Below are 144,179 nucleotides of genomic sequence, written 5' to 3' on the forward strand. Positions count from 1 at the left end.
CAAGGCGCCAGCTTTTGCTTTGTCCTCAGCCAGCCTCCTGCTCCCTCATCAATTCTAAGGCGGACTTCACTTTGGCTTTTCAAAAGGCTGCAGGCTGTATTGCTGTTATCCAGGAGCTGCAAATACTGTGGCAAAATATTCTTCTTTCCTTTCCATTTCCTTCCTTCTTCCCTCTCTCTCTTTCCTAAAGTAGTTATCTTCTTTCTTTCTTCTTCTTGTAAAGTAGTTATCTTTTGATGGCTTCCCCCACCCCCCGCCCCTCCCCCATCCACCCGTATCTCAGCCCTCCAACTGCTTTCCTGATCTTAGGGGCCTCAGATAACTTTAAAACCGCATTTAAGAAACATTTGGAACACTGAGAAAATAAAATTTAAAAAAAATTTGGTGTCTAGTGTAAAATAGTATGCTTGATGCCAAGGAGGAATGCCAAGATATAAGACACAGGACAGAGCTCCCTGCCTGTCTAGAGAAGAGTTTGCATGAAGCGGACCAGCTGCGAAACCGGGGGTCAGCCCGTGCAGGCTCTCCTTTGCAGGCCTTCAGCGATCAATCACATCGCTGCTCCAACTGTGGTACGCACGGAACCAGTTTAATTCTCAAAGTGCCGTCCTCAGGTGGAAAATGCAGAATTCCATTTCATTGTCACTTTCAAAGGGGAGACATTAAAGAAGGCGCATTCAGGGTTTGCTCCTGAGAGGTCCGCTGAAGGGTTTCCTATTTTCTGTCCCTGAGAAGCTTACCTATTCGCATCTGCTCCCCGGGACCACCCCCCCAACTTCCCTTCCTGGTTCCCAGGTATAATGGCCCACCGAGCACCGACCAATAGGCTCGTCCCAATTCCGCAGCGGGGCGGGACCTCGAGCCTGGGCTTCGGGGACCCGCCCCCCCCCGTACGTGGCCTGCGTGCGTGACGCCGCGCGGCGCGAGGCGGTTTCTCCAGCGTGTGGCGCCCCCCGGCGGCAGCGAGGGCTCAATGTGACAGCGGGACCTGAGCGCCGGCCATGGAGCCGCAGAAAGAGGCGCGAACACTCGGGGACCCCGTCGCGCGGTCGTCGGGGCCCTCGAGGTCTCAGACGCCTAAAGACGAGGAGCGGCGGGACGGCGACACAGCGCCGGCGGAGGCTTCCCTGGGCGCGGAGGCGGACGGCGCCTTGGCTGACAGCGCCTTTGCGGACGCGCTGTGGGAGCTGCCGGTAGAGCCCGCCGAGCGGAGGCCCGAGTGCAGCCGCTGCAGGTGACCGCGGAACTGGGGGGCGGGGACTAAGGCCGGGGCCGCCTTCGGAGGAGGCTGCAGCGCCCCCTGCCGGGATGGCGGAGGCTCCGGCTCCGCCGAGGGGATAGCTGCCTCTAGAGGGTCATGGACCTTGGGTTGGCTGGTGACCTTGGGATCACTCACTCTGTGGAAATTGCTGTCACAGCCCTTTAGTAAGGTGCCGTTGATCCAGGTTCATGGGTATTTAGCCTGACTTCCTGCGAGACCCCGAGCGTGTCGCGGGATGAGCAGGTATGCGTTCGCTGTCAGGAATCTTGAGTCTGAAAGGGGAAGCCAGGTTTAATGACAATAATACTTAAAGTAACGAATACTGTTATGCCCAAGTGACGTAGTCATCAAACAGTTTAAAAAAAAAGTAAAAGTAATTAGAGAACAGAGATAACCAGTATTATTTCTGTTACGATTGCCTTTTGAATTCTGACTTCGTTTCCATTTATTGAGCACCTACATTGTGCCAGACATCTGTATGGTGCTGGGAACGCAGGCATGGATCAAACACATGGTCTCTGCCCTCACTGGGGCACTTAGAGTCTGGTGAAGAGACAGTCAGTTACACAGGCAACCCCAGCTAACACGGAATGCTCGCAGTATGCCCAGTTGTTGCAGTGCCTTTCAGGATGACCTCATGGTGCTGGGGTACTTCAGGATGCAGAGGATTGCTTTCCCTGCCTGTTTGCATCTCATACTGTCTGGATAAACGGTTCTCTTTACCTTGTGGGTGTTCAGGAGTTACTGAATGTCTCCATCTATCACCCATCTTTCTGTTGCCTTCCACAGTTTTAACCCTTTGATAGTGCCTCTGCTTCCTCATCTGGGCATAGCTGTGCAGTTTGTCATCTCATCCTAGGCTCCCAGTAACCTCCCTGCAATGAAACCCAGTGGATCCTTTTCTGTTCACTTTTCACTAGACCTCTTGGCAGCATTCTGCATTTGAATACTGACTTTTTTAAAAAATAGATTTTATTTATTTATTTGACAGAGAGCACAAGTAGGCAGAGAGGCAGTCAGAGAGAGAAGGGTAGGCAGGCTCCCTGCTGAGCAGAGAGCCCGATGCGGGGCTCGATCCCAGGACCCTGGGATTATGACTTGAGCCGAAGACAGAGGCTTTAACCCACTGAGCCACCCAGGCGCCCCTGAATACTGACTTCTTTTTAAAAATGTATTTTTTTTTTAAAGATTTTGTTTATTTGAGAGAGAATGTGAGTGAGTAAGAGCACAAACAGGGGGAGGGGCAGAGAGGGAGAGGCAGACTCCCTGCTGAGCAGGGAGCCCAACAAGGTGCTCAATCCCAGGACCCTGGGATCATGAACTGAGCCAAAGGCAGAGGTTTAAACAACCCCAGCTCCCCCCTCCCCCCCCCTTTTTTTTTTAAAGAAGATTTTACTTATTTGACCAAGAGAGTAAGAGAACACAGCAGGGGAGGGAATACTAAGTTCTTGGAACACTGTGTATCTCTGGCTTCCTGGTGGTTTATCTGACTTGTCTGTCCTAGTCTTTACCTGTTCTACTCAAAACTCTGAATGTTTGGGCTTCCTCAGTTCTCGATTCTAGATTCTCTACTCTTAGAACCCCACACATTTTCGACAGGCGATCTTACCAGTTTTCATGGGTAAATTATCATCTCTACCCCAATACTTCTAGCCCAGCCCTTTGTCCCAAGCCCCAGACCTGTGCATTCATTTAACCAGTGTTTATTGAATGCTTTGCAAATTCTTGGTAATACAGTGGAGTGTGTGCCTGCCTGGGATAATCAGTCTGTTACTGGCTGCAGATTATAAACCAGCAACCAAATATGTAATTACAGAATGGAAAACAAACAACAAACCAGCAGTGAAGCAAAGGAATGGGATGTTGTGACAGAAAATCACAGGATGGTGTCAGGAAATATTTCTGAGGTGGTAGCATTTATACTGAGATTTGAAAGATGAGAAGGATCCAGCCAGGAGAAAGGCATTCTGTGAAGGAAAAGACGGACAGCCTGGTTTCATGTGTTTACCACTTGACTACTTGGAGTATCCTTCCTTGGACGTTTTGATCTTTTCCCAGGATTGGATTGTAAGATCTCAAAGGAAGGGATCTTGAGTGTAAGAATCTTTTTATATCTCCCAAGTATCCTATTGAAAGTAGACACTCCGTTTAGACTTTTGAGGAGGATAAGTAATTTGTGTCTGTAAGGGACTGCATATATGAACAGAAGGGGTGTGTGAGTACATTTTATTTAAACACACTCCCTAGAGGTGTTAGGAGGTAACACTTAACAATGCTGCAAAGAGGTCTCAATAGGGTACTGATAAATCCAAGGCTGAATTATCATGCTAGCTTTGTCATGTAGTTTCTAGTTGATTCAGACCTGCTAATTACAAATCTGTATACAGTTTTTTTTTTTTTTTTCTTTTTAAAGAAAATGAGTCTACTACATTTAGCAACGATTTGTAGTTTTTCTGGTCTGTTCCCCCCTCCACTTAATAGACTTTATTTTTTAGAGAAGTCTTGGATTCATGGCAAAATTGAGTGGAAGGAGAGGAGACCTCCTCTGTATCCTCTGCCCCCACTTGCTTCCCCCCCTTACCAGCATCCCCTGCCAGAGTAGTACACTGCTAAATTAGTTGAACATCATCATAATTCGGTGTCCACAGTTTTACATTACAGGTTTATTCTTGGTGTTGTATATGTTTTGCTTTTGGATTACTTTATAATCATATATATCTCCACTATTATAGTATATCATGGATTATTTTCACTGCCATAAAAATTCTCTTTGCGCTGTCTTTTTATCCCTCTTTACACATTAATCTGCTTTCTAAAAAATAAAAATGACTTGGATTTTAGCTTGTTTTCAATTATATTTAGTTAATATTTTAGGATTACGATTCATTCCAGTGTTTCTGCACTTTGCATTTTCTTATTTATTTATTTATTTGAAAGACAGAGATCACAAATGGGCAGAGAGGCAGGCGGGTGAGGAGGGGGAGCAGGATCCCTGCTGAGCAGAGAGCCCAATGTGGGGCTCATACCCAGGACCCTGGGATCATCACCTGAGCTGAAGGCAGAAGCTTTAACCCACTGAGCCACCCAGGAGCCCCTGCACTTTGCATTTTCTAGTGAAATTTTGTACCTTTAAAGCTGTTCTCACCCTTGGCATAGTATGCATTTTATTTATTCTAATAGGTTATATTACAGTTCTAGAAATATGGGAATATTTAGGTGTTGTAGGTAATATATAAGCTAGTTGATGCATCTTTATATTCTATTTCATTAAGCTTTTGGAGTTTTACTAGTTCCTTGGGTGAATATCTACATTAAGCTTGTAATAGTTATACATTAAAATTTTTTTAAAGATTTTTATTTATTTATTTGACAGAGATCACAGGTAGGCAGACAGGCAGGAAGAGAGAGAGCAGAGGAAGCAGGCTCCGTCTCAGGACCCTGAGGTCATGACCTGAGCCGAAGGCAGAGGCTCAACCCACTGAGCCACCCAGGCACCCTAATAGTTATTAAAACAAAAATGCATTCATTGAGTTGAGTGATCAGCAAGTTATAATTATTTAGCCATTTACTTAAAACCATATTCATTTCTCTAAACATACTATTATAATTGTCATAACCTAGTGAGTTCCAAAAATTGGTTTTATTTAGGCAGTACAAACTCAGGTTAACTTCAGAACAGACTCTTACTAGTTGGAAATACAATCTCTCGTAAACATGAATAGGATATATTTTTAAAAGATCCCAAACTGATTTGTTATTATAACTGGATATCTATTTCATTAGCAGGATGTACAGAGGCACAGCGTAGAGAGAGGAGTGTCTTTGGAGAATGTGGTGGAAAGGAGGGAGAGGAGAGAGCTGTAGAGAGTAATATTGGTTGTACTGAGAAGGGCCAGGTGAGTTATGTTAGGGAGGGTAAGAGGAATTCAGCCTAATGTACTTGGATCCAACATACCAATCACAGGAATATTTTTTTATTTGGGTGGTTGTCATAAGTGTGACTTCACTAGGTAACTTTTAGCTGTAATAATTTATATTCTGTTTTATCAAAAATTGCAGATGATTGGTGATACAATGTTAAAAGTCTTGACTGGGAAGAATTGGAGCCTCATTCTAGTAAAGATGCTAGGATCTTAATTATACTCTCATATCTTCTAGAGATGCTGCTATGAGCCTGAGGGTAAGAGTTAGCACTGAGAAATCACTGGTCCTTAAAATAATGGAATAATGTCAAAACATGCAGTATTTTTTAATTGAGGGAGGGAAACAGCATCAGGGGCATGTACACAGACTGACACAGGTAAGCTCTGAGATAGAATTTTTTTCTCTTCAATGCTTTCTTCCCCGCAAAGTACAAAATTGTAAGGATTATAAACCACACCAGTATACTTAGCACACATTTATTAAGCACTGACCATGTGCAGGTTACCAACAGGCCTAGGTATTTTGTCTGCAAGGTTTTATTTATTTCTCCGAACAACAATTCTAGAGTTATAGTGTTAGCTTTATTTTATTTTTTATTTAAAAATATTTTTTAAAGTTTTTTATTTATTTACCTAATCTCTGCACCTCATGTGAGACTTGAACTCATGACCCTGAGATCAAGAGTCACACACTCCTCTGACTGAGCCAGCCAGGTGCCCCTATAATGTTAGGTATTAAACGATGAGGCGATGTAACACCCAAGAAACAAATAATTATATTAAAATGGGCAGAGGACCTAAATAGATAATTTTCACACAAGACATAGAAATGGCCAACACACACATGAAAAGATGATCAAATCACTCATCATCAGGGAAATACAAATAAAAAACCACAATAAGATATCACTTTATAGCCTTCAGAAGGGCTAGAATCAAAAAGTCGAGAAATAGCAAGTAGGGTGAGGATATGGAGAAAGGGAACACTTGTGCATGCTGGTAGGCATGTAAATTGATGTAGGTGCTGTGGAAAACAGTATGGAAGTGCCTCAAAAAATTAAAAATAGAAATACCATGTGATCTAGTAATTCCACTACTGAATTCCACTACTGAATTTTTACCCAAAGAAAATGAAAACACTAATCTGAAAATATATAAGCACCCCTGTGTCTGTTGCAACATTATTTCCAATAGCCAAGTTAAGGAAACAATCCAAGGGTCTATCTATAGATAATGGACAGAGGATGTGTTTATATATATATAAAATAGAATATTATTTGACCAAAAAAAGTGTGAGATCTTGCCATTTGCAACTACGTGCATGGACCTAGAGGATATAATGTGAAGTGAAATAAATCAGACAAATACCACATGATGTCACTCCTATGTGATATTTAAGAAATAGGTGGACAAAGAGACAAACCAAAAAACATACTCTTGGTTACAGAGAACAAACTGGTAGTTGTGGGGGGTGAAATAGGTGAAGGGGATTAAGAAGTACAAACTTCCGGGATGCCTGGGTGGCTCAGTTGGTTGGACGACTGTCTTCGGCTCAGGTCATGATCCCGGAGTTCCGGGATCGAGTCCCGCATCGGGCTCCCAGCTCCACGGGGAGTCTGCTTCTCCCTCTGACTTTCTCCTTGCTCATGCTCTCTCTCACTGTCTCTCTCTCAAATAAATAAATAAAATCTTTAAAAAAAAAAAAAAAAAGAAGTACAAACTTCCAGTTCTAAAATGAATAAGTCATAGGGTTGAAAAGTACAGCATAGAAAATACAGTCAATAATATTATGACAATGTTGCATGGTGACAGGTGGTGATTACACTTCATGGTAGTGAGCAGAGAGTCATGTATAAGAATTGTTGGATCATGTTGCACACCTGAAACCAGTATAACACTGTATGTTAATTATACTTCATTAAAACAAGAAAATAAAAGATGAGGAGGTAGAGGTAGCAAGTAAGTAGCCGAGTTTGGTCTCCAGCTCCAGTCCACCTGGCTCCTGAGCTCAGCAGGCACTTGACCTGCCTCTGTGTTTGCTGAAGAAGCCTTATGATTTTGATGGCAGAGTAGATGTAGTCAGCAGTGGAAGTGGGGCCATCCGGCTGCAAAAGGAGCTCCAATTTTCCCACTTTTAATTAATTAATTAATTAATTAATTTTTAAAGTAGGCTCCACATGCAGCGTGGGGCTTGAACTTTGCAACCCTGAGATCGGGAGTCCCATGCCGTACTGACCGAGTTAGCCAGGTGTCCTGATTTCCATATATATATATATTTAATATATTATTTATTTATTTATTTGACAGACAGAGATCACAAGTAGTCAGAAAGGCAGGCAGAGAGAGAGGAGGAAGCAGGCTCCCTGTCAAGCAGAGAGCCCGATGTGGGGCTCGATCCTAGGACCCTGGGATCATAACCTGAGCCAAAGGCAGAGGCTTTAAACCACTGAGTCACCCAGGTGCCCCCTGATTTCCATATTTTTAAAGCTGAACTATGTTTACTTCATGCTTAGTAACAAGATGCCCAAGCTTTAGTATTCTCTAGCTCCTTTTCTTTAAAAAAGAAAAAAAGAGAGAGAGAGATGTAATTTACATATAACATTGTGTAGGTTTAAGCTACACAATGTGTGGATTTAATACATTTAGAAAATGTAGTACAATTAACACTGGCAGCTTGGAAGGCGTAATTATTCTATCTTTTTTTCTTGTGAGAAGATTTAAGATCTAGTCTCTTAGAAAATTTGAAGTGTTCTAGGTTTCTATCTTTTTACAACATCTAGCTCCTTTGTTCCGTGGCTTAACCTTTCTTTATTCTTTAGGTTTGCATATTCTGGAGAAACAACTGGTGGGGATAAAATCAGGAGAAAGGGGAGGTGGGACACTACAGGTGTTTAAGAAGAATGCAAGAGCCACACATCAGCGGCCAACAGATGTTTGTTTTGAACTAGTATTTTGTGTTTCTAAATTAGTTCTAACAGGTAAAAGTCCAGATGTTTTATTTAAAAAAAAAAAAAAGCAGATTTCTGGCTTTTGTCAGGATAGGAAGACCTAGCAGGTCAGGGACCACCTTTTGGAGCAGTAGCTGGTTGAGCTAAGCACTGATCATGACGTTGGGTTGGGTGTGATCTGTTCAGGGCACCACAGCTCCTAGCTGTGACCTCCACTGCTTTTTCATTCTAGGTCTCATGTACAGCATTATGGCTGGTCTGCTTAAACAGCAGGGTAAATCAGCCTACAAGTATGGTAGGTACAAGTGAAAAATGGTGATTCCCAAGGCAGTTAGTTTAGAATATATTAAGGGCGCCTGCGTGGCTCTGTTGGTTAACAAACTTCCTTTGGCTCAGGTCATGATCTTGGGGGCCCAGGACCAAGTCCCACATTGGGCTCCCTGCTCAGTGAGGAGACTGTTTCTCCCTCAGACCTCTCCCATCTCACGCTCTCTCTCTCTAATAAATAAAATCTTAAAAAAAAAAGTATATTAAAAATGTTGAATTGGTATCAGCCCTTAGGTTTAGAAAACAGACTACTTTGGTAAATTTAAAATCAACTAGATTCTTCATGATGATTTTTAGAGTAAAAAGGTAGATAATTTGAAAATTTAATTCTTTGTTTGCATCAAAAGTATCATGTTCCCAAGAGAAAAGTATTAAGTTAATTTGTTCTTTCCTGTTGGTATAGAAAATATGTTTATTCTTTGAAGTCATTCATTTGTAATATATGTGGAAAGCTAACTGATTTACAAATTACTGTGCTGGCTAATCTTATGTTCAAAGTTGAACAAAGATGATATATGTCAAGAGGGATTTTTTTTTCTTAATTAAGTCTCCAAAGAGGAGTGACCAGTTTTTAAAAAGCACATTAGAGCTTTCTAAATGTTTGATTTATTTTCCCCAAGAAAGAAAAATAAGAATTATATCATTACCCTCTGATGGATAGAAGTTTTCTTCAAAGAACATCAAAGCACATTAATTTTTAAAGTACATTTGCCCCAAATTAATAATTCATTGTTCTGTTCATGCTTATATATAGAGAGAAAATATTCAGAAATAGTCTTGTCTAAAATTTGGTATTATTTAAAAAGGGCCCACAGGTTACAAAGTGCTTTTACATGTACATTTTTATTTAGTACATGAGAGACAACTTTGTGATTTAAATAGTCATTCCTTTTTATAGACTCTCAAGGTGAGGAGACTAGTAAGATGCAGACTGCATTAGCTTTCATACTTCTGTTACTATATACCACATAATAAAGGATTGTATTGAAGTGAACAGTATGACTACCCTTGTTTTCCTGCTACATATAAAAATACTTCCAGGGAGGTGTTTCTTTGTGGATTTCGAATCCATAGATTCTGTTCTTTTCCCATTTTCTTGGCTATTGTTAGTTATTTTGGGATGAGGGCTTTTAAATTCCTGTCTTTTTTAAGGTTGAGCTTTTATTTCTTGAATCCTTAACCTGGCTAAGGTCAGCTTCTTCTGTTGGGAAGTCCTCATTTTTCAGTCACAAAGACAAATTTGAAGATGTTACTGATAGGGATTTATTTTGTTTTCCCCTGTTGAGTTTTTTGTTTGTTTGCTTTGTCTTCTGGTTTTCTCCTCTGGAAGCCTCATGGGAAGGCTGTGGGGAAAAAGACAGTGGTGAAGTGAAGTAACAAGTCTTCTAGAGTTACTCAGGGGAGAAAAAATAAAAAGATAGAAAATGAGTCTCAGGACTTTGCAAAGGTTAAGAGGGATTATCCTGTGGAAGGAATATCTGACCTGTTGTCTATGTAGACATGTTACTTGGCAGGCTGCTCTTTCTTTCTTTCCTTTTTAAAAAATACTTGTGCTAATATAGACATAATATTGTAAAATTTTAATGGTTTTTAACTGTATAGCTCAGAGTCATGACATATATTCATAATGTTGTATAACCATCACTGCTATCTATACACCAGACTCTTTCCTCATCTTTGGCATTAACTGTGTACCCACTAAATAACCACTTCCCATCTCCCATCCCCTGCTGCCCAGCCTCTGGTAACTTCTCTTATAATCTCTATTTTTGTGACTTTGCTTATTTCAGATCCTTCATATAACATACAATATTTATCCTTCTGTTTCTAACATTTTACTTAGGATAATGTTTTCAAGTTCCATCCATATTGTAGCCTATCAAAATTTCTTTCCTTTCTATGGCTGAATTGTATGTGTATATCACTTTTGTTTATCCATTATTCATTTTCTTTGCTTCTCTATTACCCACTCACTTGTTGATTGACACCTGTGAATAGTACTGCTATGAACATTGCTACACCAGTATCTGTTCTAGTTACTGTTTTTAATTTTGGGGGTATATATTCCTAAGAGTGGAATTTCTGGGTCATATGGTAGTTCTCTGTTTACCATTCTGAGGAATTTCCAAATTGTTTTCTAACTTCTTTTCAACAGAGGTCATTCGATTTCTAACATCTGGGTGTGCTCCTGATGTTCCTTTCCTGGAGATCTTCCATGCTCGTATTTCAGGTAGAGAACGGAGTCCCGGCTCCAGTGTAGTTTCCAAAGCCTGGTGTATCTTTTCCTCTACTATATCCACCCCATACCCTCTTCTTCAGCTACCTGGAACTAGTCCCCTTATAACAGGTGCTTTTTATGTTCTGCTTTATGCCTTTGTTCTGTTACTCCCTTTGTATTAAATGTTCTTCCCTCATGCCTGCTGTCTGAGATGCTACTCTGTTTCAGGGTCCAGCTCAAATACCATCTTGCCTGTCTTTAAAGTTTGAATTGTTTGTTCTTTTGACTTAAGTCTGTTTCTCCATGGTTCTACTAGCTTCTTGTGGCTTGGCCTTTTCCTGCTCCTTGTGTCTAACCATATATCCTTAATTACTGTAGACATTTTGGACTGGAGAATTAAAAAAAAATGTTTTGGTTTTTACCTTTTGCTTCTTGGTCATCTCTTTCAGACTCTTAGGTTTATTTGCTTATCACCAAGTGTCTTAATGCTAGTGCTAGGCCTTCTGGGGCTAGGGAAGCTAGGTTGAATTATGTGGTATAACTTTTCATTGATCATTAAATTTTGGAATTAGAACTCTGTTTTCTTAACTCTGTTTTCTTAAGAAAGCTACAGAACCTTTCTAAGCCTTGCTTTCATGACCTGTAAATTAGAACAATAATACCACGAATCTCTGACAGGTTTTTGAGATTGAATGAAGGTATTTAGCATAGTGCTTGTAACTTCAAAGTGTGCAATTAACTACAAATTCTTCCTCCTTAGGGGGTGCCAGGGTGGTTCTGTTGGATTTCAGCTGAGGTCATAATGTCAGGGTCCTGAGATTGAGCCCTAGGTTGTGCTCTGTGCTCAGCTTGGAAGAGCCTGCTTGAGATTCCCCTCTCCTGGCCCACCCACCCCTTACTTACTGCGTGTGCTCTCGCACTCTCTCTCAAATTACAAATCTTTAAGAACTAATTCTTCCTCTCTGCTTTTCCCATTTGTTCTTTTATTTCTTTTTCTTCCTTTCTCCTCATCTCTCTTCTCCTTCCCCCTTTTCCCTATTCCCCTCTTTTCTCTCTTTCTTTTCCTCCTCCATGAAATAACCATTATTATTTATGAAATTGGTCTCTTTTGCTGTTAGTTAACTTTTTCCAGGTTAGAGTAGTTTTTCTAGATTCAGAGATTAAGGGGAAGTAAATAATTTTACATGTATTATGCTGTAGGTCACCATTAATAAATTGCCTCATGATGGAGATTTTGTCATCCTGGGGCTTTCAAAAGTATTCATTTTCCAGCTACAGATAAATGTTACATTGATGACAAACACTTTTTGAACTACATCAAAATCAGTGGCTTATTCCATAACATCATTATATTCTCTTAAATATTTAAGTATTAAGTATTTAAGTAAATATTTAAGTTAAACCTGATATTTTCTCTTTTATATCAAAGAAAATTCTCTGGGGTGCCTGGGTGGTTCTGCCTTCGGCTCAGGTCATGATCCCAGGGTCCTGGGATCGAGCTCTGCATCGGGCTCCCTGCTTGGTGGGGAGCCTGCTTCTCTCTCTCCCTCTGCTGCTCCCCACTGTTTTCTCTTTTTTTTTTTCTCTCTCTCAAATAAATAAATAAAATCTTTAAAAAAAATTCTCAGGTCTCTTGAGAATTTATACAAAATTTTTATTTGTATAAAATTTTGAGGAATACTTCCTTATTGAATCAGCTACATAAAAATCTGTATTTTAAAATATAGTTTTTAGGAATGGAAAGGAGAGGAAAGAATAAACAAAATGAAAATGTTTCCTAGTAAAATGGTCTCTTAAGTCTATGCTATGCTTTATAAAATTTCTCTAATGAGGATAGCTGGTCCTTGGGACCACTTTAGTGTTTGATTCCTTGCTTGTCAGGATGGGCATTCATGCAATTCTCTTTCCTTTGTTAGTGGATAATAAACAGGATTCTGATACACACAGACTTTGAGGTTTACTTTGATAAATCATGTGGATATTCTTTGTTCATTCAATTATTATTCATTCAATACCCAATTTCCAATAAATGCACAGCTTGGGCCATAGGAAATGATTGAGAGATTGTTTCCTTTAAAATTTCTAGTGAACTGAGTGTGAGAGCAAATTTATCTAACTAATATTTAAGAAAGATTATGAAAGTATAAAACAAAAGTTTACAGAGGAAAGAGTGACTTAATTTGCTACTAAGAAAGATGTTTTGCCATTTTTTTGGTAACAATTTATATTTCTGTAGGACAGGAGAAAGTGGAAAGTAAATAATAGGACAATTGAATATAGATGATTACTTTATGATTACTTAAGACTCTCAGTCTTAGTTGACTTGTCACTTTGCCTTTGCAGTTTTAGTAGGGGCTTTATATAGCTGATGTATATAGTCATTTCTCTGAGTGTAAGGCTTTGTTGTCCTGACATCTGGCTCCTCTTAAGCCTTCTTTAATTGTAATGAAATTTACTAAAAAAATTTTTGATTATAGTTCCTATCGTTGGAACAAGCTTCTTTCTTGGCCATTGATTCCTGAATTAGTTTGATTATATACCACAGTTAGTTAAAAAATTTAGGATGAAATTCTAATAGCCAGACATATTTATCCACGTATATTTGTACTTATTATATAATAATGTATGGGGTGCCCCATAAAACACACACACAGAAAAAGATTTTAAAAAGAAAGAGGCAATCATGAATTAAACCACTTAAAAATGTTTCGCTTACTGTGGTGAAGTCATGCTACTATTATCCATAAGGCATGTGTTTGGTGAAGTTCATTGTTAAAGATAATAAGATATGAATCCACAGTTTAGCTAATCTTTATACTGTTTTTTAAAGTTACTTAGTTGTAAACTAACAAAACAGTAGAACAGATCAATGAAACCAGGAGCTGCTTCTTTGAAAAGAACCCACAATCAAGTGGGAAGTATTTCCAGGTTGTTCCAGTGTGGCTCAGTATTTGGAAATCAATCAATATGATACAGCACATCAATAAAAGAAAGGATAAAAATCACATGATCATGTTATTAAATGAGGACAAAGCATGTGACAACGTACAACATCCATTCATGATAAAACCCCTCAACAAAGTAGGTTGAGAAGGAACATAACTAACAAAGGCCTTATATAAAAACCCACAGCTAACAAACTCAGTGGGGAAAGACTGAGAGCTTTTCTCCTGAGGTGAGGAACAGGTCAAGGATGTGCATTTTTACCACTGTTATTCAGCAAGTACTGGACGTCCTAGCTACAACAGTCAGACAGGAGAAAGAAATTAAAGGCATACGCATTTGTGAGGAAGAAGTAAAACTTTCATTCTTTGCAGGTGACATGATATTATATATAGAAAACCCCAAACACTTCGCCAAAAACCTCTAGAACTGATAAATGAATTCAGTAAAGTCTAGGATACAAAATCAATGTGCAGAAATGTTGAATTTCTATATACTAATAATAAAGCGGCAGAAAGAGAAATTAAGAAAACAATCCCACTTACAATAGCACCAAAGATAATAAAATGCCTAAGTAAACTTAGGAGTAAACTTAACTAAGGGGGGGTGAAAGACCTGTACTCTGAAAACTATAAAACATTGATGAAAGAAATTGAAGATAACAACAAAGAAATGGATTTCTTGCTCAAGAATTTGTGGGTGCCACTGTTAACACTTCATGTTAAGAGGAAGGCCTCTTTTTCTATCAGGATATCATGTATCCTAACATATTACCATATGACATATCAGCCCAAGGAGGAAGCGTTATTCCATATAATAAATATTAGTAACGCTTAATTCAAAGTAAAAATGGTAATGCCCCATTGGATCGTTTTATTTAATCCACTTTGGAAATCACTGCTGTAGACATTCCCTCTGGGGCACAGGTTTCTGGAAGGTCTCATCTAAAGAGATTCTTTTACAGAGTTACTTTCTCTCTCTCTCTTTAAAAAATTTTTTTTAATTAACATATAATGTATTATTAGCCCCAGGGGTACGGGTCTGGGAATTGCCAGGGTTACACGCTTCACAGCACTCACCATAGCACACACCCTCCCCAATGTCCATAACCCCACCACCCTCTCCCTGCCCCACCAACCCTCAGTTTGTTTTGTGAGATTGAGTCTCTTATGGTTTGTCTCCCTCCTGATCCCGTCTTGTTTCATTTATTTACTTTCTCTCTTCTAACAGTGATTCTCTTTTCTTTCTAAGCTTAGCCTTCCTCTACTCTTAGAAGTTATAAAACAAGGTAGTGATAAAAGAGACCCTGGTGGACATGAGAGTATATTTTTATATATACTTGAAGTAGTCAGACATGGTAGATGTTTCTTTTTTTTAAATACCCTTTAGGATGTGAAAATTTATTTAACATTGTATTTATTATATAAAAATCCAATTATAATATATATATCTTAAAATTTTTATTTATTTTTAAATTTCTTTTCAGTATAATTATAATATATTAATAATGAAGAGCTGTTTCTTCTTTCATTGGTTATATATTGAATATAGTTTAAGAAATTTGAAAACTGGCTCATTTTATAGATTAAGTTTTTTAAAGTGACAGTAGAGGGCACTGTGGTATTTAGTTTTTCAAAGCTTATTTTAAAATTAGAAAGTTGGCACTTTTTTGTGTAATGCAGTGTATCTATTTAACTAATCTATTGAAAAGCTATGAAACTCTTTGTTCTTTGATTTTTCACTCCATTGGGACTATAAAAATTTTGTTGAGTACTAGGAAATTTGAGGTACACTATTTTTCTGGGTTCTACATTTGCCTTTGTATAGTGGATGAAAGAAATCTTTTAAAATAGTAATTCTTATAAACCTACTCACTAATTTTTAAAGTTTGGCTGTGTGAGATTTTCTTGATTAAAATCAGTACTATAAGAAAAATAGCTTTCAGTGAATATAAGAATTTAATTAAACTTCTGGAAGATGTTTTTTGTAAGTCCTAGCATCTCTACTTCTATCATATATAATTTTATTTGCCTACAGCCTGTCAGAGATAGCATGCCCAGAGTGACAGATTACCCTCGTATTACTGCATTCACCGAGGAAGCCAGTAAGTCTTAGTCTGACAGAAAACCTACATATTTATTCCTACATCCTTAACAAGAAAAGAAGAAAAAGGTTATTTGATTACATTTTCTCAGGGAAATTATTTGAAAATTCCATTTATATTTTAAGAATGTAATTAACCTTAATTGGGTTGCATAGATTTTATTTATTTATTTTTTGGGGGGGTTGTATAGATTTCAAAGAAGATAAATACCAATGATGGAAAACAGTATTTATAATACATTTGCAATGCATTGTAAATTTTTCTCTTTTCTACTCTTACAAAGCATTGCAAAGATAGAAGGGAGAAAAATCTCAACTCCTATTTAGGTCGTTCTATTATAAATTAGCTGAAAACTACTAGGCTTCAATGATTATATTTTTATAACCTTTGCCTCCAAATCAGGAGTTACTCCCCAGCACCTACATGAAAACCTGTGATGTGCTCAAGATCACATAGCAAGATAATGAATGACCTTGTCAGTGACATGTCTTAATAGTTATTGCCTACACCTGTACCCAACTGACCAGTTGATAGTTCTTCAGATATTAATATTTGTTCTTCAGAGCTACATAAATTCTAGAAGTAGCTTGGCTTTCATTTTATTTTTTTAAGATTTTACCTAAAGTAATCTCTCTACCCAATGTGGGCCTCAAACTCATAACCCAGAGATAAAGAGTTGCATGCTTTATTAACTGAGTCAGCCAGGTGCCCCTTGATTTTTTCTTTTTCTCTTTCTTTTTTTTAAAGATTTCATTTATTTTTTTATTTGGGGGAGAGAGTGAGAGAGAGTGAGAGAGAGCACAGGAGTGGTAGGGAGGGGCAGAGGGAGATGGAGAAGCAGACTCCCTGCTGAGCAGGGAGTCTAAGGACACTGGGCTCATCCCAGAACCCTGAGATCATGACCTGAGCTAAAGGCAGACACTTAACCAGCTGAGCCAAGAGGAGTCCCAGGCACCCCATGATTTTTATTTCAAAATGATTGTTTACTATTATAAATAATCAGTTTTGATGTGTAGTTATTTGGTATCTATTTTCCTATCAACTGTAATAGTTCATGCGAAGCAAGAAACTTCTAAATTCTTTCTGGCACAGACAGAACAAATAAGCTCCATGAGGGCAGGAATCTTTGTCTGTTTCATTGTCCCAAGTGCCTAATGTCTGGCACATAGTTAGTGTACAGTAAACATTTGAATAAAAATTTGTTGAATTTATAAATTATTTAATCCATTATCAATTAAAATATTTAAAGCTTCTGGAATTAAGTTTGGTTGTAGGGAGACTTTGTTGTTCTTTGGAAAGGGTTTTAGAAGGAGGAGAACAGGTACTCTGCTACCTACCTAGTAGTTTGGTAAAGATGATTTAACACTTGGACAGTGAGGCACCAGTGTAGTGTTGGAGACCACGGCGGAAGAGGAGATTATGAGCCAAATGGCTGTTAAAGTAACAAATAAGCACACATTTATATTGTAAAGTAACTCACTAAACATAAAGTTGATCAATTGGAATGCAAAGTGTTTTAAAAAACTATACTTTTATTAGTTTGAGCTAATTGGAATTAGAATTAGGTTAATAAAGGGGACATGCTTTAAAATAAATAGGTAATGATGTTTTATGAGCCTGTCAAAGTAGAAGCCAAAACAATTAGTTTTAGCTTAAATCATAGTTATGGTGTGTACACATAAAATGCTCTTTTCTTTTTTTAAGTAACTATTTTCTTCAGTAAATATTGTTGCTGCTTATGTACTACCGCGTACTGGAATGATCACAAATTACAGCGAAGGGAGATGTGAGATTCTGAATTTCATTTATAATATAAACTAGTCATTCAAGTACTAGAGAAGAAATGAAGGAGAGATCAATATTTGATATGTTAAAAAGTGAAGGTCTAGGATAAGAAATTGTGTGGGAGGAGGAAGGCATCCCCGAGGTGGAGGCAAGAGGGAATGCAAAGTTTCCTTCATGTATTCAGCAGTCTTTTACTGATAGCTTACTGTGCTGGGTACTGCTGTGAAAATTGAAAAGGCCAAGTCTTTGCCCTCCTGCAGCTTCCATTGTAGGAAAGGAAGGCCGCCTTCAGATAACATAATGCCGATAGTACCAGAACACCTCTCTTTTACTGATTAGGTTGAACATTCTTTTTCTACTGCATTTTTACATTTTTTAAAAAATAACAGCTGTATTAAGATATGATTCACATACCATGACATTCATTCTTTTGAGTCAGAGGTTTTTGTTACATTAGCTGAGTCGTGCAGATATCACCAGTATTACAAAGGTTTTAGCAGGGTTCTCTTTGAAGGTCTGTTTTCCAGATCTTTCTCTCAAGCTGACATCTTCTTTTGGTATCACATCCTGCTTGTTAGGCTCCACTAATTACCAGCTGATTGTCCTATTCTTTCTTTCTTTCTTTTTTTTTTTTAAAGATTTTATTTATTTATTTGATAGAGATTACAAGTAGGCAGAGAGGCAGGCACAGAGAGAGAGGGGGAAGCAGGCTCCCTGCTGAGCAGAGAGCCTGACACAGGGCTCCATCCCAGGACCCTGAGATCACGACCTGAGCCAAAGGCAGAGGCTCAACCCACTGAGCCGCCCAGGTGCCCCTGTCCTATTATTTCTATACAGTACCCTAGGCTATTACATTCAGGCAGGGATGGTTTTTGAGGTCACTCTTTGAGGTTTGCTCTGACGGTGGCGGTTCTCTTAGCTCTTTTCCTTGGTTCTTTCTGCTGATCTAGCTGGTTTATCATATAGCTTGCTGGTCTTCATTATCAGAAGAGTTATTATTGGGGTGCCTCCGTCGGTTAGGTGTCTGCCTTCAGTCAGGTCATGATCCCAGGGATCGAGCCCTGGGATCAAGCCCCACATTGGGCTCCCTTCTCAGCGGGGAAGCATGCTTCTCCCTCTCGCTCTGCCAGCTACTCCTGTTTGTGCTCTCCCTCTCTTTCTCCCTCTCTCTGTTGCAAATAAATAAATAAAATCTTTTTAAAAAGGGGGCAGAGTTATCTTTGAGAGCACCCTTAAACTTGAACTTGCTCATGCTCTGTTTCAAATGAATTGGGTTCCTTTGGGAAGAGCTTCAGAGCTCTCTTTTCTTAGAGTCTGCCTCCCTTGGGCAAACTTTCCTAGCTACTGTTCTGGGCACAGAGCTAAGTACTAGCTTCTGGCATGCTGCTTCTGGTGTAGAACTTCTGTCCCATGAACAATCTAGGTTGACCACTCTTGGATCTCCAGTGTTGCCAGCCAGCCTCCTGCATGGTGGTTAAACTTCTGTTTTATAGTTGGAGGCGGTGTGGAGGAAGGCCACTGCTATTCTCTGGGCCACCCTCACCAGGAAGATAGCCTCCTCTGCTTGGAGTTGGAGGGGATGAGAAATGCTTGTGGCCTGCCTTTTTTGTGACATATGGTTTAAGCCTTATTAAGAGCTGAGAGGGAGCTCTGTCCTCTTGGCCACACCAACCTGGAGGGGAGTTTGTCGACTTGAGCTCGGGCAGGGTAGGAAATTGGTTATGGCTCTGATGCCGACAAACTGTACCAATACCAAGTTTTAGTAGATTTTCTTGAATAATGTTTCTTCCTTTGAATATGCCCCTAGGACAGTTTCCAGAGACTTTCAGTGATTTTTTTGTTTGTTTTAAACTTTTAATTTTCATTCTAGTTAACTAACATTGAGTATTATATTAGTTTCAGGTGTCTGATACAGTGATTCAAGAACACCTGGTCTTGTCATGCTTATCATAAGTGTGGTCCTTCATCCCCATCACCTATTTCCCCCATTCCCCCGACTCCACTCCCCTCTGGCAACCATTTGTCCTCTAGAGTTCAGTCTGTTTCTCGGTTTGCCTCTCTCTCTCTTTTTCCTGCCTTTATTTTGTTTCTTAAATTCCACATAATAGTGAAATCACATGGTATTTTTCTTTCTCTGACTGACCTATTTTCTTTAGCATTATACTCTCTAGCTCCATCCATGTTGTTGCAAATGGCAAGATTTCATTCTTTTTACTGCTGAGTAATATTCCGTTGTATATTCATACCACCTCTTCTTTATGCACTTATCAGTTCACGGACACTTGGGCTGCTTTCATAATTTGGCTATTGTAAATGACGCTGCTACAAACATGCAGGTGCATGTATGCCTATGAAGTAGGTTTTTTTGTATTCTTTGGATAAATACCTAGTAGTGTGATTGGTGGGTCATAGGGTGCTTCTATTTTTCAGTGATTGTTTTTTAAAATGCTTTTGTCAGCTTTGCTTATTTCACTGGACTTTGGGTCTGTGAAACACTTTCCCTTCATCCTAGAAGTGGAACTCTCCAAACTACTTAATTCTAAATCTTCTAAAGTTCAAAGATGTGTTCCCAGGAAGGAAACTATGATTCTGGGTAACTGCAATTTATTATTTTTTTCTTTTTTGAGTAACAGTTTGGGTCAGACATGAAAACCAGAGCTACCAAAATCCGAGCAGTTCTTTGCACTATCTCAAGTATTGTACTGAGGACTTTCATACTCACTATATAGGTGATGAACTAAAGATGTTATTTTCAGGGTTTATTTTACCTAGTGGTTTTCTGCCTGCAGAAATCTGCAATGTCTACACGGCTTGTTTACTTGACTGGATTTTGCAGTTCTTTGACTTTTCTGGTATGTGGATGTTTCCTTCATGGAATAGTTGATATTTTTTTGCATTGTTTCATAGCCTGTCATACAACTTAGAGACATTTAAGGTAATATCCATTCTTAATATATATATTTTAAAGTTTATTTATGTAATCTTTACACCCAACATAAGGCTTGAACTCATGACTCTGAGATCAAGAGCTGCATGTTTTACTGACTGAGCCAGCCAGGCGCCCTGGTGATACTCATTTTAATTCTGAAATTTTAAATTGGCTTCATCTATTATTAAATTACGTTTTATAAGAAAAGTTTGACATCTGATTGTGCATTTCAGTCATATGGGGTTTCAGATACAAAATCCGAATCTTTGTACTTCGTCTTCTTCATCTTTCTACTCAGTGAGTTATCTTTTTTTTCTAATTGCAGCCCTTCATCTCTTTGTCAGTATACATAGTTCCATCAACCACTCTCTACTTTCTGCTCCTCTCTGTATTTACTTGTGTTTACTCTTCTATGACCCCTGAAAGATGCTCTTCATCTCTCTTAATCTGCTTGCATTCCTGAATGGGAATCCATTGTACGGCAGAGTAATCATACTGAATCATTTCAGACGTCAATGGGAAGGGAGCACGTTGGTTTTCCCTGGGGTAACCATATATTCTAGGTTCAGTGGTGGAAAGGGGAGGTGGGATCATCTTGTATGGTATATTTCTATTCTAAGATATCATTTAGATAATTTCTTCAGCAGGAACATAGGTTTGACAGTTTCTTACAGAATGAGGTGGTAGATACAGTTGAACCAATTTACTCCCACTCTGTGGTTTATTAATGTAATAATTTCTTACCTTGGGGTATAACTCTATATAACTTAAACTGAGAAAGGAATTGATAGCAGTCAGTTTTGTAGTAGTAACAGTATGCTGTTGGGAATTCCCTTTAATACAACATTCATTTGTGTGCTGTTTTAATGGCAGGTAACGTCTGCCTGTAATAGTGATCTGTCATGAAAATTTACCCCCATGATATCTGGCTGCTTGATGAATTTCATATTACAAACATATATCAAATATGGGATTCAATGGTAGAAGATTAATGTATATTTCTGTAATACATTTGGAAGGACACACAGGGAACTGGTCATTGGTTGCCCCTATGGAAGAGAATCCCCTAGTTTGGAGGACTGAGATGGAAATACATACTTTATTCCATTTGAATTTTGTAATGTCATTAAGTGTTACTGAAACAATAGTAAAGCACTAAGAAGTAAGTAAAACAAAAACAAAATGAACAGTAACAATAGGGAAAATAAATTGGTAAGACATTCTGTAGATATAATTTCTGCTAAATATAATCTGGTGGCCCATTTAGGGTTTCTTTTTATGATGGTAAGCTCTTTGTGTTGATTAATTGGCAAGTTTGATTCGAACTCTCTTCTAGGTGGTAATTATATTCTTGTATTTTATCATCATTTTATTCCTTCTGATATCAGATGATTTAGAAGAGTTGCCAGGTTTCTCTTTGATATAGGATCTATTCTTGATTTGGAATGCCAGGTAGTAGAAGTGTTGCTTCAAGAATAAAAAGACCATGATAAGTATTCTTCACTTATGATAACTAAGACAGGATTTTTTGAGGTACTTTGGTTTATATAGATGGTGCAGAATTTACTTGAATCTTTGTCCAAATTCCATTTCTAAAGTCTAATTGATTAAATTCATTCTTGGTGTTTTATTTAAAAGAATGCAGCTTTAGCAAATATCTTTACATAAAGAAGAGGATTATGTTCAAGTTTTAGGTTATTGTTTTATCACTGTATTTTAAACATTTACAGGTTTTCTTTTTCTTTTTCCTGCCCTGTAGCCGGCCTCAGAAAGTATGTTTGTGTCCATTTCTACCGTTGCATCCTCTGCACATCTCTACTCATTTATACATAATTCAGCATCCAGCCGAGGTAAGATTTATAAAATACCTAATTTCAAATAGAATATTAGTATGTAAGAGGAAACACACTGATGAACATATTCATATGTTCCAGCTCTTTAACATATCTGAAAATAAATTGATGATAAATGCTTTGTCTTTGGAAAAAAGTTTCTTTTATATATTATAGTGTCATGTCATATGCTTTAGAGACCTAAAAACTGTTATCTCATAAAACTGTATTATTTCATAAAAATGGTAATTGAATAGTATAGAAATTTAGAACACCAGTGATTCTGTGTGAAGAAAAAATGAAATTTTGTGAGTGAAGAACCAAGAAAATCATTGCTTTTTAAATTTTAATCATAGCACGTATTTCTTAATGTTTCTTGTTAAAGTAGAAATGCCAGTATTTTAGTATTATGAAATGAACATATAAAATAAAATTTTATTCCTGTAATGAGTAGAGCAGATATGTATATTTTAAGTATATATGTTGTAGATGAGGATTTTTTATTTAGTACTTTCCTGTATAGGTGAAAATTGTGCATGTACTGGTGTGTATGTGTGTTTGTAATTCATGATTAACTGCAGTAAAGAAAGAAGGGAGGGAAGGATTTCCTTGATAACCATAAATGATAATCATTATAAAAATACTTGATGCATGGTACAGAATGGGTTTAGATTAACTGAAATTAAAATTCTTCTAGCATTTGGGAACTCAGGATATAATCTACTGAGTCAGACTTTTGGAGAAGAAATAATTTTTTTCTTAAATTTCTGAAGCCTTTGCCACTTTGAAATCCTTAACAAGGATTTGAAAGGTATCAGTCTGTCTTCTTCCTTTTCCAAATGATGAAACACTTATTCTTTTACTGCAAATTGTCGAATATTCCATTTGTTGGGCAGCAGTTTTTTTTGTTTGTTTGTTTGTTTTAGTGTTACAACATGCTTTTGTCAGGATTTGAACAATTGAACAATTTGGTCACTAGCATTATTTTGCTGTATTTAAATTTGCAATGCTCTGCAGCTCAGAGTTGTAAAAAATGATAGTTTATGGACCATAATAGTTTTGGATAAAACTCGACTTTTGATGGTGAATGTTTTTTTCATTTTGCAGTATACGTGTGGCAACATCTTTGTGAATATGTCTCCTCAAGCAAGGGAAACAAAAGCAAAAAAATAGTGTAATAGTGGTTATTATTTTGTGGTTCCAGACATAAGATAGTATTTAAAATATAGGTGTTTTTAAAAATTTGTGCCAATTTTAATGTTTTCAGGGGCCTCTACCTTGGTAGTAAAGAAATAAAACTGTCATTATTTGAGGTGACGTAGAATTACATAAAACCTTAAAGCCTCTACCAAAAACTATAAGAACCAATAATTGAATTCAGTAAAGTTACATGATATAAAAATAAAATACAGAAATATGTTGTGCTTTTATACCCTAACAATGAAGTAGCAGAGGAGAGATTAAGAAAACAATCTCAGGGGCGCCTGGGTGGCTTAGTGGGTTAAAGCTTCCGCCTTCAGCTTGGGTCATGATCCCAGGGTCCTGGGATCGAGCCCCTCATCAGGCTCTCTGCTTGGCAGGGAGCCTGCTTCCTCCTTTCTCTCTGCCTGCTTCTCTGCCTACTTGTGATCTCCGACTTTCAGGTAAATAAATAAAATCTTAAAAAAAAAAGAAAGAAAAGAAAACAATCTCAGTTGCAGTTATACCATAAAGAGTAAAATACCTAGTAACAAATTTAACCAAAGAAGTGAAAGACCTATAGTGTGAAAACTATAAGACATTGATGAAAGAAATTGATGGTACAAATAGAATGATATACCATGTTCATGGATTGGAAGATTTAATGTTATTAAAATATGTATATTGCTCAAGGCATTCTACCAGTTCAGTGCAATACCTTTTAAAATACCACTAGCATTTTTCACAGAACTAGAGCAAGTATTCCCAATATTTGTATGTTACCACCAAAGACCTTGAATAAATAAAGCACTCTTGAGAAAGAAGAGCAAAAATGGAGGTATCACAATCCCACATTTCAAGATATCCACTTCGAAGCTGTAATAATCAAAACAGTATTATGTTACTGGCACAGAAGTAGACATATAGATCAATAGAACAGGATAGAGAGACCAGAAGGAAACCTATACTTATATTAATTAATGTAATTAATTAATTAATTTACAAACAAAGGAGGCAAGAATATACAATGGGGAAAAGAAGGTCTCTTCTATAAATGGTGCTGGGAAAACTGGTCACCTACATTCAGAACAGTGGAATTGGACCACTTGCTTATACTATACACAGAATAAACCCAAAATGGATTAAAGTCCTAAAAGTGATATCTGAAACCACAAAGCTACTAAAAGAACAGATAGGCAGTAAGGTTTTGGGCATTGGCCTTAGCAGCATCTTTATGAATATGTCTCCTCAAGCAAGGGAAACAAAAGCAAAAAATAGTGTACTAGTGTTGTTAGTACACCAAAATTAAAGACTTCTCTACAGTGAAAGAAACCATCAACAAAATGAAAATGCAATCTATGGAATAGGAGAAGGTATTTGTAAATGATAGATCTTATTGTTGGTTAATAAGGTTAATATGCAAAATATACAAGGAACTTACACAAGTCAACATCAAAAACCAAATAATCCAGTTGAAAATGGTCATAAGACCTGAAAGAAGACATACAGAAGACCAACAGACACATGAAAAGACACTCAATGTCAGTTATCATCAGGAAAATGCCAATCAAAGCCACAATGAAGTATCTCCTCCTCAAGCCTGTCAGAATAACAAGTATCAAGAAGACGAGAAATAGGGGGCGCCTGGGTGGCTCAGTGGGTTAAATCCTCTGCATTTGGCTCAGGTCATGATCTCAGGTCCTGGGATCGAGCTCTGCATCAGGTTCTCTGCTCAGCAGGGAGCCTGCTTCCTCCTCTCTCTTTGCCTGCCTCTCTGCCTGCTTATGATTTCTCTGTGTCAAATAAATAAATAAAATCTTTAAAAAAAAACAAAAAAAGAAGACAAGAAATAGCAAGTGGAGAAAATGGCACCCATGTGTACTTTCAGTGGGAATGTAAACTGGTATAACCACTATGGAAAATTATGGAGTGTCCTCAAAAAATTAAAAATAGAAATACCATTTGACTCTTAAGTCCATCAGAGGGTATTTACCCACAGAAAACGGAAACAGTAATTTGAAAAGATACATGCACCACTATGTTTATTGCAGCATTATTTACAATAGCCAAGATATGGAAGCAGCCTAAGTGTCCATCGATAGACACACGCGCGCACACACACACACATAGGAGTATTTCTCAGCCATAAAAAGAATGAGATCTTATCATTTGTACAACATGGGTGGACCCGGAGAGTGTATTATGCTAAGTGTAATAAGGCAGAGAGAGAAAGACAACTACCATATGATTTCACTTATATGTTGAATCTGAAGAACAAAACAAACGGCAAATAAAAAAAAAAACTGGAAACATACTTATAAATACAGAGAACAAACTGGTGGTTGCCAGAGGAGAAGGTGGTAGGGGGATGGGTGAAACACCTAAAGGGGGTTAGGAGGTACAAATTTCCAGTTGTAAAGTAAATAAGTCATGGGGACAAAAAGTACAGCATTGGGAATATAGTTATTAATATTGTAATAATGTGTGATGACAGAAGGTTACATACTTACTGTGGTGAGCATTGTGTAGTATATAGAATTGTCAAATCATTAGGTTCTATACCTGAAACTAATAAAATATTGTGTATATATCAGCTATACATGATAAATATTATGTATAAATACAATATAATAATATAAATACTCAATAATAATTAAATTAATAAAATTTTATTTATTAAATTCAGTAATAAAAATTAAATAGTAAAAGGTCAAAAATGTATGTGTTTTCATTGATTTGTGGCAGTTTTAATGCTTTCAAATATCTTATTCATTCATTTATTTGTTTTTCCTCTCCTTTGCTTCCTTTCTTTCTTACTTTTTTTCATGATTAGTTCACAGGGTAGGTGATCCCTCTATAATTGTGTATGCTACAGATATCTTTTATACAAGTATCTACAACTATATCCATACTGTTTTTCCTTGTCATCCAAGGAGCTTTCCAGTTTTAATCTAACTCAATAATACTGGCCTTCCTTGTACTTAATCTCAGCACATTTTTTTTTCTTTTTAATGAGCATTCTAATTTGACCATTCCCCCTAAAAAGTGATTGAAGTCCATTTAGATAGGCTTTAGGAGGAGGCTTTGGGAAAAGATTTGATGGAGTGGATGATACGGAGGTGATATGGTGGAGCATTTCAAAGAGTACTTACATGTTTGGAGAAAAATATTTAAGAATAAAATGTAATGGTTATCTCAAAAGTGTGAAAAATATCTGTAAGGAAGAAATGTTCTGTGACACCATGTAGCCATAGTGATGTAAGCACTATTTATTGACTTAACTAAAAATATGAGAATATGTGATGTTAGGGCATGATGGAAGAAAGGTAAATCCCTATTTATTGTAAGAGGCTGTGCTTATTCAGTGCCTTTAGTTAAGAATAAGGGCTCAGGAGCCAGACTGCTTGAATGTAAAGCCTTAATAGCTCTGTAAACTGTAACCCTGGGCAAGTTAATTAACTTCTCTGTGCTTTAGTTTCATCATTGGGAAAATGGACATGATAAAAGATACACTTCTTTACTGGTTTACTGCGAGCAGTAAATGAATCAGTTTGTCTATCCATCTATCTATAATGTACTTAGAATTATGTTTATTAGAGTCAGCTATGATGATGATAATAAATGGTGGTTTTAAGTAATACTTAAAATTGATAGTAAGAGGGGCACCTGGGTGGCTCAGTGGGTTAGGCCTCTGCCTTCGGCTCAGGTCATGATCCCAGGGTCCTGGGATCGAGCCCCACATCGGGCTCTCTGCTCTGCAGGGAGCCTGCTTCCTCCTCTCTCTCTGCTTGCCTCTCTGCCTACTTGTGATCTCTGTCAGATAAATAAAAAAAAAAAATCTTAAAAAAAAAAAATTGATAGTAAGAGGGGCACCTGGGTGGCTCAGTGGGTTAGGCCTCTACCTTCGGCTCAGGTCGTGGTCCCAGGGTCCTGGGATCGAACCCCGCATCTGGCTCTCTGCTCAGCGGGGAGCCTGCTTCCTCCTCTCTCTCTCTCTGCCTGCCTCTCTGCCTGCTTGTGGTCTCTGTCTGTCAAATAAATAAAATAAAATCTTTAAAAAAAATTGATAGTAAGACACACATGTTTTATACAAATATGGAGATAACTACTAGAAGAAATAGTTGAGAGAGTTAAAGTACTTGCCTTTGGGAAGTGGTAGTGGGGAGTATATCTGGGAACATTATAAATCTTTTGATTTTGATACTGCACTATTTAATTCTATATATATGTATGTATGTATATATATGTATGCTGGTAGAAGTTTGGAGAGTGGTTTAAGTAGTATGTGTCATAGTCTCATAGTGACGGTAAGGAGGGAAGAAAATAATAGGACATATTGGAGACTGTCCCAGACCTCTCCCCTTACCTCTCCTCATCCCATTCTCCGTAGGAGCTGCTCCACATTGGTTCCATTCTCCTCACAGCTCTAGCTTGCTACATGTTCTTTTTAATTGCAAATCCCAACAAATCTGACTCTGCTCTTTTGTTTTCCAAGTTTTAGGTAGATTAATTTAACTACTCTTGGCATCTCTAGATTTACCTTTTCAAATTATTTTAATCAACACTTCAGAAACCTAGGATGAAAGAGATTAATGCAAAAATGTCCCTGAAGGATGTATTTGTGTGTGTGTTGAATACCGTTACTACCATAATTTTTGTTTCTGTTATAAACATAAGTAATGTAATTATAAACTTATTTTTGGTTACTTCAGTAAATTCATATGAAACGTCACCCTTTTGTGTGTTAATATGCTGTGTGTATTAATGTGCCATAATGGTCACATTAATTGCTGTGAGGATATATATAAACAGTGTTACATAAACTGATAAAGGTAACAGGGGTCTGTAGGTAGGTGAACTGCTCAGAGAGGGCTCCTGGCACTTATTACATCAGGCTTAAAATTTCCAGTTGGGCCAGTGGAGACGAGCCAGACAGTGACTGAGCACTATAGACTAAAATAACCAAGAAGAGGCAGGCTCAGGCAAACCAGCATATCAGCTGGGTATACTAGGATAAAGGATAGAATTCTTGTGACAGGAAAGGTGGTTTTTAGTGTTGAAAGCTAGGATGTTGGAAAAAAACACTGATGATAGTTAATGGAATTTGCATGAATGGTCACCAGATTTCTCTGCTCTAAGGTTATTTTACTTTTCCCCTTCCTATAACCTTTATTGTTTGGACATAGCCTGTAAATCCAACCCACATTCAGGTGAGTAGGAGACATTAAGCTCCACCTCCTGGAGTAGGGAGTACTTATGTTTACTACTTGGAATTCTTCTGTAAGGAATTTTATCTCTTCTCTCCTATTTATTTTTTTATTTTGGGTCATAATCCAGGTACTTTGCTATTTACTTTGTTATTCAAATTGTACCATTTTGGTCATTGGGAACTCTTTAAGCTTGGCTTCTGTGTCAGTTTGATGGGCTCCATGACTTTTTCTTTTTTAGCACTTCCTTCTTTCCTGGACATAAGGATTTAGGCAATTATCTTCAAGTTGATACTACAAAATGTAATTATTACTGAAATAAAATTTGTCAGAATAAATGATTCAGTTTAGTTAAATGCAGATTTCATTTTTCATAATCTTAACTATTATTTATATTAATGTAATCTTCTTATTTGATTAGTAAATCTCTAAACACACACAAGTAAAATAAAAATGTGTACTTATGTTTAATACTGATAAATCAGAGAAACTGTGGCTCTTTTTATTAAACTGTGATTTGTAATAAAAGTCTTGTGGAAGTTATATATCATGTAATGAATCATGTTCATCATGAGTTTTAAAAGTGTGTTTGTCTAAGTGAAAATCTATGTCTTAATTAATTTTGTAATTAAAGGAAAGCAAGGTGTTGCGGACAGTTCCCCTATTAGCAGCATGCCTCCCCCAGGACAAGTGTAAAGTCAAGATTGGTCGTCGCTTCAGTGAAGAAAGGTAAATTACCTTTTAGGGAAATTGAGAATAAGTCACAGCTACACAGATCTTTAAAAAGTGGTTTCTTTCACCTTATCCATCAGACCCAGAGCATGGTACATTGGAAGAGGTTAAAAAAAAATTAAGTTCTGCCTTCTTCCTCAAAATAATACAGGACAAATCAAAACATGAACAAAAACACCCTCAGAAAACACAGGCCAAAATGTAATAAACAGAGGAATTATCTCAGTTCTACAGGAATATATTTTGAGTCTAAAAGACATATATTTACTGTTTATTTCATTTTAGAGTATTTGTATTAGATTTAGTTGTGTTTTTTCTTCTTTCTTTTCTTAAATTAACAATTATATATGATATACATTTATGTAAATGAACACATATTTATCCAATTCCTGCCCATTAAGGCTTTCCTAAGGCATGATGACTAGTACTATATTTAGTATTCTTGTTATAGGCACATCACATTTAAAAAAAATTTTTTTTTTTAAGATTTTATGTATTTATTTGACAGAAAGAGCACAAGCAGGGGGAGTGGCAGGCATTTCCAGGAGAAACAGACTCCCCGCTGAGCAAGGAGCCCGATATGGGACTTGATCCTTCAGCTCAGGTCATGATCCCAGGTCCTGGGATCCCAGGTCCTGGGATCATGACCTGAGCTGAAGGCAGACATTTAACCAACTGAGCCACCCAGGCTCCCCAGATCGTATCTTTTTTAAAGGATGCCTTTTCTTGTCATGTTTAAAATAACTCTTTGATTGAGGCCCAGTATTTTTAGGGGCAGCAGCCCATTAGTTGATAAGTTCACTGACAGTTCTATAATGTACTTGGATCTTACTTCACATACAATGTTCTTGGATCTTATTATATAACCCATTATCATAAATTTATATTAAATACTATGTATATATTTAAGTTTTTCTGCAAATCTTTTATCTTTGAAGCATTTTTTTTTGCTTTTCTGCCTATTCACAAAGCCTTCACTAATTATTTTGATCCCACCTGCACAGTTAAGTATATTTTTAGATGCAAAATTTAATTTCTTTTGAAAATACAGGGATTTGTTTTTCAGTCCACTTATGAAAATGCTAAATAAGGCTAGTACTAGCTCCCATCCCAGGGAATTGACCAAAATTTTCCCTTCCCTTATTATTTTGGGTTCCTTTTTATTTAGTTTCAAATTATGAAAATAATATCATGTTAGAACTTTATAAAATTATTTTTTCCCTTCTTGGTAACTATTGTTTAGGAACACTTCTCATATAAAATTTTCTTTGCCTTGCCCTCAGAGATGAGATTTGCTCTGGGCTTGGTGTGAATTTTGCCATTTTATTAGGAATGCACATGAGATCCAGAGCCCTTTGCATGGCGAGCGTGTGTATCATTTACTTTGTGACATTTCTTTCACATAAAGTCTCTTTGTAATTTGTGGGTGGATGTAGGTATATCCAAACTTGATCCATCTGCCAGCTTGGATCCAGTTTATTTCATTGCAGTTTATTTCATTTCATTTAGATGAGTATCTAAACTATCTGGGTCATTCCTGACATTTGGCTATCTAACAGCTCCACCAACATGTTTGTGGTTGAGAATCTTTTTTTAAAAAAATTATTATTATTATTATTATTTTCCTCACCATAGCAAACCCCCCCCCCCAATGTTGTGGATGAGAATCTTGATGCATTTTCAAATAGTTCATCCCATTTTGAATCTATTATATTAAGTAGTTTGTTTTTTTCCTTTGGAGCCTAATATGGTGCCTAGTCAGTAAACTATTATTCACTATTGGATTTTAAACTAAAGCCAGTTGATATTGTTAATTAATTATTAATCTGGCAATTGAATGGTGTTAATTTAAGTTTTTTTTAGAGTACATGATGTAACCATTCAGGAATGGTTAAGAGACCTACTGCTTTTGGTATCTTTTATAAGTGGAGTTTAAAAATACTTACCTTCAGGGGCACCTGGGTGGCTCAGTGGGTTAAAGCCTCTGCCTTTGGCTCAGGTCATGATCCCAAGGTCCTGGGATCGAGCCCCACATCGGGCTCCCTGCTCAGCAGTGAGCCTGCTTCCCCCTCTCACTCTCTGCCTGCCTCTCTCCCTACTTGTGATCTCTGTCTGTCAAATAAATAAATAAAATCTTAAAAAAAATACTTACTTTCAATTTTTTGCCTCTAGTATATAAGAAAACAATTGGGTTTTGTGTACCAACCCTATATCAGGTGACTTTCTAAATTTATTTGCTACTTATTGGAATTGTTTTGTAGCTTCCCTAGAACTTTCTATTCAAGTTGTACTATCACCTGCAAATGATCTTTATGGCTTTTATTTCTTTTTCTTGCTTTATTGCAATAACTGGGAACCTTAGTACAATGTATATTAGGAGTGGTAAAAACCAATATTTCACTTTGATCCCAATCTCAAGGGACATTGTAAAATAAGATCTTGTTGTACATTTTTGTAGATGCCATTAATCAGTTTGAAGATGCCATTTATTGTCTTCAATAGACTCTCTAACTTGTTTCCTTCCCTTCAAGGTTGTTTTGTTGCTTGCAGACAGAGGCTTTCTGACTCTTTCTTACATTTCCAGTACCAAAATGCTTTGATGTGTATTTTTGAAGGAACTACAATAAGAGTAGTTAAACTTCTTTTTTCCCCTCACAAGCTAACAGAGGATTTTCTTTTTAAATTTTTAGAGATCCTGAACTTTCAACTATTTGTCGGAAGTCTGATACATTAATATTATATCCAGGGGCCGAAGCTACTAATTTGGAAGAATTTATATTAGAATCTCCTATTTATCCTTCCACAATCATCATCATCGATGGTACATGGAGCCAGGCTAAGGACATTTTCTATAAGAATTCTTTGTTCCGACTCCCCAAACAGGTAAACTAGTATTTTAATGTAGAATAAACACAAATGTATAATTATGTATGTTGTATATATTTTCTGTGAGGAGCTACACATATGTTTTTTATGTATGGATTTGGTAATAATTATGTGTGTGAATGCATTTACATAGATATGTATATGGGTGTATGTGTGTTTGCTATGTATATGTAGAAAGTTTGTGCCCTGTTCATCTTTTTCAATTCCTGCCACCAAACTTCACCTTAATTTAGGCATTTGGTTATAGTAAGAGTATCTCAGACATTTAATTGGTGAAGTCTAAGGATTAATTATTTCTATATCTGTTAATGTTTTTGTGAAGTGTTATATTTAAATACTTCTGTATGGTAACTAAATTACCTCTTCTTATTAGGAATGACTTAATTTTTATGAAATACTATTTTGTCATTTATTATTATAATTAGATTATCCTTCAATTTGTTGATGATGGTACGTTTCCCATAGTGAGCCATTCTTGTATTCATTGAATGTACCCCACTTGATCATTTTATATTCTCCCTTTGATATTTTGCTGAAATTTTTATTTGAGGCCATTGAATTATAATTTATGTATTTTTTATACTTCTATTATCAGGTTTGAGTACTAAGATAGTCTTAACTTCACCAAATGAATAGGAGAGATTTTAGTATTTCCTATGGCCTAGAATAGTTCAAATAATATTGGAATTCTTGCTTTTTAAAAACTAGAATGAACTCATTGGTGAAACCACCTGTTCCTGGTCTTTTTAAAAATGATAACTTTTAAACCCTTCTTTTAAGCTCTTATGGAAATTATTCAAGCTTTCTCCTTCTGTTTGATTTTTTAATAACTTTTTAAAAAAACTTTAATCTTTTTGGGGTAATTATTCCTTTCCCTTGAGTTAACAAATTGGTTGCCATATACCTGAATATATTCTTACATACTTAATTTATTCTGAATTATGTCTTTTGTCCTTTCTAATCACTCACACACACACTTTTTTCCCTATGAGCATACTCAAAAGATGTTTTTCTGTTTTATTTAGCTTTTAAAAGTATTAGCCTTTAGATTGTTTTAATGGCTATTGTACTTCATTTTTTCCTTAATCTGTGATTTTTATCTTGATCAGTTTCTTTCACCACTTTCAGCTCATTTTTCTGTTTTTGTAAGATTTTACTGTGTATTTTCTTCCTTTAGTAAGATTAGTGAGTTCCTTCTTTAATAATAAAAGGAGAGAAGACTGTAATATTTCTTCTTTTTCTGGGTTTGTAAATGGTAAGAAACCCGAATTGGAAATGAGGTGCATCAGACAATGGATGGGTTTGATTGGACCTCCTTAGTGGTCCCAGACTACATTTGACTTATGTGTCCCTTCAGGTTTTTTGTTTTTTTTTTTTTTAATAGTTAACATATAATGTATTATTTGTTTCGGTGTACAGGTCTGTGATTCATTAGTCTTACACAATGCACAGCACTCCCCATAGCACATACTCTCTCCATGTCCATCACCCAGCCACACCATCCCTCCCACCCCCCCGCTTCATAATATTTCTTCTTAATGTTACTTTCATTGTAGCTTATAATTTTGGGTTGATGTATACTTATCTATACCACTGATATGATTTGTAATTAGTTTTGATTTCTTTCTACTCATGGATTATTGATGACTTCTTTTATTTTTTAAGATTTTATTTATTTATTTTTGAGAGAGAGTGAGCAAGTAAACACGTACAAGCAGCAGGAAGGGGCAGAGGGAGAAGCAGACTCCCCACTGAGCAGGGAGCCCAGATGTGGGACTCAATCCCAGGATCCTGGGATCATGACTTGAGTTGAAGCAACCTATTGAGCCACCCACTTGCCCTATCAATGACTTCTTAATTCTCAGGTGTTATAAGATTTTTGTCTCTGTTTTATTTTTATTTCTTATTTTGTTATATTGTGATAAAAGAACACTGCCTACAATATTTTGAGTATGTTTATGATTTTTGTATGGGTAAGTAAATGGCAAATTTTTGTATCTGTTTTGTGACTATAAAAAATTCACTATAAAAATTCACATTCTCAGGGCGCCTGGGTGGCTCAGTGGGTTAAAGCCTCTGCCTTCAGCTCAGGTCATGATCCCAGGGTCTTGAGATCGAGCCCCCCCCTCTCTGCTCAGCGGGGAGCCTGCTTCCTCCTCCTTCTGCCTGCCTCTCTGCCTGCTTGTGATCTCTCTCTCTCTCTCTGTCAAATAAATAAATGAAATCTAAAAAAAAAAAAAAAATTCACATTCTCAAATTTTTCATTGCACTTTTATTTTTGTCATACATGAAGTATTTGATTCTGAAAAAGGTATTTGAAAAGCTTCTGTTCATGTCTTTTAAATGAAGTTGGCTCTGCATTTCTAGTAGCTTTTGTGTTATATATTTATCTGTTCTGTTATGTGTATAACAACACATGTACTTGGTGACGAATAACAGTGGAATCATGATTCTGAGATTCTAATCTCAAACTCTTTGTAGTTTTCATTCCCTTTGATTAAAATGCGGATACAGTTTTTAGATGAGACTCATCTACGCAAAACAGATGTAAAAAACAGCTGACGTGTTGAGTGCTTTGAATGAGCCAGTAATTCCAAGTGGTTTATGTGTCTTAACTTGCTTAAGTCGTCCCCAGAGTATTGTTACTGTCTTAGGTAACACATGAAGAGGCTGAGATACAGATGTGTTCAGTACCTTGCTTTAGATCACACAACTATTTCAGAGCAGAGCTGCGTCTTTAACCGATCTAGTTTTGAGCCAACGCTGTTGTCTTAACCAGAGCAGCGTACTGAAAGGGAAGCTTCCATCAAGGATATTTACCGAGTATAGCTTCCGCAGGTTTATCTGGCTTTGTGAATATACCATGATCCACAAGAACCAACTCCTAAAAGGCAGGGATACTGTTAGGTTGCTGCACATTTTAGACAAAATTTATGTTGACATTACAATTAGATATTGTCCAACATACAAAGAAAGTTTATGGAAGTCTTATGTCTGTAGGTTTGGTGCAAATATTTGAATTTTTTTTTCTTGCTTATGCTGTGTCTGCATCTTTCATTTTGTGGTAACATGAGTACATGAGTACCATAGCAATGAATTACAAAGTCATATTACAAAGATTAAAAGATACTTTAAAATAAATAATTTACCAAATTCATTTTCTTATTTAAATTGAGTAGCAGTTAAGGACATAAATGAAATAATTTTCCCATCCTACTATACCATATATTTTTTTTAATCACTTTTTCCTTTTCTCATTTTTCTAAGCTAGAAGCAAATATAAGTAGATATTTGTTTAGCCTGGAAATGGGCCTATTACGACCATCAGATAAAATAAAGTGCTTAAAAGAAACATTAGCTAGATTTGACTATATGACAGAAAATATCACCATAAGCTAAAGTGAAAGGCAGATAGCTTTCTGGAAATCTGTGAATCAGATAAAAGGCTTCGTAAGCTTAGAGTTCTTAGAGATAAAAAAGGTAAAGGTGAAAAATCTCCAAAAAATGGGCCATTAGAAAATAAATGTATTTATAAAATACTTTGGTAATTATATAACAATGTGATACTAAGATGTCAACTTTTATGTTGAAAGAGCTTCAAACTTTCAGAAAAGTCTCAAGAATCGTAACAAAGGTCCCTTGAATGCCCTGAAGTTTTACCATTATTCATTAATTGCCTCATCAGTCTCTCTGTGTGTATTTTATGCTTTTCTGAACCTCTTCAGAGTTATAGAATAGGTATCCAAATTTACTTTTTAAATTGAAATGTTGCTAGCTCTGGCAAGAGCTCTAGCAAAAGTGTCTGTTCCTAAATATTTTTTCCTAAAATTTTTTTTTTTGCTTGAAATAAAAAAAAAATAGTGATTTAAAGCCCAACACAATTTATAAAAATTCATATATTCTGAGATAGTTTCATCTTAATATACATGGGAAATATGGGTCATTTTAGGAATAATAATACGTATGCTTTTTTAGAGTGTCATACAATACATAGCCCAAATATATGAGTGTGGGTTGGTTAGGCAAACCAACCCACTTTCTGGAAGTTGTTGCAAAAACCAGTGAAATCTGTATATTTACTCTTTCTTTAAAAGAAAAAAGTTTTGGGGCACCTGGTTGGCTCAGTGGGTTAAAGCCTCTGCCTTCGGCTCGGGTCATGATCCCAGGGTCCTGGGATCGAGCCCCACATTGGGCTCTCTGCTCGGCGGAGAGTCTGCTTCTCCCTCTCTCTGCCTGTTGCTCTGCCTACTTGTGATCTCTGTCAAATAAATAAATAAAATATTAAAAAAAAAAAAGAAAAAAGTTTTATATGTATACATACACTTACATATTCACAGATAGCTAAGTTGAGGTGAAGAGAGGATTGATTTTTGAATGTAACAATGCTTACCTTTAGACATCTATAAAATGATGTTGATAATTATAGTGATTTTATAGTAAGTTCTGAACTACCTCTTATAGTTCACTTTTTGTTACTTTTGTAACACTAAAAAGATATGCTTATTTTTAATATATTCTCCCCTTCTTAAAAAACTTCCCATTCGTATATAATGATTTTTATTTAATTAGTAACTATTCCCCAGCTTTTCTGGAAAGAATTTTTGTTTTATTATGCAATAAACTTTCCTAGGGGCCCGGCTTTAATAAGTGAGTGTACAGTTAAGATAACTTAACTTCTTGTAACATGAGTTGTGCACGGGTAATTAACGACAGAGTTTCAATTCAAACTTGAACAAAAAAGAAAGTATACAGGTCATGTCACTAGGAAGCTAAGAACCAGTAGGAGTGGATTCTGTCTTGCCTGGGATCTGGTTCTGAAGCAGCTCTCTCTGTTTTTGAGGATTGCTGCCCTCTGCATTGGGTTTGATTTTTGACTTCTTCTGTGCTACTAGAAGAAATCTGTAGGAAGCAGCAGATTAGCCTCTTACTGGCTTAATTTATCTTTTTTTTTTTTAAGATTTTATTTATTTGACAGACAGAGATCACAAGTAGACAGAGAGGCAGGCAGAGAGAGAGGAGGAAGCAGGCTCCCTGTTGAGCAGAGAGCCTGATGTGGGGCTCCATCCCAGGACCCTGGGATCATAACCCGAGCCAAAGGCAGAGGCTTTAACCCACTAAGCCACCCAGGTGCCCGTGGCTTAATTTATCTCAACAGAAAGATGATTTCTCCTTCCCAGGGCAGAATCCTGGATTGTCCCATTTTTGGGCGTGGGGAGGATGGTGGTACAACTAATGAGAGCAGGACCACATGAATCTGGAAATTTCTCCAAGAACGTGAGGTGGTATTATCAGGACTATTTAAAAGCAGGGATGGTCAGACCAAAAACCCATAGATAACCAGACCACTATGTATCAGTTGTTTACTTGTAAAAGCATGTTTGTTTATATATTTCTTGGCTCAATCAAAATTAGTGTGGTAGAGTAGTATTTTAATATAATTCTCTCTTACGGTTTTGTTCACCAAGGGAAAGACTGAAATGTACAATGTACAATGAAAATTCAGTACTTGTCTAAATCTTCAAATGTATAAATAATGTATAAATTAATTAGATTTTATTTATAAATGTAATTTGTCAGTTTTCTCATCAGTACACATATACTCACACACCTGCTTTTTGCATAAATTTGTCTTAACTGTTAGTTAAGCAGTTTAGCTGCTCCATTCATTTTCTATAGTAGTATAAACATTTTGCTGCAAATACATAAGAAAAAAATGGCAGAAAGAAAAAAATCAACATTAAAATTCAAGGTATTGCTTTCTTTACAGAAAAAAATATATAGTCTTCTTTCCCTAAATAAGAGAATAACCATATGTAAGCTTTGTACTTAACTGATGAGTAAAAGAATTGTAATACAAACCCATTAAGTTGGCCTCTTCTTAATCTGGATTTCTAATATATCCAGACCATTTGGCAGTGAATCTCTTCCCTCAGAAGAATTTTACACAGGAGACTCTTGATGTTGGCTAGTAATAAATTCAAGATGAATATGGAAATGTTTGTAGAGGCTCCCACCTTTCTTCATAAACTTATTTCCAGTGAGTTATTTGCATATCCTTGCTCTTTTGCCTTTAAAACTTCCACTAAAGCTGTATTTCTCACTTGATAAGCTGAACACTGTTGGGAGAACCCAGGGACTAAAACATTTTCATGAAAGCTGTTTCTTGTGTCTACATAGACCTATTACAGACTGGATTATGTTACATATCTAATCTTTTGCCTAATTCAAATTCATCATTATCCTCTAAATTTTTAACTGATATAGAAGATTTTATTAGTTTCAGCTGTACAACACAATGCTTTGATATTTGTGTTTATTGTAAAAGGACCTAAGTCTAACCTCTGTCAAGTGTTTTCTTTCTTGTGTTGAGAACTTTTTTTTTTTTTTTTAAGATTTTATTTGTTTATTTGACAGAGAGAGAGAGAGACCACAAGTAGGCAGAGAGGTAGGCAGAGAGACGGGGAGGCAGGCTCCCTGCCGAACAGAGAGCCCGATGCGGGGCTCGAACCCAGGACCCCGAGATCATGACCTGAACTGAAGGCAGAGGCCCAACCCACTGAGCCACCTAGGCACCTGAGAAATTTTAAGATCTGTTCTCTTAGCAGCTTTGACATGTACAGTATGGTATTATTAACCATATTTGCCATGCTCTGTGTTACATCCCTGTGACTTACCTGCTGGAAGCTTGTACCTTTTGACCCCACTTCACCCATTTTGCCTCCCCTCTGTCCTCCACCTCTGGCAACCACTGATCTTTTCTCTGTGTCTAGGAGCTCATTTGTTTAGATTATTATTATTTTTTTAAGATTCAACCTGTGAGTGAGGTTATATGGTGTTTATCTTTCTCTGTTTGACTTATTTCACCTTGTATAATGCCCTCAAGTTTATCCATGTTGTTGCAAATGACAAGATTTCCTTTTTTAAGTGGCTGAATAATGTGCACTGTGTGTGTCTGTTTATGTGTGTATCATTTTCTTTATGTGTTCATCCATCTATGGACCCTTAGATTGTTTCCATATCTTGGCTACTGTCGATAATACTGTGGTGAACATGGGAGTGCAGATGCCTTTTCAAGTTTAGTGTTTTTGTTTTCTTCAGATTATCTTTTAATTCTCTCCAGAATTTCATGTTCGTTTACTTCTATTACCAGCATTGGGAGTTGGCTTATTTTTTTAATACCCTTTTCCTTTTCAAAAGAAACAGATTTTTTGTTTGTTTTGTTTCATTTTTTATTTCATTGAATAATTTATAAAAGATTCTGGAAAACGAGTGCACAATACAACCTGTTTGAGATATAGAGTCTGAATAGCATAATTTACTTATTGTTTGTTAAGTGACTTCTGTACTGTGTCTTTCAATAAATGTGCTTTAAATTAGTAACAAAGTAAGTATTTCATGTCATGGAACTTTCAGATCTTTGGGGCATAGTAAGAAGAGTTGAATGTTAAATGCAGAATGCCAGGGGTTTATAATGCATCGATGATCTTTTTTGATCTTCACATATCTTTCATGGTTTTTTGTTTTTTGTTTTTGATAGACTGTATCTGTACCTCTGGGTCTCTTCTGGCTCATGTGTTGGAGTGTTGTGTTCTCCTCATGGGTGATGAGGCTTATCTCCAAGTTGTAGATGGCATTGTATTTATATATAGAACTTGAGTTAACTTGCTTCTGTTGGGTATATCATTCCAGGTAGTAGAACATAAATTGAGAGGAATTATGACTTGCTATATGTGAAAGGATAATTTAAAGAAAGTTACCAGAAATCTCTACATGAGGGGAGGCTGCCTGGCTCAGTCGAGAGAGCATATGACTCTTGAAATCAGGGGCGTGAGTTCATGCTCTATGTTGTGCCTAGAGTTTACTTAAAAAGAAAAATAAAAAAGAAATATGTGCATGAAATTCATCGCTTCCCTATTTCCATCTGTTCCTCATTGAGTTCTTTATTTTTTTTTTTAAGATTTTTATTTATTTATTTGACATACAGAGATCACAAGTAGTCAGAGAGGCAGGCAGAGAGAGAGGGGGAGGCAGACTCCCTGCTGAGCAGAGAGCCCAATGCAGGCTCGATCCCAGGATCCTGAGATCATGACCTGAGCAGAAGACAGAGGCTTTAACGTGGTGAGCCACCCAGGTGCCCCCCAGAAGGAATCTTAAAGATTAATAAATTCTTAGCATTTCAGAAGTCAGGAAGCTAAAGGCCAGCAATAAATGTGTCTGCTGAAGTCGCAGCCAGTTATGGGGAGATCCAGAGGTATAATCTGCTTCTCCTGCATTCTAATTCAGCATTTCAGGCTATTCCTAGAATTTGCTAATTAAAAAAAAATTTTGTGTTGAATTTACTTTAACAATAACCTAAATTTATGATTTTATGTCACAAATCATTTGTCTAATGTAGTGCCTGAAATGAAAGGCATTATTATTCTCAAGTGGAATAAGTCAGGTAGAGGTATACAACAGCAGACTGTGGAAGGAGGTGCTCTGCCTTCCTTGTCAGAGTGTGGTTCGTGGACCAGCAGCATTGGCATCACTGGGAAGTCGCTTAGAAATGCAGAATATCAAGTGCCACTTTAGAATTACTCAGGATCGCTATTTTAACAAAACATCTGGATAATTCTTCTATACATTAAAGTTCGAGAAGCACTGCTGCACTAGGTATTTTAAAATCGACATGTAATTCACAACCTTTAAAGGTAGGCCTTTGTAGTGTACAGTTCAGTGGATTTTAGTATATATGCAAAGTTGTATAACTGTCACCATTATCATATTCCACAATATTTTCATGTTTTTCAGTTCCTTTCCCCCCAAAAGCTCTGTACTCATTGTTAGTCCCCTTTTTCCTTCCCCCATTCACAAATGCAGGTGACCCACTGCTCTGTTTGTTGTCTCTGTAGATTTTTCTGGGATATTTTCTATAGACAGAATTATACAGTAGGTAGTCTCTGTGTCAGGCTTCTGTGACTGAACCACAGATATTTCAGAGTTGACCTGTGTTGTAGCACATGTCAGTATTCCACTCTTTTTTATGGCTGAGTAATATTCCAGTATATGCATATACCACATTTTGTTTATCATTAATCCATTGATGGACATTTTGTTTGTTTCCACTTTTTGGCTCTTGTGATGATGCTTTTTTAAAAAAAATTATTTTATTTATTTATTTGATAGAGCACGAGAGAGCAGAAGTAGGCAGAGCAGTAGGCAGAGGGAGAGGGAGAAGCAGGCTCCCTGCTAAGCTGATGTGGGGCTCAATCCCAGGATCCTAGGATCATGACCTGAGTCGAAGGCAGAGGCTTAACCCACTGAACCACCCAGGCACCCCAGATGAGGCTGTTATAAATATTTGTCTGTAGGTTTTTGTGTGCCTGCCTTTTTTCAGTTCTTTTGGGTACATACCTGAGAGTAGAATTGTTGGGTCATTTAGTAACTGTTTGAAGCTTTTGAGGAACTGTCAAAGTATTTCACAAGGCTGATGCACTATTTTATATTTCCTCTAGTGATGCATGAATGTCTGAACGATTCAATTTCTCCATTTCTGGGCCAACCTTACTTATGTCTTTGTGTGTGTGTGTGTGTGCGCGTGTGCACGCACGCACACGCACGCCCTTGCACACGTGTATGTGTGTGTTTCCCTAGTGATTAATGATGTCAAGCATCATCTTTGTATGTGCTAATTGGTCATTTGTGTATCTTTTTTGGAGAAATGGCTTTCAAGTGCTTTGCTGATCTTTAAATTCGCTATTTTGCTTTTTTTCTTTTTAAGATTTTGTTTGAGAGAGAAGGATAAAGAGAGGTTGCACTAGTGGAGGGTAGGGGTGCAGGGAGAAGTAGACTTCCTGATGAGCAAGGAGCCCTGTGGAAGGCTTGATCCCAGGACCCTGGGATCATGACCTGAGCTGAATGCAGGCACTTAACGGACTGAGCTACCCAGTTGCCCCTTGGTATTTTGTTTTTCTTATGATTGAGTTTAAAGCATTTTTTAAATATTCGTAGAATGCCCCATATTAGATATATGACTTGCAAGTACTTCCTCTTTTCCCTGGGGTATTCTTCTATTTTCCTAATTGTGTTCTGTGATGCAAAAAAGTTTTTAATTTTGGTGAAGTCCAACTTACCTGTTTTTTCTTTAGTTTCTTGAGTACTAGTTGTTTAAATACTTATAGAAAAAGAAGCAAGTTAAAAAAAGATTGGAGGCCCTAAGTATAAAAGTCAAAGGAGATTTCAGATTTGGGAGAAGGGCTTATGAATCTCTGGACACCAAATGCTAGAAATATTTTAAGAAGTTGAGAAGCTGTTACTCTGTTCTTAATTAATTTAATTTCCCAAACGTTCCTGTATTAGTTATTATGTGTCACTTTTCTAAATACGAATATCGACTCATTTAATTGTCATGATAATTTAATATGATTTTCATTTAGTAGAAACAAAAACTGAGACACAGAGATGTTAAGTAACTTGCCTGAGATCACACAGCTAGCATGCAAGGGCCTGGTAAAGAATTCTGACATATGTGTTTAAAGTTTCTATGTCAAATACAATGTTGGTATTAAGGGGATGAAAGAATTCATCTATAATCTTAATTACAGAGAAGGATCTAGAGGCTCCTGTCTGAGAGTGTGTGGAGGAAGAAGTGTTAGGGCCAGTCTGGAAAATGGGAGCAGTTGGGGTAAGCATACAATATTAGAACAATATGTTTTTTAGTCACTGGTATGATTTATCTCTGGGAATTAATTAGACTTCATTTTTGTGATTTTAAATTAGACTTGCCTATATGATCTTCTACATATATTTATATACCTTTCTTAAGAGAGATTAGAAAGAGTTACACATATTTTCTTATATCTAGGTGGTAATTGTTATGTAACAGGTATTGAATGTCAGTGAGATATTGAAAAATTTTATTATGGCCCACATGTTGTTCATACCTTTTGGACAACTCAGTCCACAAAAAGACACAATTTCATGAGTCAAAGAGTCTGCCTTTAAAGGAGGAGAGGGAAACTGATGATTCTTGATAGGTGTGGTAATAGATACAATACTATTAACTGTTGAAAGAAATTGGCAGTTAAAGCAATAGTTAGGGACACCTGGGTGGCTTAGTCGGTTAAGCATCTGCTTTCCACTCAGGTCATGTTCCCAAGGTCCCGGGATCGAGTTCCACCGGGGCCTTCTTGCTATGTGAGGAGCCTGCTTCTCCCCCTGCCTGCTTTACCTCCTGCTTTCTCTCTCTCTCTCTCTCTCTCTCTCATTCTCTCTGACAAATAAATGAATAAAATCTTAAAAAAAATAATAAAGCGGTAGTTAATAATTCCCTTTGCCTCCCTTCCAGGTAACCCCCTAACTGCATTTCCCTCCTTGCAACTTTTTAGAGTTAAAAGTATCTTGCGTTTCCTTCCCAAAAAAAAAAAAAATTTTTTTTTTTTTTGGTGCTCATAAACAGTGTAACAGGCTATACTCAACTTCCAAGGTATGTGCACCATTCCACGTGTCCTTTCTCTGAGGCACCAGTGCTCTGTGCTCAGAAAGGCCTGAGCGAGCAGAAACATGAAGATAGTCACAGAGCGTTGTTTCCCAAGGCTAGGATATAAATTCTGAGCTCTAAGTCTCCTATATAAGCCTCATAACTGGGAAATCCCCAAATTTCCCATCATCAGCCAGTCTGTGGTATTTTGTTACAGCACCCTGTGCTAAGACACACCTCTGTCAGTTACCAGGGAGAAATGCCCTCATCAAAAGGCAAACAGGAATGCGATGCATATTACATTGTTATTCAGAAAAGCTTTTTCAACTTTTTACTCAAGTAGTTCTTTTTGCCCATTTCTTCTTTTGTTACCTGTGCTTTTGGTATCACATCCATGAAATTTTTGCCACATCGTCGTGTGCCACAATGTTGTGAAGCTGTTCCCCTGGTTTTCTTAGGAGGCTTTTAGCTTTGGGTCTTATTTATGTCTTGAATCCATTTTGATTTCTTTTTCATGTATGGTGTAAAATACGGGTCCAGCTTTAGCTTTTCCAGTACCATTTGTTGGAGATTGGCCATTCCCCATCTTCCTGATCATCTTTGTCTCATTTTTTTCTGACATATTTAAATGATTTTTTTCTCATGCATGTTTTATTTTTTTCCTCAATTTCATTTCTGCTTTTTAGAGTACAATACTATTTTTATTCTTTTTTTAAAATAATAGTTTTAGTATTTTTTCCTCCTAACTTTTTTCTTTTATCGTCCTATGATTTCAAAAAGTACGTGTTTAATATCCTTGAAAAGACAGAAAAGTTGTAGTCTAAACTTTTTTTTCTCCAGAATGTCTTTTCGTGTGTTCTCTTTGTCAATTGTTTATATGTTTGCTTATTTATTCACTTACTCATTGGTTCACTAACTCATTTGTACAACATGTATCTGTTGAAATGCTTTCTCAGCTCCGTAGTCTACTTTGATGTTTTTGGTTTTGTTAGCGGACTAGAGTAGACCTGATCTATGTCTTCATGGAGCTAACAGTTTATTTACAGAGATTGACAATAATCTATTAGGTAACCACAAACATTTAATAATAATTGTGGTGTTCCTGCCCACTCCCTCCCCCCCAGCCTTTTTGGTGTAGGGTTTACTGCATTGGTCTTGGTCTAGAATTTCTTAAAGTTTCTTTGCTTGGGATATGGCTATTCTCATAAGGGGTTTTCTTTAGATAAACATAGTGCAGTCTTAATTTACCTGGGAGCACTATCTTGAAACTTAGCTTACAGTTTTGGGGATTAAGTAGAAAAAGGAAGCAGGGTTATTACCTTTCTTCATAAAATATTATTATATCGGAGATGGTTTACTTGATAATTTGGACATCTTAACACTTAAGATATAATATGTGGTATAGGATGGAAGTCACTAGAAGAAGCAAATGCCCTTAAAAATGTGTATCTAACTTAGAAAACTTTTTATTTAAAATGAATATATGATGATAATCAATTGAAGAATATACAAAGTATCATTTTATTTTGTAGTAATGGAAAAATACCATTGCTGGGGGTTACCTGAAAACAAAAATAATAGGTTATATGATATCTTAAATATTTATAGGTGTGAACACAGCAGTTACATATTCCTTATGAATTGTTACATTGGCAGAATTTTCATTGTAAAGTCATTTATCAGGAACGGCAAAAACAGTCAGTAATAACAGAAATCGAAATTTTTATTTCTTAGGCATTCCTTTTTAGAAATATATATAGTGGGGCGCCTGGGTGGCTCAGTGGGTTAAGCCTCTGCCTTAGGCTCACGTCATGGTCTCAGGGTCCTGGGATCCAGCCCGCATCAGGCTCTCTGCTCAGCGGGGAGCCTGCTTCCCTGCCCCCTCTCCCCCCACCTCCCCGACCTCTCTCTCTGCCTACACTCTCTCTCTGTATGTCAAATAAATAAAAATTTAAAAAACTTAAAAAAGAAAGAAATATATATATAGCAAGATAACTTTCTGTAATGATTTGTTATGGTATCTTCTTTAAATACTAAAAGAGAGTGTGATGTGGTAGTTCATTTGCCATCTGCCCTTGTTTTTCTTTGTTTGCATTTTTCTTTTTGTGCTGTGTTGGAGTATAGCAGGTACATAGTCTCCAGTGGCAGTTTGTTGAATTGTCCTTTATCGTTTGCATTATCCTGCACGCATGATAATTCTTCCGATGTGTCTGACTTGTGAACCCATTGTCAGCACAGTTTCCTTATTTGGATCATTGTGGTGAATAGATGCATAATCATCGTATCCTGGCATCATCCTTTTCCTGTTTAAATTCTGGTGTGTAACTCTTATGGAATAAACTGTGCATGTTTAAAGTGTACAGTTTGCTAAGTTTTAACACATGTTTGCACCTGTGCAACCATCATCAGGGTGAAGATAGTAAACATGTGTCCATCACTTAACAAATTTTCTTGAGCTTTGTCATTCTTTTTTTTTTTTTTTAAGATTTTATTTATTTATTTGACAGGGAGAGACACAGTGAGAGGGAACACACACAAGTCGGGGGAGTGGGAGAGGGAGAAGCAGGCTTCCTGCTGAGCAGGGAGCCCGATGTGGGGCTCAATCGCAGGCCCTGGGATCATGACCTAAGATTAAGGCAGACACATAAGGACTGAGCCACCCAGGTGGCCTGAGCTTTTGTCATTCTTTATTCCCCTCTTCTCCTATCCTGAGACAACCTGTGATCTATCTGCTACTATCAATTAGTTTGCATTTCCTAGAATCTTATATGAATATAATTACACATTAATACCTTTTTTTTTTTTTTTTTTTTGGTATGACTTCTTTCACTTGGCCTAATCATTTTGCAGTTTATTCTTTTTGGTGTGTATCCAAAGTTCATTCTTTTTTATTACACCGTGCACTTTGTTTATGTGGGCATCTGTTCATGACCTTTGGGTTGTTTTCGGGTTTGGGCTATTACGAATAATGTAGCTGGTGCATCATTACAAATCTTTGTATGGATGTATGCTTTCTCTTTGAGTGGCTTCACCTAGGAATGGGATGCTTGGATTCATGTAATAGGTGAATGCTAGACTTTAAAAAATGGGGGGTGGTGGTGGACAGTTTTGGAAAACTATCAAACTGCTTTCTGAAATGGTTTTACCATTTTGCATCCCTTCAGTAGTTTATGAGATCCAATTTCTTCACGTCCGTGATAACACTTGATATGGGCAGTCTTTGATGTTTTAGCCATTATAATAATTGTATAGGGATATCTTTTGTGGCTTTGTTTTGCATTTACCTGATCATTAATGATGCCTAATGTCTTTTCACCTGCTTATTTGTGGTCTGTCTTTGGTAAAGTGTACATCAAATCTTTTGCCCATTTTTAAATTGGCTCCTCTGTTTTCTTAATGAGTTTGGAAGCCCCCCCCCACCCCACTGCACCTTCCACTGCAGGCCCTTGAGTCTGAGAGTTCTTTATGTATTCTGGGTACAAATCCTTTATTATGTATGTGATTTGCAAATATTTCCTTCTAGTCTGTGGCTTGTCTTTTCATTCGCTTAGCAGAGAGTCTCTTTGGAAGTGCAGAATTTCTTAATTTTGATGAAATCCAGTTAATGCATTTTAAAATACATGTGGTTGATTTTTAAGGTAAGGAATCTACCAGAGAAGTCAGCCTATTGTACCTTTATGCATGAAGAATGGAAAGAGATAAAGTTTCCAAAATTTTTATGGCTAACAAAGCTGTGCTCCAGGTATTTAAATCTTCAGAAATAGAAATGAGAGGTCAAATTCTATTACCAGGGCAATCACTTATCAAACAAGACAACCAATTAAAAAAAACCCCAGATTTATTCAATAAAGGCTTTAGTCCCAGGACATGCTAGGACTCTTTGGCTCCAGATGACTTGAGAGACTCCTTCATTACAAATAAGCAGTTGAAGGATGGTTTTATCACAGAAAATAGAACATAGAACAGGGTGATTATTACATTTGTAACTTAACAGCTTCTATACTAGACTTGTATCCTTGTGAATGCTTTCAGTTGTGTGTTATCAGGACAGGTCCTCGGACTTCGAATGTTTTGCCCTCGGCAGAATGAGCCTGAGCATCTCTTTTTATCTTTCTGAGATTCCTTTCACTAGCAATTACTAGCTAGGAGGGCTTGTGTTCTCCAAGATAAACCAGAAATTCCATTAGTTACTTGGTCCTTGGAGGAAAGAGCAAGGCTGAGAAATTTAAATATTTGTAGGATGAAATAAAAAGGGAAATTTTATTTTAACAAATCAAATAGCGGTAAATAATGTTTTATCTACATAAACACATGACACATATGTAGACAATTATAAACATACACCTAAGTATATAATGCAGGTATTAACAAAGGTACTTTGTCTTTTGAGATTTAAATAAAATTGTCTTGTGTTCCTTATCAACTATGCTGCAGGAGTTTTCTGCAAGCATATAATGATCACTCTTGCTCTGAATTCCTCCTCATCTTACATGGATTCAGCCTTGTGTCTATCCAGATATAGAAGGTTGGCCCTTTCCTAGTTCACTTCACATCACATACACAGAGAGTTCATGTTTATATATAATAGACACTAATGAATGCTGGATTAGATGAAGTTACAGGGCTTGCAGAGGGGTGGAACAAGGTGAGCGATTTAAAATGGAATGTTCAGTAGCCCTGTTCTTTCTCCACGCACTTCTGGTTTTTTGCAATAATCCACTCTCCCTCTTTGTCTGTGTCTCTCTTTCTGCATGTCTGTTTCTTCTGTTATCCCTTCTCTTACCTTTCCATTTGTCATTGCCTACAGATTCAGTGGAGATTTAGGTATGTCTGATTATTTATCTCTTTGTAGATCTCATTTTGTGGGAGAATTTCCCTGAACACAGGCAGAAACCTTAATGTTAGCTGGTTAAAAAACAAACAAAAATGCCTTTTTTTTTTCTACATTAATGTGTATCTTAAAAAAAGTACAAAAGTTAGAATATATTACTCTGGAACTAAGTTTTTTTTTTTTTTTTGTATTTGACATATTTTGGATCTTTTGTTTGTGACATGTGTATGATAGCTTATGTAACCATTCCTTTTACTGGACATTTTAGGTATGAGTACTAAATTTTAGTGAACATCTTTGAACACAGTAGCTTTTTGAATGTGGGAGAATTTTTATTAGACTCTTAGAAGTGGATTTGGGGTCAGAAAGTATGTACATTTTATACTTTGGAAGATACTGGCAGAGCAATCTCCATTAATAGTCCAGGAAAGTGTCTATGGCCCCATACTCTCAGCAGTCCTGGGTATTGTCATCATTTTACCTTTTGCTAATGTGATGGTATAAAGTGGTATCTGATTATTATTTTAAATGTCTTTTTAATTGAATCACCTATTTTTGCTGTAATTCCAAATTTAATATAGACACTAATGGTGTGCATTCAAAGATGTTCATTATAATCCTAAATAAGGCAATAGATTTTGATTCTGTATTCTTTGTGACATAATTCTGTCCTAATATGTATGTAAAATTATCTAATATAAATGTTACATTTTAAGGCAAAATGTTTTTTCTCTTTAGCTCTTTTGTTTCACTTGATTGAATTTCAAATATGCATTAATAGATGGGATTATGATGATGTTAAATATGGCAGAGATTATTATTACTATTATTTTTTATTTTTTTTAAATTTTGGTACATAACTTTACCTTTCTGGGAAACTCAAATTTATTTTTAATGGGATTTTTGTCTTCGTAATGACAGTGCATAGTGCATGATATTTACTCAACTTTTTAAAAAACATTTATTTATTTAAGAGAGAGAGCGGGCATGCGTGTGAGTGGGAGAGGGGCTAAGGTCGAGGGAAAAAGAGAATCTCAAGCAGACTCCCTGCTGAGTGTGGAGCCTGAAATAGGGCTTGATTCCACAACGCTGAGACCATAACCTGAGCCAAAATCAAGAGTTGAATGCTCAACCGACTGAGCCACCCAGGCACCCCTGTAACACTCAATTTTTAAACCACATTTAGAGGTGTTCACCATCTCCTTTAGATAGTTAGCTAGAGATTTGGTGGTCCTGACACTTTCCTTTGAAAATTCTGATAAGCTTCAGAGGACCAGATTATAGTTGGTATTCTCAAAGTATTTTATAGCCGGACTCAAGTGCTGCTGAGTTTTTGCTTGGTAGAATTGGAATCCTTCTAACTTCTTAACAGTGATGAGTATTCCCACTAGATTATGGTTTATAAGTAATGTTTTATGAAGGCTGTTTATTTTTCTTCAGTTACTATGATGTACAGTGTCCATTTCTCTCATAATTTATGATTTTATCTTTCGAAAAGGAGAAATGTTGTCAACATTATTTGAACTTATGAAAACACATTTATAATCCTTACTAATTATGTAGCAGTTAGTTTTAAAAGTTATTTAAAATTTATCTCATATGTTTCCCAGGAAAAAAACTTTTAGGCAATATTGTTCCCACTATGTTTTAAGAATACTGACTGAGGTTTTATCATTTTGGCCAGTGAAGATTAGTAACCACATTTTTGTTGAAAAAAAAATGGAGTTTTATGATATACTGTTTTTACTATAATAAATTTAAAGATATTTTTGATGAAAGCAAAGATAAGTTAGTAATAAAAACTGGTGTCCATTTTAGTATGATAAAATATACAGATGCACCCAAAGGATATAATCTCATGTCAAATATATAGAAAGATTATATAGTAATGCAAATATCTATTTATATGGCATAAAAGGATATAAACAAATTTTTGACAACTTATAATCTTAGAGCATCTGGTCCTTTGATATCATTAACAACTTTGCATGCAATCCAAATCTTAAGATCCATATGGCAATCAATTGTGTATACACCAAAGAAGATGTCTCAGAAATTATTATAGACTTATGAGTTCTAGTAGATTTTAAGTCTACTGTGAATAATGTGTTGATTACCATATAAACTAACAGGCATACTTTTCCCAAATGGATGCTTGTAGAAGTGATTATGATTGAAAACACTATAGTTCTTGGTTTTACGCTCTCCAGTGATCAGAAACATTTTAAACTATAAACAATATGTTCTCCAATATGAAAAAGATCCATTGAGATAATTATGTTGAAGAAAAATAATGATAAATATTTAAATATAACGATGAGTTTGACAGTAAATATTCAGTCTCACCTGAAAATTTTTTGTTTTATTTTGTTTGTTTTTGTTTTTTGGTTTATAGAAATCTGGGTACTCTAACCAGTTTATGATTTATTATTTGATCTTTATTTGAGTATAAATGAGTTACAGTTGTCATATACTCATGTGGTTTATCTTTTAGCTATGTATTCCCACAGATGAACCTACTTATATTTCATCCATCCTATTAATATTTTTTGAGTCCCTACTTTGTTTTAGGTAGTATTCAATACAAAGGATGCACTTAAAAAACTCTTTTTGCCTTTGAACATTTGATAACTGATATTTCAAGTAACATATTTGCAGCTTTTCATTGTTCATAACTTCATCAAGTTAAATAATTGTATTTTCATGAATTATTTTCTCAAGAGAACCACTGGATACAGTGACATATATTGATATAAGGTAAGAGAAGGTATATTGTTATGCGATCATATAGACAAATTCTTAGAATATGTTTCATGGTAAATTGCCCCAAACAGAAATAATAAAAGGGAGATAATTATAAATCATTAATAAGAACTTAAGATTATAGTGAACCATTGCAGTTTAATTTTGAGTTTAGCTTGTGTTAAAAATAAATATTCCTAATGAAGTCATTTTGATCTCTTGATGATCTGAATTTGTAATCCACTTTATGGATAATCAAGAACTTGTCTAGCTTATGTTGACAGGTCTCAGACACAGTTTACAGCCTGTTGTCATACTTAATCAGATACAGTATATCTCTTTTGTTTAAACTAACATGGTATACTGCCATAAATGCATACCAGCATATAGCATTTTCCCCAGTTACATAAAAGGTGTGACTTTAGGCAAGATAATGAACTTTACACAGAGAATTGTATCATATGCATTTTGGTCTCTGTTTCAACTTGATTCTCAGTGAAAATCAAATTGTTGAAAACTGAACTGGATTATAAAATCAAAAATTTGCTTCTCCCCAAATTTGATTGTGTTATGCTACTATTTATGTGTTTAAACATATCTATGTGTTTAAACATAAACTATTTATGTGTTTAAACATGATTTAACATTTGACAATGTTAGATTGTTGGACATACTTACAGTGCAATGTGTGTTCTTAGGCATTTGGACTCCTCCCCTCCCTTTTATTCAGCGTTTAGAATTTTAAGAGAGGTCATAGGTTGTTGATAATGTGGTTCTCAAAAAAATGCAGGCATGTGATGTGGTGAACACTGGGTGTTACACGCAACTAATGAATTATTGAACCCTGTATCAAAAACTAATGATATACTGTATGTTGGCTAATTGAATTTAAATTAGAAAACCCCAAAAATACAGGTAAAATATCTTAGAAAATATATAAGCTTATACTGTAAGGTATGATAATCTTTAATATAAATAATTATAGATTTAATTTTATTTGCATATTATATTTTATAATATAGTTAAATCCTGGGGGAAATGTAAGATATATAAGAAAACATACTTGGGTAGCTATAACAATTTTGAGATCCTTTGAGTATTTTTTCCATCACTGTTTTTTGCTTATAATCTATTAACTCTGTTATCCAGCCCATCTTAAGGCAAAATACTTTATCTTTTTATATGTCAGAATTATGACTATGCTTCCTGGGTGGATAAAATTTTTCTTTTCTGCAAACTGAAGTATCCTTTTTTTCATTTCATTGCTTCAATTTGCCCTCATTATCTTCATAGTAATACCATGCCTGCTAAGCTTGCACAAAGTTTTACAGCATTATTTTATTTACAGTTATTTGTTTAGAGATGTTCTTATGACAATAAATAACTTAAATTTGTAGAGATCAGTTTCTTTTGTGGTGGTAGGAGGGAAAAATGGAAGGAAAGGGGCATGTGAGGTTTCTGGATTCTGGTTATGCTCTGTTTCTTGATTTGGGTAATGGTGTGTTCACTTTGCAAAGATTCATTTATGATTTGGGCCAACATCTCTGTATATCAAACTTTATACAATATAATAAACTTGAAGAAGAAGTTTGTATATACAGTTGATTCTTGATACTTGTGATAGTTAGGTTTTATAAAATTGCTTTGAACACTGAGTTATTGAATACTGAGCCATTGGCCATAGGGAAAATATAGGATTAGTTTTCTGCAAGCCTCTGGTCACAACAGTTTTTCAGTCAGTCAATGTATAACCTTGTTTTATGTGTGTTTTTGTTTACAGACACCTTATTTAATACATACCTTGATTGATGAACTGAACTCACGGCCAACAGCACTATATAACTCATGCCTGAATGAAGCTTATCTAGCACACATATTATCTCTATAGGGCACATCACAGCCTTCTTGTGCTTAGCAACACTAGAGAGCACTTTATTACTATGCTGGGGGCCATTTTAAACGGTGAAGTCACCAAAAGAAAGCACAGAAATACACAAAATGTGGCACTTAATACACTTGAGAAAAGGATAGTTGTAAGCGGTATGAAAGCAGAAAAATACGGCGAAGCATCACTGTGTTCTACCTCAGCTGGGGTAATGTGTGCTTTGGGCAACTGCATTTTCCATTTTTCTATGCATGAGCATGTTTGCAAATGACAGTGAACCCTAGAGGACTGATCTTTACTTAAAAATTAATTTTAGCAACCAGATAAATTTACAAATACAGAATCTATAAATAATAAGGATTGACTCTATGTGATTCCTGCTGTTACCTGAGTAAATATTTTTAGGTCAAGTATGCAAGAGAGCTAAGAATAACTTTTTGTCTCCTTGAACTAAACATTTTTAATGGCAATTCTGCCTTTGGCTCAGGTTATGATCCTGGAGTCCCGGGATTAGGTCCCACATCAGGCTCCCTGCTTGGCAGTGAGCCTGCTTCTCCCTTTGATCCTCCCTCTTTTCATGAACTCTCTCTCATATTCGGTCTCTCTCAAATAAATAAAATCTTTTAGAAAAAAATAAAATAAGAACAATTATTTTTTTGCATCAGATTACCAGTTTTCATAATAATCCTAATTTTTGATGACAAGCTTTATTAGATTAAAAAAAATTTTTTTTAAAGATTTATTTATTTATTTATTTGACAGACAGGGATCACGAGTAGGCAGAGAGGCAGGCAGAGAGAGAGGAGAGAGGAGGAAGCAGGCTCCCTGCTGAGCAGAGAGCCCGAAGCGGGGCTCGATCCCAGGACCCTGAGATCATGACTTGAGCCGAAGGCAAAGGCTTAACCCACTGAGCCACCCAGGCGCCCCTAGATTTAGAATTTTACCTTCTGATTTTATGCTGCTCAGGAGTTCATTGTAACATTGCAGGTTTGCTTTTGCCCAGTAGCAAATGACCATTAAATTACTATTTTCGGGACGCCTGGGTGGCTCACTGGGTTAAGCCGCTGCCTTCGGCTCAGGTCATGATCTCAGGGTCCTGGGATCGAGTCCCACATTGGGCTCTCTGCTCAGCAGGGAGCCTGCTTCCCTTCCTCTCTCTCTCTGCCTGCCTCTCTGCCTACTTGTGATCTCTCTCTCTCTCTCTGTGTCAAATAAATAAATAAATAAATCTTTAAAAAAAATAAATTACTATTTTCAAGTAATGTATGTGTATTTTTCAGAATAAATTCTTATCAAGGTTAACCTTTAGGAGACTTTAAATATATTGTATACAAGGTTGAGGTTAAGAATTAATTTTCTTTCTTTTTTTTTTTTTTTTAAAGATTTTATTTATTTATTTGACAGAGAGAGATCACAAGTAGGCAGAGAGGCAGACAGAGAGAGGAGGAAGCAGGCTCCTCACCGAGCAGAGAGCCCAATACGGGACTCAATCCCAGGACCCTGAGACCATGACCCGAGCTGAAGGCAGTGGCTTAACCCACTGAGCCACCCAGGCGCCCCTAAGAATTAATTTTCTAATAGTAATTTTACTCTGAAGTTATTTGCGATGATGCATATTTCAAAAAGTAATTATTTTTGGTACATTTGGTTTCACACACTGAACCTTTTTAACCTCTTTTAAGTTTTTCCTAGGAATAGAAGCTGTGTCATTTTAGGTTGGGTCAGGCCAGTGGCTTGTACAGCTTGGTATACTGTTTTTTGACAATGATGTGATCTCTTGTTCCAGTTATCTATTGCTGTATATACACTAAGCAATTCACATAGTAGGCTCAAGACTGCTGTTCTTAGTAACATGCTTGCAAGAGTGGTTAGCCTCTGGGATTGTGAATGGTAAATAGTTTCCTACACAGACATAAAAGTTTCCAAAAATGATAGTGGCTCGCTGTGCTTAAACTCTAGGCAATCAATGTGGTATTTGGTGACTGTGTGCTGTTCTCTGGGGGTCTGAAATTTGGTATGTTCCAGGCAGAAGGTGCCTACAACCCTGACTTCCAGTAAAGACCTTGGGCACTGTGTCTGTAATGAGCTTCTCTGGTGGACAGCACTTCACACAGGCGGCCATAGCTTGGTGCTGGAGGACTGAAGTGTGTCCTTTGTGACTTCACTGGGAGAGGAGTCTTTGAAGCTTGTGCTTGCTTTCGTCTGTGCTCCCCCCTGTATATTTTCACCTGGATGATTATCTTTATATTATTTTGCTGTAATAAATCTCAGCTGAGTTCTGTGAGTCCTAATAAATCACTGAACCTGTGGGTTGTTTTGGGGGACATACAAATCCTACAAAATTTGTTATTTTATAAACAACCACCATTGTATTGCATCTCACAGTTTTGTTGTTGAGGAATTCAGTCATGGTTTCACTTGGTGTGGCAGAGGTTACTTGGTGGTTTTCATTTAATGTGTACCCTGGACTGGAGGGTCTGGGAGCTTTCTACACACATCTGGCAATTTGGCAGTGATGGCTGAAAGGCTGTGTTCAGCTAGGATTGATGCCTGGAGTGCCTATATGTGAATTCTGCCATTAGCCCCGACATGCCAATTAAGAAATCACACTACCCTGAGCAGGCAGATCATTCATTCATTTATTTTAGACTTCTGAAGTAAAAAAAAACAAAAAACAAAAACAGCCATCATAGTTTTTTTTTTTTAAAGGTTTATTTATTTGAGAGAGAGAAAGAGAGATGGAGAGAACCTCAAATAGACTCCCTTCTGAGCACAGAGCCTGATGTGGAGCTCAGTTCCACAGTCCTGAGATCATGACCTGAGCCAAAGAGTCAGACGCTCAACTGATTGTGCCACCCAGCCTGTGTTTTTTTAAAAAAGATTTATCTAGGGGCGCCTGGGTGGCTCAGTGGGTTAAGCCTCTGCCTTCGGCTCGGGTCATGATCCCAGGGTCCTGGGATCGAGCCCCGCATCGTGCTCTCTGCTCAGCGGGGAGCCTGCTTCCTCCTCTCTCTCTGCCTGCCTCTCTGTCTGCTTGTGATCTCTCTCTGTCAAATAAATATATATAAAAAAAAAGATTTATCTATTTATTTATTTAAGAGAGAGAGGGACAGCATGGTTGAGTGGGAGAGGCAAAGGGAAAGTGAGGGAGAATCTCAAACTGATTCCATGCTGAATGTGGAGCCTGACGTGGGGCTTGATCCCAAGACCCTGAGATTATGACCTGAGCCAAAACCAAGAGTTGGAAGCTTAACCAGCTGCGCCACCCAGGCACCCAAAGATAGCCTGTGTTTTTATTCTTAGCTAGAATACTTGAAGTAATGTATTTTGTGTATCACCACATATTTGATGAAGTTGTTAATTGCTTTTATGTTTCCCAGACCACATTCTCCAAGTTAAGGAATTTCTTTGTGTTCTGCTGAATAATTCTGTATTCGTGTTATCTATACCCTCTGTGATGTTATTAACATGTACTATATTCTCTTGACTCTTGGATTTATAAGCAGTGTATGTTTTTGTTATATCCTCTTTAGAGAAAAACTCTCTTAATTGATTTTATCCTATTCCTTCCCAGATTCATTTTTTTAAATTTGAAAATGAAAAATCTGACCTGCGTGCAGTATGATAGGCTCAGATGCACCATAATGTTTATTCTCTAGAAGAACTATGGAAGCATGAATTCCCTTTGCAGAAAATATTATTGCTTTTTATGACTAGAAATTATTCTTACTTAATATGGAAAATTGCTCAACTTGTGATGAGGAATGTTTCAGGTTTGTCATTCCAAGAGACCTCATGGAGCCTTTTTTAATGGACAACATTGAAACATTCTTGCACAGTCTCCATAGTTATTATGTATTTTAGCTCATAGTTTGATATTTTCACGTATGAGTTCCTTGAGAACTCCCAAGTGAATGTTATTCAATTCTAATTTATTTATTTACTTATTATTATTATTATTTTAAAAAAGATTTATTTATTTATTTGAGAGGGAGAGAGAGAGTGAGCAAGTGAGAGCAGAAGAGCAGGGGCAGGGAGAAGCAGACTCCCCAGTGAAAGGGAAGCCTGATGTGGGGCTTGATGCCAGGATGCTGGGATCATGACCCGAGCTGAAGGCAGGCGCCCAGCCGATGGAGCCACCCAGGTGCCCTCAATTCTAATTTATTTTTAATGATCATGTTTATTTTTCAGTATTAACAATAAATGATATCTCTATGGGATATCAATGCAAGTTAGAAAATAATTTAGCTTGTATTGTGTAATATAATTTTAGCAAATTGTAAGATTGTTTGAAAAAGTATTATTAGTGGTCCAATGTCATAGATAAGGAAGCTGAGGCATAGGGTGTTTTACTAAGCTTGAAAATGTAAGAACTGAGATGGGAATGGAGGTCTTAATGACTGCAAGTCCCGTTGCTTGTCTTTGCTGTCCTTGAGCGCCCATTCAATTTTAGGAGCACGAGTGCTTCCAATCGTAGTCTTAGTGTTTGGATTTTTGGGGGAGGAGGGGATCATCTTGATCAGGATAGGGCAGATATTAGACACTTTACTTTCATCAGCTTTGGACAGTTGATGTTTTGAGCTTGATATTTGGATACTTAGGGTGAACCCATATGGTTGCATATAGAGTGCTTTCCCTCACTGAGAATGGCTCAGTGTAGATGACTGAATTTCAACCTTGATTTCTGATTTAGCATTCCATTTTCTCCAGGGGGAAATCCCTACCTTCCTAATTCTTGCTCTTAGAAATTGGATCACAAAAGCTCCACCCAGTGGTTGGAATCTTAATCCAAAGAAGGATCATGTTGGTGCCCCTCTGATTCTTCTGACCTGTCCGAATCAGTAGGTGGAGGGCTTTTGGCTACTTACCCACCACTCCAGTGCCTCTAAAGACAGGGTCTTTTACACTGTAGGTCACACTCTGCTGGGGCTTGCCCATAACCCACCTTCTTCCTCTTACTCATTAGCATATATTGAAATTGATGCCATAGTAAGGGTTTTCAGATTCTTTTCATCCAAGTATGCTTGTTCCTTAGAAGAATGCTCAGCTACTAATTAGATGTAGAATTTTCGCACTTACCATGTATTCATAGTATCTTCTGAAAATGAAATTGAGAATTTGGAATCTCTTTAAAGTAATAATTTTCAGTCTGGAGTTGAAAGCACGGATTTATTAGAGCCTGAGGTGTACATTTGTGGGTTGTTTTCTGGGTAGAAGCTTATTGAAACCAGGCTATGATTAATGTTATCTAGAATGAGAAAATAAGGTAAAAGGAAAAGACTGTTTGAGGTTGGCCCTTGAGGAGTAGTCCTGGTGGTAGATGATGAAGACTAGAAAAAAGGCAATGCTATATATATATATATATATATATATATATATATATAGTTATCTATAACACTATAGATAAGTAAATTCTTTTGAAATCTGTATTGGTTTTCTGTTGCTTCCCTAACAAATTACTATGAATCTAGTAGCTGAAAACAATATAAAGTTAGTATTTTATAGTTCTGAAGATTAGAAGTCTGAAACAGTTCCTAGACAAAAATCAAGGTGTCGGTTTACCATGTTTCTTTCTCGAATTCCCTCCCAAAGTGCTTTCTTTTAGGACACTTTGTCATTTTGCCTTTATGATTGATGGTCAGTTTTGAGTTAATTTCTGTATAAGGGTGATGTAATTACAGATGTAATTTCTGTATAAAGGTGATGTATAAGGGTTGAGATTCAGTTTTCTCCCCCTATGAATATCCACCATTTGTGCCACCACCATTTGTTGGAAAGATTACCTTTTTTTTTCCTGTTGAATTACTTAAGTATCTTTAGAAAAAAATCGATGACATCTGTATGTGTAGGTCAATTTCTCGATGCTATATTTAGTTTCATTGATCCATGCCTTCCCTTATTCTCATACTACACCATCCTTAATACTGTGGTTTTATGCAGTGAATCTGGTACTGTAAATCATTTAGCTTTTGTTCTTTTTAAAAATTGATTTGGCTAAAGTTGATTTGTATTTTCACGTGGATTTTAGAATCTTCTTGTCAGTTTGTTACAAAATTATGTGCTGTATTTTAGTTTGGATTACACTAAATGGGCAGATTAAAAAAAAATCTGTAGATCAATTTTGAGAGAATTGACATCTTAGCAGAAATGAGTCTTCCAGTTCATGAACATGAATGTGGTGTATCTTGCTATTTTTTTTCTTTCTAAATTTGTTTTAGCAAGTTTGTGGCTTTTGTGTTTAGGTCTTACACATTTGGTTTAGGTCTTACTTGGTTTAGGTCTTATACATATTTTGCTGTGTGTATCTATAAATATTTCATGTTTTTGATCCTATTATGACACTGTATTTTGTGGATTTTTAAAAAAGATTTTATTTATTTATTTGACAGAGAGAGAGTGCAAGTAGGGGAGCAGCAGGAAGAGGGAGAGGGAGAAGCAGGCTCTCTATTGAGCAGGGAGCCCAATGTAAGTTTTGATCTTAGGACGCTTTGGCTCATGACTTGAGCCAAAGGCAGCTGCTTAATGGACTGAGCCACTCATGCACCTCTGTATTTTGTTGAATTAATTTTCAAATTGCTGCAAATGTATAAAAATACAATTGAATTTTGCATATTGACCTTGTTTCTCACAGACTTTTCTAAGTTTAATTATTATTGGCAGTAAGTTTTTAATAAATTTCTTACGTTTTAAAAAATGAACACGATCACATGGAAGACATTTTTTGATGGTGAAACAGTAGAAGACATTGTTATTTTTATTGTGGAAATTGCTAGAAAATTATGAGGAAAAACTAAAAAGAATTTAACCCCCAAATGAAACATTTTCATTTAAGCCTCAATACAATTGCTCATAGGATAGAAGACTTTCTCCATAGTATCAAAGATCAGTTGATCCAAATTTTGATAAATTGCAGATATTTTTATTTAGCTTTAGATTTTCTGTGATAAAGAAAACACAACACAATTAATACTTTGGGAAAAAAATACTTTGGGTGAGCTCAAATGTAGAAAGAAAGGTTATCAATTTGTAATCTAAAAATTGAACTCAGAGCATAGATATTTTTTGAATCTTTAAAATCTGTCAGAAATTTAAATATGAAAAAAGCTTATTTCATGTGCACAGTGCCCAGGTATCGAAAGTAAAAAATTCAGATTTTTTTTGGAATTTTCAAGCAAGAAATGTGTATCTTTACTGCTTTATTACATCATATTATACATATTGAAAATACTTGTACCTTGGTTTTTTTAAAGTAGTCTCTCTAAATGATGTCATGGATACAACTGTTAAAAATAGTTTTGTATAGGATACCTGGGGGTGGCTCAATCGGTGACTCTTGATTTTGGCTCAGGTTCTGATCTCTGGTCATGAGATCGAGCCCTGCTTCAGGCTCTGCACTGAGGGTGAAGCTTGCTTAAGAGTCTCTCACTCTCCCTGCCCCGCTCCCAACTCATGTGTTTTCTCCTTCTCTCTTTCTAAAAAAAGAAAAAGAAAAGAAAAAAAAATCTTTATATATGTATAAATGTTATGAATTATCACTGGCTTATGGAACTATTGAAAGAAATCAAGGACACTGAATTTAGTCATTTTGTGTTATTTGCTAACATTTGTTGGTTGTATGGTAGAAGAATTTTATAAAGAATTTACTATATTTTTTTAAAGATTTTATGTATTTGAAAGAGAGAGATACAGTATGAGGGAGGAGAAGAGGGAGCAGCAGACTCCCCCTGAGCAGGGAGCAGGGAGCCCCATGCAGGGGTCCATCCCAGGATACCAGGATCATGACCTGAGCCTAAGACAAACACTTAACTGACTAAACCCCCCAGGTGGCCTCAAGAAGTTATTATATTCTAAACTCCAAGTCAGAATGTTTGTGAAATGTTCCAAAATCATAAACAAACAAACAACAAAATGCCATTGCAATTTAAGTTTATACATTATTATACTATTTCATAAGAATTAGATAAATTTGAAGCTCGAGGAAAGGAAATAACAAGAAAAAATTGAAGAATGCTTTGTGGACATTAGAAATTTAAAGTTACTTTTCAATTTATGCAATATGCCCCTGAATTTGACATTAATAAACTGAGTTAATACAAGATTTAGTGTGTTTACTCACTAGACAGTCTTATTTTTTAAATTGATATGCTTTTACTTCTGAGTTAAAGATTTAAAAAAGATGAACCATTTTTGTCATTGTGGATGCAAATATTGAAGGAATGTATGTGGTACATGAATGTGTTATTTGAAAACTTTGAAGTATGTTTGGAGGAACTTAGTTATGTGAACTACTTTTTAAACTCTTTGTAAAATCTAAATACCAATTAAAAGTCCATAATTAAAATTTATCCTCCTATGATATAAAATAAACAATGAATTTCAAATTGGACGTAGTTTTAAGAAAAGAATACAAAACCCTTAATTTTTATAGTGATTACATTTTTTTTTAGATTTTTAATTAACATGTAATATATTATTTGTTTCAGGGGCACAGGTCTGTGATTCATCAGTCTTATATAATCCTCAGTGTTCATTACAACATACACCCTTCCCAATGTCCATCACCCAGCTGATTACATGTTACTGTGATCTCAGGGTCCTGGGATCAAGTCCCGTGTCGGGCTCTCTGCTCGGCGGGGAGCCTGCTTCCTCCTCTCTCTCTCTGCCTGCCTCTCTGCCTACTTGTGATCTCTCTCTGTCAAATAAATAAATAAAATCTTTGAAAAAAAAAAAAAGAAAAGAAAAGAAAAAAAATATAGTATTTTATTTTGGATTTTCGTGGTTAAATATATTATTAAAAGTAATTTTACCTTTTTCATTTCGCTTTTTAAAATGTGACTATTGGAAAATTTAACATTACATATGTAGGTTGGAGTATATTTTCATTAGATAGCCCTGAGCTAGATCATTTTGTTATCTTGTCTGTAGGAAGTTTTGTGAGTGTTTTCTGGATGCTTGAGGTTAAGAGAGGTTTGAGTTAAGGGTGGTTTTGTCTTAATTCAGTCACTGGTAATTTCTTGATAATCCTGGTTGCATCAGCTACTCTCTTAGTAATATATTTTATTATTAATAAATAATGGACTTTCTTCATTAAGTATGAATACTGTGATCCAGTGAATCTTACTGGGTTGCTAGCATATGTGGAAGTATGTACTAACATGAAGAATTTATGTTTGTACATACTAATTACTGTAACTTCCAGTGAATCATATTAGGGTACTGGTGGTGTTTAAGCCTCCAATTGCTTGCATTCTTTCAGAGGAGTACATTATTCAGAGATGTTTTGCATAGCCACAGTTAAGAGTTGGCTGAGAGGCAGTATATGCACTGTAGACTTTCTTGCAACAGCTGTCACAGTTGGCAAAGGTAATGCTGGAGAAGTACTGCATTAAATTGGCCCAGTGGACATAATTAATTCAGAGAAAGAAGAGTTGTTTGCATAGCAGGCATGCTTGGCATAGTTTGGCAGCTGGTATGATTATGTGCCTCAATTATAGGGCATGGTGGGTAAAACCGCCTCTGTTTATGAAGTGGTGTGGATTGTGTAGTGGGAACAGATGGCTAAAAAATACTTGACCTTCTAGTACCTTGCCATCCTAATAATGAAAATAAATTTTTTTGAAAATTTTTATAAATTTGGAAAGCATCCTGAATACAAATGAAGAATTGTGCCAAATTTAGTCAGAAGAAAAAAAGGCATATTTTAAAATCTCTTTCATATAGCAGTTACTAATCTCATTATTGATACAAATTGTTACACAAATGTATAAGAATTTCTGATTCTGTAGAATTTCACATTTAGCCCTCTGTGTATTTTTGCTCTATTCATTTACCTCCTTAATAATGAACTATGCACATTTTAAAAACTACTTCCCACCTGTGCATTTATTTGACTTCTGAATTAGAGAGAGTAAATAGGCCACAAAACTTGTGAAATGAGGCTTTTGTACTTTGGTGACTTGCTTTGATTTATATCCTCAGGACTGCATTCTGTCTACCAATTTTCAAAGATATATAGAAATTTAAATGAATTAATTCAAAAATATAAGAACTTTAGAATTTACAAAATGTAAATTACTGAAGAATATATACAAGACTATCTGCTTAAAACTTTATTGTATGTAGTGCAATGAAATGTGTAGGAGGACAGGCCCTAAGGCATAATATGTGCGACCCCAGGTCCTGATGTCACATTGTCTGGCTTTATATCAGGCTCTCTAAGTTCCTTGCTGTCTGACATGGCAAGTTACTTCTCTGCTCTTAGAGTCCTCATCTGGAAACTGGAAGTAATGATAACATTTATTTGTTAGATGGTTGTGAGATTTAATTAACATTATAGATGCAAAGCATTTTGCATAGCTCCTAGCTTTTAGTGAGTACCTGCCAAAGAGTATTTTATTGCATATGTACATAATGAAATTTAATTCCTTTTCTTGAATAACTGGGACCTGACTATTTTAATCATTTTTTCTTAATTAATCAATTGTACTTTACATGGTGTTATTACTAAATAGGAACAAAATGAGATACCTATTCCTGATCTCAAATTTCAGTAGAAAGCTGAATAAGATACTTCATTCTTTTCTGAAAAACTGTGTTTTCTAAGGGATACATGTTAATCTTCAAAAGCAGTGACTTAATCACTTTCTTGCATCACGGTAATTAAATAATTGTTAAAAAGACTATATCATCATTTTTTTAGAATGTAATTTTTAGTAAAAATAATATATTGATATGGCTACAAATTCAAAAGATATGGAAGAGCATACGTTGAAAAGTCTTCCTCTCACTTCTATGCACTCTTTACCCAGTTCCCTTTCCCAGAAGTGACAAGTTTATCAGGATTCTTACGTATTCTTCCAGATTTATTTTCTTGATGTACAACTAAATACATATATCCCCCCTTTCTTAGATATGTGGTAAATGCTTGCTGATGTGTTCCTTGCCTTATTCATTTGGCAATGTATTTTAGGCAATATTCTGTATCTGTCTTTCTGTTCATTTTTTCCCTTAATTTTTCAGCAATAGCTTTATAGAGATCCTGTGTTGGTTTCTTTTTGTTTGTTTGTTTTTGTTTTTGTTTACCCATATTTATATGAAGTGAATTTTTCTTGGTCTGTTATTTGCAGAAAGCACCTGTGAGGGAAGGGCCAGAGTCCTGGGAGGAATTTTCTTTGTTATTTTGGGTTTGTCCAAGATTTCACTGAAAGTGCATTTACAGAAGAACCAGTGGTCTTGGACTGATATCAAAGTTCAAAACTTCTGCACTTGGAAAGTCACTGTTAAGAGAAGGAAAAGACATGCCACAGAGTGAGAAAATGTTTGCACAGAATATATTTGAGAAAGAACTTGTATTTGGCATATATAAAGACCTCTAAAACTGAATAATAAAAAAAGCAAACATCTCAATTACAAAATGGGCACAAGTTTTAAACACTTTACCAAAAAGATAGCTGAATGGCAAATATGCACATGAAAAGATGCTTAACCTCATTAGTCACTAGAAAAATGCAAATAAAACCAAAATGAGGTACTGGGATACACCTATTAGAATGGCTAAAATTCTACACCATGTTTGGCAAAGCTTAGAGTCATTGAGACTCATGCAGTCCTACTGGCACCAACTACAAAATGATGTACCCACTTTGTAAAAATAGCGTGTCAGTTTCTTAAAAAACTGAAAGCTACATCTAATATATAATCTAGCCGTTCTACTCCTAGGTATTTACCCATGAGAAATGAAAATAAATGCCCGCATAAAAATTATATATGAAAGTTCATAGTAGCTTTATTAATAATAGCCCCAAACTAGGAGCAACGCAGATGTCTGTCAACAGGTGCATGGATAAACTAAGTGTGGCATATCCATCTCATGGAAAACTCACTCACTGTAAAAAGCAGTAAAACTACCCGTAGTCATTGCTACCTGGATGAATCTGAAATTATTCTGAGTGAAAGAAGGCAGATAAATATGAGGAGATACTATGTGATTCCATTTACATAACATTTTAGGAAATTAAGATTGAATGTATACTGTCATAAAGGAGACCCTTGCAAACCTGGATGGGACAGATGGAGTCAGGAGTCAGGAAGGGACAAGAAGAGATTGCAAAGGCTTGAGAGGGTCATGGTTATTAGTTCATAATCTCGATGGTGGTGATGGTTTCACGTATATATACATATATACATATGTCAAAGGTTTTAAAATTGTATAATTTAAATACATGTAATTTATTTAACTCTGTCAATTTAACCTCAAAGAACAACAACAACAAAGTAAGTGAAATGGTGAAAAGTCCACATTGCTAGAGTTATCAGTATTACAGTCCCAGAGCTCAAAATTCTTGCCAGGTGTGCCCAGGTACAGATGATCCTGTCAAGAGAGTCACATTACAGTGTGTCCAAGTTCAGCCATTCCCCTTGGGGCCCAGCCCTTTATATAGAAAGGGCTAGAGTAGTATACTGTTGTGGGTGTGTGCAGGGACCCATCTCATGTGGCAGGGTGTGCTCCATCTATCTCAGCGTTGAGCAGTATGTACTGTGATGGTATAGATCTGTACACTTGGATGTGAACACAGTCTTACTTGATCGTCCTCAGCCTTCCTGGAGAGTCAGAACCTGGTCCACACACATGGCTGAACTTAGTGCCAGGTACCCAGGACAAGAGTCAAATTAATAGGAACTCTCTGTGAATCATTTAAACAGGCCCCTAGATCAGCTTTATTAAGGTTCATGCCTGCATCTCATATTCTCATAGAAACTTTTAGATCACATGTTGTCACAAATTTTAAGTTAAAGAGCTACCTAGGAGGTTGAGTAAATGGCAGATCCAGGACTTGAAAGCCCTTGTTTTTCCCACCCTACCATGAAGCCATTCCAACCTGTCTGAAGAAGTTTTTGCTGATAACAGCATTTTCAAATTGGTCTTCCCTAACTTTTTCCTTTTGGAGGGACATTCAGAATAGACCACCACTTTTTAAAAATATATAAACACTATATTTTTTCTATTGTTAATTTGTATTTTTTGATTAATATTAACTTCTTCCCTAAATTTTCACCCTTACGAAAGATTAGAATCAGGAAATGATTATATTTTCTTATTGATATTATGCTAAAAAATTTAAGTCTAGTAATTATTCTACTTCTAAAAATCCTCAACTAGCTTTTTTTTTTTTTTACATTTCTTATTACCTTTTAAAAAATTATTACTCCTTTTTACCCTGATGCCTTTTATTCCAGGGATTTATTCACCCCATAACTGGAATCCTTTATCTAGCTTTTCTAAGTTGAACTTTTTATTTTATTTTTTATTTTTAATACAGCAGATTCACATACAGTAATAAATAATTAAGAGAAACATACATCTTTTTACATCTTGTAATTTTAGTATAAGCTGAAAATAGCTAAAATAATATTGGATAGATACAGAACTTATAATACACAGTGTCATCTCTTGCCTCTAGTCCTTTGAACTCTGTGTCCACTAATAATAGATTGTATTCCCCTGACTTCTGTGTGAATTTTCTCACCTCACAGTTTTACACATCTGTGTCTAGAAGCCACATCCCCAATACATTCCTCTAATTAACGTATATTTGTCCTATAGGTCCTACTTTCAGCTCTTTTTTCTCTAATTGACTCATTTGACATGTGTCTGCAAGATGAGGCTTTTTGTCCAGGTATTTCCATAGCAACGTGCAGTGAGGTCCACAAGTTCTCCTGTCCCTGGGACCTGGTGCATGCTATCATAATTGCCCATTTATTTGTCCGTGTTTTCCTACCCTGCATGATAATCGAAGAGTGTATTGCCTGGTGTTCCACTCTTGTATTCCCAATAACCGTTAACTCCTTAAGGGCATGTCCTTCTGTTGCCTAATGTCCAGAATGGTGTCTGTCGTGTACAGGAACTGAGTAGATATTAAAGGTTGGATGAAAAATAATGGAGCAGAGCTGCATAGACAAGGATATTTTAGTTAAATAGTTATTTCACTGGATAAACACAGTCTATATAATAAAGCAGAAGCTAGACTAGAATGTGTAGTGGTGGTCTGGTGTAGTAGGGAAACCTTAGTTTTTAAAAGGTTATTTTAGGGGCTCCTGGGTGGCTTAGTTGGTTAAGTGTCTGACTCTTGATTTTGGCTCAGGTCATGATCTCTAGGTTGTGGGATTGCGCCCCACTCCAGGCCGCACACTGGGTGGGGAGCCTTCTTAAGATTCTCTCTCTCGCTTCTGCTCTCCCTCTGCCCCTTCCCCGATTTGCATTCTCTCTCTCTCTCTCTCAGAAATAAATAAATAAAAGGCTATTTTAACTGCCCAGAGAAATGATATAGAAAGTGTTAGAGGAGATTTGAAGAAATAAATTTTTCTGAAACGAAGAACCTACCCGCATGATTTTATAAAACTTTCAATTGCTTAGAGATGAGTGGTGAGATATTTTAAGAACCAAGCTCCTTTCATTTAGCTAAATTAATAGAGTGCCCTTTTAGATAAAGTAACAGAGTGCCTTACACGACAATAAATTTAAATATGTATTTGATGGTTTTGTATGAGTATGCTAATAATTTAGTTCTACTTTAATTACACCGAGCTCATGTAAGAAGGAACTGTTTTCTAGTGTTATTGGTGTTCCTAGACATTGATTTCTGAAAAAGGGTAGGAGAGTAATAGTATGACACATAATTAATATTTGTAGACCTCCTCTTAAGGACAACAGCATACCTATTTTATATTATTTCTTGAAATAGCCAAAAAGAATGAAGAAACTAATATTTTTCTGGTTCTGTGAGTGAGTTTTTGAAATGTATGCAAAAGGAACTTCATGTCAGAAATGTATATAAATATGCAATTCTATTAGTGCAGTTACAGGTGTACATTTCTCTAAAATTCTAGAACTTCTGGAAAAATTTTATTGACAGTATTCTAGATCTGGCAAAAAAGAAATGGAGCATGTTTATTAGTTTTTGTGTTTCTTTTTGCCTGTTCCTTTCTTATTGGGTAACTGCAAAGGTGTATTTACAGAAAAAGAACCCTTACAAATTAAAAAAATCTGATACCTAATCTTGAACTATACTATTTGCTCTCTTCTACTCATTAGGTACAAAGCTACAAATATTTGTCAAACTCAGCACCAGCATCTTCAAGTGTCATTTTTGTCACAATTCGTCACAATTAAAACTCATTTAAACCCATTAAACAATAGCTTCCCATTCCCCTTCTCCCTCATCACTAGGCAACCCCCATTCTGCCTTCTGTCTCCGTGAATTTGACTACTGTAAGTATCTCATATAAGTAGAATCATACGGTATCTGTTTATTTTTCTGTCTCTTTCCTGTGAAAAGCTTTTGAAGAAGTTTTATCCTCTAAGACCAGTAGTGTTAGATTTTCCTTCATTTTCTAAAAGAAATATTGAAGTTCTGGAAAAATATGAGTTTCAACTAATACTGGTAGTCATTAGAAAGAAATAGTATTTTCAAATTGGTAATAATTTGTCATTTTTTATATAAGAACTCTCAGAAACTCAAATTTCATTCTTTCAAGTAAACAATGAAGATTTAAAAAATAGATCACAGTGTTTTGAGTCATTGGAATCTGTGGTAAAAAGGGAAGCAAATAGAGCTTTTCTTTCATATTCTTGTAAAATTCACGTCATTTAATATTTAACTAGTTGTTCTTTCTATGTACCTTTGAACATATGAGAAACAAACGGTAGTTTGCATGTTTAATGTTTTGCTGCAGACATAAAGTGATTATTCCAAAGAATATGTATACTAGAATGCATTTGAAATCTAATATATAACATTGAAACTAAAACTATGAGAATAATTCTCTTGCACAGTTCCTAAGGAGGTAATATGATCATATCATTTGCATGTAATATGTTTTGATGATGGCATGTGAGCTTTAAGGTGATTGAAATGATTTTCAGTATGCTGTTGTAAGCCATATAAAAGTACTAAGAATCATTCCTGTTTTTAGTTTTTAAGGAAAACCCTCAAATGAAATACCTACTTAAAATAGGGAGCCTAAGGTTTTGGTTCATATGGAAGTTTAACTGTGACTTTTGTTGGTTATTTTAGTGTCCAGCAGTTTTAGACTAGCCTATGTGAGAAAAGACCATGACATGTGTGTGAAGAATGCTACTTTTTTTTAATGTTGCAGAGACCTAACTGGAGCATTTTGTTTTTAAATTATGAGTACTCTGAATGAAGTGTAGTGCCGTTTGAATGCATTGTAGTACATGATTATTTGCTAGTAGTGTGAGTTTGTAGATGTCTAAAATCCCAGCAGATATATGCAAATTGAAATAATATGTGGATGGAAAAAAAACTGACATACATTTTAAAAGAGGAAATAAGGAAAAATAATAACAATTTAGTTGTGTCTAGAATGCAATGAAAAAACCCATTCCATTTGAAAATTAGGCAGCATGCTTTAATGAGATTTTTTAAAATTCCAAAGAGAATTCCAACTGTTACCATTTGATTAAGATAAATGTTTCTGAGCTCATTAATTTTTAACACAGGTTGTTTCTGATGTTGGGGAATCTAAAATTCTGTTTGTTATAAGACATGAGGAAGACATGTCCTAATTTTAAAAAGATATTAAATATGGGAGGAAATGTGTGTCTAAGATTCAGTGGAATACACAATTATTGTTCACAAGCAGAAGAAGGTAAAAGAACTTGTCCACAGTTATAAAAAGCGATTAACACTCTGGATGTGAATTAATTTCTAGTCTGGGTTTAGAATTCTTTCTTTTAACCAGTAAAATATAGGGCCCCACTTGTAGACATGTTTGTATCTCAGTGATAAGATAAACAAAAGTGACAACCAGACCCCCTGCTTCATGGCATTCCACTGAATAAATGTAGTGTGGTTTATATAATTGTTTCCCCATAGCTTTATATTTAGTTTGTGTCCAGCTCTAGTAAACATCCTAATGCTCTAGTAAACATCCTAATGCCTTGTGTACATGAGTATTTATCTGTGGTAGGTAACTAGACGTGAAATGGCCAGGTCAAAGAGTATTCATGGTCTAAAATCCGATGGGAGCTCTAAAGTTGCCTTGCATGGCTGTGCTGATAAGTTGGAGGATCTGTTTTTCCACTTCCACTGAAATGGTGATTGAATCCTACCTAAACTGACTGTGGAAAATAATTTCCTAGTGTTTTCATTTGCATTTCCTAATTTACTTTGGGGAGTGAGAATCATTTATCATTATTATTATTGTCATTATTAGTTTTAAAAGAGGGGAGTCCTTGGGATTTAGGTTGTAGACAGTAATGGCTCTGTTGCCTAGGGATCAGGCTATGGAGGAGGGTTCTAATATGGGTGGGAGTAGCCTAGACTCATCAGCATTGATGAATTATCCTGAAGATTACCCTAAATCTAGGTCTCACTGATCTTTTTGTGGTTACTTCTGAGTTTGGTCCTCGTGGATCTGCAGTAGTTTTCTCCAGCAGTTCCGGGATGGGTTGACTTCATTTCTGTCAGTCAGCCCATTCACTTTTTAGCTAATGTCTGTTTTAGCAATTTCTCATCAACTGATATTTTCTTGGTCTTTAAAAAATTGTGCTAAGATTCTTTAAAATTCCAGATTTTTTTTTTCTTGCACAATTGAAACTCTGTACCCATTAAACAATAGCTTCCCATTCCCCTTCTCCCTCATCACTAGGCAGCCCCCATTCTGCCTTCTGTCTCCATGAATTTGACTACTGTAAGTATCTCATATAAGTAGAATCATACGGTATCTGTCTTTTTGTGACTGGCTTATTTTACTTAGCATAATGTCTCCAGGTTTCATCCATGGTATAGCATATTCTGTGTTGTAGCATCGATGTTTTTGCTTTTCCTTCCTTTATAAGGCTAAATAGTATCCCATTATTTATCTACCACATTTTGTTTATCTGTTGATGGACATGGGTTATTTCTACCTTTTGGCTATTGTGAATAATGCTGCTGTGAACATGAGTACACAGATAGTTGTTCAAAACCTGCTTTCAGTTCTTTTGGGTGTATATACACAAATGGAATTGGTAGATAGGATAGTGTTAAAACTTATACATGGAATTATAGTCCTCAGATGCAATCTTTACAAAGTTGTGAATGTAAAAACATTGCTACGTCCCTTTCCATGGAATAGGTTCTGTACCATACAAAGTGAAAATCATTTTGCATTTTCTTACCATCTTCTGAATAGAACTTTATAATTAAAATATATTTTAATATATTTTATATGTTTAATATATCTTAACATATTTAAAATATATTCAAAGGTTGCACATGGACAGATTCAGTCAAGTATTTTTCCCACTTTTAATCATGCTAGTATAAAATTTTTAATTTAGCCAAAGAACTGAAATGTATTTATGTTTTCCTAAGTTTTCTTTACTATTATTTCCAGACTGCATACACACACACACACACACACACACACACACTCACCACTACACATCTACACACGTTCGCGAAAGTATTTTTTATAAGCCAGTGTCTTTGATTTTTAACTAAACTGGAAAAAGCTGTTAATTTTGAATATGCTCAGAGCATGTAATTTGTGACCTAAGTGTGGAGAAAAATCTGTATCTGTCTGTCTGTGAAGATTCAAATACTTGTAAATTCTGATCCTTGGCAATAAGCAAGTCTGTACTTTATTAATCCAAAACTATTTACCTACTTTCTTCGTAAATTTACCTACTTTCTTTTTAAGGTTCGTGGTAATATTTATTTCCTCTAACTGGTGATGTTTTCCTCCTGACTTGAAATATTTAAGACCCCCTTCTAATAATGTTGAAAAATTAGCTGAAACATCATGTTAGATTTGAGTATTTTTGTTTTAGTATTAATTTTCTTTTTAAGAGAAGGAGTGTGTGCAGGCAAGGGGAGGAGGGGGAAGGATAGAAGAAGGGATAGAAGGAGGGGAAGAGAGAAAATCCTAAGCAGGCTCCTTGCCCAGTGCAGAGCCTGAAGCTGGGGTCTACCTTGAAACCCTCAGAGGATCATCTGAGCCAAGATCAAGAGTCAGATGCTTAATTGACTGAGCCACCCAGGCACCCCTACTGTTAATATTTTAAGCTAACATTTATGGAGCTCTTTGTGGTTTTGCTAAATGTATAATTAATTTTTTTGCATAAAGAAATTCTTCATTGACCCTCTGTCTTTTTGCCCATTTTTATAGCACAATTCATTTTGAAGATGTGCTTCATCATTTTATACAGTTGATAGTTATTATAGGCTGTAGAATTATCCCTAAGCTATATTGTAAGTAGGAAAAAAGCCCCCCAAAACAAATTAAAGAACCGTGTATCTAGTGTAACACCATATATGTAAGAATGGAGGTGGGTGAGGGAGAGACCATATGAAAGCGAGCATCTGTGCATTTGCTTTACACACAGAGTATCTCAGGAAGCATTGTCAAAATAAATACAAAGTTAACATTAAAGGAAAGCCAATACAAGGTAAACAATCTTCAGCTTCAGAGAACAGTGCCAGTAGATAGATTTAGTTTTTGACATTGAAGTAGTTCATTTTCCTTCTGAATTTTTAAAGTTTTATAGCATGACAGCATATGTAATGACACTTAAAAAAAATTCTGTGGCTTTTTTTAGTCTTACTTCTTTCACTGATTTTATGTCATCCTTTTTTAAACCTCTTTTTGGAAACAATTTACAGAAAATTTACAAAGAAATTGTGGAGAATTCCTGTATACCCTTCATCCAGCTTTCCCTAACTTTAATGTCTTACATAACCTGGTGCATTTGTCAAAACTAATGAAATAATACTGCTATAGTATTATTAACCATAGTACAGACATTTTTCACATATCACCAGTTTCTCCCCCCATGCCCTTTTTCCATTCCAGGATCCAGCCTAGCTCGCCACGTTTCAATCTTTGACACTTTTGTAGCCACTGGCTTTCATGGTCACAGGTAATTCAATTCATTGGTAGTTTTTGTTTTTGTGAGATTGACTCTTTTGAAAAGTCCTGGTCAGGCATGCTCGGTTTGGGGTTATCTGATGTCTTCTCAGAGTTATAGATAGCATCATTATGGATTTTGATACCACAATAAAGGTGGAGTACCTTTCTGTTTTATATCAGGGCATACTTGTCAGTCAGTGATGGTGTTAACCTAGATGACTTGCTTACTTATTGTGGTGTCTGCCATCTTTCTCACCTGTCAAGTCACTCTTTTTCCATTTCTTTTTTTTTTTTTTAATTTTATTTATTTATTTGACAGTGAGAGAGGCAAACACAAGCAGGGGGGATGGGAGAGGGAGAAGCAGGTTCTCCGCTGAGCAGGTATCCCGATGTGGGACTCCATCCCAATATGCTGCGATCATGACCTGAACCAAAGGCAGATGCTTAAGGGCTGAGCCACCCAGGTGCCCCTCTTTCCATTTCTGTTGCCTGCTCATTGGAAGTGAATCACTGAGTGCAGTTTAGGTTCAAGGGGAGGGAAATTAAGCTCTGCCTCCTGGAAAGAATATCTAAATACATTATTTGGTATATTCTGTAGGATGGTATCTACAGGTCTTCCCTTCTCTCTCATTTTGTTGTTATATTTGTTGTTTTGTTGCTCACAGTGTTTCAGCTTTGGCCATTACAAGTTCTTTCTTGTTAGTTCTTGTGTCTTTTGACATGACTCATTCTCTCTTTTTTTCCTCTCTGTCTTTTCTTAGGCACTTCCTTACTTTCTGTCACTAGAAGGTACTTTCCTTCCCCAGTCCTAAAATTTCTCTAGCTCAGCCCTTTCTCCTAGGATCCCTGGCTCTTGCTGTTGATAAATTATATTAAGGAACCATGCCATGGTCTATAGGTATGCTTGCTGCAACTGGGGTGTCGGTTTTCTGGGCCCTCTCAGTTAACAGCCCCAGAAAAGATACCTATGTATAGTAACTCATGTCTATGCACTTCTCTCATTATTTCTGTATGTAGCTGTCTGCATGTGTATTAAAGCAGATGAGTTCATAGTGCTGTCTCCAACTCTAATCCCGTACCATGAGATTAATTCCTGCCTTTTCCCCTTACTCATATATAAATTCTTTCTCTGACCTTGAGAAGCCTGGCTCTCATTATCTACATTTCATTTATTTGTTCAAAAATTACATAGGTCGAATAGTTTCATGATTATTGACTCTTTTCCTCATAAGAAATACATTTACCAACCAGAATACTGTGTTTCTGTGCAATTCTTTTTTGTCTTTAACCTAATGTTATCAAGTTAAAATACCATTTTCCAAAGTTACTTTGGTCAGCTCCATCTTTTCCATCATCCTCAGGGAGATTATTTTACATCGCTGCTAATCATTAATTTTTAAAATTATGATGCTGTATAAAATAATGATGTATGGGGCGCCTGGGTGGCTCAGTGGGTTAAGCTGCTGCCTTCAGCTTGGGTCATGATCTCAGGGTCCTGGGATTGAGCCCCGCATCGGGCTCTCTGCTCAGCAGGGAGCCTGCTTCCCTCTCCCTCTCTCTCTGCCTGCCTCTCTGCCTACTTGTGACCTCTGTTCAAATAAATACTTTTTTTTTTAAACCTTTTAAAAAATAATGATGTATGGTTTGTTAATCTGAAATATGGGCAGAAAAGTATATAAGAAACCTTTTGTCACTCTTTTTTTTTCTTAAGATTTTATTTATTTATTTGACAGAAAGAAAGAGATCACAAGTCGGCAGAGAGGCAGGCGTGGGGTGGGGGAAGCAGGCTCCCCGCTGAGCAGAGAGCCTGATATGGGACTTGATTCCAGGACCCTGAGACCATGACTTGAGCTGAAGATAGAGGCTTAAACCACTGAGCCACCCAGGGACACCCTTTTGTTGCTCTTATTTCAAATACTATTTTAACATGGATCCATTGTAAGATTTCCAGGAAGTATGGATACTTGTTTTGTTTTTCTGAGTAATTATTTTAAAAATGGAATTATTTTCTCATTCATAACACATCTTACACATTTAGAAGTCCAGATGTAACCAAAAGTCTGAAAGATATTACCAATTAATAATTATTTTTTCAAAAATAGGAAAACAGTATTACTCTCAGATGGAGTTATTATTTGCTAGACTTTAGAGAACCTTAAGGATGAAGAAATCTGTGCTGTTTATTTGTCCACTTCACCTTGTTTAGTCCTTACTAGCCTCTTGTGAGTGATGGAGTGTAATAGCTGAGGACTGAGGGCAAGGCAGATGAGTTAGGAGAATAATGAAGAAAGACACTGTTCCATTTGTACGTGTTTTTAATTAATGGGAAGTTGTTTCCCAGTTCAGCTAGGTAATTTGTTTACCATCATTGTTCTATAGTTTTGAACATCTCCCAGTTTTCCTGTTAAGGATTTATTTAAAAAATGAATGAAATGTCAGGAAGTCACAGGAGTCGTGATTTCACCAATCTCTTATCCAAATTCACATGAGTTTTTTCCCGTTTTTGTGTTCATGCACAGTAGCCTCGTCAAAAGCAAATAAAAATTTGGACATAAAATGTAAACTCTGGTATATCATTGAATGCAGCACTGCTATGTGAAGCAGTTCTTGTCTTTTCTTGAAATTGAGCACTTTTGGGGCGCCTGGGTGGCTCAGTGGGTTAAAGCCTCTGCCTTTAGCTCAGGTCATGATCTCAGGGTCCTGGGATCGAGCCCCACATCGGGCTCTCTGCTCTGCGGGGAGCCTGCTTCCTCCTCTCTCTCTGTCTGCCTTTCTGCCTACTTGTGATCTCTGTCTGTAAAATAAATAAATAAAATCTTTAAAAAAAAAAAAAAGAAAAAGAAATTGAGCACTTTTACTTAAGTTCTTTTTCTGTCATGCTAAATTGTAAGCAAATCCCCTTGCTGGGGTTACATTTTAATATTTACTGAGTGGTTTTCAAGGGGTCCAGATTCCTTGGCCTTTTCTTACTTTTTATAGTAAGTCCCATAACAGAGACAAAATATATCTGGAGTCATGTAGTATTTTATGATTCTGAGCACTTCTGAAGAGCTCTGCTATCATATAATTTTTTTTCATAACTGTCACTAAGTATCCCAGTATAGAAACCACTTCTTTATTTTTCTTAAGTGTTAGGCATTTTTGTGTCAGTTGGTGAGTTCCTATTCCAGGGTTCTTTCCTCAGTGGTGAGAAAAAAGTATAGAAAAAATTATAAGGCAAGGCTCCTGTCCGTCCTGGGAAGGGGCTGTGACTGGTTGGCTTGTCTGCTTGTTTGCTTGTACATCTATTTATAAAGCAGTAGTTATATTCAACATTTTTTAGGTACCAGGTCCTTTGTTAGGCATCATAAACACAAGATGAGGAGAGAGCAAGTTATCTTTTCTTAAGGAGCACAGCTGAGTTGGAAGAGACAAGTACATAAATATAATTTCAATGCAGTGCTCCAAGAACAATGGTAGTAGGTATTTTGGGAGAAGAAGAAGAATATGTATTCCAGCAGGGGAAATAATGATGGAATGTTTCTTCTAGGAGTGATGTTACCCACCTAAAGAAGGTATCAGGAGTTACCCAGGGGAAGAGCGGCAGGCGGAAGGACATTGCTAGGAAGAGAGGAAAGTGGGGATAGAGTGTCAGAGAAGAGAAAGAGCCTTGTGCATTATAAGGAACCACAGGCAGATCAGGGTCCTTGGAAAATGAGGTACACATAACAAAATGGCAAGAAAAGATGCCAGAGATTAGGATAGGGCCTGGATTGGGGAGGACTTTTTAATGCCATTTGGGGATTAATGCCTGGCGCTATATACTGGAAAGATCCTTTCCATTGTTTATAGTGTTGAAATACACATAACAGCATTTACTATCTTAACCGTTTTAAGTATATGTTTTTAGGGTGTTCGACCTTTTTTTTTTTTTTTAAGATTTTATTTATTTATTTGACAGACAGAGATCACAAGTAGGCAGAGAGGCAGGAAAAGAGAGAGAGGGGAAAGCAGGCTCCCTGCCAAGCAGAGAGCCAGAAGTGGGGCTCGACCCCAGGACCCTGAGATCACAACCCGAGCCAAAGGCAGAGGCTTAACCCACTTAGCCACCCAGGTGCCCCAAGGTGTCTTAAAAATTTTTAAACTTCTCTATTTTACTTGCAGCTTTAATCAACTTTCTGACTTTTAAAATTAAAAATTGCTCAACATAGATGCACAACTTTCAACATTAGCAGCATTAATAATATTAACTCTTTCCATTTATAAAGCATTTCACATTTCACAGAATGCTTTGCCAGACTCATTTTCATTTGATCTTATGACTCTAGCAGGCACAACAGATGAAGGACAGTGAGAAGTTTTATGGCTTAGCCAGAGTCACGAAGATGTACTTAGGGATCCTAGGATTAGAGCTGCTTATTCCCAACCTTCTATTTCACATGGATATCTTTCCAAAAACATTTACAAATTTATTATTTCAAGATAATATCAAGTTGTGAGCATGCTAAGAGGTATAGGATAGCCTGTCTTCATGGTGCAACAGGCAAGTAGTAAATCGAGATTCCTCTAGTAGCGTGAGGTTCAGAATGAGGTCATTTTTAATAATGATCACCTTTGTTCCACTGGTTCCTTCTCCTGCCTATTAGTGTCTGACCACAGTCACCAGCAAATCATTCACCATTGGTGGTAGCTGAAAATCTCTGATTGGTATCCTACATGAGCTCCCCAAATAGTTTGATCAGCTACCCATAATTATTCCCTTCTTATAATTCTCAAGTTCTATTTCTAGATCAAGCTTGTGCCATTTTTTCCTTTTAGATATATTTGTATAAATCTCTCTTTCTCTCTATTTTTTCCCCTTCAGAGATCTCTAAGTCTCCTATATACATATATTTCTGTTGGGACTTTCCAAAACTTTCTTTTAATTAAAAAAGGGCATATATCGACCTTTCTTCATTTGTAAAATGCATAATAAAGTTCTCAGCCTCATTGGAGTGAAGGTAAAGGATATAGGAGAGCTTTTTAAACTGATACACTAAGTAGAAGAAAGAAGAAATACAAAATACCCACAATGAAAAATTATTTTATACCCACTAGATTGATACACATTTCAAAATATCTGATAATTTCAAATGTTGGTGATGATATGGAGCAAATGGAACTTTTATTCTCTGCTGAAGGGTGTATAAAGTAGACCTACTTTGGAGCACATTTGTCATTGTTTAATGCAGAAAGTATAACCCAACACTTTGTTGGAGGAGCTTTACTCCTACATGTGTACCCTGGGGAAGGCTTCTATACTAGGACACATGGATTTTTATTATTTTTTATAATAGCAAATAACTTTTTTTTTTTTTAGCAAATAACTTTAAATAACTCTTATGTTTCAGTGAATACATAAATTGTGACAGATCTGCAAACAGGGTTGCTGTCAGACAGAAAGAGTGAGAGAATGACAGCTGTAGGAATCAATATGGATGAATCCCTGAATTAGAATATTCTTTTTTTTTTAAGATTTTATTTATTTATTTGACAGACAGAGATCACAAGTAGGCAGAAAGGCAGGCAGAGAGAGAGGAGGAAGCAGGCTCCCTGCTGAGCAAGAGCCCAATGTGGGGCTTGATCCCAGGGTCCTGGGCAGAGGCTTTAACCCACTGGGCCACCCAGGCTCCCCCGAATTAGAATATTCTTAAAAAGACGAGTCATAGAAGAAAGATTATCTTTTCTATAAAGCTTGAAAGTAGGCAAAGTTGAGAAATGTCTTATTTAGGATGCCTAAAAAGAAGAGAATGATAAAAAATTTAGAGTGCTGGAGGTCAAGTTGGTTAGGAGAACTTCTGCTCTTTTACTGTGAACATTTTTAAGTGAGATGGTTGTGTGGATTTTTCTCTGTATCCATCAGTCTGTCTGTCTGTATTTCGGTGACTGTGTGGAGCATACTGAGAGCAGGGAGGGTCCTGGGACTGTCAGTCATTTCGGTTTTACTATGTTTCTTAAAGATTAATTAGAAGATCCAGGGATATTAATTTAAGTCTTATACTTCATAACTCAAATATTATTTCCTCTTACAGATATTAAAAATTTCATAATTATATATTAAAATTAAGATGTTGGAAGAATAAATACTATATAGTAAATAGTCATTGTCTCTGGGTAGTGAAATTACAAGGTACCTTCACTTTTTTATTATGCATTTCTAAATCTCATATGTCTATTATAATGAACATGTTATTTTTTATATTTAGAAAAGACATTGATGATTACAGAAAGGAGGCCCAAATGCAAAATTTTTCTGATGTGTTGCTAATAAACATTGTGAGCTTGAGTTACATGCTATCCTATTAAACTCTAATGTCAGACTAAATACTAGAGATACTTGTTATTGAAAGTCATTAGACCTAGTATTTTCTTTTCAGACTTTCAGTTAAGCATCATCATCTTTCATCAGAATTTTAATGCATCCAAATTTGGGTTAGTGTTTTCTATACTGGTATAATGTATAGCTAAATTTAGGACTAATGATGACTTTTGAGTACTCAAAAGACTACTAATATATGCTCTGTTGTTACAGATAGAGTACTCTAGTATCCACTGCTATGTAGTGTTATTAAACAATTCCAAAAACCACTCACACTGAGTAAAAGTTTAAGTTGTACAACAGAAGTTTGCATGATGCTTTTTCACTATTAGAATTTTTAAAAATAACCTATAACCAAATGAAAATGTGTTACTTTGAAAAGTTAGGGTAAAGAATATAAACATTATAATTTTAAAGGAGTAGAATTTAAATTCTGTGGCTATTTATGGTAGAATAAATATATGTGAGTGTGCGTGCATATATATGTGATTAGACAAATACAACAGTTGTAGAAAAAGTTTTTCTGACATCTATTTTCCTTCTTTGATTGTACAATTAAAAAATTACGTGACATTTATTCCCTTTAGAATTTTTTTCCCCAAAAGAGTGCTCTGAAAATGTCACTTTGAATTAAAGCAAATTGTTTAGAAGAGATAATTTATTTATGTTCTTGATGTAGATTTCAATAACATGCTGAGTTTACTCTGGTTGAATTTTTCCTTTATCCCAAAAGGGGATAAAATTATTTAGATTTAGATTTTAGATCCCTGAAATTATTTAGATTTTGCGTTATAGAAAGTGATATTAGAATGCATAGAATAAAAGAAAGTGATCCTTTTAATATTCCAAGAAGATTGGATAAGCACTATACATTTTATAACTAAAACAGTTCACACTTGGTTCATAAAATCTAAGCACTTTCTAGAGATTTCTCAGCTTAAATGGAGGTGTATTCCTTTTTTTTTTTTTTTTTACAGTAAGAACACTTGGCTGGATTTCTAGTTCTTGTAGGATTTATGTGTCATCAGTAGGCTCTCCTTGCCTTATAAACTTACTAAATTCCCTCAAAAGAGATAAACTATGATTAATAGTATTTGCTTTCCAATTCCAGCTTTCCTATGTAAAAATTAATAAGTTAATAATTGGCTAAAGTAGTTGTTCATCAACTTCATAAGTTTAAATCAGACACAAATCCCTAATCTCTTTATATGGATCTTTATTGTCTATTTCTCATTTCCACATCTGCTTCACTAGTAAACTCACAAACCCTCCTTAATCTATGCATTCACTTCTGGGTTTGAATAGACAGCTATACCTTGTATTTTTTCCTAATGATGGTGATCAGTGTTCTTAATTCACCCCTATTTATTAAATATTAGCCACTGGGATGGGTGCAGTTCTTGACATTAAAATACAGTGGTAAGTCAAGTAGACAGTCCATATCCTAATGGAGCTTCCATTGTGGGTAAACAAATAGCAGCTGGGATCAGTAAATAATTGCAAATTAAAGTATTAAATTCTGTGGAAGAGTGCTTTAAAATAGGGGTTTGATTGAAGCTGGAGATTCCTGAAGACCTCTCTAGCATTTGAGAAGTGAAGGACAAGTAGCAGGTAGGCAAGCAAAGAGAAGGGTAAAGAAGTTTCCGTACTTGGTCTGGGTGGTATATAGTGACAGAGGTGGGAGAGGGTAGTGTTGATGACATGGGTGATTTATAGCCCATGTGAAGGATTTTACTTGTGGCCAGCTAAGGATTTTAATTGGAGTAATAATGTGCTCTGCTTATTTATTTAAAGAATCGCTTACTTGACCGTCACATAGAGAATGACTTACAGGAAGACTAAAGTGGAAGCAAGGTGTCCAGATTGCCATCTGCAGAGATTCGATCTAGAAATGATGGTGACTCGGAAGTGAGTGCTATCATTGGAGAGAAGGTTATTTAAAAATTAGAAGTTGTGCTAGCAGTGGCACAGACTTTGTGTGTCTGTGTCCCTGGCTTAAAATGTTGACCTTTTCTAGTAGAAAAAGAACTAATTACTATAGATAGAGTTGGGTTCTAGATATTGCCATAAATTAAATATACACAGACAGCCTTTATATGGATTAAGGAAGTGATGGGAATCTTAATAAGATAATAGTAAGTTAAACTACAAGAGAAGCTTTCATTAAGCATATGGTGAAAAACAACATAGTAAACCACAATTTGTTAAAATATTGCATATCATCATAGCGATACATTTTTTGTAACTAATGCTTTCCACAAAGACATGTGGAATTGACATGCCATTGTTTTGATTAACCATCTAATAAAATTTTCTCTTAAATCACTTGATAAGATGAATGATGGGCTTTGGGAAAATTCAGTTTTAATTTGGAATCAGAATTCTTTTCTTACTGAATAGTAATGAAATCCCTGTTTGATAAGAATACTTTACTTCCTATTCTTTTCCCCTATTCTTCTCATTCTCCCTAGCAGTTACCATGGTTCCACCACTTTTTGGGGTGGGGATTCTTCAGCTTTATACATGTCTCTAAACATGAATTCATTTGTCAAACTCAGTATCTAACACTTACAGACATATTTTTCAAACTACAATGTTGATAGAATGATGCCATTTTGTCTTGATACTATATCATTAATGACTATCACATAGTGTCCAGATTGTGTTGGGATGGATTCATTGAAGAAATATGAGTTCACTTTTTGGATTTCACTAGCTCTCTGAAATAGTCTAAGAGACTTTATTAACAGAACAAGTATAGGCATCATGGCACATCTCAGGATGTTGACGACACTTGCATGGACAGCAGTCTTCATAAAATTAAATTCCACAGGGCGACACACTAGACGCAAATTGTATTCCTCTCCAGCACTTTTTTCAGCTCTCAGACAGGATAGTTATTGCCTATTTGAGTTTCAAAAACTTATTTATCAATCGGCAGGTCTTTATATCCCTAGCACTCTGTTAGGCTGACAGGAAGATAGTGATTCAGGGTCACCATTTGCCTGCTTATCGGTCTTTAAATAAAAGTGAAATAGTAATATGTCTGTGTGTGTATCTATTTGATATTGCCTCTGCAACTTTTTCCACTTTGCCTGTTCAGTGAAGAATGGAAATATACGTGAGGTTTAATCTGGGCTTTCACAGTATTTACTCAAGTGATGGGAGATAATGGGAATCCAAGAATTTTAGAACTTGACTCTAAGAGAGAGATTTGAATCAATTATTTTATTTATTAGGGAAGTGAGACCCTGAAAAGTAAGTAACCTCCCTGAGGTCGCACAGCTAATTACTAACAGCTATTCTGTTTTCTAGTTTGATTTTAGTGTTTTGTACAGCAGAGAAGACTTCTAATAGTAAGGGAGGAGTATTTATTGAACTAATGCTTATTGTGAGAATTTTTAATAACATGTTTTATTTTCAAATGTTCATAAAACATGTTTACAGGCAAGAAATACTTAATTCTCATAAAACCACCATTTAAATCAAGAAATAGATTTAAGGTGTTATTGGCACCTGAGAAGGTGTGGTCCCCCATTCTACCACATGTCACTACCTTCTTTCTTACCTCCAGAAGTAACAGTATCATGACCTCTATTATAATTACTTCTTTGTTTCGTATTTATATATATATGTATGTATTCCTAAATGTTATAGTTTTGCCTAATTTTTTAACTGTTTAGAAGCCAAACCATATGATGTATGCTTTCTTGTATATTGTATTTCCTCACTATTATATGTTTAAGACTCATCGGTGTTATTGTTCATACCCATACTTTGCTCATTTTCGTTGCTGTACAAAATCCCATTATGTGGATATATTACTGTGTGTTCTGTTGTTGGTAGACATTGGGGTTGTTTTCAGCTTGGAGCTGTTATGATCAGAGCTGCTGTGAATGTTCTTGTGCACAGGGCATGATGCATGTATGTGAGAATCCCACCCAGTATATACCTAGAAATGAACTAGATGGATCATGGCTTAAGTATAATTTCAATTTTACTAGATTGAACCAAATTGTTATAAAGTGATTGTAACTGTTTATGCTCCCACCAGCAATGTATGGCTGTTGATCTAACATTTGGTAATTTCAGTGTTCTAAATTTTTTGCCCATCTGATGAGTGTGTAGTAGCTTCTCATTTTGTTTTAATTCTTGTGTTTATTTATGTGGTTTAACACACTTTTATTATATTTATTGGCCATTAGATCTTCTCTTTGTTGAATTGTGTAATAACATCTCTTAGCCATTTTTCTTTCAGCTTTTTGACTTTTTCTTATTGGTTTCTAGGAGTTCTTATGTATTCTGGATCTGAGCCATTTGGCAGTTGTATATATTGCGAATATATTGTCCTTTCTCTCTTTTTATACTGTGTCTTGGTAAATGGAATTTTATATTTTAATGTCGTTGGATTTCTCCATCCTTCTTTTTCATGGTTAGTGGTTTTTTTTTTTGTGCTACAACATTCATTCTTACCTCTCCCTCATATTCTCTTATGTTCTTCTAAAAGTTTGCAGTTTCATCTTTTACATTTGTATTTAATCTACCTGTAATTGATTTTTCTGTTTGGTGTGAGCTATGAATCTAATTTCATTTTTTTCTCCCATATGGCTGCCTGGATTATTGCACATATATTGTCCCAGCGCCACTCACTGAAGATGCCAGAATAAAACTCACTGTGCTGGGGTGCCCCCTCTGTCATCTATCACCTGTGTACCTATGTGAGAATCTTGGTCTAGGCTTTCTAGTTCTTTTCCATTTTTTTATACATCTCTGTGCCCCCTCCACCCTGTTAATTAATGTTGCTTTACAGAATCAGCTTTACGAAGTCATACTTTATGAAAAACCTCTTCAGATTTCTACTGAGATTCCATTCACTTGTAAGTCAGATTTTGAGAATTAACATCTCTCAAGTATTTAGTTTTCCATCCTGTGAATGCTGTGTATGTCTCCTTTTAGTTAGTTTTTGCCATGTTGCTCAATAAAATATAGACTGTAATTGAGACAGTGTTTTATAGATATTTAAAATTCTACATATTTGGTCCAGTGGTACACAAAAAGCTAAATAATTAGTTATAAATATACCCAGGTCTTAGAAGTTCTGATATTCTGCAACCCGTCATTTCTTACTATTTAGGTATCTTGTACTCTGTATTATTCACAGGAACATAGCAACCTGTTGTTAACCAACTCTTTTTTATGTCTGTCTGCACTGTAATAAAGTCAATTAAACATCACACATAAGTCACACACACATGAAGAGGTAAAGGAAGATGAGAAAATAGCAGAAAGCATTAGGCAGATAAAACAGTCTTGCAAGTTCATGCAAGAAATGAACATTTTTTCTTTTAAAAAGTGATTTTCAAACATCTTTATAAATTATTGGTTTTTTATTTATATAGTATTGTGTGGGAATGTTTTAAAGAAATATCTAAAGATATGGGTACAAGATCTAATTATTTTGCTGATGATGGCACTGTTAATGATGGTCAGATCATATACTTCAAAGTTGAAAGAGTAAAAACCAAGTTGTTTTGTTTTTTTTAAACAGGATTCTTATTAGGAATATTTTATTTACATGGCAAAATGACTTGTTCTTTAACAGCATTCAGCGAAATCTCTCTTTTCTTCTTCTTCTTTCTTCTGTGTCTAAGACTGCTTTTTCTTTATCTACTTCCTAGCTTTTCTTCTTCCATCCTGTAGAAGTTGACTTCTGGCTCTGTCCTAACTCACAACTCATTCTACACCCTTGGCCAGGCTGTTCATCTGGCTGTATTGCGGTAAATGGGAGAGCTTCAGGCCTATTCATTCAAGTATGGAGAAAGCATTGTGACTCACCACCACATCAGTAAAACCATCCTCCTCACCCTCTTGGCCTGTAGGGACTGCTTACTGTAGGGTGACGTTGCTAAACACTTTGTAGAGACTAGCTCCTTAAAGCACAGGCGTCCCCTGAGGTTGTTAAAGTTTTAGGCTCTGAGAGTTGGAAAAACTTGTCGGAGGTCATACAGCTATTATGTAGATTTAAATTTAGGTGTGTCTAAATCCCCATCTCATGCTTTTAGTTGTGCCTTCCACCCTGCAATTCATATACACTATTTTAATTCACAGTTACAGATGAAATAAATGTTTTTAATCAGTAAAATGCACCATTTCGCTCACTAAATTTTAAAATGTACGTCTTGTGTGACAAACCAACTTATGAAGTAATAGTCTAATATGTGCTTTATTTCACACCTCAGCTAATTTATAACTCATTTTTCTTTTTTTTTTTTTAAGATTTTATTTATTTATTTGACAGAGAGAAATCACAAGTAGGCAGAGAGGCAGGAAGAGAGAGATGAGAAGCAGGCTCCCTGCTGAGCAGAGAGCCCGATGTGGGGCTCAATCCTAGGACCCTGAGATCATGACCTGAGCCAAAGGCAGAGGCCCAACCCACTGAGCCACCCAGGCACCCCTGTGACTCATTTTTCTATAGCCATTTATGAAGCTGTGATGGCTTTTGAAATGGATAGAACTGCTAATTGTTAAATGAAGTTTATCTTTGGTGAAAAATGTTTGACTAGCAAGGTATTTTAAAATTGATTATTGTTTAGGTAAAACAAGTTCGTCAGTTTCTCACATCCTGAGTAAGTTTCTAATGTAAGTTTCTTGATAAAGGATATAAACTGATAGAAACCGGATATGAAAGAATGCATATCTGTAAGTGTATTTAAGTTGGACATTTTGAGTTTCAGTGGATTATCACAAAAGTTAATTTCTATAGCATGTGTTCAGCAGAGACTTGTCTTTAGTAACTGTTGTTGGAAAAAATAGATAGTGACATTCTTTCCTGGCATTGCTGTGTAGCATAAAATTCTATTAATTTACTAAAATCACTCTAAAATTATCTCCAATTATCTTTTTTTTTTAAGTTTTTTTTTTTTTTTTAAATTTATTTGTCAGAGAGAGCATAAGCCAGAGGAGTGGCAGGCTGAGGGAGAAGCAGGCTCCCTGCTGAGCAAGGAGCCTGATGCAGTGCTCCATCCCAGGACCCTGAGATCATGACCTGGGCTGAAGGCAGACGCTTAACCGACTGAGCCACCCAGGTGTCCCCATCACCAATAATCTTAACGAATTTTTTGTTTTCATGCCCCCACTAATTTTTTTTTGAAGAAGATGCTTAACATTTCAAATAAAATTTTGTTTTACTTAATTATGAGAGATTATTATATTTCAGTATTGTTTTAAACTTTAGGATAATTCTGTGAATTCAGAAATTTTAAAAGAATAATCATGCCTAAGAATAAGGAGATCTAAAGATTACTTCCAACTCTATGGTTCCATTAATCTTTGTGTTTGTACTTTGCTTCTGGATATATTTACATACACACAGTTTCCAGTGACTTCAGATATGACTAAACTGGGAGTTTTGTGAAAGAGAGTGGTAGATTAAATATTTTTATTAACAAGATGAACCAGTCATCAAGATATTTGGCTAAATATTTCACTCAAGAGAATTTTAATTTTTTATCATTATTTAGAGTTGCTTAAAATTGAAGTTTCTAAGGGCTTAATTTTTAGGCTTATAAATTGTGTATTTGCATTTTTTAACCTTAAAGTTTTTGCATTTTGAAGAATCAGCACATAACTTTATTTCTCATTTTGATGTATAACAAAGTGCTACAATTTAAGCTACATCTGTTATACAGTGTTGTTTAGTTTTGTTTTGTTTTGTTTGTAATTTTGGAAATAGGTTTTCCCATAGAATTTCTGTTGTGCAATAATGTTTCTCAGGCCAGCTGAGAAAAAAAAAATAACTTGAACAATCATCTATTTAGGAAATAACACTAATATTACCATTTCATCTGTAGCTAATGCCCATTTCAGTTTTATTTTCATCAAATTTTCTGAGTTTCAATATTAGTCCTGGAATTCAATGAGCACTGGGTATTTTATGCAGCTAATGAATTATTGAACACTACATCTGAAACTAATGATGTACTATATGTTGGATAATTGAATTTAAATTTTAAAAAAAGTAAAGAATTTTGCAGGCTTCAGAGTGTGGCAGGGTTGGAACAAGGCATGGACGCTGATATTTATGAGTTACTTTCATGCTTGTATAGGAGAAGACTCTTCCTTTTATATCATTATTTTCAAACCATGATCAGAAGAACCCTAAAGTTCTTGAGAGGTGCCTCAGTCTTGCTTTCCACAGGAATAGCTTTGTTTTTATTTGTTTCACGTGTTGAGGTTTGCCTTAACCTTTAATTATTAGCTTGGTGATGGAGTTCGGCTCTTGAATAGGACTTTAAGGGCTCATGCCTGATTTTAGAACCTTGAGTTAGTTCCTACACCCTCTGTGCTTTCGTTTTGTGCTCAGGACAATGGAGATCATAACAGGACTGACTTCATAGGCTTTCTGTGAGTATGGAAAGTGACAATACGTGCGTATTATTTAGAAGGGCACTTACTGTCCAGTGAGTACATGAAAGTTTGAACATAAGTGGCTAAGTCTGTGTTAGAACTGGCAACTGTCTGATGCCAAAGTTAAACTCTTACCACTATTAAATCACACTGTTGAATTAAGCCGAGGGAATGAAAGGAATGAAGGGGATTGAAAGATTGAGGCGAGGAGAAAAGATTCAGTGCCTCTCCCTCAGAGGTTCGCTTGCAATGCAGGCTCAGATGATGAATCTTGCTTGTGGAAGGTCATGGAAGAAAGGCTGCTGAAGCAAGGAGGGATTGTTTTGTGTGTCCTCCAGTGGTGAAGACTTCAGGATGCTACTGAAAGGGAGCTTATTTTGGCCTCTTCTAGACTAGAGTTGTTTCAGGAAACAACTGTAAAGTAGACTGCTTTTCCTAGAAACCTGTAACAAGGAGACTGGTCAAGTGCTTAAAAGTATTGTGATTCTTAATAATTGAAAACCACAATACTTTTATATAGTAATGAAACTAGGCTTAAAATGCCTGAGTACAGGGGCACCTGGGTGGCTCAGTGGGTTAAAGCCTCTGCCTTCAGCTCAGGTCATGATCTCAGGGTCCTGGGATTGAGCCCAGCATCGGGCTCTCTGCTCAGCAGGGAGCCTGCTTCCCCACCTCCACCTGCCTCTCTGCCTGCTTGGAATCTCTGTCAAATGAATAAATAAAATCTTTAAGAAAAAAAAAATGCCTGAGTACAGATAACAAGTAGTCACCATCAAATTATAAAAATATAACATTTGTGGGGCCTGGAGGTACGAATTAAAATTTTAATTTTGGGGGTGCCTGGAAGGTTCAGTCATTGAGTGGCTGCCTTTGGCTTGGGTCGTGATCCCAGGGTCTTGGGATGGAGCCCTACATCGGCCTCCCTGCATAGCAGGAAGCCTGTTTCTCCCTCTCCCACTTGCCTTGCTTGTGTTCCCTCTCTCATTGTGTTTCTCTCTGTCAAATAAAATCTAAAAATAAAAAAAAAATTTTAATTAAAAAGTAAAATTTTAATTTTGAGGTCTTAATTTATTTGTTTGGCAAAAGAACTAACCAATTTATGTTATAGAAAATAATTTTAAAAATGCTTATGTTGTATTATGCAGAGATACATAATATCTGTATTTTACAGATGGCATGTTCTTTCCTTGGATATTTACTTATTTTGTGGCCTAAAAGCTATTACTAAACCTCCTGTACATGCCACATCACCCAGGTTTTTAATGACTTGTCCCTTGTGACACAAACAGCTAAAGATATGCTAGGAAGGAGACATTTGAAACCACCCTTTTTAAAGGGATCTAACAGTGGTTGTCGTCATCAGACTGTTACCTAGTATTCTTGTATATTAAATATATATTTAAGGTTTGATGGAAAAGAAGAAAGAAAGGCCTTGTAACAAAAGAGTTTCTAGGATTTCAAATTTTAGCCAGTTCAGAGAATCAATGGAAAAGATCTAATGCTAACTCTAGAAATAAGATCTGCAAAAGCTGGCTGTTTCTAAAATGGGAGTTGTATTATAGGCTCACAATCCGTACCAGTAGGATTCTAAGCCAACCATTGATTTTCCTTTTCCTATAAGAGAAGTTATGTCAAGAGCAGTCAAACTACTTAAATCCAAAGAGATCCAGCTTCTAAAAATATCAAAATTACTGAAGCATTCTTTGGAAATTGCATTCCTATATAATAATTATATATCAATATTATAACAATTATATGACTCATTAATTATGTTCTGATATGTAATTATGGTTAATACTATATATTATATATAATCTTAGGATTGATTGCTAAAAGATAGGATCCAACAACATCAGGTCCATCTATGTGATTTTTGTAGCTGAGGAGGAACTGAGCATTGAAATGATTTGAATGAGATTAATTGATTAGCTTTTGTCAGGTTTGATATAATAATCCTGGTCTTTCAATAGAGCCTTATACTTCAGTAACATATTAATTTTTTCTATTCTTAAATGGTCATTTTTGCCTTGGATTTTCTTGAACTTTTAAGACAAGGCACTTTCTGACAAGTTATTTATTATGATGCCTGTGACTTCTCAGGAAGATGGATCAACAGGATTTCTTTTTGTTCCTGCTCATTTGCTCACTGAATCAAGACTGACGAAGGTGATACAGCACAAAAGCTTAATAGACCCTGTGAGAAGATCCACTTCACATGCTTTTAATAACATGTATATTGATAATATGATAGAAATTAGTTATTTATGCTTTTAGTAGATCTGGTTACTGGATAAATCCTGGAGAGATGATTATGAAGGACATTCTGAAGTCTTCTAGCATTGGTAAATTCCAAATTCTGAGATTTTAAACAGCTCTTGGAGCCACAGCAGAAAGTAAAATTCCTCACTGAAATAACAAACTTCTTTTTTATTTTTTAAATATTATTTTATTTTTATTTTATTTTTTTTACCAACTTCTTTTTAAAAAATTGAATCTATTCCAAGGGTGCCTGGGTGGCACAGTTGGTTAAGCCTCAGACTCTTATTTTCAGCTCATGTTGGGATCTCAGTGTTGTGAGATTGGGCCCTCCATCGGGTTCTGCAATCAGTGTGGAGTCAGCTTAAGATTCTCTCTCCCTCTGATCCTTCCTCCTGTTCTCTTTCTCAAATAAATCTATAAGCAAAACAAAACAGAAATCAAGTATTTTCCAATAAACAACACTCACTGTGAATTAGGCATTTTTCCCGAAGTTTTAGTTGTAATCACATATTTATTACCAATTTCTCTAGGGATGGACTTGAGTGCTGAAAGCAGTAGCTGGCTGTACTCTGTTTTCTGGTTGACCTGATGACATAGCAAAGCTGTTAGTAATTACAGTTAATCAGCATCATGAATTATGCTTACAGTTATGTAATCATAGGCTTTCTTTTTATCATTACACATTTCTGAACCATTTTCTTCCATCTCTTTCCCTCTCTGCTTCTATTTTCCATCTTTTACATTGATAGAAATATAATTTTAATATGATTATTTCTAAAACATTATTAAATATGCTTTAAAGGATTTATCCCCAAATGAAACACATTCTACAGTAAATCTTTTACGATGCCCACTTTGCTTTTCTCCCTTCCTCTCTCCCCCTTCTTCCCCCTTTTGCCCTGCCTCCTTCCTCTTTCTGAAGATAGAAGGGATACAAGTTGTAGAGAATTATTTGAATAAAATGCGTTCAGAGTAAAAGAACCATATTTCTTTCTCATTATGGGGGCAGGGATGCATAAGAAACAAAGGAAGAGAGGCGGCTGGGTTTAGTTGGTGAAGTGTCTGCCCTCAGCTCAGGTCGTGATCCCTGGGTTCTGGGGTCGAGTCCTGCACTGGGCTCTCTGCTCAGCGGAGTCTGCTTCTCCCTCTCTCTGCAGCTTCCCCATTTGTGTTCTCTCTCTCTGACAAATAAATAAATAAAATCTTAAAAGAAGAGGACTGCGGGACAAGGTTCCATGAATGAGGGAGTTTTAGTGCTTTAAAGAAATGAGAGACTAATGGAACTTCAGAGATGTTAGAAAATGAGAGAGAACACCTGATTTTATTAAGTTGCTGTGTGTTAACACTTAGACACCACTACTTCATTCCACATGCTAACATATTTTATGAATAAAAACTGAGATACTCATCTACCTACGCATCTTGAAATGTGATTCTGTAGAGTGTGGGCTAGGAATATGGTTTTATGAGTGTAAGATTACTTGAGTTTCATTTAATTAAAATAGGAATCAAAAGGCCAGAATGTTGACATTTGATTTTCTATTGCCTTTCTCATGTCTGACTCTGTCAGTTTTCAGGTCTCACTCAGCTAAAATGTGTGTGTGTGTGTGTGTGTATGCTTACTTGACCGCACACAGACATACAGCTGTCAATTTATATTAAGAAATATTGGAAGACTAAATCATAAAATAAAATAAAAAACCCCAACTCTCAGTTCTCCAAAGTGATTAAATTATTTTCACTTCCACTGCAATGTATGAGTTTCCTTTGCTTCATATTCTCTCCATTTGGTGTTGGTAGTCTTTTTGATTTTAACTGTTCTCTATGGAGTGTGAAATATTATCTTATTGTGATTTTAATTTGTGTTCAGTCATGTTAAGCACTTTTACATGTACCTATTTGCCTTTTTTATATTTTCTTTTGTGAGGTGTCTTTTCATGCTTGTGCCCATTGAGAAAGGGTTGTCTTTGTACTTACGATGTATAGGGATTTGCATGTATTCTGTATATATTTTCAATGTCATATATATGTATAACTATCCTCTTTTTCTATTTAACAATAACAATATCCAAAGGATGTTATGTATGGAAGATATTGATACATTTAGTATTTCTTTCTTTCTTTCTTTTTTTTTTTTACAGATTTATTTATTTATTTCAGGGAGAGAGACAGAGACAGAGAAAGAGGGAAAGTGTTAGTGGGGTAGGAGGGAGGAACAAAAGGAGAGGGAGAGAGAGACTCTCCAGCAGACACCCTGCTGAGCATGGAGCCAGACCTGGGGCTTGATCTCATGATCCTGAGAGCAGGACCTGAGCTGAAATCAAGAGTTGGACATTTACCTGACTGAGCCATTGACTGTACCCCAATACATTTAACACTTCCCAGCTGGCAATTTTGGAAGGAGATTATTATTTAAAACACAGACTTTATAATTTTCATTTAAAACAAAAATTACATCCTGTTAATTCTGTTTTCATTTCAGGTGCAGTTAAAAACTAGCATTTCTAGTCAGTATGTAATTCGGACACAACCAACTAATAGGTGCCTTTCTACACTGGAATGTGCAGCTGCTGCTCTTTCCATTTTGGAGAAAAATAATTACATACAAGAGGTACGTCTTTGGAAGGTTATATAGTTTATGGAAGGAAGCAGTTTTGGTTAGATTTTATCTAGAAAATTTAGGAATGTATAACGTTAAATTTGCAGCTCAGGTGTCAAATTGAATGTTTCTGGTGATAGAAATTTGTGTGCATTTATAACCTTCTTTCCCCCTCTGGTGTTTTTCTGTGTTAGTTTAGCATCCAGATTGCATTATTTAAATATTCATTCTAAGCTGTGCAAACAGCATTTGTAATAAGCTAAATTGCTTTTAAGTAGCACAGCATTAAATACAGGGGTTTTGGTTAGATTTTTCTTTTATTATTTTATATTTCTCTTTTAGCGTTTTGTGTTTCTTGTACACAGCTTTTTTCTTTCTAATTAAAAGAGTATTTTAGAGCAGCCCCCCTTTTTTTGCATTGGTGCTTTTATTTGAGAAGTTGTACCAACTTTTTGTTTATCTTCATCACTACTTGCTTGGGGTATAGAAAAGATAATTTTTTGAGAAAAAGATGCCTGCAGAATATGAAAAGGCTATAACCTACAATCATCATTTTATTTAATTTCCATGAAAGCCTGATGATTTTGTATGTAATTCATAATCATCAGTAAAGAACGATGTTTATTGAGCTCACAAACATCTCCGTCTTTTGGAACATGTTTTGCACTTCAGGCAAAAGAAAAAAGAACAGCAAAATAAGACTTAAATTGTTAGAGTTTTTTAATCACTGAAGATTTTTGATAAAACTCAAGAAGAAGAGTCAGAGGATAATGAGCATAGTTAGATGGAGTTTTATAACTCCTCTTACACACACACACACACACACACACACACAGTACTCATCCCTGTCTTCTCTCTCTCTCTCATTATGCACTCTGAGTACTATTACAAGAGTGTGCCTTAGCCGTGAAGGAAATTTCAGTAATGGACAAAAGCTCAGGTCAGAGTAACTGGATTGGTTACCAAGAGAAAGAACCAAAGATGTCCAGAGCAAGGAGAGTTAAAGAATGCCAGAAGCAGGGCGCCTGGGTGGCTCAGTTGGTTCGGCTCGGGTCATGATCTTGGAGTCTGGGGATCGAGTCCCGCATCGGGCTCCCAGCTCCATGGGGAGTATGCTTCTCCCTCTGACCTTCTCCTCGCTCATGTTCTCTCTCACTGTCTCTCTCTCAAATAAATAAATAAAATCTTTAAAAAAAAAAATTTCTCTCACCTTTAAAAAAAAAAAAAAAAAAAGAATGCCAGAAGCAAGCCTTGACTTGCTTTTTCCCTTTCCCCTACCCTAAGCCATGGGAAGTGTCAGAGTTGGAGGCTTTTCTTTTTATGAAAAAAGTAGGCTTTCCTGGGTAGGCTTTTTTGTGTGTGTGTCTTTGTAAGTAGAATTTGTTTTGGGTCTAGGCAATTTCTCTTTCTCTGTTCTCTTTTCTTTGAGGAAGAAAAAATCTCTTGAGGGACTGTACATCTTTCTCCCAAATGACCAGAGTGTTTTCTGACTTTTCTCCCTCTGCTTTAACCTTATCACCTGTTCCCATGTATCTAGCTACCAACAAAGCACTTTATATTCCCCTATACTTGTTTTTCTGTTTTGTTTATATGTTCTTGAGCAAAAATAAAATACTCTTTTTAGGCATCTTAAAAGAAAGACGAAACTGAGCACTGTTATTTAAACTTGCTTTCTGTACAGTCTCTGTGTTTTCCTTTTTGTTGATTGAAAACTCTGCAACCAGCTGACATCAGACCAGGGACCCATTAAAAGCTCCAATCTTGAGGGAAAAATGTAATATTCTTTGGCTGTGGATTTGGAACTTTATTTCCTCTCCTTCTTTGGGGTTCTGAAAAAAATTGTCCATGGGCCTCCATCTCTTATTTCTGCATTGGAATTGGATCTTTTACTTCAGTTCTGAACAGAAGCTTTATTATTGTTGGTGGTGATTTAATAATGTCATTGTAATGTGATGGGGCTAGGGGTTTTGATAGTTTTTGTACTAATACTGCTAGTGCTGCTACTGCTCCTTCCTTCCCAGCTTCATCAGATACATGATTCTGGTACTAGTTAATGTACCATTCCAGCAGGAAGCTTGTCTTATGCCCTGAGTATAATATCCAACAACAGGCAAAATTCAGGATACAGAATGGCGACAGGATCCCTCCTATCTTTTGTTATTGTTGTCTGTGGGTCAAATGGCATGCGAAATCCCAAAGTAATAGTGAGGTCCTATAGTTCTCTTTCTGTTTGCTTTGATCGTCAGAAGTAGTCATACTTCAGTAGCCAGGAGAGGAAAAATGGTGTTTGACAATCAGATGCGTGAGTTGGGAGGTGCTGATAAGATTCTTGGCTAGAGCATGAGCAGAAGAAATGCATAATGGAACATCCCAAGTTGCTTATTATTACAGCTGGCAAAAAATTAGCTTTCTCAGTGGGGGAATCCCAAGTCTAGCCTGTTCAAATCTAGCTACAGTTTTTAAAAAAAATACATTAGTTCATTCTTCTGAGAAATGCAGTTACTATCTGTTCTGAACATAGGTGCTTTCTCTCTTTCCTGAGGGGGAAAAACCATGACACATGTTTCCCCAGTAACCTTTTATTAGGGGCCCCCTAATGAAATGTTAAGATAGTGGGGCGGAGTCGTAATTTTTCAGCTGGCTTTATTCTGTGTGGGTAGGTAGGGCTCCTCAAAATGAAGAACTTGGCATAGAAGAACATTCTTAGTCTGCTGGCTCATCCTCACTCTTTATTCCTGAGCAGCTTTTCAAACACTCACAGTGGCTCAGGGTGAGCTTTGAAGCAGGCTTGAAGGAAACCTCCATCACTTATCATCATCACTTTTTGCCCATGAGCAATTCACATAATCCCCTTGCGCTTGTTTACTTCCCTGTAATGTACCCCAAATAGTTACCTCTTAGTCCTGTTGTGAGAATTGAGTGGAATAATGTATATTAATTACATAACACAAGGAACTCAAGAATTAATCCCCTTGTTCTTCCTTGTCCCCGATTCTTGCCAATAAATTAACAAAAAATTGGAGCTAAAAATTGGTGGTTTTCATTCAGCTACTGTAATACTTACCAGGGCTTTTCACACCTTGGAGGTCTTGAGCTTAGGGATCTTTTTTATAGTAAAACGTTTTCTACTTCTGAAGTTTTGCCTCATGAGCCTATATAGCTAAATGGGGTAAAGCTTTGTGCACAGCCTAAGTGCCTTAGCCCTGCTCGACAGCAGTAGCTGGTCAGTCATGGCCCCTTTAGAACTGTCACTTTATACCAGCTGACAAAAGCTTTTATAAAACACTGATTCCTGTCCCCCACCCGCCAAGTAAACTTTTAGAAATGAAGTTATTTTGAAAGTGGAGGATTTGGGATTTTCATTGTTCCTCTGAACCAGTCTGTTTCTCCTGTAGCCTCGTATTGCCTGGGGGTATAATGTTTGTTTATACAGAAGCCTTGTCACTTACTGCCATGTGGTATGCTCAACACATTGGATGCATCCCCTTAGCGTAACCGAATAATGACCCTGTAAGGTTGACGTTATTTCCCTCCTTTTACAGATGGAGAAAATGGCAAGAAGTTGTATGACTTACTTGGGGACACATAGCTAGTGATGATTACACCAGTCAGGATAGGCTAGATGCGACTGCAAAATCAGAACGGCATCACACCACAGCGGTTTATGCGTGTGTCACACTGTCTGAGCTGTGGGATCACTGGGGGCTTGTGCTTACTACAGTCCCTTAGGGGCCTAGGCTGGTGGAGGCACCATTTAGATACGTCGTTCTCCTCTCATCAAGGAAGGCGGCAAGGGAGCTGGTGAATCAGACATTCCTTTAAAGCTTCTGTCCAGAGGTGACACCAGTATTTATGCTCCCATTTCGTTAACCAAAGCAAGTGATAATTTCAAGGATGGAGGACTGGTGCATTTGTGAACAGCCCTACTGAGTACCACACAGATGGAATGGGGATCTCATCTAGATCTGTCTCCACAACTCCTTCTCTTAGTTATCTCAGGAAACAGGTAGAATCTTCTTTCCAGGAGGTAAACATCGGGGGCCCTTACCAATAGGAATATTAGGGTTCTGTCCATCAAGAATCTGATAAATATCATAAATAGCAACAGAACCTTCAGTTGTCTCAGTCTGTGTAGTCCTTGGTTTGTTTTCTAAGGTTGGTGTTTCAGGATCCAGTCAGTCTGTGCTGACTCTGTAAAGAAATATATAGTCATTTCCACATTCCCTCTCTTATTTGAACAACTTAAAGGAAATCATGGTAGCATATATAAGGGGCTTTCTACACTAATGGCGTGCAGAGTTTCTCCAAGAAGTCTGTCTCTTTCCCGTTGGTGTACGTCAGGGATTACATGGGGTTGCCTGTGACAGAGTGGCTCCTGCAGTGCTTGGACCATGTATGTACGCTTCTTTTTCTCCTGGGTATAAGGACGGTGAGGTGAGCAGCCCAGGGCTGGGCATCACTTCTGTCTCTCTGTCCATCACCGAATGGATGTGTTTGACTTTAATCTTTGTGTTTATTGCCTAGGAGTCACATGATAGTTATCCCATCCCCACAGTCCTGTTCCAGGCAAGAGGAAAGTGCAGGAGCCTCTGCCTGTCGAGTCTGTCCCATTTTAAAGAGTGTCTCTAGAAGCCCCACGCAGAACCCCCCCCCCCCACACACACACACATATCATTACACGGAGTGTCGGTAGCCAGATAGCATTACCAGCTGGGTACATTGCTACCTGGAATAACATTTTGGATTTTTTTTTAATAAGAAAAGAATAAATATGGAGAGGGAAATGCTGGTGACTTGTCACAGTGTCTGAGTTCAGTGTCAAAGTAGAGAGCTGATGTTAAGCTCTTTGCTGCCACTCTCTGTGAATGAGGGAGGATACATTTTTACACAGACATTGTGACATTTTGGTAGATAAATTTATCCATTTTCTTTCTTTGTTCCTTTTATTTCTAAAAAAGAGTTTGCTTACTCAAGTTTGCTATTGTTACTTGGGAGATTTAGATCAGGGATCTCGGGCCCAAGGAAAGAATCTGACTCAAAATATGTTTTAAACATGTGACAGAGTGGGATTTTTTTCTTTTTTTTAAATTTTTGAACTTGAAAAACTTGAGGTTGGGCTTATGCTCTAGTTGTGTTTTCACGGCCATCATTCTTTGTTATCATATGGGTTCACCCCCCACCCCCGTACATGTTTATGTAATATGACTGGCCCTGTCGGTATTTGGATTTAGACAGGTATGTATATAGTTAGAATTATTTTCAAATGTACCAAATACCAGGGTATTTAACTTGCTGTGGTCCCCGGACCAATGTGAGAGAATTAGTAAACCTCTTACCCATTGCTGCTGTCATCCAATTGTTCTCAGGCAACAGGAAACATGCATCAGTCTGTGATTGAAGCTGAATCAAGGGAATTAAGGGGTGCCTGGGTGGCTTAGTCGGTGGTTGATTTTGGCTCAGGTCCTGATCTCAGGGTCATGGGATCAAGCCCCAGATCTGGCTCCCTGCGCAGTGGGGAGTCTGCATATCTCCACCTCTCTCTATTCTTACCCCTCTCATGCTCTCCTCTCTCTTTCTCTCAAATAAATAAATAAAATCTTAAAGAAACAATTTGTATCTAAAGGTCTCTTTTACTGTTACACATCAAATTATTATAATGTAACAGTTTTTTTGGATATTTGAATATGTTAACTAAACTGAATTTGGACTTTATCATCTCTATGCTTGTGTCTTTTTTTTTTCAAGATTTTATTTATTTATTTGACAGAGCGAGATCACAAGTAGGCAGAGGGACAGGGGAGTGGGGGGAAGCAGACTCCCCACTGAGCAGAGAGCCCAATGTGAGACTCAATCCAATGTGAGATTAGGACCTGTGCTGAAGGCAGATGCTTAACCCACTGAGCCACCCAAGTGCTCCTATGCTTGCGTCTTTTTACCAGAATTCCTTAGTGCTATGTAAGGTATGAATTAAAAGAAATTTATATTTGGAAATCTTCACATATTTAGTAGAGTGTCTATTACTTTTTATAGTCAAAAACCAATGATGGTAAAAAGAAACATAATAATTTATGTTTTATAATTATGAAGAAAAGACTAGATACAATATTGTGATTTGTTAGACACTATTTTAGTATCTTTTTTTTTATCTTCACAGACTTTGCTTCGTCCTCTTCAAGCTTTATGCTCTTTCCAGCTTCAGCACGGTGCTCAAATTCGCCTCAGCAAGGAACACCTTCTGAAGAATGGATTATATCCTAAGCCAATGCCAAAGAACAAACGCAAACTCAGGAAAATGGAACTGTTAATGAACAGTGTTAAAATTTAGTACTGTTGTTTCATGGTGCTAGTTATGATGTCTTCCACTGATAAGACCAGGTGAAGTTTTCAGAAGATTTATGACTATCTGAATAATAAGATTGGCATACTAAACTTGCCCAGAAGAAGGAAGTAAACCAAATAACCATAAAAAAGCAAATAAAAAAGAAAAATTCACTGACTCCATTAAAAGCAAGGTTTCATAGTGTATTTGTTTTAAAAAATGTGCCTCTAAAACATTTTTTCAGATCCATTGTTTGAAATGTGATTAGTTGTTGAGTGAGGTTAGAAGTTCTTTTTTATAAAATGGAAAGAAATTATTGCACCTGATCGGGGCAGTAGTCTTTTCATTAATTTATAGATAGGTGTAGATCTCTAATAGAGGGCGCTCACATCAATATGCAATCCTGTACATAAACTTTATAGTTTTTAATAAGTAACAAAAATAATGATCATCAGGTAGTTGAGATTGAATTAATTTATTTCCTAGAATACTATAACAGAATAAGGAAACTAAATATATTTTTTAGCTAAATATATTCAAATTTAGCTAAATTTGAATTCAGCTATTTTGATTTAAGTGTTCTACTAATTGCCTGGAATTTTTGGTATTAGAGTACAATTGGAGTATAAAATTATATTAGCTTCAGGTGTTCACCATAATAATTTAGTCTTTATATACATTGCAAAATAATCACCACACAATAAGTCCAGTCAACATCCCTACATATCTATGAAATTTTTTTTCTTATAATGAGAACTTTTAAGATACACTTCTTTAACATCTTTCCAATATGCAGTATTTGCAGTTTTGCAGAATTATTAACTATAGTCACCATGTTTTATTTTACATCCCCAGACTTTATTTTATAACTGGTAGTTTCTTCCTTTTGCCCACCATTCACCCTCTGCCTCCAGCAACTGCCAGTCTATACACTATATCTATGAGCTTGGTTTTTTTTTGTGGTTTTTTTTTTTTTAAGGATTCCACATAAAAATGATATCAAATGATACTTATCTTTCTCTTTGTAACTTATTTCACTGAGCATTATGCCTTCCAGGTCCATCCATGTTGTCAGAAATGACAAGATTTCAGTCTTTTTTTTAAATGGCTGACTAACAATCCATTTCAGTTATCCTTTGATGGCTGTTTAGGTTATTACCATACCTTGGCTGTTGTAAATAATGCTATAGTGAACATAGAGATATATCTTTTAAAGTTAATCCGTTTGTTTTCTTTGGCTAAATATCCAGAAATGGAAATACTAGACCATATGATAGTTCTATTTTTTACTTCCTAAGGAGCCTCCATACTCTTTCCCATAGTGGCTGCACCACTTCACATTCCTGCCAACAGTGCACGAGGGTTCCCCCTTCTCCACATTTTCCATGTCAGCCCTTGTTATTTCTTGTCTTTTTAATACTAGGCATTCTGACAGGTGTGAGATGATGTCTTATATCTCTTTGTGGTTTTGATTTGTATTTCCCTGATGATGAGTGATAGCAATCATCTTCTCATGCACCTGTTGGCCCTCTCTATGTTTTAGAAAAATGTCTATTCAGATCCTCTGTACATTTTCCCCCATTTTTAAATCAAATTGTTTGTGGGTTTTGGTTTTTTTCTATGAATTATATGAGTTCTTTATATATTTTTGTTATTAACCCCTTATCTGATATATGATTTGCAAATATTTTCTCCCGTTCCATAGGTTGCCTTTTCATTTTGTTGATGGTTTCCTCTGTTGTGCAGAAACTTTTTAGTTTGATGTAGTCCCCCTGGTTTATATTTACTTCTGTTACTTGTGCTTTTGGTGCCTGATTTAAAAAATCATTGCTAAGATTGATGTCAAAGAACTTACCACCTTTTTTTCCCTAGTTTTATGGGTTTCATTTCTTTTATGCAAGTCTTTAATCCATTTGGAATTAGTTTTTGTGTGTGGTATAAGATGGTCGTCCAGTTTCATTCTTTTGCATGTGGTTGAAGCTTTCCCCAGCATCATTTGTTGAAGAAACTGTCCTTTCCCCACTTTCCCCTTTCCCCATATTTTTGGCTCCTTTGTCAGAAATCAGAAATCATTTGGTCATGCATGTGTGGGTTTATTTGGGAGCCCTATTCTGTTCCATAGATATATTTGTGTGTTTTTATGCCAATACCACACTGTTTCGATAACTATAGCTTTGCAATGTACTCTGATTTCATACTCCCTCTTTGTTTTTGTTTCTAAAAGTTGCTTTGGCTCTTTGGGGTCTTTTATGGCTCCTTCCAAATTGCAGGATTGTTTGTTCTCTGTCTGTGAAAAAATGCCATTGGACTGTTGATACAGATTTCAATGACTCTGAAGATTGTTTTGGATAGTAGCCCAAATTCTGAAAGAGGTGCATGTAATTTTGGCATAGCATCCATTTTTACTTGTAATCACTCTGGGTAAGGTTAGATTTTTCAACATTCATCTAAAAGGTTTATTGACTGTGATTAGTTGTATTGAAATTTTCACATGGAAAGAAATGAAATAGCATATAATACAACTATACTTTCAGGAACATATTTTTCTAACTAGGGCTATTTAAATCTTTTTTGGTGGCAAGAACTTTTAATTTCAGAGATTAAATTTTCCCTACCCTCTTGGGAAAATATTTACTAACATCTTACATAGTATTAGAGGCATGTATGTAATATATGTTTATATCTAACTTAAATCTACCGCAGTTGGAGTCGCATATTGGCAAGAAGAGGGGCTTTGCTTTGTTCTTTATTTATGACTCCTAGAGTGTGCTGTATCAAGTGTTAAGTTGTAAGGAAGAACTAAACTTGTGATATAAAAATAAGCTTGTTATGTATGTGTCTATACGTGTGATATATGAATGGTTATTTCTGATTGTTTTCATACTTTCTTTTTTTATTGTTAACCTGGTTTAGACTCTTCTTAAAAGCTTTAATGCTAGTCATAATGAGAATGCTGATGAATGTTTGGGGAAACTATGCAGAAAATATTTTGAAATACTGAACAAAAGTTTGATTTCTTTTTATCTTGTATTACTGAATTTTTGGATTTAAACACAAGTTAGCTCATTTGTAATCTAAGACACCTACTATCAAATGACTTCCTAGGTATGATAGAAAAGAAATAGTAATAATAATGTGTAATGGTTTCCTAAAAAATGAGTTAAAATCATCTTACAGTAATATTTTCAGTTAAAAATAAAATTTTGCAAATTTTTAATCCATTATTATTGCCTTTTTAAAAAAGAAATCACTGTATAAGACACCATATAAATCTTTAAATTGTACTTTATATTGATCTTTGTTAAGAATGATTACTACCTTTCTCTATTAACTACAGCATTTTAGGGTAATTTTTGAATCCTTACAAAGGCTTAAAATTTAGTATTTTTCAAAACTTATAAAATACTTTTAAAGTATATATAGTTTTCCAAGCTATTTTTCTGACCTCTTATTTTATTAATTTTTTTATCTTGACTGACCTCTTGACAAGGTGATTTCACTTAATCTTTTCTGGTAGTCACTGCTTCTTTAGTCACTTACTCTCATTAGGCAGTTTTAAGAACTATGATTGATAGTTTTAGTTACTAAAAATACTCAAAATAGGTAGAATTATATGATTTTAACTGAAATTTTTACCTGGCTTTTAAAAGTTTTTTTCTTTTTCTTTATTGTAGTTGTCTTTTTAATTCAGTTGCTTTATATTTGCTTGATTTGCCTGGAGTAGTTTCAGTTTTTGTGGATTTATAGCTAATAGTAGTCTTCACTTGCACCCTCCAACTGCACTTTGATGTTGCGTAGATTGTTTCGTGAATTGTTATTTGAACCATGTAACTTAGAGGACGGGATTTCTTTATATACAACATGTCATGCATTTCATCAGCCCGAAGTGTTGGGTTGAAAATCATCATGTAATGAGTGGAGTTATTTTCAGAGTTTCTGGCCTATGTGAGTATAAAGCATTGAGAACTATAGTGTATGAAGCCAGTTACAGTGCTTGGCAGATTTCTCTAGGTTGGATTAGATGGTTTTTTATGTGGAGCATGAGAGTTATTTTAAGAAAAATTACATTCCCCTGTTTTAAGACTCACACCCAACTTTCCATGAGCATTACAATGTTAGGGTTTTCCCCCAAGATTTTAGAAGAAGCAATCTCCTTGCTACCACCGTTGTTAATGAATTATATGGAAGAACACTTCTACACAACTTCTCCAGTTTGTTCATCACATATTCCCATTTACTGCCCTAAATTGGCTCTTTAAAACATGGGATTGTGTAGACAGCCCTTTCCATTGGATGTTGATGAATTTTGGGGAAGTAAATTGTTGATCCTTGGATAAAATTGTCATTGGTATAGAAGTAAATGTTTTTGATGCCCTAAGTAAAAACAAAACAAAACAAAGCAAAATAAAACAAAGCTAGATTTTTCTTGGTGAACTCACAAGTTTTATGTAGTGAGCCTTTTACTATGTAGATTTATTCCTTAAATATAGGTATGAATGGATATCCTCATAGGAAAATAATACTATGGTTGAGATGTAATGAAACTTTGCATTTAACTACATCCCATAGCAATAGAATGAATCACTGCCTCTTAGTTTTCTCAAATTTTTATCTATTGGATTTGCTTAGCGTATTCTCCTTCCTTTTTCTTTTTCTTTCAGCCTTATTGAGGTATCATCGACAAATGATATGCACAATATGATTTGATGCACATATGCATTGTAAAAAGATTCTCCCCGTCAAGTTAGTTAATTGACACATCCACTACCTCACATACTAACCTGTGTGTGTGTGTGTGTGTGTGTGTGTGTGTGTGTGAGAGAGATAACATTTAAGTTCTATCCCTTGGCAAATTTCAGTTAAACCATTCAGTGACCAGCTATGACCATTTTCTCCCTTTTTCCTCATACTTCCTTCTTCCTGGGCTGCGCCTCTCCCTTCCTCCTCACTCTCATGATCCTCTCTCCTTTTCTACTATCCTTATCCTGTCTACTAGTCTTTTTTTGTGTGTACAAATTATCTGTGTATCCTTGTATAAGGAGTTTTCTTATAAAAGATCCTGTAGTGGTCTTAATAGATTCTAGTTTTATATTTAAAATTTGTGCAGGAAATCAGGCAGTGCTCTGTGATTTACTCTGTGCTGATGATTTGCCTCCCTTATACCCTTACTCTACTAAAAAAAAAAGCACACTAGAGAAAGATGTTATTATTAATTAGTCTTTAATTTTTCACTTGAATCAACAAATATGAGTTTTTTAAAGAAACTTTTTAATATAGGAATTTTTTAAAAACTGAAGTAGATATCCTTTGATTAAGAAAGTAATTTAGGGGACGCCTGGGTGGCTCAGTTGGTTAAGCAGCTGCCTTCGGCTCAGGTCATGATCCCAGCGTCCTGGGATCGAGTCCCACATCGGGCTCCTTGCTCAGCAGGGAGCCTGCTTCTCCCTCTGCCTCTGCCTGCCATTCTGTCTGCCTGTGCTCGCTCTCTCCCCCTCTCTCTGATAAATAAAAAAAATCTTTAAAAAAAAAAAAAAAAAAAAAAAAAAAAAAAGAAAGTAATTTAGTTTTGTTACTTAAAGATATGTTAAGAAATTAAAACATTCTTCTTTATTTAGTTATTTTAATTGAGGTATAAATGATGTATAACATTAAATACTTTCAGGTGTACAATGTAATGATTTGGTAGATATTTGTGGACACCATGAAATGATCAGGGCAATAAGCCTAGTTATCATATGAAATTATACATTTTTTAAAAGATTTTATTTATTTATTTGACAGAAATCACAAGTAGGCAGAGAGGCAGGCAGAGAGAGAGAGAGGAGGAAGCAGGCTCCCTGCAGAGCAGAGAGCCCGATGTGGGGCTCCATCACAGGACCCCAGGATCATGACCTGAGTTGAAGGCAGAGGCTTTAACCGACTGAGCCACCCAGGCTCCCTATACATTTTTTTATTCTTGTGTTGAGAACTTTAATATTTACTCTCTTGGTGACATTCAGATATGCAATGCAGTATTTTTGACTGTAGTCACTATGCTGTAGATTATATTTCCATGACTTATTTATTTAATAACTGAACGTTTCTATCTCTTGAACCCTGTCACCTATTTTGCCTACTTCTCCCTCTCCCCCTCTCTGGCAACCTCCATTCTGTTCTGTGTTTGTTTTGTTTTGTGTGTTTGTATTTTAGATTCCTCATATAAGTGATATCCTGCAATATTTGTCTTTGTTTGGCTTATTTCACTTAGTATATTACCTTCAAGGTCCACTTATGCTCTTGCAAATGGCAAGATTTTGTTCTTTTTTTGATGACTGAGTAGTACTCCACTGTATAAATATACCATGTCTTCTTTATCCACTGGTCCATTGGTGGGCACCTGGGTTGTTTCCATATCCTGGCTACTGTAAATAATGCTGCAGTGAACATAGAGGTGCATGATCTTTTCAACTTAGTGTTTTTGTTTTGTGCAGATAAATACCCAGAAGTGGAATTTCTGGATTGTGTGGTAGTTCTACTTTTAATTTTTTTGAGGAATTTTGAAACATTTTTAAAAGTACATCTGCTTCAGGATTCTTTTGCATGATAATAGCATTTACTCATTTCTGTCTATAAATATGTTATTTACATTTTTATATGTAATTTTATGGGAAACATTAGTTGATATGAAAAAGGCAATAATTTGCAATATGGTCATACGATTTTATAACTATAATTGCCAGTCATTTTGGCTTTATTAAATAGTTTTACTTTCAGCATTACTTCTTTCTTAATAAAATCAATGAAATTTTTAAATGTACATGAAAAACCTTGATTTTGGATCTAAAATATAAATTTTCCTTTTTTTCCATTTCTGGAATAGCTGACGTTATAGAAATGAAAGCAATGTTTTAACAGCTTATTTTAAGACTTACTTGTTTTGTAATTCTCAGGACTCTCATAAATTTGAATTCTGTGTGGCAAATATATGACAGATACTTTCACCCATGACACATATAGCCTCTTGTAAAAGAAAGATATTCATTTAGTGAATAAGGTAAAAGTAAAGATTACTTGAAATAATGAGTATCTTTAAGGTAAAATACATGAACAAATTGATTGTTACTTTAATTTGGGAAGTGTTTATTCATTAACTTAAAGGAGGAAAAATGGATCATGCTGTCATTTTTTGATTTTTCACTTGTGCTAATGGATTTCATTACTTTGAAAAGTATTAGTACTTATTTTAGCTTAGAGTTTGTTAATGTCTTTAGGGATGGGGTGTAATAATAGTTTTTACTTAGAACTAGACATTTGTGACTTATAATAACTAATATTCAGTTAATTATTAACAATGTTAAACTTAATTTCCATTTTAAAAGAAATAGTTAAATTACTAATGACTTAATGGTTATTTTCAAAAATGGTTTTACTATTTTTTATTCATAACAAAAGTTATTTGAAATGTTTTTGAAAATATAATTGCTGTGTTTTATTTTCTTGGTGATTCTCAATAATATCATTATTAAAATATCATTAATATTTAATTTGAAATACATGAATTATTCCTAGTATTTAGCGTTGAACTACAGAGTCTGTTGGATAATATATCTGCATGCATCTACCATTATTTTGAATAACGGACGTGATGATGTTAGTAGTGAGATATGCTTGGGCATCCATTAAAGGTTTTAGTAGTATATAGTAAAAGTGTCTGTAAGTTCTATCTTTTATGCCTGTTAGTAGATAGATCTTTGTTTACTTAGTATTTCTCAGTGATCAGTCCATTAAACCACTTATTTAGTAGATATTTTTATTTAGCCTTTACTCTGTCAGGCCCTATGTTAAGTACTAGAGCGATGTGGAAGAGAGTCTATATCTGAGAAGTTGAAGTGCTGGTAGGTGGAGACAGACAGACAGACAATCTGACAGACAGTCAATAAGATAATTTCAGGTATTAATAACTGTTATGGTAGAGAGTCCTAGAATAGAGTGTGATGAGATTTTAGTCATAGTTGGGAAAGGCCTTGCTGGAGGAGGTGACATTCCAGTTTTGGGCTAAGTGATGAGAAGGAAGCAGCATGTAAATCACTCTTCTTTATTTTTTTTTTTTAAGTTTTAATTCCTATATAGTTAACATACAGTGTTATATTAGTTTCAGGTATACATTATAGTGATTTAGCAGTTCTGTATGTTACTCAGTGCTCATCCTGTTAAGTGCCCCTTCACCGTTTCATCCCTCCGTCCACCCACCTCCCCTCTGGTAACCATCTCTTTGTTCTCTGTGCATCATTAAGAGCCTGTTTTTTGGTTTGTCTCTTTTTTCTTTGTTTTGTTTCTTAAATTCTCGATATAAGTGAGATCATAGGATACTGTTTTTTTTTTCCTGACTTATTTTATTTAGCATTACACTCTAGATCCGTCCACATTGTTACAAATGGCAAGTTTTCATTCTCTTAATGGCTGAATATTATTCCATTGTATACATGTACTACATCTCCTTATCCATTCGTCAACTGATGGACACGTAGGTTGCTTCCATAATTTGGCTATTGTAAATAATGCTGCAGTAAACGTAGTGGGGCAAATACCTTTCTGAATTAGTGTTTTCCTGTTCTTTGGTTAAATACCCAAAGTGTGATTAGTGGGTCATAAGGTAGTTCTATTTTTAGCTTTTTGAAGAACGTCCATACTGTTTTCCACAGTGGCTGCACTTGTTTCCATCCCCACCAACAGTATATGAGGGTTCCTTTTTCTCCATTTCCTTACCAACACTTGATGTTTCTTATGTTTTTAATTTTAGCCATTCTGACAGTTGTGAGGTGATAACTCATTGTGGTTTTGATTTGTGTTTCCCTGATGATAAGGGATGTTGAGCATCTTTTTGTGTGTCTTTTGGTCATCTGGATATCTTTGGAGAAATATCTTCTGCCTATATTTTAATTGGATTATTTGTTTTTTTGGTATTGAGTTGTATAAATTCTTTATATATTTTATAATAACCTCTGAAGGAATTTTTTTTTTTTTTAAAGATTTTATTTATTTATTTGACAGAGAGAAATTACAAGTACACTGAGAGGCAGGCAGAGAGAGAGAGAGAAGGAAGCAGGCTCCCTGCTGAGCAGAGAGCCCGATGCGGGACTCGATCCCAGGACCCTGAGATCATGACCTGAGCCGAAGGCAGCGGCTTAACCCACTGAGCCACCCAGGCGCCCTGAAGGAATTTTTTAAAAAAATTTTTATTAACATGTAATGCATTATTTGCCCCAGGGGTACAGATCTGTGAATCGTCAGGCTTACATACTTCACAGCACTCACCACAGCACATGCTCTCCCCAATGTCCACAACCCAACCACCCTCTCCATTACCCCTCCCCCTGGCACCTTCAGTTTGTTTTGTGAGATTAAGAGTCTTTTATGGTTTGTCTCCCTCCTAATCCCATCTTGTTTCATTTTTTCCTTCCCTACCCCCCAAAATCCCCACTTTGCCTCTCAAATTTCTCATATCAGGGAGATTATATGATAATTGTCTTTCTCTGATTGACTTGTTTCCCTCAGCATAATACCCTCTAGTTCCACATTGTCGCAAATGGCAAGATTTCATTTCTTTTGATGGCTGCATAGTATTCCAGTCTGTGTGTGTGTGTGTGTGTGTGTGTGTGTGTGTGTGTATTACACCTTCTTTATCCATTCAGATGTTGATGGACATCTAGGTTCTTTTCATAGTTTGGTTATGTGAACATTGCTGCTATAAACATTCGGGTGCACATGCCCCTTTGCATCAGTACAATTGTATCTTTAGGGTAAATACCCAGTAGTGCAATTGCTGGGTCATAGGGTAGCTCTATTTTAAATTTTTTGAGGAACTTCCATGCTATTTCTGAGTGCCTGCAGCAGCCTCCATTCCCACCAACAGTGTAGTAGGTTCCCTTTCTCTGCATCCTCACCAGCATCTGTTGTTTCCTGACTTGTTAATTTTAACCATTCTGACTGGTGTGAAGTGGTAACTCACTGTAGTTTTGATTTGTATTTCCCTGGTGGCAAGTGATGTGGAGCACTTTTTCATGTGTCTGTTGGCCATTTGCATGTCTTCTTTGAAGAAATGTCTGTTCACATCTTCTGCCCGGTTCTTGATTGGATTATTTGTTCTTTGGGTGTTGAGTTTGATAAGTTCTTTATGTATCTGATATATCATTTGTAAACATCTTCTCTCATTCTGTCAGTTGTCTTTTGGTTTTGTTAACTGTTTCCTTTCCTGTGCAAAAGCTTTTGATCTTGGTGAAGTCCTAATAGTTCATTTTTGCCCTTGTTTCCTTTGCCTTTGGCAATGTTTCTAGGAAGAAGTTGCTGTGGCTGAGGTTGAAGAGGTTGCTGCCTGTGATCTTCTCAAGGATTTTGATGGATTCCTTTCTCACACTGAGGTCTTTCATCCATTTGGAGTCTATCCATTTTTGTAGGAAAAATAAGAAAATGGTCCAGTTTCATTTTTCTGTATGGGGCTGTCCAGTTTTCCCAACACCATTTGTTGGGAATGGTGAAAGACCGAAGAGTCTGTCTCTTTTCCATTGGACATTCTTTCCTGCTTTGTCAAAGATTAGTTGACCATAGAGTTGAGGGCCTATTTCTGGGCTCTGTATTCTGTTCCATTGATTTATGTGTCTGTTTTTGTGCCAGATAGCTTTGTAATAGAGCTTGAAGTCTGGAATTGTGATGCCACCAACTTTGCCTTTCTTTTTCAACATTCCTTTGGCTGTTTGAGGTCTTTTCTGGTTCCATATAAATTTTAGGATTGTTCCATTTCTTTGGGAAAAAAAAAATGGTATCTGAGAGGGATTGCATTAAACATGTAGATTGCTTTAGGTAGCATAGACATTTTCACAGTATTTGTTCTTCCAATCCATGAGCATGGAATATTTTTCCATTTCTTGGTGTCTTCCTCAATTACTTTCATGAGTACTTTATAATTTTCTTGAGTACAGATTCTGTGCCTCTTTGGTTAGGTTTATTCCTAGGTATCTTACGGTTTTGGGTGCAACTGTAAATGGGATTGACTTCTTAATTTCTCTTTCTTCTGTCTTGTTGTTGGTGTAGAGAAATGCAACTGATTTCTGTGCATTGATTTTATATGCTGACACTTTATTGAATTCCTGTATGAGTTCTAGCAGATTTGGAGTGGAATCTTTTGGGTTTTCCACATAAAGTATCGTATCACCTGCAAAGAGTGAGAGTTTGACTTCTTTGCCAATTTGGATGTCTTTAATTTCTTTTTGTTGTCTTTTTGCTGAGGCTAGGACTTCTAGTACTATGTTGAATAGCACTGGTGATAATGAACATCCCTGCCGTGTTCCTGACCTTAGCGGAAAAGCTGTTTTTGTGCATTGAGGATGATATTCACTGTGGGATTTTCATAGATGGCTTTCATGATATTGAGGTATGTACTCTCTATCCCTACACTTGCAAGAGTTTTGATCAGGAAGGGATGCTGTACTTTGTCAAATGCTTTTCAGCATCTATTGAGAGTATCGTATGGTTCTTGTTCTTTCTTTTATTAATGTATTGTATCACATTGATTGATTTGCGGATGTTGAACCAAACTTGCAGCCCTGGAATAAATCCCACTTGGTCGTGGTGAATAATCCTTTTAATGTACTGTTTGATCCTATTTGCTAATATTTTGGTGAGAATTTTTGCATCTATGTTCATCAAGGATATGGGTCTGTAATTCTCTTTTTTGATGGGGCCTTTGTCTGGTTTTGGGATCAAGGTAATGCTTGCCTCATAAAATGAGTTTGGAACTTTTCCTTCCATTTTTATTTTTTGGAAAAGTTTCAGGAGAATAGATACTAATTATTCTTTAAATGTTTGGTAGAATTACCCTTCGAAGCCATCTGGCCCGGGCTCTTCTTTGTTAGGAGATTCTTGATGACTGCTTCAATCTCCTTACTGGTTATGGGTCTGTTCAGGTTTCCTATTTCTTCCTGTTCAGTTTTGGTAGTTTATATGTCTTTAGGAATGCATCCATTTTTCCAGATTGTCAAATTTGCTGGCATATAGTTACTCATTATATGTTCTTATAATTGTTTGTATTTCTTTGATGTTGGTTGTGATCTCTCCTCATTCATTAATGATTTTATTTATTTGAGTCCTTTCTCTTTTCTTTTTCATAAGTCTGGCCAGGGGTTTATTAATCTTATTAATTCTTTCAAAGAACCAGCTCCTAGCTTCATTGATTTGTTCTACTGTTATTTTTTGGTTTCTATTTCATTGATTTCTGCTCTGATCTTTATGATTTTCTTCTCCTGCTGGGTTTAGGCTTTCTTTCTTGTTCTTTCTCCAGCTCCTTGAGCTGTAGGGTCAGGTTGTGTATTTGAGACCTTTCTTGTTTCCTGAGAAAGGCTTGTATTGCTATATATTTTCCTCTCAGGACTGCCTTTGCTGTGTCCTACAGATTTTGAACAGTTATGCTTTTATTATCATTTGTTTCCATGAATTTTTTCAATTCTTTTTTAATTTCCTGGTTGACCCATTCATCCTTTAGTAGGATGCCATTTAGTCTCCATGTATTTGGGTTTTTTCCAACATTCCCCTTCTGATTGAGTTCTAGTTTCAGAGCATTGTGGTCTGAAAATATGCAGAGAATGATCAGTTGAGACCTGATTTGTAACCCAGGATGTGATCTATTCTGGAGAATGTTCCATGTGCATTAGTGAAGTATGTGTATTTTGTTGCTTAGGGAATGTTCTTAATATATCTGTGATGTCCATCACAGATGATGTCCAGTGTATCATTTAAGGTCTTTCTTTCCTTGTTGATCTTTTGCTTGGATGATCTGTCTATTTCAGTGAGGAGGGTGTTAAAGTCCCATACCATTATTGTATTATTGTCGATGTGTTTCTTTGATTTTGTTATTAAGTGGTTTATATAGTAGGCTGCTCCCATATTAGGGGCATAGATATTTAAAATTGTTAGATCTTGTTAGACAGACCTCTTAAGTATGATATAGTGTCCTTCCTCATCTCTTATTATAGTCTCTGGCTTAAATCTAATTGATCTGATATAAGGATTGCCACCCTAGCTTTATTTTGATGCCCATTAGCATGGTAAATTGCTTTCCACCCCCTCACTTTAAATCTGGAAGTGTCTTTGGGTCTAAAATGAGTTTCTTGTAGACAGCACATTGATGAGTTTTGGTTTTTTATCCATGCTGATACTCTTTATCTTTTGATTGGGGCATTTAACCCATTTACATTTAGGGTAACTATTAAAAAATATGAATTTGTATTGCATTTGTATGAATATTGTATTGCCTATAAGGTGACTGTTACTGTATATTGTCACTGTTCCTTTCTAGTCTACTACTTTTAGGCTCTCTCTTTGCTTAAAGGACCCCTTTTAATATTTCCTGTAGGGCTGGTTTGGTGTTTACAAATTCTTTTAGTTTTTATTTGTCCTGGAAGCTTTTTATCTCTCCTTCTATTTTCATGATAGCCTAGCTGGATATAGTATTCTTGGCTGCAGGTTTTTCTCGTTTAGTGCTCTGAATATAGCATGTTAGTTCTTTTTGGACTGCCAGGTATCTTTGGATAAGTCTGCTGCCAATCTAATATTTTTACCATTGTATGTTACAGACAAAGGATTTTCTCTTTGTCACTAAGACTTGTAAGTTTTACTATTAGATGATGGGATATGGACTTATTTTTATTGATTTTGAGGGGCGTTTTGTGTGCCTTCTGGATTTTGATGCTTGTTCCCTTTGCCATATTAGGAGATTCTCTACAATAATTATCTCCAATATACCTTCTCCCCCTCCCTTCTTCTTCTTCTGGGATCCCAATTATTCTAATATTGTTTTGTCTTATGGCAACTTATCTCTCAAATTCTCCCCTCATGGTCCAGTAGTTGTTTGTCTCTCTCTCTTTTTCTTTTTTTAAGATTTTGTTTATTTATTTGACAGACAGAGATCACAAGTAGGCAGGGAGGCAGGCAGAGAGAGAGGGGGAAGCAGGCTACCCACTGAGCAGAGAGCCCAATGTGGGACTTGATCCCAGGACCCTGAGATCATGACCTGAGCTGAAGGCAGAGACTTAACCCACTGAGCCACCCAGGTGCCCCTGTTTGTCTCTCTTTTGCTCAGCTTCTTTATTCTCCATCATTTGGTCTTCTATATCACTAATTCTCTCTTCTGCCTCATTTATCCTAGCAATAAGAGCCTCCATTTTTTATTGCACCTCATTAATAGCTTTTTTGATTTCAGCTTGGTTAGATTTTAGTTCTTTTATTTCTTCAGAAAGGGCTTTTATTTTTCCAGAGAGCGTTTCTCTAATATCTTCTATGCCTTTTTCGAGCCCAGCTAGCACCTTGAGAATCGTCATTCTGATCTCTAGTTCTGACATATTACCAATGTCTGTATTGGTTAGGTCCCTAGCCTTTGGTACTGCCTCTTGTTCTTATTTTTGTGGTGAGATTTTCTGCCTTGTTATTTTATCTAGATAAGAACATATGAATGAGAGAATAAAATACTAAAAGAGTGGCAAAGACCCCAGAAAAATGTATACTAACCAAATCAGAAGAGATGCTAAATTGGGAGGAGAATAAAGGGGTAAAAAGAAGTTTAAAAGAAATTTTAAAAAATTAAAAAAAATATATATATACACACATTAGACTGGTGAATAGAACATAGCCAACCACTCGATTTTGGTCTCTTAGGAATATACTACCTCCCAAAATTTTAAGGAAAGAAAAACTTACATATATATAAAAATAAGGGGAAACATGATGAAGGGATGGAATATGACTGTAAAGGTGAACATTAAAATTTTTTTTTAAATGGAATTGAAAGATAAGTTGGTTGGAAAAAGAAAGAAAAAGAAAGTGGAGAGAATTTGCTCAGGCTGGAGACTAGAACAAAGCCCTGTGCTAGATTTAGGGTGTATTTTGATCTATTAGAAGAGATTGTATCCCAAAAGTTTTTTAGAAGAAAAAAACCCTATATGTATACAAAAAATAGTTAGACACAATGAAGTATAGAATATGACTACAATAATGAAGGTTTAAAAAGACTTTTTTTTTTAGAAAAGTATTGTTAAGATAAACTAGTTAAAAAAATGTTAAAAGAGGAAAGAGGGAAAGTTTTTAAAAATTAGAGTAAGAAAAAAATAAAATTAAAAAAATTTAATTAATTTGCAAGACTAAAGAATCATGGGGAGAAAGCCACGAATTCCATGCTTTGCTTTCCCCTCCTCTGGAATTCTCCTGTACTCCTTGATCAGTGAGCTTGGTCTTAGTTGGATGTTCTTGCTGGTTTTCTGGGGAGGGGCCTGTTGTATTGATTCTCAAATGTGTTTACCCAAGGCGGAATTGCACTGCCCTTGCCAGGGGCTGGGCTAAGTAATCTGCTCGGGTTTGCTCTTGGGAGCTTTTGTTCCCTGAACGCTTTCTGTAGAGCTCTGGAGGGCTAGAATGAAAATGGCGACCTCCCAGTCTCCGGCCCATAGGAGCTGAGAGTTCAGGGCTCCGCTCCTCAGTGCTCCTTGGGAGAAAAACAGTCACTCCCTCCCTTCTCCCTGGTTTCCAGCTGTGCTCCAAGTTCACCCAGCCTGTGACTGAGCATTTCTGTCTCTGGTACACAGCTCCATTTGGAGTCTCCAAACCCAGCAGATTCCTGCCTCCAGAGAAGGAAGGTGAGTCTCCCCAGATCTGCCACTTCTGGTGTCCCTGCTCAAAGACCAGTGGTCTGACTGTGCTGTGGATCACAGTTTAAGGTAACCCCAAGCTGAGAGCTCACTCCTTGTCTCCGTCTCTGTAGTTGGCTTCCTCACTCTAATACCTGCCAGCTCTGCGACACTCAAACACCCCTGATCCTTCTATGACCTCGCAGGACCTGAGACCACACTGTCCCTGTGAGGGCTGCACACCCACTTAGCTTCTGGAGCTATGTCCCTCAGTGGAGCTGACTTATAAAATTTCCGATTTTGTGCTCCGCTGCTCCACTGCTTGTGGGGAGCCAGCCCCTCCCCCTGCAGTCTATCTTCCTGTCACTTCGGATTCACTTCTCTGCATGTCCTACCTTTCAGAAAGGTAGATTTTCTGTTTCTAGAATTGTTGTTCTTCTCTTTGATTGCCTGTTGGTTTGTAGGTATTCAGAATGGTTTGGTAACTATCTAGTTGAATTCCTGTGACCTGATGTCGTCTCAGTCTGCTACTCTGCCATTTTGACTCCTCCTCCTGAAAGAATTTTTTAAGAAGATTTTATTTATTTATTTTTTAAAGTAATCTCTACCTGTTGTGGGGCTGAACCTCATAACCTTGAGATCAAGAGTGCATGTTCTACTGACAGCCAGCCAGGATCCCCAAAGAATTTTTGAGAGAGATAATAATTCAGTGGGTTCAAAGGAGAGGAGTGTTTTTTGAGGAGATACAGGGTATTAAGGATAGCTATCTGGGTAGATTGGTGAACTTGTTTGAAAGAAATACAAAAGGGACAATTTTTTATTGAATTGCATTTTTTCCCAGGTGGCAAAATGGTGGCAAAGTTATCAACTGAGCGCAAAGGGAAATACTGACATAGACCTGTATATGGAGGGAGAAGACATGAAATACTTATCTAGAGAATGGACTTACCAGGGGAGGGAATAGGGTTGTTTGGCATTGTGGTGTGCCCCTTTCAGATACAGGAGTATGAATTTGAAGTTGATAGGATCAGCATGGCTGTGTGATTTGTGTTTGTGTATGCACACGCCCCATTCTGCTGTGGTGGATAATCCTAGAGTGAGCACCGCATTGAATTGTTATTAGATGAGCTCAAGGGAAGGAGAGAGGATAAGCCAATGGACTATAATGGTAGACCATAGAATCTAGGCTGGATAAGGAGGGGATCCATCTGGACCATGGATACTTGAAAATTGGTATGGTCATTGATTGGAGGTCTTAAAGAATCAAGAGGCTATAGAATTGGTTGGAAAAGTTTTGGGATATGTAAGTCTCCATTGATAAGACTAGTGGTGGAATGTAGATGCTAAAGTCATCAATGAGTGAAGGGAAGTGAGTGGAGGTTAATAGTAATGTCAACAATGAAGGTAAGGTGGGGGCGCCTGGGTGGCTCAATCCATTAAGCAACTGCCTCTGGCTCAGGTCATGATCCTAGGGTCTCAATCCCAGTATCAAGCCCTGCATTGGGCTCCCTGTTCAGCTGGGGAAGTCTGCTTCTCCCCACCCTTCTGCCATTCCGCAGCACCACCACCCCTGACTTGTGTGTGCTTGCTCTCTCTTTCTCTCAAATAAATAAAATATTTTAAAAAACAAACAAGAAGTGTAAGGGGTAATAAGGTCTAATAATTGAAGATGGGTACTGGTTTTTTGATGAAGGAGGGAACAAGAGAGTTGGATGGGAAGTGACAGTGGCCATGAAAGAGGAAACGAGGAAAGTGATAGGAAAAGCATCCTCCACTTCCTAGGGGTTGCAGGTGAAGTGGTGTCCCAAGGGGACAGCAAGTTGTAGTTATGGTGAGGGAAACATTCAGAGGATAGCAGAGGCTACTGATAATTAGGTTGATTGTCTCATTTATTATATAAATGAGGATAATTCCATCTCTTGGATGGGATACTGGGATATAGTAAAGAGATAAAGTAGTGTGCAAACTAATACGTAGTCACCCTGTTGCTGACTGAAAGTGAATTTTAAAAGCTACAGTGCAAAGATTTATTCAGTGTGTGTGTGTGTGTGTGTGTGTGTGTGTGTGTGTGTTTCCAAACCACCAAGCAGTTAACTTAATTCTCTGTGGCACTGACCTAGTTCCATAAATTTAATTCAGTTCTGATAGTATCTGGAGTTAGGTCCAGATACTATGGATCTGGAGGACCAACGTCTTGGTCCTCTAGGACCTCCCCTCCCCAACCCCCACTGCAGACACCAATCTCAACCAACCAGCTATAGATTGGAATTTCCTACAACCTTCTCCGTAGGTTTGATTAATTTCCTAGAGCATCTCACAGAACTCAGGGAAATAGTTTACTTACTAGATCACCAGTTTATCATAAAAGGATATAACTCAGAAACAGGTAGATGGAAGGGTAGGGCAGGGTCTGTGGGAAAGGGCTCTAAGCTTTCATACTCTCCCCAAATCTCCAACCTTGGAAGCTCTCCCAATCCTGTCATTTTGGATGTTTATGCAGGCTTTGTTACATAGGTGTGATCAATTAATTCAGTGGCTGTTAGTTCTTGATATAGCCTTCAGCCCCTCTCCCTTCCCTGGTCTTTCTTTTACCGGCTTATTTCATATAGCATAAGGCCCCCAGACTCATTCATGTTGTTGCAAATGGAAGGATTTCATTTTTTATGTCTAAATAATATTTCATTGTGCATATGTATCCATATACATACTCACACACACCACATTTTCTTTGTCTTTTCATCCATTGAAGAACATTTAGGTTGTTTCCATATCCTGGCTGCTGTGAATAATGCTACAATAACATGCAGCTATCACTTTGACATTCCAATTTCAATTCCTTTGGATATATCCACAGGAGTGGGATTTCTGGGTCATGTAGTAGTTCAGTTTTTAGGTTTCTGAAGAACTGCCATGCTGTTTTCCATAATGGCTGTAACATTTTACATTCCTACCTGCAGTGTAGAAGGGTTAACGTCTCACCATCCTCAACTGTATTTGTTCTCCTATTGTCGTCTTGATGATAGCCATTCTAACAAGTGTGTTGTCAGTATCTCATAGTGGTTTTGATTTGTGTTCCCTAATGATTAGTGATCACTAGTGAAGCAAGACCCAACTGTATGCATTTTGTAAGAGGCCTTGGACATGATTAATATAAAGACAAGTTTAAAATTAAAAGGATGGGAAAGTGTATACCATGTAGACCTTGACTTTCTTCATTTTCTAATTCACCTTATTTATCATTCACTCAGTAAGTATATATTTAACATCTACTAAGTGTCAGGCAGTGTGTCAAGGACATTGATATATATTTTAAAATGCAACCATTTGAATTTTTCAGTGTTTTGGATTTTATTTTATTTTTTAAAAGATTGTATTTATTTCTTTGACAGACAGAGATCACAAGTAGGCAGAGAGGCAGGCAGAGAGAGAGAGAGAGAGAGGAGGAAGCAGTCTCCCTGGTTTGCAGGGCACCCGATGCGGGGCTCGATCCCAGGACCCTGAGATCATGACCCGAGCTGAAGAAAGAGGCTTAACCACTGAGCCACCCAGGTGCCCCCAGTGTTTTGGATTTTAGATGGAAAAGTTTGATGGTGATAAGGCATGTATAAGATATAAATGCTTTTACCTAAAAAAAAAAAAAAAAAAAAAAAAAAAAAAAGGCTTGTTCTTAAAAGAAAAAAGCCAACTTATACAACCTACTATCCAGTTAGTTCTCTTTTTGTAGTTACAAATGTCTACCAGAAAAAGAAATACTTTTAATCACAGTGGCAGGCATCAGTAGTTCTTAATAAATTCCTTAATACTTTCTGGATCTCTATAAGGAAGGACACAACAACAGTATATATTTTACATATCTTGTTTGATTAAAATATTTGTTTCAGTCCTTGTGATCTAGTCATTAATTCCTTAATTTATCACTTTAGAAACCATGTCACATCCACTTCCTGTTTGAATCTAGAATAAGATGCTGTTTTTTCCTCCTGAGCCCAGGATGTTGCTCTCAACGTGTGGTGTGCCTCTCTGTCAGAAGTGAATAAAAGCTTCATTAGATGTTTCTTATAAAGAAAATTAATTTTCCTTTCTTAACCTACTTCGCTTTATTATCATCGGAGTGTAATTCAGAAAAGGGACTGTAATAAATGTTGACAGGGCCTTCCTGTAGGGAGGTTGCTCCAGATAACTTGCTGATTGCTACAGGAAAAAGCCTTGCCTAGTGCATAATTCAGGTAAGATAGTAGCAAGGGATCAGGTTGACCAATGATTTCAGTGAGGAAATCGTGTTGGAACCAAAACATTCTATGTAAAATGTATGATATTCTTAATGCTCACGTTTAATATTTAATAAATGCAGTCCTGAAGGATAGTCTTTGAACCACAAGTTCAGCTACCTGACTGGCATTTCTCTATGCCACAATTAGAGCTGTCAAAACAATCTCTTTTAAAATAGAACCAGAAGGAGTTGAGTGCTTGTTATCTGGGGTTGTACCGGCCTTACTTGATGTGCATACAGAGATTCTGCCAAAAGGTGAGGCTAAAAAATATTTTCTGGTTATAAGAACTGCTCTGTACGTAACATCCACCAAAGGAAGTGACACATTTTTCAAGGCTAATAGGGAGATCGTTTTCTTTAATTATTTAGATATTTATGAATAGGAAGGCATAGCAAAAAAAAAAAATCTACAAAAACACATGTAGGTAAACATTTCTCAAATATATTGGTAGAATATGGAAAAGAAAATAGGGTGATGTAGGAAGAATCCTAAAATAATTGTCAGTTAATGAGCATCCTATGTCAAACAGAATTGCTTTCAATCTTTTCAGTCAAGACTGCATAAAGTAAGTCAGTGAAGTTAGATAAGAAATGGCTCATAGATGTTTCATCTCTTCTTTCAGCAAAATATTTTCTCAGATGATTAAAATATGAATCTGAGTTTCCTAATTCACAAGTAAAATTCTCACTGTGCCTTATTAGGATCCCTCCAATTAACCATACAGAATTCCAGTATTTTAGAAGATCCATTTCTTGCACCCACTTCTTGTTCCTCTTTAAGCTTATTTGCTCATTTATTTGAAAAAAAAAAGTATAAAAGTTCTCTGTCTCTTTCTCTCTTTTTTATTCTTAAGGTGACTTTGCCTGATTTTATTATAAGCCAGGCTTGTGATTGTCAGACTTTAAAATTTCAATAGAAATTCTGCAACAGATTCTGTGGCATCACCTCAAACATGATGTCAGGTGGATCTTCTCACTCCTCTTAGGTAGGAAATGAATGACAAAGTCTATATCGTAATATCATGGATTCTGCTCTCAAACTGTCTGACTTGCTCAACCATCAGGTTGTGCAAAGAGAAGCATTGGTTCCTGCAAGTTGTGGAATTTATTTTCTTTTTAAAAGCTAGTATTTATTTATTTTATTTAGTATTTATGTATTTATGTATGTATGTATGTATGTATTTATTTTAGAGAGAAAGAGAGAGCAAGCAAGTGGGAAAAATAGAAGTGGGGGGAGAGAAAATCTCAAGCAGACTCTGCTGAGCACAGAGGTAGACACAGGGCTTGATCTCACGGACCCTGAGATCATGGCCTGAGCAGAAATCAAGAGTTGGACACTTATCCAACTCAGCCACCCAGGGCCCCTGCAATACGTAGCATTTAAAAGTGTGTATGCTGCCTTCTGAAGGAAAGGGTAAATTTATTATTAAAGGGTTTTATGCTTACTGCCTTACTGTTCACTCTCCAGGTACTCCCTCCCCCCTTGACTTTATACTGTGACCATTTCCAGCTGAGTGCTGAAGATGGACCAGCTAATAGTTGGTCATTGCTCTAAAGTGCAGGGCTCGGCCCCACCTGAGGAGAGCTGTTAGAGAGTGAAGCTCTCAGATGAGCAGAAGAGGAGCCCTTCAGAGCATCTGACAGGTACATTAGCAGCTACCCCACACAAAGGAAATCCTGTGGAGCCTGCAGCGGGCTGACTCTCTCTCCTTCTCATAGAAATGCTGCACAGGATCATAACAATGCTGGGGTCTGTGTCAGGGGTAGCCTTTCTAGATGCAGGGTTTTCCTTATTGTATCTTTGGAGCTCTTGATGGAACACAGATGTGCTCTCTCACAAATGATCATGACACATGGCTAGGAAAGAAAAAATAAATGTTCCCTGGTCTATAAAGACCCTCATAGACTGGAGGTAGCAGGAGAGAAGAGGGGCATGAAAGTAGTTCAGAGGGGAGGGAGTTCAAGCCCCCAACAATGCTGCACTTAGAGCCATTAGTCTTGAGAATATGAAGCCCCTCCTGGGGTCACACGGATTCCTTTACAAATTAATTATTCGTGGTAGAAAAGTTTGATAAAATTATTGAAGGGATGTCTTAAAAAATACACCTTTCTATATGTACATCCCAAGGAGTACTGTCCCCATCAGAAAAATCAGGTTAGGAGGCTATACATATATTCTACAATATTTTTGGAAATGTTTCCAGACTATACTTAGTGTTAAGAAAATTTTTTCTTGATTTGATTTATTAAACTATTCAAAAACTTTAGCTCAAAATAGTAAGAAAGTAGAAATCAACCTAGTTTTACTGAGCAAATATGATGAATAAATTATAGTTTGTTTCTTCTGAGTTAAAAAGAAAATCCAAACATTTCACCATTTCTGTGCATCAAGCCTAATTGCCCTTGTAGCATGAATTCTTCATGAAGGATTCCAGTGATTTGAAAGAAAAAGTCAACATTTACATTACTTAAGAGCCAGGCCCTTTGACATTGTAAGGAATTTCTTCTGATTTTTTTTATTACTAATGTTTACTATTTTCTGTAACATTAAGCTTTTTTTTTTGGCCAAAAAATAAAAAACGAAAGAAAAATCAAGTCTTCATGTTTTCTTTAGTCTATGACAAAATAATTGCTAAACCTTTTACATGTTAATTTTATTTCACAGTTATCTTTCCTTTCATCTAAATTCAACTCCTCAATAATCCACTCTCTCTTAATGAACCATCTTACCTTCTTAGCATTTTCTCGTTGAAAAATTTCATGAGTCTTGCAGATAATTGGACAGCTTACCATTTCCTGTGTAATGGTGGTTATCTTTTCTTCTTTCTTTAAAACTTCTGAAGAGGCCAAAGACCTCTACCTTAACATAATTTCATCTGTGAAACTCTTAACAGGTCAAAATATCTTTCTAGAAAAACTTACTGTTTTTGACCAGTTTTTTTTTTTTTTTTTAAGATTTTATCTAGTTGAGAGAGAAAGAGGGAGTGCATGCACAAATAGGGAGACAGTGAGAAGCACAGTGCCCACTGAGCAGGGAGCCCAGTGGATTCGATCCCAGGACCCAGAGATCATGACCTGAGCTGCAGGCAAATGCTTAACCGACTGAACCACCGAGGTGCCCGATTTTTTGATCAGTATTATAACCAGCCACTTCCCTGAGGGCCTGAAACAGCAGAAATGTACAAAACAGTAGCAAGACTTTATTAACTGATGTTGAAAGTATAGCTGCAAGTTGTAATGTTGTAGCATTCCTTTAGTCAGGCTTCCCTGTAACTGAAATACTTACTTTCCCATTCTTAGTTGTGAATACCCGCTCATTTTCCTTCACTGGACCTGTTCTGTCACTGAGTACTCAGAGTTCTGACCAAAGGGAGTTGCTAGAATATGCATTTGTGGTGGCTAGATTTCTGTCTTCCCTATACCCCCATTTTACCTTCAGCCCTAGGGACCCGGGCTGAACCATATTTAAACCTCAGAGACTCTCATCCACCGCATCTAAAAGCCTAGACCTTGCATTCTCCCTGCAACCTCATCTGGGTCCATTTAAAATTCTTGCAAGAGTGGCTGCCTAGAGCATCCCCAGGCCTGTGATAGCATCTATGGGAGGAAAACCTGGAGGAGGCGGGGAAGAGTAGAAGTGAGTTGCTCCTTGTCTTTCATCTTCTGGAGCAGAGCACAGAGATATGAGTGCTGAATGGCAGGCTCTGGGCTAGGGGCCTAGGCAAGGGAATGTAGGATTCCCAAGATCAGTTATTAGGGGAAGGCATCAGCCCTTACCCTGGCGCGATCAGGAGCTGGGTTCCAGCTGTATAATGTGCTAGAGTCTCGGCCTCCAGCTGCGTTCTGTCCCCGTTGCATTCTGTTGGCTACATCACCTGTCTGCAGGTCAGCTACTTTTCTGTAGCGCCTCCCTGCATTCTTAGCCTGCTCCTCCGCGTTCATCTCTCACACACTAAGGATGCCATTGTTAGAAGACAGTGGGGTCTAATCATGACCCTACATTCCTCATACCACTGTATCTCATCAGTGGTCCTGCAGAAGGTGGTTTGTGGTACCTCACTTTGTGGGTCTTCTTGCTTAGATTTTGTCACAAACTCTTTCAAGAGAATTGTTTCCTGATGGTAGAGTTGGGCAGGCTATGAGGAATAATGTGTTTTAGATTATGTTGATACGACAAACTGGAGACCCATGAAATAACTTGTTTTGTACAACCTGCACACTGTGCAATGAATAAAAGAAGTTGCTAACATTTCACATTGGGAATCTCTCTGAAAAACCCAAATATATACTTCTTTTTAAAAATTATTTATTTATTTATTTGACAGACAGAGGTCACAAGCAGGCAAAGAGGCAGGCAGAGAGAGAGAGAGAGAGAGAGAGAGAGAGGAAGCAGGCTCCCCCCTGAGCAGAGAGCCCGATGTGGGGCTCGATCCCAGAATGCTGGGATCATGACCGGAGCAGAAGGCAGAGGCTTTAACCCACTGAGGCACCCAGGCGCCCCCAAATATATGCTTCTTTATCACAGTTAAAATATTTGGCCTCCCTGATCTTCACAGCAGCAGTTGGATGGTCACTGTGGTCTGCTCCATTTAGAAAGGCCACTGTCCAGTTCTCCCTGGCCTGCCACAGTCACTTGTGTGTTCTCCCCGGCTCCTGTTGTCATTTCAGCTGGCAACTTTAGTGTTAGAATCCCTGGGGCATTTCCAGATAACCTTATAGTTAAAGAGGATACCAAGAAAGGTGCTATCATACTTCCAAGAATATTAGATTATTTCCTGTAGGTGTAGCTGCTGATATAGGCTTGCCTTCTCCGCATCTGCCTGACCAGTACAAAAATGGAAGAGATTAACAGTCATAAGAATATTTTGCTAAGATTTGTTTTCCGTTTTTACTGTGGACATGGAAATTTCCTAGAACTATCAGTATAAATTTATAGTTAAAAACTATGTATTTCAGGGCGTCTGGGTGGCTCAGTGGGTTAGGCTGCTGCTTTTGGCTCAGGTCATGATCTCAGGGTCCTAGGATTGAATCCCGCATCGGGCTCTCTGCTCAGCAGGGAGCCTGCTTCCCTCTCTCTCTCTCTCTCTCTCTCTCTGCCTACTTGTGATCTCTCTCTGTCAAATAAATAAATAAAATCTTTAAAAAACAACAACAACTATGTATTTCAATATGAACTGTGTTGCTTGTCTCAAAATCTTTGCTCCTTAGAGCTGAGGCAGGATCAGTTAACAAGTAGTCTGCTGCTTTTGTCTGCACTTGAACCATTTTATGCAATTTTCATTCCAACTAGAGTACTGGAGGAATTTCCTTTGTATACGAATGATGAACAGAGTGCTTTGAAGGAAGAGCATCTGTCTGGAAGAGACACCAAGGAATGTGTAGTAACCTATTGAAGAACAAACAAATGCTTTAAGAATTCATTAGTGTATCATAAGGGACAACAGGAAGAAGGAATAGCGGGAAAGTGGAGCCCTACAAAGCCCTGGATTTAACTGATCCTGGATTCGGAAGCTGCTCACTCTCCACTGCTCTTTATACCTTCCTCCAGTGTTTGCATCTGAGTGAGAGCAGGGGATGCTGACGATATATGCCGGTGATTAAAACAGAAGGGGTTGTTTCTGTTGCTTTCCTGTAAACCTGAAAAGTTTTTCTGTGAGGTCTTAGTGCTTTGTTTTATTTTTATTTTTATCCCTAAGTTGAGACAAGGTGTTAAAAGCATATGTTACAGAGTGAGCAGCTGAAGAAGTATTCTAATTCTGGAAGGGAATGGAAGTGTTGAAGTGGGTGGTTTTCCTGCCGAGTATCAAGAGGTAGAGGGCTTGTGGAGCAGTAAATGATAGAGATAGAATATGGGGGGAGGAGCAGGGTGTGGGGGTGGGGGTGGGAGGAAAGGAGAGGAAGGGAAAGAACGTGTGTGTGTGTGTGTGTGAAGAATTTTTTTTTTAAGATTTTATTTGTTTATCTGACAGACAGAGATCACAAGTAGGCAGAGAGGCAGGCAGAGAGAGAGAGAGGGGGAAGCAGACTCCCTGATGAGCAGAGAACCCGATAATGCGGGGCTCGATCCCAGGACCCTGAGATCATGACCTGAGCCAAAGGCAGAGGTTTTAACCCACTGAGCCACCCAGGCGCCCCTGTGTGAAGGATTTCAAGGAAGAATTCAGTTTGAATTGGAAATAACTCAAGGTTACCTGTGAGTTCCAGGCTGAGTACAGAGTTGAAATGCCAAAGCCTTCTCTTGTCTGCTTTTCCACATACCTGCTCTCTTGGCTGCAGCTGATGTTGGCAGGGTTTTTTTGTTTTGTTTTTGTTTTGTTTTTGAGTTTTTCAAGGAATTTCAAGGTAGAGTAATTGATCTTATCAGTAAGAATCACTCCAAAGATGGAGCAAATCAGTTTCATTGACTTTTTGAAAACGTTATCTGAATTTGAGTGGTATCTAACAGGCAACTGACTCAGACCTGTTAACAGATTGTAGACCATTCATTTCAGGGCTGTGTGTTTCAGAGACGTCTGCAAGCCTTGCAGAGAAGCACCCATTTCCTTTTGATTTTCAACTTCTGACAAATCATTAAGTTGCATTCATTTTAGAATCATCAACTGCCACTCACGACGAAATCAAAGATATATAATTTGAGCTCTTAATATGCAAATTTTGTTTATAAAGTAGTTTTAAATGATTATATTCTTGCACAGCATCGCTATTTGTAACTTAGGATATAAAAATATACTGATAAAGCCTACCTGGTTAGTTACAAAACAATCTAAAATAATGATAACACATTAATGATAAACAGTGTAATTCAAGGTATGTCAGCCTGGTCCTTGTATTTTTATACTAAACATGAAGGGAGGGGGGAAATCTTGGAAGTTTAGAAGCCAGTGTTGAGGAAATAGTTGTTCATCTGAATGTAGGTGCTTCTGCTTAGGTGACCTCCTCAGGGTCCTGGGATGAAGCCCCCGAGTCAGGCTCCCTGCTCAACGGGGAGTCTCCTTCTCCCTCTACCCCTACCCCTGTTCGTGCTTTCCTTCTCTCTGTAATAAATAAATAAAATCTTAAAAAAAAATGTGGTTGCTTGAATAGAGAAAAATGTGAGACAGAGGAGACCTAAGTCCTAGATAATCTTGATGGAAGCTTAGAACCTGAGAGATGAATCATGTCATGTTCCAAAGGAAAGCTTTTGAGACCCTATAAACTCATGTAGAAATCATCATAGTTGTGAACCCATATTCAATTACAAGGACCTGTTTTTCTCAACCAGCTTCTAATGTAATGGTACAACCTATGCATCTCCTGTTGTCCCACAGTAGATATTATTAGGTGAACGACAAGAATGATAAATGATTCATTTAGATGCTAAGGTTCTGGCTCAGTGGGATGGCAGTTAATAATTCAGAGAAAATATTCAATTTCTGAATGCCCAAAACGCTGACCTAGTTGGCTAATCTAAAATTTCATACGATTGAGAAGACAGTTTTAAAACCCCGTGAAAGCCCTATGTTTTGGAATGGAGTCCTCATCGGGAAAAGAAAGAAGGATTTGAGGAAGTCCCTCTATGTGCTTCACCCCCCGCCCCATTTTTGTTTGGGTGAAATCAGATTCATATAATCATCAAAGCAAGTTCTGCAAAAATGGGGTAAGACGTTAGGGAATGGGAGGAAGTCATAAATCATTCTGTCTAATTGAATACCTGTGGAAGGGAGGAAGCACTAATTCTGCTCAGTTTGCCTTGTTTGTAATAGGGCTTTTATGGTTGATTTATGTCAAATCGCAGAGCTTTTCTGACTCTGGGTTCTGGAGCTCCCTCCTCCCCATGCCCTCCTCTCGGGGTTGCTGCTTATTCCGTGGTTCTGGGGGTACCTGATAGCAGAGGTCAGCAAGCCCCTGCTCAAGGCTCCAGTTAGGCCTCCCACTTGTTTTTGTAAGGCCCCAGAATAAGGAATGACTGTTACATGGTTGGAAAAAAATCAAAAGAAGAATAATATTTAGCAACATGTCAAAAATTGTATAAAGTCCAAATTTCAGTGTTGACAACCACGTTTCTTTTGGCACACAGCCACATTCCTTCATTTACATATTGCCTGTGGCTGCTTTGTTGCTGGGACAGCAGCACAGATAAGTGCTTGCCATGGTTAGCGAAGCCTAAATTATTAACCACCTGGCACCTCACAGAAAAAGTTTGCCAACCCCTGCCCTTCGAGCAGAGGACTTCAGAAGAACACCCTGACATTCTCAAAATCTGGGCATCAGTGATATGAAATCACTTGAGGCGATTGTAAAAATACAGATTTCTGGGTCCCAATGCCATACTTTGACTAAGTAGAAATCCATGGAACCCTCTAGACTATGAAGTCTGCATTTTTAACTAGTGCTCCTAGCGGTTTTTCTGAGCATTGTGGAAGCAGAAAGTTTGCATCATACGGGGAAATGAAACTGGGTTTCTGGATGCCTAGGACTGACTTAGTCCAAGTAGACTAGTTCTACCTGAAATGTCATTTATGGATTGAGATAGGCTGGTGCATTCTCTCTGAATTCTACATTGTTCTATGACTTGTCTCTTGCAGAGCTCCTAGGAACCTTGCTATTGAAACCAGATCTTATTTGTTTTACTGTATAAAGTGACGGTTCTGTCAGTACATACTGTCATATCGCCCTCGCCCCGCAAGGACGACAAGAAGCCCCGGTTCGGATGCATCTTCTCTCTCTCTTTATTTCCGCAAGTCTACACACTTATATATGCTTACATGACCAATCAGCGAGCAGGGTACAGGAGGGAGCGAATCAGGCGGTGCACCTAAACGAACAACTTCGCTAGCGACCAATGCTGTTTACTTCCTCTTTGGGCGTTCCGCTTAGTCTCACGAGGCAATCCTAACCTGGCAACTAGCCAGGCGCCATCTTTTAATGGCGGAGGCCGCCCTGGCCAGGGGCCTGCCTCCGACACTGTCAGTCCTTAACCTTTTGTCTTCCAGGAAGGAAATATTAGAATCATTAATTTACTCTAACTTATTTGTGTGTGTGTGAATGAAGTACAAGGACAAAGCTTAAAAAGTATAAAGTTTATAATAGAAACATAGTGTTTTCCATTTATACTCATTGCCACTTTCATTCCTTTTTCCCAGGGCTATTTCTTTTGCCATTTACCTCTGTGTTTTTGAATTGTATGCCCATACTGCTATTCCTTGATTTTTCTATTGTAGACATTATCGTTGACTTCTACCACGAAAGATAGGAGGATTTCTTCTCTTTTATTCTGCTTGCTCATGCTCTTGTCTTACTTCTACAGTCCGAATAGGATTATGTATAAAATTTTTGTTTAATTTAATATTCAGTGTTCAGAGTATTATGGTAATGGTGACTCTCTAGACCTGCTACCTACTTATCATCTCATCTTGAAATTCCTCTTGCCTCTTTTCTTTGTTGTATTTCATACCTTCCTTTTTTCTTACTTTTTTCTCTCATTCCGGTGGACTCCATTTTCCTTTAGCTTCCTGATAGAAGGCATGTGGGAGGGCAGCTTTTCAGGACCTTACATGTCTGAAAATGCCTTGATTGATAGTTTTGATGACTATAGTACTGTGGTTTAGAAGTATATATTTTTTCTCATTAAGGCGCTGTTCTGTTCCATCTACTTGTATCTTCCAGAGTTCCTATCAAGAAATCTAATGCCATGTGGTTTTCCGGTCCCTTGTTTTTCTCTAGAAACTTTCATAAATGTTCCTTTTCCCTCCCGCGGTCTGAAATTTCAGGATGACATGCCTTATTGTAGATACTCATATCCTTCAGGATTGAAAACTTTTTGCTTGTATTATTTTTGTTTTAGTTACCTCTCTTTATTCTCTCTCTTTTGAACTCCTATTAGTTAGATACGGAAACTTTTAAATTTCTTACTTTCCCCCCCCATTTTCCATCTCTTTGTTTTAAAGTTCTACTTTCTGGTATATTTTGTCACCCTTTTAACTTCCAGTCCTTATATAGAACTATTTTGCGGATAACATTTTTATCTCCAAGATATCTTTCTTTTTATGTTAATATTCTTTGATTATAACATGCGGTTCTTGATTTCATGGATATAGTCTCTTACAGCTCTGATTACTGTTTGCTTTTTGTTGTTGTCGTTGTTCTCTTTTTTTTTTATTTTTTAACCTGTGCTCTGTTCTGTGTGCCTTCTCCCCCCATCCCCATCTTAGTTTTAATTTCTGGTTTTTATGTCTGAGACCATTCTTAAATTTTTGGTGATTTTTGGTTCTTTGTTCACATAGCAGAATGGGATATGAACAAGCTTAATGAGACTTCTGTGTGTACAATTCAAGCTTATCCGCTGGTGAGGTTTATAATGGGGTAATAAGGCAATGAGCAGGTCTTTTCACTCTGGAATTGCCAAATAGTGTAGGTATTCTTTGAGCAGTTCCATTTCCTCGGCAGGACCTCCAGTTTTGTGCATGGTTGGAATAAATTTGATCTCTAACAGTCAGTAGCTGAGTAAAGTAAAGGGGCTGGAGGTCTCCCTTTTCTGTATGCAGAATTTAACTTAATCATTCCCAGTACAGTGCCTTGCCCAACCACATAAAGCTTTCTAGAAAGTAAACTGATTGTCTTTTGGCAGAGAAGGTATAGGTTGGGGTGAGGCATGAGGTGAGTCATTTGGCTACACAGAGTGGCGATGTTTGTTGGGTGGCATAGCATTCTTTATTTTTTCTAGATGATCTTATTAAAAGTGCATATTGATCTCTGCCTATACAATTGTAAAAAAAATACACGTGTATATAATTTATAAATAATGAAGGTGTGTTCAAAAATAGTTACTGGTGGAGGTATTAGATGGAATACCTTTATAGTTAAATTTTTGAAAAATATTTGTATATAAAGATAGAAGTTGAATCAAGGCTTCCTTAAATCAGAAATACTAAAAATTTTGCAAGAGCAAAACTAACAAAGTTCAGTTATATAGCTTTGTATTCACACAAAAGCAAATGTATGAGATTAATCACATGCGTTTCCAAAAGTGTCATTGGGTAGAAATTTCAAGAATCATATTTAGCCCCAATTTATAGGAGAATTTTCTAATAGTTAGAGCTATTCAAATATGAAATATGCTGCTTTGAGATTTTATATTTACTTTAATAATTTGCTTTTTTCCTTTCATCATGTTTTATGTCCAATCTCCAGAGATGCTATACATGAAGTTTCTCTTTGGGGTTATTTATTAAGCTAGAATAGTTCCACAGTCCCTCCTAAGTCTAATATTCTGTGATTTAAATCAGATCTGAAGTTATAAAATACCATACTGGAGTCAGCTTTGAATAAGCAAAACAGAATTTGGAATAATATTTACGTGTGAAATGTATTTTGTAGTTTTAACTTCATCTTTACTGTTTATGGCTGCAGATTTATCTGACTGGGGTGACTTCTTGAAGGTGTTCCTCAGTAGGGCTCCCACAGAGCCCCGTGACCCTTTCAAAGCACGGGCTCATCTTGGTGGAAAAGGCATCCATCCGTTTCACCAGGCAATCTTTCAGGTGGAATGAAAGTAATTAGGTGTCTGGCTTTAGTAGTATCGTATTAAGTCTTATCTTGAGGACACCTAAGGTTTATGTAATACCCAGGCATCAGTCAATTAGACCAAGAAAAAAACAAGTCAATTTTATGAGTCTACACGAGTCAGGCATTTGGTTATCCTGAGGAAACAGGGGTCTGGCTCTTTTCACTGAAGCTTGCTTTCTACAATCGATTAACTGCTGACTCCTGTTCCATTGACCCTCACTAATTTTGTTGCATGGGCTGTCATTCCTTATCTGCAGCGTGAGGGAGACTCCTCCGTAAATATCAACAGCTGATGAGGTTAAGGGGGGGAGCTCCATCTTTTCTGCGGCTGGAGTTCACAGTGTGTGTTGGGGTGGTCTGGACCTTGCTGCCTCGTATATTTGCTAAGACCCAATTACAAGTTGGGAATCTTTTATACATTCCACAGATTGCTGGATGGCCAATACCAGTATAGGTACTTAAAAATCAAGATTTGATTCTGGGGTACCTGGGTGGCTCAGTCGTTTACGTGTCTGCCTTCAGCTCAGGTCATGATTTTGGGATCCTGGGATTGAGCCCTGCATCGGGCTCCCTGCTCAATGAGGAGCCTGCTTCCACCCCTGGCCCTCGCTCACTCCCCACTCGTGATCTCTCTCTCAAAAATCTTAAAAAAAAAAAATGTTTGATTTCATCTTCACTGTATTCTTTTATTTTTTACATCATATTCTCACTAATATAAAATCCTGCCTTTATGTGAAAATGCAATTTAGTGTGACTCAATAAAATTACTCTTGCCAGCTAAGAATTAGCTGGTGCTATTTCATTCTACTCTCTGTTTCTTCATGTTAAAAAATTCAGTGGCTTGTGTAGTGGCTTGTAATCCTTCAGTTACTGTGAGCAATTAGTACATTCCCTTAAAGTTTCATGCCGCTGGTTTCATGTTACATGTTGGCCGTCACTTGGATCTCTCTATCTGCTCCCCGAATCTTCAAAAATTTGTTTGCTGGGTTAGGTCATATCAGATTCTTATTAATAATTTTAAGAAAAGATTTCTAAAATGTACCCAAATTATGTAAGTTAGATACGAGACACAGAATGATGAATCCTCTGGAATGAACTAGTTGCTGAATGAGCTGTCCATGGTGGGATACAGCACTCTTGAGTGCCTCTCCCCACCTCAGTACCTTATCATCTCAGGTGGATCAGAAACGTGACATTTATATACCACAATGCATTCAGATCTAAATACATTGGACATTCTAGAAAGGCAGAGTAGTATAGGCTTACGGGTAGAGACTCACTTCTATTCTTTACTTGCCCACATAATATCTGTAAAAACAGAGATACTAAGAATTTATTTAGTCCTTATCTGAATCTGAAGAATTCATCTTTTGCTTTTCTCCTGCCTGTACTCATCCTGGATAAAACCATGTGCAGGTTCCTGAACATCCTGTTCTGTTTCTCATCTGTACACCATCATTGTTTCCTCTAGCTTTTAAGAATCTTCTCAGTCGGCCTGCTCATTTTTTAAGACAAAGTTCCCGTGAAATTTCTGACTAACCAGAGTAGAGGACTCCTTCCTTTGTGTCTATACCTATCAAATATTATAACCATTGTCCCTGTATAGGCTTTTTTTGGTTGTTGTTGTTATTAACATGTGAGTCTCTCCTTCAGGACCATGTATTGTCAGTGCCCAGTACATGTTAAATGAATGCTTTTTTTTAATGCTTAGAATATGCTGGATCAGTTATCAATTGCTGCATAACAAATTCCCAAGACTTGTGGACAAAGGCAATACTGATTTGCATGATTTTTCCATTGGTCTTACTAGTGCTTTATGTGACTTTCTGATTTATGTGACTTTCTGTGACTTCATGTGACTGTCTGATTTGTCTGTTGGCAACTTGACTGGGGCTAGAGGTTCTACTGTGGCCTTACTCATGTGTCTGGGGCCTCTGTTGGAATAGTTGGGGTGATCATCTCTCTGTGTGTGATTATCCCTCTGAGCTTCTCCATGTGAGGGTGGGCAAGTGCTCATGGACAGGTGCCTGTGGAGTCTCCACAGAGTCATATTTGCTGATATCCCCTTGGCCAAAGCAGGTCACATGGCCAAGCTCAGTGTCAGTGTGGGAAAGGACTGAGCTGGGTCTGTGCACCAGGATGCTCATGAGATACAGTGGGGGCCACTAATGTAATAGTCTAGCGTATGTACTTACCTTCCCTGGCTAACTATTGAAGAACTTTTGTTCAAAGCTCCTTTTGATCATTTTTCTCCTCCAAAAGCTCCTTTTGATCATTTTTTCTCTGTGTCCTCTCTGGGACTTTTCTTATATATTTTTTTGGTTGCACCTGGGGTTGTCTTCAGTTATTTCCCGGGGGAGCAGCAGTGAGGTGCTCATCTAGAACTTGGAGACTATATTCATTTATACTTCACCTTGTTCCAAGAAAATGTAAGGCATCAACTTGGAAATAGAGGACACGGGGTCACCTTGGAAACTGTAACTGTCCGTCATATAAGATTTAATGCGCATTGTCTCCCAGGTCAAGTCAGTCCTTACTGAAGGTATTAATATATCCAAAAGAAATATATTGTTTTTCAGATTTCAATTTTGAAAAGATAAAAACATATACCCCCAATACTCTGTGCTGGGAAGGGTTCAGGGAGAAGGGCACTATTGTGTGCTGTGGAATTGAAATGGCAATTGTTCTGTGAAGCAGTCGGGTGGTCTGTGTTCAGACCTTAAGAAGTTTGTATTCAAGTCCAAAGATTCCACTTGTAGAAAATCATTCTAAGGGAATAATCAGAAGCAGTTTTGTGCAAAGGTATTTATCGATGCATTGTTTGTGCACAGTAAAGGGAAACATCCAAATTGGGAAATGATGAAATTACGGAACAGTTATGTAAAATGGAATATTATGCAACCAATAACAACTGGTCTGTGAGAAGAAACTGTTACGACTCGGGAAATTGTTCCCGATGCAAAGTGCAAGTGATTCAAAAGTAGATGAGGACTGACACAATTCTGCAAAACCATGTATGTGTGTGTGTGTGTGTGTGTGTGTGTGTGTTTTCAGTGATCAACAGATAGATTACACACACTGTGCTTGGTACTGGGGCTTGGTTAGAAAAAAGAAAGGTTCACGTCCCTCACTCTGATTACAGATTAATGGGGAAAGTAGATGCTGATGCTGATGGGGAAATAACCAGATTAATACTGCAAAAGGACCAAAAAGAAGAGAAAGTGAGCAAGAAACTTTGGGTTTGAAAAGACCAAGTGAGTTCTGAAGGGGTAGATTTTGGGGGGCTGGGAGAGAATTGTAGGGGTGAGACACAGAGGGAATCAATCAAATGAGGTAAAAGGGTTTTTATGAATTTCTGCTAAATATATTCCTGCTTTGTCTTTTTCTTTTCTTTTTGCAGAAGATTACTGGAAATATTTAAGTTACTTGTCAATTATTTTAGATGCTGAAACGAAATGTCTTTGGGTGGCACATGGGGCTGACGTGAAACATTCCAGATCCCTTAGCTTATCATGGGACACATGTAAATATATGTAGTTGTGTATATGTCTGCAAATATATACAGACATCTATCCTCTATCTGTGCAAATGTTATAAAGATTGTTGGGGGGAGAGCAGAGGAAGCCTTCCAAAATCTTGGAGATCACAGGTAATTCTAATTTCGTTCTTAATTTATCTGCCGCCAGAGAAATATGTACATACATCAAAGTTACGTGTATTTAAACTTTACAAAGAGTTGGTAAGGAAGTGGGTTGGTCACCAGGGAAAACATGCCCTTGCCTTGGCTATGGGGAAGGTGACTCTTGTCTTAACTGCCCAGGTATCCTTGGCAGGTCTCACCAGTGTGGCGATGGGCTCCTCATCTGCTCTGGCCTGAAGTCATCCAACACATGTTCCATTCACATGATGTCTCTGCCTTAGGCTCCCTACTCATCTAAACACGCTCCAGAGCATAACTTGAGGTGGAGAATGTGTGGGTAGAGCTGTCTCGTGAGGCAGAGTGAGTGGGATGCTCACCACCTCAAGCCCTCTCTGTCCATAATACTGCAGACAGTGCAAATTCCATTATCAACTTGTGAATTAGAATTCCTGGTTAAGCCCAGTTAAGATGAGTTAACGTCCCAGTGACAGATTCACGGACCGTGTGCTAACAGAATCAGATACCAGAGCTTTCCGGAGAGCACAGCAGGCCTCGTTCCTGGAAGGTTCCCAAGGTCGGGCCATCCCCGGAAGCTGCTAGGCAGTTAGCCACGTGACCCATCCTGTTAACGCTTGGACCTGAGTATGTTCATTTTCCTAAATATACCACACTCTGTGCTTCAACTTTCCAGAACATGGTTTTCTTGTTTTCTTTACCAAAAGGAGAAACCTTTGAAGGCAGATATTCTTTGTCATTTTTTTGGTGTGTGTACTTAGCCTCTAGCACAGTGCCTGCCTGGCCCAAAGGATGCATTTAATTAGTATTTATTGAATGAATACATATACATTAACTGAGGTTATACATTAATCACCAGACATGTTTCACCACATACACAAAGACAACCGTCGATAGATTTCAGCTCTGTTTTCGTCGCGTCCCCTCCACAGTTCTCTATGTGAGCCCTGTTGCAGGGTTATTAAAGTTGGGTGATAGTCAAGGATGTGTTAGGTCATAAAAGCAGATACTCTTTGGTTCTGACAAAGCCTCACTTGTGAGAAATGAGGGGATTGAAGGGGTAGGGGCTCGAGGGGGAGTAATCCAGTGTGGCTCAGGTAAGAAATCAGTCTGTGAATAAAGCTTAAGTCTATTCCAATGACATTTTCTTTTGTTGTTTAAAAAGTATACTGTTCCAAACAAAAACGTGCAGAATAAATTCATGGAGGACTCAAGGATGAGGAGAGCACTGGCGTTTCATCTCCTCTGTAAAAGGGATTGAAACAGAGAAGAGGTAAATACCTGTGACCTCCTTTCCATAGGCCTCTGCTGAAGTCATTTGTAATGAATGGAGCCTTCAGGGAAGGGTCCTCGGGGAGGCCCCTCAGGCTTTCCCTCCTCCTACGGGATTCCTCTTCCCTCTCAGGAGCTCTTTTGTGCTCTCCGGAGGAAAACAACTAATACGCTGAGATATGAACAATGGGTTCCACACATTCTGTGCAAATTTCTCCAATTTCATTTGCACCAAACTGCCGAAAGGCATTTCCTCAGTCTGTACCTTGGGGGAAATGTGGGCAGAGGGGTGTAGCCAGCTCCACACGGAGGAAGCTTTTCCCTGGTTTCCATTAGGCACTTTATGCCCATTCAGAAAGCAAAGCTTGGAAGGCTTTTTTCTTGTCAGGGCGGGGAAGTAGGAGCACGGCTGTGCGGAAAGGGCCAGCCCGGGTTGAGCCAAGGGGACTGAAGCTGACCTTGCCAGCTGGTCCTGGGACTGGCTCTGAGGCTGGGATGGCTTGGGGTTGTAGCTGACTCACCCTCTGCATTAGATTCATACCAGGTGGGTGAGGATGTGTGTGAAATTGGTTTGTTTTACTCACAGGATTTTTTTTTTAAAGGTTTTATTTATTTATTTGACAGACAGAGTTCACAAGTAGGCAGAGAGGCAGGCAGAGGGAGAAGGGGAAGCAGGCTCCCCGCTGAGCAGAGCTGCTGCGGGGCTTAATCCCAGGACCCTGGGATCATGACCTGAGCTGAAGGCAGAGGCTTTAACCCAGTGAGCTACCCAGGTGGCCTCTCATAGGATTTTTTTTAAAAAAAGATTTTATTTATTTGACAGACGAGATCACAAATAGGCAGAGAGGCAGGCAAGAGAGAGAGGAAGAGAAACAGGCTGAGCAGAGAGCCCGATGTGGGGCTTGATCACAGGACCCTGGGATCATGACCTGAGCCAAAAGCAGAGGCTTTAACCCACTGAGCCACCCAGGCGCCCTTCCTCACAGGATTTTTTTTAAAAGTATTTTTATTTGGGACCCTGCTCCCTTTTTAAATAATTTGCATATATTTCATATACTATTTCATGTTAGGTAAGCCAAATGTAATAATTGTTTTTGAGAATGATCCCTAAAAATAATTTATGAATTATTCAACATTTAAAACCCACTGTTTTCAGCTGTTGCAATTTTCAAAGAAAGTTTTTATTCTAGAGGAAATGTTTCATTGTAGATTTCCATGAGCAAAGGTTAAAGGAATTTTAAGAGAAAATGAAGGGTAATTCTAGTGAGAAAAATATTAAGGAAATTTCAGTGGAAAAAAAAAATCCTGATTTTTTTTTTTTTTTTTAGAAAGGCAAGAGGATCTATTCTGATGTGCTTTAGATTACAGCTACAAAAACTGGGAGTCCTATCTTTGGGAACAATTCATAATTCCTGAGGTTTAGCATAAGAGGAAAATATGATTTTGAGAGACAAGTGAAAAGTACTAACTGATGCACAATTATTGGCTCTATAAACACTCATTTCCATAGAAGAGCATCTCATTTATCTGAAATCATTACAGCCAGTGATTTTAGTAGTTATTAATGGAAAAGCAACACAGATGGGCTCAGCAAGAGGGGAATTTAAGGCCTATCCAAGGTGAGAGGGCTACATAGAGCTGTTTGATGAAGGGGCTCCGATGGTGTCACCAGGACTGTTTCTCTCCCTCTCTCACTTCTGCTTCCGCTACATTGTCTTCTCTCTCCCCATCCGTCTCATTGCTGCCGCTTTCCCAGCCTCAGAGCTTCCTGACTCCCTGCCTTTTCTCCCGCTGATCCTGTAAAGCTCCTGGGATTCTCTCCGATTGCACTGATTTAGGTCACATGCCCCCCTCTGGACCTTGACTGGGATGTAGGGAGATCCTATGCACTGGATAGCTGAAGCTGGGTCCTTGTCTTCCCCGGGGGCCTGTGGAACCCTGGAGAGTCCAGTGGGTAGAGAGAAAGCAAGGGAGAAGTTCTCAAAGGAGAATCAACGGCACGAGAAGGCATAACGGAAGCTAGAAAGGCAACGATAACTGTCCACTCATACTTAAAAACATGTCATTTTCTTGTCTTCTTAGATAGTTTATTGAAAAAAGAAATAATGTTTTGTCAAAACCCTACATGGGTTAATAAAACTTACCGTTCTCAGTACTTGATAAGATTTTCCAGTTTCCATGCTGAGTTGTATGAGGCTAGTCATATTTAATATTCTTCACTTACAGGCTTTTGTAAAAATGTTCATGGGACTGCAGTGGACTAAATAGGAAACTCTATCTCCTGTCTCCTCTGCATCTCAGTCCTGGGAATCCCAGTGAACCTCTTAAGATGGTGATCCATGAGCCAGTATGTCTTTTTGATGCAGACACACAGGATGGGGTGGAATGAGCTCTTGTTGGAGAGATGGTAGATCGCTCTCTGTCAAGAGGACACCTGTGAGAGTACCTATGTATGGATCAGATCTAAGCACTTTTATGCCCCAATAATGGGTCAGTGATTAAAGGAGCGAGACTGATATAAAGCGAAGGTCAAGCAAAGCTTTATTTCGTGCCAAGCATCAAGAATCTAACCGAACGTTCAGGGCCACACCTCTTCCAAGAGAGGGCGACCCTTCTGTTTCACAGACTAGCTTTTAAGGGCAAAGGCCATGCGGTCGGGCCTGGTCACGCACAGGTGGTCAATGAGATTGTAACACACACAGGAAACTCCACAGTGATGCTAGGTGATCAAGTGAGTTAACGATTTACCCTAGTAGACATTTGAACCAGGCTATTACACCTTGATTGGGATTGACGCTCAAAAGGCTCCCAAAGGGCAGGACCCATACTCCTTGGTAACCAGGGAGACAGTATGCATCCCCACACTGATCTGATGTCTCCACCTGGCCTGACCCACCTTTGTATCTGGACTTTATTACCTTAAGCTGGTTTCTGGGACTTGTCTCCAAGTAGATTCCCTGGGGGAAGGGGAGCAGGGACAGTTTCTAATAGGTCCTTACAAGCCCGTGAATTGGAATCAGGGGACCCGTGCCTGTCCACCTGATTCTGTCAGGAGCCTCCAGGCTCTCACACCCACCTCTAGGCTTTAGAGGGGAGGGACCATCACAGAATGGTCAGTTGGTGATTCTCTCATCTGTTCTCTCTGGAATCTCTTTGTGTTATTTCTTCTTTCTTTCTTTTTCCTATAAGGTTTGTTTATTTATTAAATGAATGCATTTAAATGATTTATTTATTTATTTGAGAGAGAGAGGGAGAGAAAGTGGGGGGAGGGGCAGAGGGAGAGAGAATCCTGAAGATGACTTTCTACTCAGTGTAGAGCCTGACCTGGGGCTTGATCCCATGACCCTGAGATCATGACCTGATCTCAGCCAGAGCCAGATGAGCCTGACTCACCTAGAGTCAGCCAGTTAACCACCGAGCCACCCAGGTGCCCCCAACGTCACGTTATTTCTGTAGCAAATTCTCGGTCTTGGTGTTTATTGAGAGAGGCTTGTGTCTCATTCATGTCTGAATTTAGGTAACATATTGATCCTTTGCACATTTTTTTTTTTTTTTCCTAGCACAGTCCCTTACCAGTGATGACTTTTCTCTAATGGATCCAATAATTAATTCACTGGTGGTTTCATCTTTATTAACTCTGTCATGCCTATGGATGCATTTAAGATATTAGATATTTTCAGTTACTAGAAAGACCCCAGTATAGAATGCAGATAATAAAGGTTGTGAGGTTTAAATAGAGGTGAGTGTTCCTAGAATCCTTTCGTCCCGTTCTGTCTTCTCTCAGTAACTTCACCTCAATCATGAACTGGAACACCCTATGTCCTCAAAGATTTTGAGACAACTAGAGACCTTTCCCTCTGTGTACACAATCCCAGGTTGTTGTTGTTGTTGTTTTTTAAAGATTTTATTTATTTATTTGACAGAGAAATCACAAGTAGATGGAGAGGCAGGCAGAGAGAGAGAGAGGGAAGCAGGCTCCCTGCTGAGCAGAGAGCCCGATGCGGGACTCGATCCCAGGACCCTGAGATCATGACCTGAGCCGAAGGCAGCGGCTTAACCCACTGAGCCACCCAGGTGCCCCCAATCCCAGGTTGTTAAGCGCTCTTAGGTTTATGATATTCTTCTCTTTCTGACAGGAGTCACTTCTCAGAACTGTCAGGGTACCCGCTTCTAGGAGACTCTTGGGTTTCCCTCTTAGTTTCTCTTTCTAACATGAGAAGGACTGAAAAGGCCTTCAAATGCCTGTGTTTAATACACTGAAATCGGGGCATTGATTTTGGCTTCCTGTGTGGCCTCCCTCCCACCCCCACCCCGTCCCTCTAAAGTTATTTGCCCAGGTTCTGGGTATGAAAAAAGGCAAAGGTGAGGAGAGATTGGCTCTTCTCATTTTGCAAAAGGCACATGTCTGATTTTTAGTTCAAAGGACTTCAAATAAAACAGATTAATATTAGTGAGGTCATGCTTTATGAATGGATAAATGGTTTTCTTTTTTTTTAAATCTTTTTTTTTTAAAAGATTTTATTTATTTATTTGTCAGAGACAGAGCGAGCGAGAGTGAGCACAGGCAGACAGAATGGCAGGCAGAGGCAGAGGGAGAAGCAGGCTCCCCGCAGAGCAAGGAGCCAGATGTGGGACTCGATCCCAGGACGCTGGGATCATGACCTGAGCCGAAGGCAGCTGCTTAACCAACTGAGCCACCCAGGCGTCCCGATAAATGGTTTTCTTTTAGCTATTCTGTTAAGAATAATTTTTTCCAATGATCAAGAAATGCACTGAGTCAGCGCATGTTTACTTTGTTGTTGGAGAGGAGATGTGAAATAAAGCAGGGAAAGATGGGTCTGGCCCTCCGCTGAATTACCAGGTGGATGAGGTTTGCTTCAGGACCACTCGGATTTCTCCCCGCCTTTCTGTTCCCTGAGCTCAGCCTCATTCTCTACCTGTCCTTGACTGTAGATATGCAGGGCTCCTCCCTGCTGTGGGCCTAGGCCTGGTAACCCCACCCCCACCCTCTGCCTGGCCTCCCCCACCCAGCACCGGAGGGCACCATGCTCTTATTTGGCTCTCCCAAACAATCAACTGAATGAAACAGAGTCATTCCTGACCTTGCAGTCTGGGTCCTGCTTAACCATCACCACTGAAAATGAGTGCGACTTCTGGAACCAAGCCTCATTAAGGTATTAATACTCTGTAATGCTTAATATATTATTTCTCCCAAGGATGCTGACAGTGTGATAAGAAACACTTAAGGACCATTTATATTTAAGCAAAACGAATGATGAACCTCGAGTGGAATTCCAGGCAAGTCTGTGGTCCACTCTGTCCTGTCGTCTGTGGTCCAGAGGGGGCAGCTGGCAGCTTTCTATACCTCCCTTGGGGTAGACAAATCCTCCTCTTTGGGGTTTTTTCCACCACTCTCTCCTTCAGTAGGGTTTTTGAGAAATCCTCCATTAGAGCCAAGATGGCAGAGGGCTGATTTCCAACTCTGTTCCTGTCAGGTCCACATCCAGGGTTCAGCCCTATTTGCAGTCATCTTCATCAGTTCTTGGAAGAATCTCTCTTGGATCTAGCCCTCCTCCAGAGTTGGTCTTTTTTTTTTTTTTAAGATTTTATTTATTTGACAGAGAGAGATCACAAGTAGGCAGAGAGGCAGGCAGAGAGAGAGAGAGAGAGAGAGAGAGAGAGGAAGAAGCAGGCTCCCTGCAGAGCAGAGAGCCCAATGCGGGACTCGATCTCAGAACCCTGAGATCATGACCTGAGCTGAAGGCAGAGGCTTAACCCACTGAGCCACCCAGGTGCCCCCCAGAGCTGGTCTTTTGACCATCTCCACCTCACTTGCCCATCGGGTCAAAACCACATTCCCGTGGCATCTGGGTTGTCTTCTCTCTGGAATTGCTTCAGAAATGCTCTATCTAGAATATGAATTTATTTTGTGACTATCAACACCTCCCTGGGGCTGCCGGTTCTTTTCCTAGATTTCCTTCCTCTGCAGCCCCGTTCTCTCTAGTTCTAGCTCTCTCTCCCATTAGGCAGCATTGCTCAGCCTACCCTGTAGATATTGTTGCAAATAATGGAGTTACAATACAGAGCGTGGTGAGTGCATGTGTATGACACAGAGCATTTTGTAGTAAGGAAGATTCATGATTTGAACCTTGGTTGCCTCCAAGAGAGTGCTCATTCCACTCTATCACAGATGCATACCTTCTTCCTTCCTGCACCCAGAGCCTTCATTTTTCTAAGATAAAACATTCTATCCCCCCTAGGACAGGATTACCAGATTCTTTGTCATTCTGGCCATTCTGTTACAGGAAAATCCACTTTGTCACTGTCTCTCTGAAAATTCGGTGTCCAAAAAGGAACAAAATATAGGCAGCTTGAGAGTTCACGTAAGTGTTTTATCATCCAGCCCACATTTCTCCAACTTGCCCACAAGGATATCAGGAGACACTATAAAAATGCCTTGCTGAAATCCTTGCATGTCAAAAAGAAAATCAGGCTATCTGACATAAAACACAAACACACATGCACACGCCGGACAACATTTTATACATTACAACTTAAATGTCCAACCGCCCCCCCATCCCCCAAAACCCAGACTCTTTATTTTCTATACGTGACCTCATCTTTTCCTAAATCCCATATTCCATTTAGGAGTAGGAAAAATAAATCTAAAACTTGCCAGTTTTTGGTATCTTGGTAATTTTGTCTCTTCTGTTTTTTAAATAGTCTCCTGTTAAATTAGCTCACTGTCTTTGGGATAAACATTTGATTCAAGATTCAAACATGGGAGCTGCTTTCTTTTGAAAGTTTTTCCCCCTTCACTTCCCACTCCTTAAGGAATCATATGCGTATTAACAAGGGGGACCATGGAAACTGGTGTAGGGCAGCCAGTCTTTGTCTGGTCTTTTGCTGTTTTTGGTGTCTCCCCTAGTCACTGTGGAGACGATCCTTATCTCTCTTGATTGTTGAGTATCCTGCTGGCTGGCTTCTGCTGTAGGAGGCTGTGGCAGGTGAAATTCCCTCTCAGGCTCAGTGTAAAACACCTACTTTCTACAAATCGTAGCCCCCTTCTCACCCTGGAAGGGTCCACATTGAAAGTACCGGAGACAGAAAAGGTGACAGTGAGATAGTGACTGTGCGGGCCTGAGAAAGGGCAGTGCATTTCCGGCTGCTGACTTGGCCAGACCTGGGGGCAACTACCGTGGTTCCTGCTGCTGGAAGAGCTGTTGTTAGAGGCAGCCTCAGCCACTCTGGTCCTCAGCTGGGAGTCTGGGGGTCCGGAGCGAGTTGTCTGCAGAGCCGGTTCTGCAAGTCTATGATTCCCATGTGGAGATCTGTCTTTCCAAGTCTTCAGTTTCAGAATTGTGAGGCTCTCAATACAAGTGCTCATGTGCCAGCTGTATTTTGTGAGAACAAATCAACGGCTCTTATCATGGAAGCTGGGGGCAGAGTGGACAGAGCAGAGACTTGGAGACAGAGCTAGACTCACTTCTTCCTACTCCCTGTTGATCCTGGAAAAGTTGCTGCACTTTGTTGAACCCCAGTTTGAGCATCTGTAAAACAGGGTAACAGATGCCTCTCTGATGAAAGCAGTGTCCGTCAACAAATGGCAACTATAATTTTAAGTCATTGTAAATCATAACAGCATCTTCTGAATATAAACATTATTCTTCCAACATTCCAAAGAGATGGCAGCTTACTTCCTTTACCATTGGTTGGCTTCATTAAGTTCGAACCCCCCCATCCCATACAACCATTTTTCTTTGAGATAAATGCCTTTTTTCCTTGGAGGGATGTGTTTTTCCCTCTTCCTGACAGAGCCCAGAGGATCCCAGTGAACATCCTTCCTGTCCCTCCCCCTGGGGGCCCAGGGCCACACCAGCCCTGTATCATTGCCATCATTGCTCCACTGGGGACGACTGGTGGAAACTCCCGTTGTGACTTGTTGACGTCAATTCCAAGGATGTGCAAGATGGATTAAGAAAAGGCCCCTAGTAGCTTTTACTTTTCAGGAAGCCAAATGTTTTTCAAATCAGAAGCAAAAGGATTTAGCACAGGCAGGCCAGACCCTCATCTCTGTCAAGGAAGGGGCTACACAACTTTCTCTCCCCCCCCCCCCCCAGACCCTGATGTATTTCCCACTGCGTCCTACTTACCTCCCTGCCACATGGTAAGCCTTTCCTTCCTGATCTTCCTTGAAACCTTGTGGCTGGCCTTGCTCTCTTTGCATCCAGAGTGTGACTGGGGGTGAAGGCAGGCAAAGCAGAGAGCTCCTGTCTCTGAAAAGCCAGGCTCGTTCTCTTTGCGGGGTTGTGTAAGTGGGCTTCTCCCATCAGGTTCTGGGTGCTTCCCCTGTCTATGTGCTTAATGTCATCTCTGCAGCGAGGGCTAGAAAATAGAAAAACAACGACTTCCCTGCCCATCTTTGACGCCTAAAATGCTCTGATGAGGAGCAGGACAGCTTGCCTAAGGAAACCTGGCCCCGAACCCAAGATCCCCGTTCCTCATTACCAGGGAATAGTAAAGTACCTCCTGTCTTCTTCAGCTTCTGCAGTGACCACCCTTTCTTTGCCTGGCATTCTCTGGGGCATGGTGAGAGCTGCAGGGGGGCGGAAGCTCCGTTGTATAATCCTCTCTCTCTTGCCCACAGAATTCTCAAGCTTTATGGAGCCAAGAAGTAGAGTTAGAAGTGATTCAGGGCTTCCCACTGTGGCTAAACTGAGGGGGGTGGGAGGGGTGTCTCAAAAGTCAGTATTAAAAGCCAGCACAA

At 37.4% G+C, this 144,179-nt stretch overlaps 1 protein-coding gene across 3 annotated transcripts; it reads left to right on the top strand.

The window, feature by feature from the left end:
• The first annotated feature begins 885 nt into the window (after positions 1 to 885).
• Positions 886 to 102,246, top strand: DTWD2 (DTW domain containing 2). 3 transcript variants are annotated; one of them, XM_059416080.1, is made up of 6 exons: positions 886 to 1,234; positions 22,198 to 22,288; positions 29,291 to 29,385; positions 32,079 to 32,271; positions 92,589 to 92,717; positions 98,860 to 102,246. In XM_059416080.1, the coding sequence occupies exons 1-6, from the start codon at positions 1,002 to 1,004 to the stop codon at positions 99,028 to 99,030; spliced, it is 912 nt and encodes a 303-aa protein (XP_059272063.1). In that variant the 5' UTR covers positions 886 to 1,001; the 3' UTR covers positions 99,031 to 102,246. The 3 variants fall into 3 exon arrangements, with proteins under 3 accessions (XP_059272063.1, XP_059272064.1, XP_059272065.1); XM_059416081.1 differs by lacking the exons at positions 92,589 to 92,717; positions 98,860 to 102,246 and adding exons at positions 59,580 to 59,655; positions 61,674 to 62,244; XM_059416082.1 differs by lacking the exon at positions 92,589 to 92,717.
• Positions 102,247 to 144,179: the final 41,933 nt, after the last annotated feature.

The sequence above is a fragment of the Mustela nigripes genome, chromosome 12 (genome assembly GCF_022355385.1).
Source record: "Mustela nigripes isolate SB6536 chromosome 12, MUSNIG.SB6536, whole genome shotgun sequence".
In the NCBI taxonomy this organism is placed as follows: Eukaryota; Metazoa; Chordata; class Mammalia; order Carnivora; family Mustelidae; genus Mustela; species Mustela nigripes.

What these genes read in the sequence shown, in the direction of transcription:
- DTWD2 (XM_059416080.1), top strand. Translation starts at nt 1,002, where the DNA reads ATGGAGCCGCAGAAAGAGGCGCGAACACTCGGGGACCCCGTCGCGCGG. An exon ending in CCCGAGTGCAGCCGCTGCAG is followed by an intron (nt 1,235 to 22,197) that starts GTGACCGCGGAA and finishes CCTGCCCTGTAG; the next exon opens with CCGGCCTCAGAAAGTATGTT. An exon ending in CGTCGCTTCAGTGAAGAAAG is followed by an intron (nt 29,386 to 32,078) that starts GTAAATTACCTT and finishes TTAAATTTTTAG; the next exon opens with AGATCCTGAACTTTCAACTA.